The sequence below is a fragment of the Ziziphus jujuba genome, chromosome 5 (genome assembly GCF_031755915.1).
Source record: "Ziziphus jujuba cultivar Dongzao chromosome 5, ASM3175591v1".
NCBI lineage: Eukaryota > Viridiplantae > Streptophyta > Magnoliopsida > Rosales > Rhamnaceae > Ziziphus > Ziziphus jujuba.
The window spans coordinates 4,867,784-5,011,962 of NC_083383.1; the positions used below are offsets into that span (position 1 = coordinate 4,867,784).

At 35.8% G+C, this 144,179-nt stretch overlaps 6 pseudogenes; 3 read left to right on the forward strand and 3 right to left on the reverse strand.

Annotated features, from left to right (window-relative positions):
* Window positions 1-8,012: 8,012 nt before the first annotated feature.
* LOC132803701 (ATP synthase subunit alpha, chloroplastic-like) lies at window positions 8,013-17,252 on the reverse strand (annotated as a pseudogene).
* Window positions 17,253-19,765: 2,513 nt separating this feature from the next.
* Window positions 19,766-44,473, forward strand: LOC112492018 (photosystem II D2 protein-like; annotated as a pseudogene).
* A 2,149-nt stretch (window positions 44,474-46,622) lies between these two features.
* On the reverse strand, window positions 46,623-88,007 carry LOC125420115 (photosystem I P700 chlorophyll a apoprotein A2-like; annotated as a pseudogene).
* Window positions 88,008-89,918: 1,911 nt separating this feature from the next.
* On the forward strand, window positions 89,919-93,422 carry LOC132803704 (NAD(P)H-quinone oxidoreductase subunit 2 A, chloroplastic-like; annotated as a pseudogene).
* A 23,135-nt stretch (window positions 93,423-116,557) lies between these two features.
* On the forward strand, window positions 116,558-117,612 carry LOC112492020 (protein TIC 214-like; annotated as a pseudogene).
* Window positions 117,613-140,245: 22,633 nt separating this feature from the next.
* The window catches only part of LOC125420090 (NAD(P)H-quinone oxidoreductase subunit 1, chloroplastic-like), a 9,556-nt pseudogene continuing 5,622 nt past the window's right edge, over window positions 140,246-144,179 (reverse strand).

Here is a 144,179-nt window from a genome sequence, read left to right on the forward strand (position 1 = left end):
TGGATTTTTTAGGCTTAGGATCAGATTTTATCTCACTTTTAAGTGCTTGGACAGATTCGGTCTTGGCCTCCCTTTTTGGCCGGTTGGTACTTTCTTCTCCAGCTTTTGGTTTTGGTTTGATTTCATTAGCTGAATTGTTTCTCCAGCCACTTGAATTGATTCTCCCACTTCTGGAAACACCTCCAAGCTATAATCCTACACCCCTCCTCTTGAATTGGTGCACAAGCTTAATGGCTACATGCAACATCTCCTCCAACTCCAAGTGTTGTTGCAATTCAAGCTGGTTGGCAATGTCACGGTTCAAACCACCAAGAAATCTCGCCATTGTTGCCTCCCTATCCTCATTCATATTCAGCCTCATCATGAGTATCTCCATCTCTTTGTAATAATCCTCCACGAACCTATTTCCTTGAGACAAAGATTGAAGCCTTTGATGCAGCAACCTAAGATAATGTGATGGCACAAACCACTTTCTCATGGCTCCTTTCATTTGTCACCATGTTGTGATCAAGTCATCACCAACTCTCCTTCGGGTGCCTTGCTTTTGTCCACCATTGGAGTGCATAATGGCCAAACTCCATTGCTACCAACTTCACCTTCTTACCTTCCGAATAATTATGGCAGTCGAATATCATCTCCATCTTTTCTTCCCGCTCCAAATATGCCTCGGGATCACTTTTTCCCATCAATGGTGGGATGTTGATCTTGATATTGCTAAGATTGTCATCTTTTTCTTCCCTCTATACCTTCATGGCCAGCTCTCTCTTGGACAGCAAAGGTTTCGTCCATGCCTTCCTCAAAGTCTCCACCGAAATTCTCCTCCTCAAATTCCTCTCTCGGTCTCTCACGATCTCCTTGTCCTGGACCTTGACCTTCATGGAATTCTTGCCTATTTCTTGTGTTTAGCATTCCTTATGAAACTTCTAGCCTTCCCATCCTTTGATTGATGTGCTCCACTTGAGCACTCACCCACTGTAATTGTTCCAAAACAGCTTTCAATTCCGTTTAGTCATCACTCCCGGTAGCTCGTGGATCACCATGAAATCCTACAGACTCTTCTTTATTAATTCTCAGTGGTGTGTCTCCTCTTCTTATTCTAAAATCTGACATGTTATTCAAATACTATGAAAATAAAATAAATCCTCACAATATGCACTCGCTCACGTCTTTCACTCAAACAATGTCTCGACACTCGTGTTTGCACACTAGTTCGGCTTTTACCCTCTTTTAAGCTCACACTCTCTTGTTTTTTTCCACTCAAAGAATTAACTCAAAGTTCTAATTAAAACACCCCCAAAAAAGCAATTAGATTACAAGTATGTTTTAATTAAACTTATCAATAAAACAGTAGCTAAAAGTAGGCAATACAGAAAGAGTTCAACAAAACCTAGTTTCGGCTTTTCTAGGCAAAATAAAGCAAATTAATGGGAAAACTTTGGAATTTTGAAGAAATGGACCAGATGGTAATAGATTATGAGTTCAAGAATAAAATTCTAAAAAAAAAATGCAAATACGAACAAGAATCAAATTGAACAAAAATATAGAATAGTTGTTGGTTGTTGTTCTTTGTAATTCAAGTTTTTGTATCAAATCCTTTAACTAATTTTAATCCAAATAATTTGAGCACCCAAAATTCAAATATCCAACAAAATAAGTATCCAGAAACTTAAGAAATCACAAATCAAATCTACAAGTCAAACAAGTTCCCAAACTTTTATTTCAACACCAAATTCAACAAACCCGAATTTTTTTTTTTTTATTCGGCTTTACCTCTTCTTCTTTTTTTTTTTTCACTCACAGAACATAAAAAAATGAAGTAGCAAGAATAATTACCAAAATTGCAATTCCAACTCCAAAACAAACACCAAACCCGTGACCTCCCAATCAAAAATTCAAATTGTGCGATTTTATTTTTTATTTTTTATACCGCAAACCCCACTCTTCATTTTTTTTTTATTTTTTTTTTCAAATATATGAATACAAATATTTAAGACTAAAACAGCAAAGAAAAATCAATAAAAACCAAAATTACCTAGAACAATGATGAAAAACAACCAACAAACTAGGAAACAAAAATACGATAAAACTATGAAACCTAATTCAACTAAGAATGAATTTTTTTTTTTTTTTTAATGATGCAGAACGTGTATGATGATAGAAGCAACCTTAACCTAATGCTAAAATTGTAGATTAACACAAAAACAAATAAAGCAAATAAAGACAGATCAAACTTGAACAAAATTTGGCTCTGATACCAAATGATACGAACCTGGGACGACCTGCTCCTAAACCCGTATTATATTAGCCCGGATCCTAATTAAGTTCAAGTTTTAATGGAATTGACCTCAACCCCTAACCAACCTAGGTTAGAAACCTTGGTATAATGTAGACGCTGCAACAGGGGATGAAAAAGCTATTGATAAGTCAAGCTAAAACAACCAATTCCCTAATGGTGTTTTAGGTGTTCTCAAAGAACAAATAGATAATTAATCTCACAAGTATTTTCTCAATCAAATCCAGCTTGTATTTTTATTGAAAATAATCCTTTAAATAGGCATTGAAAGAAACAAAATAAACCCTAAAAACCCTAGGAAAAACCGGCCACACAATGAAGAGTTCTAGCTTGACCGAATCTTTCCTTTTCCTAATCTAATTAATTAATTCCCTTATTTGCAATTAGGAATTAATTAATTTAAAAACAAAATAATAAAATAAAAACTTTCCTAAACTTAGTCGTTCAATAAGTAAATAAATACAAATCCAAAATTAAAGATAGTTTCCTAAAACAAAAAGTAAAAACAAATTAGGAAACTAAGTATGGTAATTTTCGGCTAGGTTGATACTGACCCGTCTTTGACCTAATTGGACTCCAAATCAGCTTAAATAGTCTTTTTGGAATGCCAAATAAGCTTATTATGAAGTTCCTCACGTTGCCCTTGCTTAGAAATATGAGAAAAGGCTAATCCACTAAAACACAATAAAGCCAGCAAAGAATACAGCAAATGTCGGCCTTTCTTCCCCTTGTGCGCAAACCACTATGTTGTTCGGCTTTAAAGCTGCTTTGGATGGTTTCTATGGCTCATCCACCATATGAATTGAACACATAATAATGGGGATCCAATTCATACAACCCGACCTCCATATTGGCATTAAAAACGTCATCCGAGCCTGTTTTGGCTTCTATTGCTTGTATGAGTAGAATAGGCCTTGGTTCTTTAGATATGGACAACCCCTCTTTATTATAACTTATTCCTTGGATAAAGACAGCGCGATTGTCCTTGAACTTCTTGGCTTGGGCTCTAGTGATCGGCCCTTCATCTATATTGGATCAATACCCCAGCGGGTTGTCGGTTGAACGGTCTCGAGCGGATTCGCATCAAAAGGCTTGTAGGTAGGCTTTTATCTTTATGCTCGAAAGGGAGTAATTTTGTTCCTCAAATATTGGTGGAGTGGGAGGTGCAAAACTTTGAGAAGCCATGACACAACCGAATTTTTGAAGAAAATGGCTCTTGGGTTGGATTTTTGATGAGTTTTCTAGCTAGATTTTTGTACCACTTCAAACCAAAAATGAAAAGAATGAAATGGGGGGGTTCTCTCACAAGAAAATAGGCTAAAAATAAAGCTCATAAGGTCCCTCAATGGGTCAAACAAAGCTCTGATACCATGTTAGAGTTTGGTGTGGTTTTGGGTCCACTTGGCCAAGAGTGTTGTACATAAGGTGTTAGTCTTGTGCACAATGTTTAATCAAATTTTTGGTTTGATCTTTAGGTGATTTTTGTGTTTGTTTTTGGTATAATGATATTTAGGATTGTTAGGGGTTTTGTTTTGAAGGAAGAATAAGAAAATGAAGAGAAGATGTTAGAGTAGGCCACATAAAACTAGACAGCACACCAATTCGTTTTTGCCTTTCATTCATTTGTTGAGTATATAGATACAAAACTTGTTTCATATATACCAATACTTGCTTATTGAGCTTGGTTCTTTTAGAGTCGTGGACATGCATATAACAAATACTTCCAAAGACTTTTAAGTGAGAAATTGAAGATTTAAAACCATACCACAATTCATTTGGAGTTTTAGACTCAATTGCCTTACTTGGAAGTCGGTTTAAAAGGTATACACTTGTATTGGCATATTCGGCCCAAAATTTCTTTAGCAAGCACTTCTCGAATAGCAAGCATCTTGACCTCTCCATGATGGTTCTATTCTTCTTTTCACTCACTCCATTTTGTTGTGGTGTTTATGGAGTAGTGAGTTGATGTATGATGCCATTTGTCTTGCAAATATCTTGGAAAGCTTTGGAAATGTATTCTCCACCATCGTCGGTTCGAATCACCTTGATGGTTGTTTGTGCGTGATTTTCCATAAGTGTTTTGAACTCTTCAAACATGGCTGCTACTTCTGATTTTTGTTTGAGGAAGTATATCCAACACTTTCTTAAATAATCATCAATAAAGATGATAAAATACCTTTCCCTACGTGATTTGCTTCATTCATTGGTGCACACAAATCCGAATGCACCATTTGTAACTTTTCCATTGCTTTGCTGAGTGTTGTCAAAGGAAATGGTTATCTTTTGATTTTGCCAAGCTGATGTGTTTGGCAAATAACTTCATCTTCATGGATTTATGGTAAATTCTCAACAATTTGTTGAGTATGCATTTGCTTCATGCTGGCATAGTTCTAGTGGCCGAGCCTTCTATGCCATAATCTTGAATCTTCTTGGACTTTGGTATTCATAGCCATTTAACTTTGTTGATTTAAATAAATTACAAGGCTATTATCCTTCATATGGATAACTAATACAATTTTTTCATCCTTAGATATTTAACAACTTGTATCTAAGAACTTCAAAATGTATCCTTTCTTCATAAGTTGTGGCACACTAAGTAAATTTTCAAATAGGTTTGGTACATATAAAACATTGGTTATTTGAACTGTACCTTTTAATGTTTCAATGACCAAATCTCCTTTTCCTTGGGCCTCCATGATTTTTCCATTTACTGCCTTAATTTTTGTAGCAATTCTTAAGTTGAACTTGACAAACAAGTCACGGTTGTTGCACATATGATTTGTGCACCCGCTATCCAAAATCCATTGGTCTTTGATTGAGCTTGCAAGGTTGCAAGTTATTATAAAGGTATGTTCATGCTCTCCACTTTATTCTTCAGGTTCATGAACATGTCTTACCTCTTACCTTTGGTTCTTTTGCCTACAAACTCTTTTCATGTGACCAAATTTCTTGCAAATTTTGCATTGAGCATTTGGTCTCCACCAGCATATCTTCGCTGTGTGTCCTTGCTTCTTGCATGTTATGCAAAGACCATAGGTGCTTTTGTTCCTTCTTTGGTTTGTGGTCTCCTTGCCTCTATTTTGCCTTTGAAAAGGCCATGGTTGTTGGATTGGTTTGCCTTTGTTATTTGCTGCAAGGATTGCTTCACTTGAGCTTGATTCACCTTGTAGCCGAAGACTCCTCCTTTGTTTTGTGGCTTGCAAGGCATTGATCAATTCAGCAACTGTGATTTGTGTAAGGTCTCTTGTTTCCTCCAAAGTTGAGATCTTTGCTTCATATTTCTCTGGAAGACATATAAGGATCTTTTCAATAGTCCTCTAGTTTGGAAAAACTTCAGCATGTAATCGGATTTGGTTGATAATCTTCATAAATTTGTTGGAAAACTCCTTCACAGTTTCAAGTTTCAGCATCTAAAAATTTTCAAATTCCCTTCTAAAGTTGAGTAGCTGCATTTTTCTTGGTCTTGTACTTCCTTGGAACTCCTCTTGAAGCTTTTCCCAAGCTTGTCTAGGGGTTGTACAAGTCATACTTCTAGTGAAGATGTCATCGGTCAAAGCAGTTTGTATTGGTATGAGTGTTTTGAAAGGTCTTGCATTTTCTTCACTATGAAGTTTGATTTGATTCACAGTAGCACCTGATCTTAATGGTTCTACTCATAATCAACCTCAATAAGTTCCCAAAGGTCATAAGCTTGAAGATAGGCTCTCATTTTGATTGCCCAAACAGGATAGTTTTGGCCATAGAAAATAGAGGTGAAGGTGCTGAAAAGCATGAGGATGACATTGAAACAGGTTTATGTTTTGTGAGTTTCAATCGATTTTTGAACAAGGATTTTTAGAAATAATGCTCTGATACCGATTTGAAAGGATTAGGGCAAGATTAATCTAAAGATAACAAGGTTTTCAAAGTTTGAATTTGATTTGGGGTTTAGATGTACTCGGCTTGCTTGAATAAGCTGTTGAAAAATTTTCCAGTTTTGGCCGGTTTGTGTTTCTCTTGGTTTCAAATTGGAAACTAAGGTATTTTCTCAAAAAATTTAGTACTATATATTCATTAAGATGTAATACATATTTATAGCATACAAAAAAGGTGTGAAAGCACACCATGGCCGGTTTTAGCACTAATACAAAACAAGTCCTTCATGGTGAAGCAAACCACATGTGCAAGTAACTTTTCACCATGCTTCTTAATTTGTTGACAAGTGTTGCTGCCACATTAGGTGCTTCATGTTGAAGTAGTCCTCATCCATGATGACACATGTCCTTTCATGCATTGGATGAGAGAGAGGCCGAATGATTGAGCTTCATGTCACCAAGTAGACCATCTTTGCCACCAAGGTGCCTTCCATGTTATCAAGGTGCTTCATTTCCCTAAACTTCCTAAAACCCTAATTTGGCTAATACATTTTAATTTATACATTTTGGTGTCTTTGTGCACCAAATTATCAATCCTAGATTACACAAAAATGGCTTTTATAAAATACCAAACAAAATACAAAAAAAATAAAAATGAAAGTGACCCTTGGCCAAGGCACCTTGCTTGGTCTCAGGTTTGGTGTGTTCATGGCTAACAATACCATGATTCTCTAACAATAGATGTTATGGGTCAAATTCTTTTTAATTTCATTGATATTTGGAAATTTATTTATCTTCTATAAAGGAGCCGAATGAAACCAAAGTTTCACGTTTGGTTTTGAATTAGAAACGTTGACAATGATGAATCAATGTTGACTATAACCCCTAACCTTCCAAGCTAACGATGGGGGTTCGATTCCCGCTACTCGCTTCTGCTTACCTTCTCTTATCTCTATTCAATATTTTTCAAATTTCTTTTTTATAGTTAAAACCTATAAATCTATATATCTAATAGATATTTATATCTAATATATATTTATATATTTTGATATTTATTGAAATATCAAATTTCTAATAAATATGTTTTATATAAATATAAATAAAATGAATATAACTAAAAAATAAATATAATTAATGTAATGCATAGTTGAATACACAATTTCCGAAATTCTTTCACATATTCGTTTCATCCAAATAATAAATGCAAAAATAAAATAAATATAAAAAAATTGGAATGCAAAGCGTCCATTGTCTAATGGATAGGACAGAGGTCTTTTAAACCTTTAGTATAGGTTCAAATCCTATTGGATGCAATTTATTTCCATATATTTTTAGATTTCCATGTCAAGAAAGATCTTTTGAATAATTTGAATTAGAGGCGCTCTTATATACTTAGTACTTGTAATATAAGTATAATCTAGTTTATATATTATTTCCATATATTTTCCATATATATAATATATATTATATATTTAAATATATTATATATTTAATGTATGTTAATATGTGTATGTAATTATTATGTATTTAATATTAATATTATATTTAATATAGAAATGTAATATATTATTATTTATAATTATCATAGAAAATAATTATTACAAAAAACAAAATGTTTTATATTTTATAATTTTTTTATATTTTATTTTAAAATAATTTAATATTTTAAATTAATTTAAACAATTATATAATTATTAATTATATAGTAGAAAAAGTATATAATTTAATATTATTATTAAAATTAGTATTTAATTAAGATTTAATTAATATTGAATTAAGATTGATAAAATTTAAAAGTGATCAATTTCTTTTCTTTATACTTGTCCCTGAAGTAGAAAATGTTTCAGCTGTTCCTGAATAGCTTCCTACAAAAGAGCTTTAACTTCCTCGGTAAATGTGTTGGTAGAAGCTATGATTTCTTGGAACCGAGGTTTATTCATTTTTAAGCAAGTACATAGCTCAACGAGAAATTTCCTTACCTACCCAATTTCTAATGGATCAAGATAACCATTGGTTCCAGTATAAATAGTCATTATCTGCTCTTCCACCGCGAGAGGGGCTGATTGAGATTGTTTAAGCAACTCACGTAATCATTGACCTGATTGAGATTGTTTAAGCAACTCACGTAATCGTTGACCTCTTGCCAATTGATTCTGAGTAGGTTTATCTAGATCAGAAGTGAACTGTGCAATGGCTTCAAATTCTGTGAATTGCGCCAATTCCAATTTTGATTTTCCAGCTACTTATTTCATGGCTTTAATTTGAGCTTAGGACCCTACTCTGGATACAGAAATACCCACATGAATAGCAGGTCTGATTCTGACATTGAATAGATCAACCGATAAGAATATTTGTCCATCTGGAATGGAAATTACATTAATAGGACTATAAGTCAAAACATCTCCCGATTGCATCTCAACTGTTAGTAAAGCAGTCATACTTCCTTCACTTAAATGAAAACTTGATTTAGCGGCTCTTTCCAAAAGGCATGAATGCAAATAAAAAGTATCTCGCGGATAAGCTTCTCGGCTAGGTGGTTTGCGTAATAAAAAAGACATTTAGCAATAAGCCTGTGGTTGTTTTGAGAGATCATCATAACTTAAGTGTGTTTTTCACGGTACATAAAATAGTCAGCCAGAGCAGCTCCCATATAAGGAGCGAGGTATTGTAATGTAGCCGGAGAATCGGCCGTTTCAACCACCACAATGGTGTAATCCATTGTTCCTCTTTCCTGTAAAGCAATCACCACCTGAGCCACAGAAGATGCTTTTTGACCAAATGTTAGGCAAAATAAGGCAAATTAACAAGGAGAATCTCATAATCAATAAGAACTGGACTAGATGGTAGGAAATTTAAGATTCAAGAATAAAAATTTAGAAAAAGAATCTCAAACACGAACAAGAATCAATTCGAACAAAATTAAAGAATAATGTTGGCTGTTGTTCTTGTAATTCTAGTTTGTATCAAATCCTTTAACTAATTTTAATCGAAATAATTTAAGCACCCAAAATTCAAATATCCAGCAACCAAAATAGTTCTCCATCAACTCCAAATATTGAATAAATAATCAACAAAACAGCAGCTTAAAGAAATTTCCAGCAACAAATTTCAACACCAAATTCAACTAACCGAATATATTTTTTTTTTATTCGGCTTTTTCTTCTTTATTTTTTTATTTTTTTATTTTTATTACTCATAGAACATAAGACAACTACAGTAGCTAGAATCTACACCAAAACTGTAATTCCAACACCAAATAATCACCAAACTCGTGACCTCCCAAACAAAATACAAATCATGCAGTTCTTTTTTTTATATCCGTTTCAAACCTGAACAAAATTCGGCTCTGAACAACAAATATAGCAAATAGAGATAGATCAAACCTGAACAAAATTAGGCTCTGATACTAAGTGATACGAACCTAGGATGTCCTTCGAATAGTGGTGACAATCAAAGATCATCTCCATTTGCTTTTCCCATTCCAAGTAAGCCTCCAAGTCACTTTTCCCCATGAAGGGTGGTACTAGCTCTGATACGAACCTAGGACGACCTGTTCCTAAACCCGTATTATATTAGCCCAGATCTAATTATGTTCAAGTTCTAATAGTCAGCTTGACCCCTAACCAACCTGTGTTTAGAAACCTTGGTATATATTGAGGATGCCACAATAGGTGATGGAAATCCTATTGATAAGTCAAAAATAAAACACTCATTCACTAATGGTGTTTTAGGTGTTCAAAGAGAACAAAGAGAAATTCAATCTCACAAATAATTTTTTGTATAAAATTCAAGCTTAATTCTTATTGAAAAATATGCCTTTAAATAGGCTACAAAATCACAAATAAAACCCTAAAATTCTAGGGCAAAAACCGGCCAACATTAGGAAACCAAAGTGTTTGGCCAAAAATTGCATACTTTCCTAATCTAAATTGGATTAATTAATTCCTCTATTTTTGAATTAGAAATTAATTAATTTACAATGAAAATATTAAAATAACAACTTTCCTAAACTTATTTGTCCAGCAAATAAATAAATAAAACCCAAAAAGTAATGGTAATTTCCTAAAACAAAAGTAGAATCGAATTAGGAAACTAACATACTAGCTTTTTGACTAAGTTGACTTGACCAATTTGAGCTCTAAATCAGCTCCAATATGCTTTGTAGGATGACAAATAAGCTTATCATGGAGTCCCACACGTTTCCCTTGATTGGAAGAAAGAGAAAAAACCAATTCAATAAAATACAATAAAGTCAGCAAGAAAACAATAAAAACCTGGCCAAATTTGATGATGTGCGGACAGCCCCTTTTTGGATGGTTTTGAAGCTTCCTTGACTTGATTCCATATCCTCTTAGACAATTACTCCCTGGATAAAGGCAGCAAGATTGTCCCTAAACCTCTTAGCTTGAGCTCTAGTGATCGACCCCATCTTCATCTGTATCGGGTCGGTACCCCAGCGGGTTATCGATTGTGCGAGCTCAAGCGGATTCTCATCAAGCTCCTCTCTCATATGCCTCCCATGGCCTAGCCTCTCTTGGACAGCAAGTGTTTCATCCATACCTTTCAAAATCATCTCCAAAATTTTCCTCTTCAAACTCCTCTCTAGGTCGTCCATGGCTTCCTCGACCTCGACCTCCATGGAACTCTTGCCTCCAATTTGGTCCACCATGAGATGTTTCTATGCTATCCATCCTTAAATTTATGTGGTCAAATTAAGCATTCACCCACTGCAATTGTTCCAAGATAGCCCTCATGTCTATTTGATCACCACTCCCTATAGCTCGGGAATCACCATGGAATCCTATGGATTCTTCTTCATTAATTCTTAGTGGTGGATCTCCTCTCCTCAACCTTGAATCTGCCATGTTAGTATAAATAATGCAAAATAAAATAAATTCTTACCAAAAATCACTTCCTCATGTGTTTCATTCGTTCAAGGTCTCGACACTCGCGTTTTCACACTATTTTCAGCTTTTACCCTCTTTTAAGCTAACACACTTTTGCCTTTTCCACTCAAAGAATTATCTAAAAGTTCTAATTAAAACAACAACAAAACAGCAATTATATCATAAGTATGCTTTAATTAAATTTATCAACAAAATAGTAGCAAAAACTAAGCAATACCAAGTGATTGAACAAAACCTAGTCTTTGGTTTTTCTAGGCAAAATAAGGCAAATCAAAAGGAGAATCTCGGCATCATAAGTACTGGACTAGATGATAAGAAATTTAGGATTCAAGAATAAAAATTTAGAAAAAGAATTTCAAACATGAACAAGAATCAATACGAACAAAATTAAAGAATAGTGTTGGTTGTTGTTCTTGTAATTCTAGTATTGTATCAAATCCTTTAACTAATTTAATCAAAATAATTTAAGCACCCAAAATTCAAATATCCAGCAACCAAAATAACTCTCTAGAAACTCAAAATATTGAATAAATAATCAACAAAACAGCAGCTCCAAGAAATTTCCAGCAACAAATTTCAACACCAAATCCAACTAACCAAATATTTTTTTTATTCGGCTTTTTCTTCTTGTTTTTTCTTTTTTTTTTATTACTCACAGAACATAAGACAACTTCAGTAGCAAGAATCTACACCAAAATTGCAATTCCACCATCAAATAATCACCAAACCCATGACCTCCTAATCAAAATAAAAATTGAGTTTTTTTTTTTTTTTTGGAATATATGAATGCAAATATTTAAGACTAAAACAGCAAAGGAAAAAAAAAAGAAAAATTAACAAGAAAAATGATGAAAAACAACCAACAAACTAGGAAACAAAAATACGGTAAAACAAGGAAATCCTAATTTAACTAGGAATGAAATTTTTTATTTTTTTTAAATGCAGAACATGTATGATGATAGAAGCAAACTTAACCTAATGTTAAAATTGCAGATTAACATAACAACAAATAAAGCAAATAAAGATAGATCAAACCTGAACAAAATTCGGCTCTGATACCAAATGATACGAACCTAGGACGACTCGCGCCTAATCCCGCATTATATTAGCCCGGATCCAGTTATGTTCAAGTTCTAATGGTCTCCTTGATCCCTAACCAACCTATTATTAGAAACCTTGGTATATAATGAAGACGCCACAATAGGTCATCGATTTCCTTTTGATAAGTCAAGCTACAACACTCACTCACTACGGGTGTTTTAGGTGTTCAAAAGAACAAAGAGAAATTCAATCTCACAAAATAAATTCTGAATATTATTAATGGTGTATTCTTCCTCAAAAACCAGCCCTTTTATAGGCGAAGAGAAAAAAAAATAAAACCGTAAGAGCTAAAGGGAAAACCGGCCATGCTTGTTGTTTCCTAATGTGACCGGATTTTCTCTCCTTTCCGAATCTAATTTTGATTAATTAGTTCTTTTATTTTGAATTAGGAATTAATTAATTTACAATGAAAATAATAAAAAATAACTTTACTAAACTTATTTTTTGAGAAAATAAATGAATAAAAACCAAACATAAAGGTAATTTCCTAAAACAAAAAGTAGAATCAAATTAGGAAACTAAAATACTATCTTTTTGATTAAGTTGACTTTGACCAATCTTTGAGCAATTTAAGCCCCAAATCAGCTTCTGTATGCCTTGTAGGATGGAAAATAGGCCGTTCACGAAGTCCCACAAGTTTCCATTGCTTGGAGGAAAGAGAAAAAACCAACTCAGCAAAATACAGTAAAGCCAGCGGGTAATATAGCAAAACAGCCAAATTTCCATGTTGTGTGCACAACCATTTTTTGGATGCCTTTAAAGCTACATCGACTTGATTCCATGACCTCTTAGACATATGTACTGAATCCATGAAGCATTGGAACCATTTCATGCTATCTGGACTCCATAAATGCACCAAAATGGCTACCCTCCGTATCGGCTGTTGGAGTTTGGTGTGATTTTAGGTTCACTTAGCCAAGAATGTTGTACACAAGGTGTTAGTCTTGTGTACAACTTTTAATTCAGTTTTTGGTTTGATGTTTAGGTGATTTTTGTGTTTGTTTTTGGTATGGTGATATTTAGGATGGTTAGGGTTTTTGTTTTGAAGGAAGAAGAAGAAGATGAAGAAGAAAAGAAGATGTTAGAGTAGGCCACACAAAGTTTGACAGCACACTAGATTCATTTTTTCATTCATTTGTTGCATATACAGATACAAAACATGTCTCATACAGGTGACGTGTGTGTGGAATCAAAGGGAAGCATTTAAAATTCAAAATTTACATGTTTCCCACTCGAAATTATGATACATAACCGTTCAACCACTAGCTCACATCTGAGTGCATAATTATGACAAGGGTTGGTGAGATTTTGAATTTCAAAAAACTGTCTCCACCTAATCCTGTACTACTAATTAGACCAGTTGGGAGGCTGGGATATCTTCATCCAAATTGCTTGAATTTTGGCATGCCATGTTGAAATATTAAGGATGAAATCTGGAGAATACCAAGCCCAAAATAATTGGGTAAGGCCTCCAACTCATCTCAAACCCGTGGGCCATAACTGCTGGAAAGCTCAACAGTTATGCCAACGTGTAACCTGCATATCTTGGGATTCCCAAGGCCTTTTTGAGTCATTCTTTTTTCAATATTTTCTCTTACACATCTATTAAAACATACCGAAAAATAATAACCTCTTTATAAAAGCTTAGAGAATTCTAGCCCCAACAATGGACCTATGTTGCTGGAAACACTGTTTCCAGAACATAGCCATTTTACAAAATAAGATCAATACCCAACAAAGAGAAATCCTAAGCTAAATCAATAAACTTTGGCATTCAAAATATATTAAAAGGAACATAAAATATAGACATAAATATTGCATTAGGTCATTCAACAAAATATTTCCTTTAAAGAAAGAAATAGGGTGCAAACCTTGGTGGATTTTGGTTTGCACAAGGTGGTAAGATTACAACATTTTCAACACTCCTCCTTGGTAATCTTTGCAAGTGGCTTTGTGAACACATTCGTAAGATTCTCCTTTGAATTCACATACTCCAAAGAGACTTCTCTAAGATCTTCAAACTCCCTCAAGGAATGATATTTCACTAGAATATGTTTTATTCTTCCATGTTGTAACGGGTTCTTGGCTATTGAAATTGCTGAAGTGTTGTCACATTTGATGATGGTTGGACTTTCTTGAGTATGACCAAGACCTCCCATCAACTTCCTTAACCAAATACATTGGTTTGCACAAGATGAGCAAGAAATGTATTTGGCTTTCATAGTACTTTGAGCCATTGTGCTTTGCTTCTTTGCATTCCATGAGAAAGGATGACTCCCAAGTGAAAACAAGTAGCCCGAACTACTCCTCATATCATCAATGCAGCCCACCCAATCCCTATCTGAATAGCCAACAAGCTTCAACTCATCCTTTGCTTCATACCAAAGTCCATAATCATTAGTGCCCTTAAGATACCTACGAACTCTTTTGGCACCTTTAAGATGAGTTTGGGTGGGTGCTTGCATGTATCTTGAAAGCACACACATGGCATACATAATGTCCGGTCTAGATGAGCACACATAAAGCAAACTACCAATTAAGGATCGATAAAGAGTAGGATTTACCTTTTGTGTACCATCCTCCTTTTGGTACTTCTCTCCTCGGATCATTGGAGTGCTCATTGAATTGCATTCTTCAAGATTAAATTTCTTCAAAAGAGCCTTGATATACTTTTTTTATGATAGAAATATTCCTCTTTGGCATTGCATTACTTCCACACCAAGGAAGTAATTCATGAGACCCAAGCTAGACATCTCAAACTCCATCTCAAGTCCATGCCTTAGCTTATCCACATTCCTTGGGTCCTCATCGGTGACAAAGAAGTCATCCATCTACAACGAAACCACTATCATGCTTCCTTCAAACCTCACATACAAAGTGGGTTCATTTTGCCTCCTCTTAAAGCTATATCCAAGCAAATAGCCATCTATCCTTCCATACCAAGCCCTAGGTGCTTGCTTAAGACCATGTAAGGCTTTGTGAAGCTTACAAACCTTATCGTCATGTCCTTCAATCACAAAGCCCTCAGATTGCTTCACATACACTTCTTCTTTCAATACACGATTCAAGAATGCCGATTTCATATCCAAGTGAAACACACTCCATTCTTGGTAGCTGAAAGAGCAAGGATGAGTCTAATGGTTTCCATCCTTGATATGGGTGCAAACGTCTCCCCATAGTCAACTCCAGCTTGTTGTGCATAACCCTTGACCACCAACCTTGCCTTGTGTTTGAAAATGGTGTCATCCGAATTGTATTTACTTATCAAGATCCATTTAACACCAATTGCTTTCTTGTTTAATAGTTTAGTGACGAAGGACCAAGTCTCATTCTTCTCAATCATCTCCATTTCCACATCCATTGCTTCTTTCCACTCTTTCTTCATCAAGGCCTCTTGCACACATGTAGGGTCACCAAGTGCAACATTACACCTTTCAGAAATCTCGGACAAAGATCTCTCCCCTCTAACACCATCACCAACCTCCACATCGGCTCTAATGGTTTCTTGAAGTAGATCATCATCCTTGTCATTGTCTTCATCACTGTCATCTCCATCATTGTTGTTTTCAACATTTCTTTCTTCAAGCCATGGCTCATCCTCATTCACTAATAGCTCCTCCTCACTCCAATGCTATTTTCCATTCTCATCAATCTTCACTTCTATTGTTACCACAAGCTTTTTGGTCTCTTGGTTATAGACCCTAAAACCCTTGGTAACCTCACTATATCCCAACTAAATACCAACATTAGCCTTTTTGTCAAGCTTATCTCTCATGTGTGAGTGAACAAGGAGAAAGCACACACTACCAAACACTTTAACATTCTCTAAAGATGGTTTCTCTCCAAACCACAACTCATAGGCTGTCTTGCCTTCAATAGATTTAGTGAAGTATCGGTTTTGAATGTAGGAACTAGTATAGAGAGCCTTGGCCTAAAATTTCTTTGGCATTTTCTTTTCATGCATCATACACCTAGCCATCTCCATCAATGTCCTATTCTTCCTTTCACGTACACCATTTTGTTGTGGTGTGTATGGTGTGGTAAATTGATGAATTATTCTATTTTCTTTGCAAAAAGCTTCAAGAGTTAGGCTAGCATATTCACCACCATTGTCGGTCCTCAAGCACTTCAAAGTGGACTTACTTCAATTTTCAACCAACTTCTTGAATTCCATAAATTTTTCTAGAACTTGTGACGTTTATGTGAGAAAATAAATCCAAAACATCCTAGAGTAGTCATTAATAAAGGTGAGAAAGTATTTATGACCACTCAAGGAAGACACACTCATGGGACCACACACATCCAAATGAACAATTTCTAACTTCTCCTTGGCTCTCTATGCACCAATTTTAGGAAATGGCAACGTATTGGACTTTCCAAGCTGACAAACTTCACACACATTTTTTATATAATCAATCAAAGGCATATCATTCACCAAAGCATTGGTATTCTTCATTACACCATAACTAGAGTGACCAAGCCTTTTATGCCAAAGTTGAGAAATGGACTCAACTTTGCCTTTCAAAGCTTGTTCACTATCTAGTAAATTCAACCTATAGCTTTTATCTTTCAAGGAAACTTTAAACACCCCATTTCCAAAAGCATCCGATATCAAACAACCATCATAGCCAAAGTTCAAAACATATCCTTTTTCAACCAATTCTGCAACACTTAACAAGTTTTCACATAATAAAGTCACATATAGGGCATTTTGGATAAGTTTTGTACCTTTATTGGTGTTAAATGAGATGTCTCATTTTTCTTCTACATCTATGAAGCTTCCATTCCCAATCTTCACCCTTGTCTTGTGGGATTGGTCTAGCTCCACAAAGTTGGTTTCTTCAAAAGTCGTGTGGTGTGAACAACCACTATCTACCAACCAACCAAAACCACTACTTGTATCTTTAAGGCATGTAGACACAAATAAGGTCTCGACCTCCTCATTCACAACATTTGCTTGTTGCCTTCATTGCTTGCATATTTTGCCAACATGTCCTCTTTGCCCACATTTGTCACAAGTTGCATCCGGTTTCCAAAAGCACTTGTTTGGTGCATGTCCATACTTTTTGCAATGGGGGCATGGTGGATAACCCCCATGGTTTTGTAGTTATCCTCCTTGTTGTTTCCTTAAATTGTTGTTGTTGCTGGAACCTCCATAACTGGTTCCTCCTTTATTCTTATTGTTGTTCCTTTTATTCTTCTTTTCGCTTTGACTAGAGATAAAAGCACTTTCCAAAGACTCCTCCTTTCTTGTGGCTCTTCTTTGTTCAATTGCTTGGAGGGCATTGATAAGCTCACTCAAAGTAATCTCACTAAGATTCCTTGATTCCTTAAGGGAAGAAATAGTGTTTCCTTGAAATTCTTCTTGTAACTTTAACCAAACTTCTCTAGCACTTGTACAATACATGATTCTAGTGAAGATGGAATCACTCACCGAAGAATGAAGGGCTGTCAAGGCTTTGAATCCTTTAGCTATCTCGGTCTCATGTGCAAGTCTTTGTGCTTATGTGGCATTTGCTCTTAACTCCTCAGCTTCATAACCTTTTTCCATCACATCCTAAAGTCCAAAGGCTTGTAGGTAGGTTTTCATATTTATGCTCCAAATGGAGTAATTTTGGCCCTTAAATTTTGGTGGAGTGAGAGGTACAAAACTTTAAGAAGCCATGACATGAAACCGGATTTTTGAAGAAAATGGCTCTTGGGTTGGATTTTTGGTGAGCTTTCTAGCTAGATTTTTGTACCACTTCAAACCAAAAATGAAAGGAATGAAATGGGGGTTTCTCTCACAAGAACATAGGCTAGGAAGAAAGCTCACAAGGTTCCTCAATGGTTTAAATAAAGCGTTGATACCATGTTGGAGTTTGGTGTGGCTTTGGGTTCACTTGGCCAACAGTGCTATACACAAGGTGTTAGTCTTGTGCACAATATTTAATCCGATTTTTGATTTGATGTTTAGGTGATTTTTGTGTTTTTTTTTTGTATGGTGATATTTAGGATTGTTAGGGTTTTTGTTTTGAAGGAATAAGAAGAAGATGAAGAAGAAGAGAAGATGTTAGAGTAGGCCACACAAAGTTAGACAGCACACTAGATTCATTTTTTCATTCATTTGTTGCATATATAGATACAAAACCTGTCTCACACATGTGAGGTCTGTGTGGGATCAAATGAAAGCCTTTAAAATTAAAATTTTACACATTTCCAACTCAAATTTCTGATACATAACCGTTCAACCACCAGCTCACATGTGAGTGCATAATTATGATTAGGGTTGGTGAGATTTTGAATTTAAAAAAACTGTCTCCACCTAATCCTATGCTACTATTTTGACCAAATGGAAGGCGGGGATATCTTAATCCAAATTGCTTGAATTTTGGCATGTGGAATGGTAAAATATTAAGGATAAAATATGGAGACGATCAAGTCCAAAATAATTGAGTAGGGCTTCCAATTCATCTCAAACCCGTGGGCCATAACTGCCGGAAATCTCAGCAGTTATGCCAACTTGTAACCTGCATATCTTAGGCTTCCCAAGGACTTTTTGAGTCATTATTTTTTCAATATTTTTTTTTACATGTCTATTACAGCATATCCAAAAATCATAATCTTGTCTGGAAAGCTTGGAGAATTACAGCCCCAACAATGGACCTATGTTGCTGAAAATACTGTTTCCAGCACATAGCCATTTTACAAAATAAAATCAATACCCAACAAAGAGACCTAAGCTAAGTACAATAAAACTTAGGCATTCAAAAGACATTAAAAAAGAACATAAAACACAGGCATAAATGCTGCATTAATTCATTCAACAAAATATTTCTTTTAAAGAAAGAAAGAGGGTGCAAACATTGGTGGATTTTGGTTTGCACAACTTGGCACCTTTTCAACGTTGGCTTCCACCACTTGTATGCTCAAAACAGGTCTTGGATTTTCGGGTATGGACAAGCCTTGTTGAGAATGAATTACTCCCTGGATAAAGGCAGCAAGGTTGTCCCCAAACCTCTTTGCTTAAGCCCTAGTGATTACCTCGGTCTTCATCCGTATCGGCTCAGCACCCTAGTGGGTTGTCGGTTATGCGGGCACGAGCGAATTCGCATTAGAAGTTATTGATGTTTATACTGATTGATCGTAGAAGAAAAATTTTGATTCATTATGATTAAGCATCCTTCCTATTAATCTAGAAGTGTTTCTCAGATACAAGGAAATGATTCAATTCCTGAGCCAAAGATCGTAATTCTCGAACGAGCAATCAAAAAGATTCTCGAGCATCCTCCGGTTTAGGTATTGTTCCTCTAACGATTATAGTACCAAGTACTTCCTGGTGAGCTCTAATATGATCATATTTATAAGTAAGCATCTCTTGTCAAATATGAGCAACACCAAATCCCTTTAGAGCCCAAACTTCCATTTCTCCTACCCGCTGCCCCTCCTGCTTGGCCTTTCCTCTAAGTGGTTGTTGTGTAATAAGTGCAGAAAGTTCATGTATTTTATCATCAACTTGATGAATTAATTTCAAGATATAAGGCTTTCCTATTATAACAGGTTGTTTAAAAAGATCCCCCATTCTTCCATCAAATATTCAGCTTTTTCCCGATACTCGAGTTCAAATACCCATGGATTCGCTATTTGCTTATTGGCTTCATATAATTCAGAAAAGACTAGTTTTCTTGAAACCTTTTGTTTATATCTCTCATCAAAAGGTTCTATTCAATAGTGTCTATCTAGCAGACTTCCTGCCAACCCAAGAGAGCATTCAAACATCTGGCCTACATTCATGCGTGAAGGTACTCCTAATGGGTTGAAGACCATATCAACGGGTCTTACATCTTCTAAATAAGTCATATCTTGTCTAGGTAAAATTTCTAAAATGATACCCTTATTTCCATGTCTTCCAGCTGCTTTAACCCCCACTTTAATTTCACGCTTTTGTGAAATATATACAAAAATCATTTCTGGATTATAACTAGAACCCCCCCCCCTTTTTCTGGATCCATCTCATATCAATAACTCGATCTTTACCACCGATAGGTAACTTTAGACAAGTTTCCTTTGAAGTGGATACCTGAATGCCAACAATGGCTCATAATAATCAATCTTCCAGAGCATACGATGATTCTTTCACCATATGGGGTGTTAATTTACTTGCTAAAATATCACCCATCCCCACCCACGACCTCAACATCACAATTCCTTTTTTGTCTAAATTTAAGAGTAAATGGGCTTCTAGATGCTGTATTTCATTAGTGATTCTTTTAGGACCGTGATTTGTTACATGAGTCTGAATTTCATATTTCCGTATGTGAAAACAAGTATAAATATCCTCATATACCATACGCTCATTAATGAGTACCGCATCCCAGAATTGTAATCTTCCCATGGCATATAAGCTACTAATACATTTTTTCCCAAAGCGAGTTTGCCGCCAATAGTAGCAGCACCATCCGCTAAAATTTGTCCCTTTTTAATACATTTACCTCCTGCAACTTGGGTTTTCTGATGCATACAAGTGTTTTTGTTTGAACATTGATATATCACTAATGGAATGCTTAGAGTATTCCCATTACATGATAAAAGGATCTTGTCAGTATCGGTATAAATGATCTTTCCTTCATGTCCGGCTATAACGAGAACCCCAAAATCTAGAGCTACTTGGCGTTCCAACAACACACTTTTCGGACCGAGAAAGAGGAACTACTTGATGTTGCATATTAGAACTCATTAAAGCTCCATTCACATCATTATGCTCGATAAAAGGAATGAGGGAAGCTCCAATAGAAAAAATATTGGAAGGGAAAAATACTTTGAAGATGAACCTCTTCCCATTCAATAGTCATGAATTCTTGATGGTATCGAGCCGGAACAACCTGTTATTCCTGAATACCTCGATTTAGTGCCAAAAAATTCCTTGCTGCTACCATGTAGTTTTCATCTGTACTTGGTGATAAATAAGCATCCATACTTTTTTTTGATCTCTCTGAGATATTATAAAGTGGGCTTTTTGAAGAACCTCAATGACCACACCTCGCATGAATTGCTAAAGAGCCAATAAGTCCAACATTGATTCCTTTAGACGTGTCAATACAGCAAATGAGTCCATAGTGACTAGGATGGATATCTTATATCCGAAAACTAGCAGTTCGCCCTGTCAATCCTCCAGGGCCCAGATAACTCAATTTTCTACCATGAACTATTTGTGTCAATGGATTCGTTCCAACAAAAACTTGAGAGAATGGGTGTAATCCGAAGGAAGATTCATAAGTAGTTGTTAAAGGAGTTGAAGTTACTAAATTCTGAGGAGTTGGTATCAATTTGAGCCTAATTGCTCCACATATAGTTTGTCTAACCATATTTTCTAAACGAACCAAGGTCAATCTGAATTGATCTTATAAGAGATCCGCTACAAAACAAAAACATTTAAGGATTCAGAAAATACCGAATCTCCGCCTACACAAGCGAATTGTTGATAAAACTCCAAAATGGAATTTTCGTTTGACTTAATTTTTTTTTTCTCCTTATCTTTCAGGAAAGACAAGAAAATTTCAGGGTAACAAACATTCTCTAAAATTTCTCTTAAACTTGAACCCATAGCTGATGAGAGAACTAGAGTAGATATTTTTTGTTTCCTACTCACACGAGCCCATATCCTTGCTTTTCTATCAATCTCTAATTCTAATCTTCCTCCCTAATATGATATTATGTGCTGGTATACACCAAAATTCCATTATGATCCAATCTAACCTGTAATAGATACTAGGGCTTTACAATATTTGATTTATCACAATTCTGTATATGCCATTTACTATAGAAGTTTCTAAGGAATTCATTAGAGGAATGTTTCCAATAAAAATTGCTTGTTCTTGCATATCCATACTAGTTTTCAAAATTAATCCCACTGATACATATAATTCAGAAGAATAGGTGAGTGATTCATATATAACATCTTTTTTTTTTTTATCAATGGTTCTACCAATTGATATGTTTCCACAAATAATTGAAATTCAATTTCTTGATCTATATTTTCAATTTTTGGAAACTTATAAAATTCTTCTGTTAAGCCCCAATCAATGAATCTACAAAACCCTTCAAATTGTATCTGGTTAAATCCAGGTATTGTAGACATCTCCTCAGTTCCATCCCCAAGCATTTTTTTATTTCTCGTTTATAGAAAAAAAATCTCATTATTTGCTCATTCTTCATCAAATCATATGGATCAATATAGCAATGATGGAATTGATACTCTATTTACTAAATCACATGAAATTTGACCTAACTCCATATAATATATGGAATATATGGAATACGTATGAAGGAGGTATAACGAGAGTTTTATACTCAAATTGTAATTTGCAATAGATACAAATGAAAATGATGAATTCCACTTTTTCTTATGGAGTTTTGTCTAGAATGTCCAAACAATTTGTATAGAATACCAAATCAAAAAGTGATTCAATTTCTACCATTATTATGATATTCCGTATTACAATCCGATTGGATACCATAAATGAAAAATTCAGGACTTTCTTTTTTTTTAGCATTTCACTTTTTCATGGATTCAATTGTTAAAAAAAGAATTCACAGAGAAGCAAAAGATTTTTACCTTTTTTTTTTTTATATTTGAACTCGTTGAATATGATTGAAATGTGTAAAAAAGCTGATATTTATTAAACATGTCAGGACCCATCCGGAATTCCTCCCCGGAACCCTAGACAAGCCCTGATCCCAGGGAAATACCACCGAACCTTCCAACGGAAAATCCGGCAGCATCTCCCCTAAGGGTAGGACTTACCAAAAATTTCCTGCACTGAAAACACACTTCTAAAAACATCCCCTTATTCCCCCCACGTTACTACAAATTGATTCCACAAATTCCAGCACTTCAAAATAAATAACAGTAACTCAGTGCATAAATAATATTTACACGTCCAATACAGTATACAGAGCATTATATAGATAAATGTGGAATTAATAAAATGACAGATAAAGAAGTAATACAGGATGGAGAGGAAAAAGGGAAGAAATACTTCTTGGACTTTCGGCAACGAACTGAGACATTAAGCTCGCCCCGGACAATCAACGTCTCCCAACCTGGACCTAGGGGAACGAAATTTAAAAACGTGAGATGCTAATCATCTCAGTGAGTGACCCTATCTACTGAACACCTTTAATATTAATAATATAACAAATAAAGGGATTTAATTAATACCAGCAATTAAATAGATAAATAAATAATAAACAATTGAAGTAATATTTTCTCTCAAAATCCTCACTATTCACTCCGTTGGAAATGTTTCCCTTTTAAAACCAAGGGATCAATTAATTTAATAAACAACAAATAAATAAATACCCCAAATATAAATAAAATGTAATTGAATATAATAAATAATTTTTGAACACTTTGGGGTTTGAAATTTCTTTATCCGAAAATTTACACTTGACGCACCACACCATATACCAGTGATGCCCTCCAATACCCAGCGTCCCGAGCACCGACTGGCGGGGAGATTAAAGAGAAAAACTTGTAAACGGCACTTCGGCGTCCCGACAGTACCGTTGCTGAAGCCGTCATCCCGGCCAAGGAAGGGGGCGGCTGATGCGCAATATATAAGACTTGCCTGCCCTCGGTCCAATGGCAACTCACGGGAGACATAATACTTGCGCGCTAAACCACATATATACCAGAACACCAATACTGTATGAGTGTGTCTAATTTATTTGTTAAAATAATTATAACCGTACCGTTTTTCCAAAATTACCGTGGGAAATAGACCAATTCTCAAATTTACCATCCCACATATTTTCCTTTAAGAAACCCGGTACGAAATCATCGATAACGATAAAACAATCATTTTTTCTCGTAACACGAGGTTCAACAAACAATATACCACGGGCATAATTATAAAAATTAAACCACCAAATTAAACAAATAATTTCCTTAAAATATTCAAACCAATTATGCCCAAAAATAATATAAAATCCAGACACAATTAATTACTGAAAATACTTGCTCATGTGTAATAAATACAATTAAATCACAATAATAATAATAATAATCGAGAATTTTTTAATGACCCCAAAATTTTGTTTAGCATTAATGGGTAAATATATATAAAATAATATTTTTTTCCAGATTATATTTAAATTCGACCACATGAGCATAAATTACAGATATCAATATAACACCACATAAATATAATTAATTACCCCAAAATATTTTTAAAGGTGGGTCACTCACCAGGAGCACGCAATTAACCTAAGATCCACCATGGGATCAATTCCACGACTCACCCGTGCTCCTAGAACACAATTCACACACAGTCAAATAAATTAATATTTTATTCTGGTAAATAATACCTGGTACCCGGGGGGTTAAACACAAACGTTAACCAAAATTGTCGAATAATATACCGAATCAAAGCTTGTGGAACGAGGATCGCATTACCGGTCTCCATCGACCCCAATTCCACCGGTGATGGCCGGAATTTGGTCGAAAAGTTTCGGCCGAAATTAAACTTGGGGGATCTCTCAAACGGTGGGGATTTTGGGCAATCTAACCCCTGAAATGGACTCAGAGGGGTCGAAAATGGTGGAATAGAGGTATGGGTCGAGCTGGCTTGGTCGGAAAAGGCGAGAATCGCCGAAAAAAACTTAACCCGCTGCCGCCGACTTCACCGGCCCGATCTCCTTCAATTCCAAGTATTGTTGTAACTGAAGTTGGTTGGCAATGTAACAGTTTAACCCTCCAAGGAATCTTGCCATTGTTGCCTCCCTATCCTCCCTCATGTTTAACCTCATCATGAGCATCTCCATCTCTTTGTAATAATTCTCAACGAACTTAGTTCCTTGAGATAAAGATTGAAGCCTTTGATGCAGCAACCTATGGTAATGGGATGGCACAAACCGTTTCCTCATGGCTCCTTTCATTTGACGCCATGTCGAGATTAAATCATCACCAACTCTCCTTCTGGTATTTTGCTCATTGGTCCACCATTGCAGTGAATAATGTCCAAAGTCCATTGCTGCCAACTTCACCTTCTTACCTTCCGAATAGTTGTGGCAGTAAAAAATCATCTCCATTTTGTCTTCCCACTCCAAATAAGCTTCGAGATTACTTTTACCCATAAAAGGTGGGATGTTAACCTTGATATTTCCCAAATCATCATCTGTATCTTCCCTCCTATATCTTCCACGGCCAACTCTATCTTGGACAGCAAAAGTTTCGTCCATACCTTACTCAAAGTCTCACCGAATGGCTTCTCATCAAATTCCTCTCTCGGTCTCTCGCGAGCTCCTCGTCCTTGGGCTCGCCCTCAATGGAATTCTTGCCTATTTCTTGTATTTGGCATTCCTTGTGAGGCTTCTAGTCTTCCCACTCTTTGATTCAGATGCTCAACTTGAGTACTAACCCGCTGTATTAACTCCAAAATAGCTCTCATGTCCACTTGGTCTCCGCTCCCGGTAGCTCGGGCATCGCCATGGAATGCTACGGACTCTTCCTCATTGATCCTCAAGAGTGGATCTCCTCTTCTTATTCTAGAACCTGACATGCTAGTAAAATACTGCAAAAAATAAAATAAACCTTCACAATATTTACTCCCTCATGTGTTTCACTCAAACAAGGTCTCGGCACTCGTGTTTGCACACTAGTTTCGGCTTTTACCCTCTTTTAAGCTCACACACTCTTGCATTTTTCCACTCAATGAATTATCTCAAAGTTCTAATTAAAACACCCATAAAAAAGCAATTAGATCACTAGTATGTTTTAATTAAACTTATCAATAAAACAGTAAGCAAAAATGAACAAATACCGAATGGAATGAAAATACCTATTTTCGATTTTTCTAGACAAAATAAAGCAAATTAACGAGAAAACTTTGGAATTTTGAAGAACTGGACCAGATGGTAATATATTATGAGTTCAAGAATAAAATTCTAGAAAAAGAAATTCAAATACGAACAAGAGTCAAAGAGAACAAAAATATAGAAAAGTGTTGCTTGCTGTTCTTGTAATTCAAGTTTTGTATCAAATCCTTTAACTAATTTTAATCCAAATAATTTAGCACTCAAAATCAAATATCCAGCAGCAAAAATAATTTTCCAGCAACTCAAATATTGAATAAATAATAAAAAAAAAACCAGCAGCTCCAACAAATTTCCAGCAAACAAATCAAACTCCAACAAACCGAAATATTTTTCTTTTCTTTTTTTTTTTTATTCGGCTTTACCTCTTCTTTTTTATTTTTTTCTTTTTTTCACTCACAGAACATAAACAACTGCAGTAGCAAGAATAATTACCAAAATTGCAATTCCAATTCCAAAACAAACACCAAACCCGTGACCTCCAAATAAACACAAATGTGCAGTTTTTTTTTTTTTTTTAAATGTTGCCGCAAACTCTTTTTTTTTTTTTTTTGAATAGATGAATGCAAAGATTTAAGACTAAAACAGCAAAGAAAAATCAACAAAAACCAAATTTAACAAGAACAATGATGAAAAACAACCAACAAATTAGGAAACAAAAATATGACAAAACTAGGAAATCCTAATTCAACTAGGAATGAATTTTTTTTTTTTTTAAGATGCAGAACGTGTATGATGATAGAAGCAACCTTAACCTAATGCTAAAATTGTAGAATAACATAAAAACAAATAAAGCAAATAAAGATAGATCAAACCTGAACAAAATTTAGCTCTGATACCAAATGATACGAACCTAGTATGACCTGCTCCTAAACCCATATTATATTAGCCCGGATCTTAATTAAGTTCAAGTTCTAATGGAATTGACCTCAACCCCTAACCAACCTATGGTTAGAAACCTTAGTATAATGTAGACGCCACAATAGGGGATGGAAAACCTATTGATAAGTCAAGCCAAAACAACCAATTCTCTAATGGTGTTTTAGGTGTTCTCAAAGAATAAAGAGATAATTAATTTCACAAGTATTTTCTCAATCAAATCAAATTTAATTCTTATTGATAACTAAGCCTTTAAATAGGCTTTGAAAAGACAAGTTAAAAACCCTTGAACATAAAGAAAACCAGCCACCACACATAAAGAAACCTAGTTGGTCGAAACTATACTTCCTTTCCTAATCTAAGTTTGAATAATTAATTCCTTTATATTAAATTAGGAATTAATTAATTTTACAATGGAAAGAATAAAATAAAAACCTTCCTAAAGTTATTTGTCCAGAAAATAAATAAATAAAAGCCAAAAATTAATGGTAGTTTCCTAAAACAAAAAGTAAAAACAAATTAGGAAACTAAAAATGCTAGCATTTTTTATCAAGTTGACTTTGATCAATCTTTGACCTCTTTGAGCTCCAAATCAGCTTCTACATGCTTTGTAGGATGCCAAATAAACTGACTATGAAGTCCCACACGTTTCCCATGCTTGGAAAAATAAGAAAAGGCTAATACAGTAAACTACAGTAAAGCTAGCAAGCAATACAACAAATTCGGCCAAATTGTTGATGCTGTCCGTACAAGCCCTTTTTGATTGCATTTGAGGCTGCTTTAACTTGATTCCATGACCTCTTAGGCATATGTATTGAACCCATAAAGCATTGGAACCATTTCATGCTTCCCAGACTCCAAAAATGTACCAAAACCGTCACCCGGGTCCGTATCGGCTTCCACCACTTGGATGCTTAGAATAGGCTTTGTATCTTCAAGTATGGACAAGCTCTGTTGAGATTGATTACCCCCTGTATAAATACTCCCAGGTTGTCCTTAAATCTCTTAATTTGAGCTCTTTTGAATAGCCTAGTCTTCAACCGTGTCGAGTCAGCACCCCAGCGGGTTATCGGTGGAGCGGGCTCGAGCGGAATCACATCATTTGGACTTTTGTTACTCTTCATGCACTTTCAGACTAATAGGTTTCATGTTACATCAATTTGAACTTGCCTGATCTGTTCAATTACAACCTTATAATGCAATTGCATTCTCTGATCCAATTACAGTTTTTGTTTCTATATTCCTGCTTTATTCGCTAGGTCATTGAACCCATTTCATATGATGGGAGTTACTGGGGTATTGGGTGCGGCTCTGCTATGCGTTACTCATGGTGCTACCTTGAAAATACTTTGTTTAAAGATGGTGATGGTGCAAATACTTTACGGGCTTTTAACCCTACTCAAGCTGAAGAAACTTATTCAATGGTCACCCCTAACCACTTTTGGTCCCAAATCTTTGGGGTTACTTTTTCCAATAAATGTTGGTTACAGTTCATTATGTTATTTGTACTAGTAACCGGTTTATGGATGAGTGCTCTTGGAGTAGTCGGTCTAGCCATCAAACGAAGTCATAATCTACATGCCTATGACTTCGTTTCTTAAGAAATCTGTGAAGTGGAAGATCCAAAATTTAAGACTTTCTACGCCAAAAAAAGTCCAGGCCTATGCCGCATGTGGACGGATCTTTTCATGTTTCAGAGCCGAATTATAAGAATGCCTACAAGCTTGATTTACCAGGTGAGTATAACATGAGTGCTGCATTTAATGTTGCTAATTTAACTCCTTTTACCACAGGTGATGATCTTAATTTGAGGACAAATCCTTTTTAAGAGGAGGGGAATGATGTGATTCTGCCCAAGTCCGCTCAACCGATAACCCGCTGGGGTTTTGAACCGACACGGATGAAGACTAGGCCAATCACAAGAGCTCAAATTAAGAAATTTAAGGAAAACCTGGAAGCATTTATACAGGGGGTAATCAATTCTCAACAGGGCTTGTCCATACTTGAAGATACAAAGCCTATTCTAAGCATTCAAGTGGTGGAAGCCGATATGGACCCGGGTAGCAGTTTTGGTGCAAATATGGACAACAGGCAGCATGAAATGGTTCCAACTCTTTATGGATCCAATACATATGTCTAATATGATATGGAATCAAGTTGAGACAGCTTCAAAGGCAGTCAAAAAGGGGTTGTACGGACAGCTCCAAATTTGGCCTGTTTTTTAATGTATTTTGTGCTGGCTTTACTGTATTTTGCTGAGTTGGCTTTTTCTTCCTCTTCCAAGCATGGGAAACGTGTGGGACTTCATATTCAGCTTATTTGGCATCTAAAAAGCATATTGAAGCTGATTTTCAGTTCAAATTTGTTAAAGATTGGTCAAAATCAACTCAGTCAAAAAGCTAGTATTTTAGTTACCTAATTTGTTTTTACTTTTTGTTTTAGGAAACTTCCATTACTTTTTAGTTTTTATTTATTTATTTGCTGGACAAATAAGTTTAGCAAAGTTATTAATTTATTATTTCATTGTAAATTAATTAATTTCTAATTCAAAATAAAGGAATTAATTAATCGAATTTAGTCTAGAAAACTTAGTTTAGGAAGTATTAGAATTCGGCCAAGTTTCTTAATTCCTATACGTGGCCGGTTTTACCTTTTGTTTTTAGGATTTTATTTTGTTTCCTTTAGCCTATATAAGGGCTTTTTTTTTAGAAAGAACATGATACGAACCTAGGACGACCTGCTCCTAAACCCATATTATATTAGCCCGGATCTTTAATTAAGTTCAAGTTCTAATGGAATGGACCTCAACCCCTAACCAACCTGTGGTTAGAAACCTTGGTATAATGAAGACGCCACAATAGGGGATGGAAAACCTATTGATAAGTCAAGCTAAAACAACCAATTCTCTAATGGTGTTTTAGGTGTTCTCAAAGAACAAAGAGATAATTAATCTCACAAGTATTTTCTTAATCAAATCAAAGTTGTATTCAAATTGAAAAATAAGCTTTTAAATAGGCTAAGTTTACAAAGAAAAAAAACCCTAAAAAATTAATTCAAAACCGTTGGTGCCATACTTGCTTTTTCCTTGAGCTTTTCGGCTTCTCTCCTTTGTTGCATTTGTAATTGGTCTTTGTAAACCTCTTTAGGAGATAATGGTTCCAGCTTGACCTTCTTCCATTTAAACCTGAAAACAATACTATTTTCTTGACCAAAATGAGTAGCATTTTATCAAATTGCCATGGCCTACCTAATAGTATATGTCCAGCAATCATGGGTACAATATCACATAAAACTACATCCTCATATCTACCTATATTAAATTTTACTTTGGCTTGTTTATCCACTTTTATTTCACCACCATCATTAAGCCATTGTAATCTATAAGGTTCTGGATGTTTAATAGTTATTAAGCCTAATTTATCAACTACAATGTTACTAATTACATTTGTACAACTTCCACTATCAATAATTATACTACAAATCTTACCTTGAATTTCATATCGGGTGTGGAAGATGTTCTCTCTTTGAATTTCATCCTCATCTTTGTATGCAGCAAGTACTCTCCTAGAAAGCAAGTTTAATTCAGCATTGGATGCTTGCAAGGTTTCGGGTTCATCCTCCAAGTCCTCCTCCTCTTGCTTGGCTTCATCCTCACTTTCTTCACTTTTCGATTCTAGCTTGTCATTGCCCTTTAACACCATGATTCTTCTATTCGGACATTGGCTAGCAATGTCTCCTCCTCCCTGGCACTTAAAACACACAACATCATGAGCTCTAAAAGGTTTAGGATCTAATTTTACCTCATTCTTTGGTGCTTGGACAGATTTGATTCTAGTCTCCTTCCTTGGCCAGTTTGAACTTTCTTCTTTGACTTTCGGCTTTGGCTTGCTTTCATAGATGGGATTGTTGCTCCAGCCACTAGAATTGGACCTTCCACTGTTGGAAACACCTCCTCTTGAATTGATGCTCTAATTTAATAGCCACATGCAACATCTCCTCCAATTCCACATATTGTTGCATTTCTAGTTGATTGGCTATTTCACGATTCAAACCACCAAGAAACCTTGCCATGGTTGCTTCCCTATCTTCATTCAAGTTTAATCTCATCATAAGCATCTCCATCTCCTTGTAATAATCCTCCACGGATCCATGTCCTTGAGATAAAGATTGAAGTCTTTGATGCAGCAACCTATGATAGTGTGATGGTACGAATCGCTTCCGCATGGCTCCTTTCATTTGTCGCCATGTAGTAATCAAGTCATCACCAACTCTCCTTCGGGTGTTTTGCTCATTGGTCCACCATTGGAGTGCATAATGGCCAAACTCCATTGCTGCCAATTTCACCTTCTTAGCCTCCGAATAATTATGGCGGTCAAATATCATCTCCATTTTTTCTTCCCACTCCAAATATGCTTCGGGGTCACTTTTTCCCATGAATGGTGGGATGCTGATCTTGATATTGCTAAGATTGTCATTTGTTTCTTCCCTCCTATATCTTCCATGGCCAGCCCTATCTTGGACAGCAACATTTTTGTTCATACCTTCCTCAAAGTCTCCACCGAATGGCTCCTCATTAAATTCCTTTCTCGGTCTCTCGTGACCTCCTCGTCCTTGGCCTCGTCCTCCATGGAATTCTTGCCTATTTCTTGTGTTCGGAATTCTTTGGGAAACTTCTAGTCTTCCCATCCTTTGATTCACATGCTCAACTTGAGCACTAACCCGCTGTATTGACTCCAAAACAGCTCTCATGTCCACTTGGTCTCCACTCCCGGTAGCTCGGCATCGCCATGGAATGCTACGGACTCCTCCTCATTGATCCTCAAAGGTGGATCTCCTCTCCTCATTCTTGATTCTGTCATGTTAGTATAATAATGCAATAAAAATAAAATAGGACCTTACCAATTTCACTCCCTTACGTGTTTCACTCAAATAAGGTCTCGACACTTGTGTTTGCACACTAGTTTCGGCTTTTACCCTCTTTTAAGCTCTCACACTCTTGCCTTTTTCCACTCAATGAATTATCTCAAAGTTCTAATTAAAATACCCACAAAACAGCAATTAGATCACTAGTATGTTTTAATTAAACTTATCAACAAAGCAGTAGCAAAAAGTAGGCAATACCGAAAGAATCCAACAAATCCTAATTTTTCGGCTTTCTAGACAAGAAAACACAAAATAATGGGAAAACGTTGGAATTTTTGAAAACTGCACCAGATGGTAGTAGATTATGAGTTCAAGAATAAAATTCCAGAAAAAGAAATTCAAATACGAACAAGAATCAAAGAGAACAAAATTATAGAAAAGTGTTGGTTATTGTTCTTGTAATTCAAGTTTTGTATCAATTCCTTTATCTAATTTTAATCCAAATAATTTAAGCACCCAAAATCCAAATATCCAGCAGCAAAAATAATTCTCCAGCAACTCAAATATTGAATAAATAATAAAAAACCAGCAGCTCCAACAAATTTCCAGCAAACAAATCAAACTCCAACAAACCGAAATATTTTTTTTTCTTCTTCTTTCTTTTTTTTTTTTATTCGGCTTTACCTTCTTTTTTTTTTTTTTTCACTCACAGAACATAAACAACTGCAGTAGCAAGAATAATTACCAAAATTGCAATTCCAACTCCAAAACAAACACCAAACCCGTGACCTCCAAATAAACAAAATGTGTAGTTTTTTTTTTTTTTTTTTTAAATGTTGCCACAAACTTTTTTTTTTCTTGTTTTCTTTTTTTTTTTTTTGAATATATGAATGCAAATATTTAAGACTAAAACAGCAAAGAAAAATCAACAAAAACCAAATTAACAAGAACAATGATAAAAGACAACCAACAAACTAGGAAACAAAAATACGATAAAACTAGGAAATCCTAATTCAACTAGGAATGAATTTTTTATTTTTTTTTTAAGATGCTGAACGTGTATAGGATGGATGCAACCTTAACCTAATGCTAAAATTGCAGAATAACACAAAAACAAATAAAGCAAATAAAGATAGATCAAACCTGAACAAAATTTAGCTCTGATACCAAATGATACGAACCTAGGACGACCTGCTCCTAAACCCGTATTATCTTAGCCTGGATCTTTAATTAAGTTCAAGTTCTAATGGAATGGACCTCAACCCCTAACCAACCTGTGGTTAGAAACCTTGGTATAATGAAGACGCCACAATAGGGGATGGAAAACCTATTGATAAGTCAAGCTAAAACAACCAATTCTCTAATGGTGTTTTAGGTGTTCTCAAAGAACAAAGAGATAATTAATCTCACAAGTATTTTCTTAATCAAATCAAAGTTGTATTCAAATTGAAAAATAAGCTTTTAAATAGGCTAAGTTTACAAAGAAAAAAAACCCTAAAAAATTAATTCAAAACCGGACTCCTATAGGAATTAGGAAACTTGACCGAATTCTAATATGTCCTAAACTAAGTTTCCTAAACTAAATTTGATTAATTAATTCCTTTATTTTGAATTAGGAATTAATTAATTTACAATGGAAATAATAAAATAAAAACCTTCCTAAAGTTGTTTATCCAGAAAATAAATAAATAAAAACCTAAAAGTAATTGTAGTTTCCTAAAACAAAAAGTAAAAACAAATTAGGAAACTAAAAGTGCTAGTTTTTTTATCAAGTTGAATTCGATCAATCTTTGACCTCTTTGAGCTTCAAATCAGCTCCTAGATGCTTTTTAGGATGCCAAATAAGCTGAATATGAAGTCCCACACGTTGGCCATGCTTGCAAAAATAAGAAAAGGCTAATACAGTAAAATACAGTAAAGCCAGCAAGCAATATAGCAAATTCGGCCAAATTGTTGATGCTGTCCGTACAAGCCCTTTTTGATTGAATTTGAGGCTGCTTTAACTTAATTCCATGACTCTTAGGCATATGTATTGAACCCATAAATCATTGGAACCATTTCATACTTCCCGGACTCCAAAAATGTACCAAAACCGTCACCCGGGTCCGTATCGACTTCTACCACTTGGATGCTTAGAATAGGCTTTGTATCTTCAAGTATGGACAAGCTCTGTTGAGATTGATTACCCCCTGTATAAATACTCCCAGGTTGTCCTTAAATCTCTTAATTTGAGCTCTTGTGATTGGCCTAGTCTTCATCCGTGTCGAGTCAGCACCCCAGCGGGTTATCGGTTGAGTGGGCTCGGGCGGAATCACATCATTCCCCTCCTCTTGAAAAGGATTTGTCCTCAAATCAAGATCATCACCTACAGAAAAAGGAGTTAAATCAGCAACATTAAATGAAGCACTCATGTTATACTCACCCGGTAAATTAAGCTTGTAGTCATTCTTGTTATTCAGCTCCAAAACTTGAAAAAGTCCATCCATAGGCGGCATGAGCTTTGACTTTCTTTGTTTAGGAAACCTTTCCTTTCGTAAGTGTAACCAAACCAATTCTCCTGGGTCAAACACTATTACAACAAAATCTAGAAATACATGCTCATTATGGTAAAAATTACACTTTTTAAAGTTAGCAAACAATATTTCCCAAATTTTCAAATTGCCACTAAGTAAAGCTCTCAACGATGCAGATAAAGTTCTATGCAATAAAGACATCTTTAAATAAGTATCTTTAAAATTCATGGTCAGCAATGATTTCTTATTCATAATTACTTTATTAACATCACCAAAGCTAAGATAAAAATTTATATTCTTCCTTTCTTGTCTTCCTTTTCCTTTCTCACTCAATGCCATCTCACCTTCCTCACTCTCGGCTTTTGCACCAAATTTTTCACTCTTGGTTTTATTAAAATCTTTCCACACAACCTGAGTATTAGAAGACTTACCTTGGATAGCAAGCTCACCTTTTCCCTCTTGATTGGATGGTAGTCCACTTGGAATTTCATTTCGGAAGACATCTCCAAATTCCTTCAAAAAAGAAATTATTGAACTTGGCAATTCAAGTTCTTCAAAGTTAGTTTGATCATTAAAATAATTTTCTTTATAAATCATGACCAGAAAAGGTTTCTTACACTCAATAACCTTATTAATATCCCCTAAACTCAAATAAAAGTTGCTACTTGACCTTTCTTTTCTTTCTTTTTCTTTTTCCCCCTTGGATTGGCGCAAACCTTCGGATTTCTCTTCCTTCTCCAAGCTCTCGGGTTTGCCACTTTCTTTCCCCTCTCTTTCGGTTTTTCCTTGATCTTTCCACTCAATATGAGTCTTAGAAACCTTACCTTGATCAGCAACCTCAGTCTTACCTTCTTGAAATGATGGTGAAGCCGTTGGTGCCATACTTGCTTTTTCCTTGAGCTTTTCGGCTTCTCTCCTTTGTTGCATTTGTAATTGGTCTTTGTAAACCTCTTTAGGAGATAATGGTTCCAGCTTGACCTTCTTCCATTTAAACCTGAAAACAATACTATTTTCTTGACCAAAATGAGTAGCATTTTATCAAATTGCCATGGCCTACCTAATAGTATATGTCCAGCAATCATGGGTACAATATCACATAAAACTACATCCTCATATCTACCTATATTAAATTTTACTTTGGCTTGTTTATCCACTTTTATTTCACCACCATCATTAAGCCATTGTAATCTATAAGGTTCTGGATGTTTAATAGTTATTAAGCCTAATTTATCAACTACAATGTTACTAATTACATTTGTACAACTTCCACTATCAATAATTATACTACAAATCTTACCTTGAATTTCATATCGGGTGTGGAAGATGTTCTCTCTTTGAATTTCATCCTCATCTTTGTATGCAGCAAGTACTCTCCTAGAAAGCAAGTTTAATTCAGCATTGGATGCTTGCAAGGTTTCGGGTTCATCCTCCAAGTCCTCCTCCTCTTGCTTGGCTTCATCCTCACTTTCTTCACTTTTCGATTCTAGCTTGTCATTGCCCTTTAACACCATGATTCTTCTATTCGGACATTGGCTAGCAATGTCTCCTCCTCCCTGGCACTTAAAACACACAACATCATGAGCTCTAAAAGGTTTAGGATCTAATTTTACCTCATTCTTTGGTGCTTGGACAGATTTGATTCTAGTCTCCTTCCTTGGCCAGTTTGAACTTTCTTCTTTGACTTTCGGCTTTGGCTTGCTTTCATAGATGGGATTGTTGCTCCAGCCACTAGAATTGGACCTTCCACTGTTGGAAACACCTCCTCTTGAATTGATGCTCTAATTTAATAGCCACATGCAACATCTCCTCCAATTCCACATATTGTTGCATTTCTAGTTGATTGGCTATTTCACGATTCAAACCACCAAGAAACCTTGCCATGGTTGCTTCCCTATCTTCATTCAAGTTTAATCTCATCATAAGCATCTCCATCTCCTTGTAATAATCCTCCACGGATCCATGTCCTTGAGATAAAGATTGAAGTCTTTGATGCAGCAACCTATGATAGTGTGATGGTACGAATCGCTTCCGCATGGCTCCTTTCATTTGTCGCCATGTAGTAATCAAGTCATCACCAACTCTCCTTCGGGTGTTTTGCTCATTGGTCCACCATTGGAGTGCATAATGGCCAAACTCCATTGCTGCCAATTTCACCTTCTTAGCCTCCGAATAATTATGGCGGTCAAATATCATCTCCATTTTTTCTTCCCACTCCAAATATGCTTCGGGGTCACTTTTTCCCATGAATGGTGGGATGCTGATCTTGATATTGCTAAGATTGTCATTTGTTTCTTCCCTCCTATATCTTCCATGGCCAGCCCTATCTTGGACAGCAACATTTTTGTTCATACCTTCCTCAAAGTCTCCACCGAATGGCTCCTCATTAAATTCCTTTCTCGGTCTCTCGTGACCTCCTCGTCCTTGGCCTCGTCCTCCATGGAATTCTTGCCTATTTCTTGTGTTCGGAATTCTTTGGGAAACTTCTAGTCTTCCCATCCTTTGATTCACATGCTCAACTTGAGCACTAACCCGCTGTATTGACTCCAAAACAGCTCTCATGTCCACTTGGTCTCCACTCCCGGTAGCTCGGCATCGCCATGGAATGCTACGGACTCCTCCTCATTGATCCTCAAAGGTGGATCTCCTCTCCTCATTCTTGATTCTGTCATGTTAGTATAATAATGCAATAAAAATAAAATAGGACCTTACCAATTTCACTCCCTTACGTGTTTCACTCAAATAAGGTCTCGACACTTGTGTTTGCACACTAGTTTCGGCTTTTACCCTCTTTTAAGCTCTCACACTCTTGCCTTTTTCCACTCAATGAATTATCTCAAAGTTCTAATTAAAATACCCACAAAACAGCAATTAGATCACTAGTATGTTTTAATTAAACTTATCAACAAAGCAGTAGCAAAAAGTAGGCAATACCGAAAGAATCCAACAAATCCTAATTTTTCGGCTTTCTAGACAAGAAAACACAAAATAATGGGAAAACGTTGGAATTTTTGAAAACTGCACCAGATGGTAGTAGATTATGAGTTCAAGAATAAAATTCCAGAAAAAGAAATTCAAATACGAACAAGAATCAAAGAGAACAAAATTATAGAAAAGTGTTGGTTATTGTTCTTGTAATTCAAGTTTTGTATCAATTCCTTTATCTAATTTTAATCCAAATAATTTAAGCACCCAAAATCCAAATATCCAGCAGCAAAAATAATTCTCCAGCAACTCAAATATTGAATAAATAATAAAAAACCAGCAGCTCCAACAAATTTCCAGCAAACAAATCAAACTCCAACAAACCGAAATATTTTTTTTTCTTCTTCTTTCTTTTTTTTTTTTATTCGGCTTTACCTTCTTTTTTTTTTTTTTTCACTCACAGAACATAAACAACTGCAGTAGCAAGAATAATTACCAAAATTGCAATTCCAACTCCAAAACAAACACCAAACCCGTGACCTCCAAATAAACAAAATGTGTAGTTTTTTTTTTTTTTTTTTTAAATGTTGCCACAAACTTTTTTTTTTCTTGTTTTCTTTTTTTTTTTTTGAATATATGAATGCAAATATTTAAGACTAATACAGCAAAGAAAAATCAACAAAAACCAAATTAACAAGAACAATGATAAAAGACAACCAACAAACTAGGAAACAAAAATACGATAAAACTAGGAAATCCTAATTCAACTAGGAATGAATTTTTTATTTTTTTTTAAGATGCTGAACGTGTATAGGATGGATGCAACCTTAACCTAATGCTAAAATTGCAGAATAACACAAAAACAAATAAAGCAAATAAAGATAGATCAAACCTGAACAAAATTTAGCTCTGATACCAAATGATACGAACCTAGGACGACCTGCTCCTAAACCCGTATTATCTTAGCCTGGATCTTTAATTAAGTTCAAGTTCTAATGGAATGGACCTCAACCCCTAACCAACCTGTGGTTAGAAACCTTGGTATAATGAAGACGCCACAATAAGGGATGGAAAACCTATTGATAAGTCAAGCTAAAACAACCAATTCTCTAATGGTGTTTTAGGTGTTCTCAAAGAACAAAGAGATAATTAATCTCACAAGTATTTTCTTAATCAAATCAAAGTTGTATTCAAATTGAAAAATAAGCTTTTAAATAGGCTAAGTTTACAAAGAAAAAAAACCCTAAAAAATTAATTCAAAACCGGACTCCTATAGGAATTAGGAAACTTGACCGAATTCTAATATGTCCTAAACTAAGTTTCCTAAACTAAATTTGATTAATTAATTCCTTTATTTTGAATTAGGAATTAATTAATTTACAATGGAAATAATAAAATAAAAACCTTCCTAAAGTTGTTTATCCAGAAAATAAATAAATAAAAACCTAAAAGTAATTGTAGTTTCCTAAAACAAAAAGTAAAAACAAATTAGGAAACTAAAAGTGCTAGTTTTTTTATCAAGTTGAATTCGATCAATCTTTGACCTCTTTGAGCTTCAAATCAGCTTCTAGATGCTTTTTAGGATGCCAAATAAGCTGAATATGAAGTCCCACACGTTGCCCATGCTTGGAAAAATAAGAAAAGGCTAATACAGTAAAATACAGTAAAGCCAGCAAGCAATACAGCAAATTCGGCCAAATTGTTGATGCTGTCCGTACAAGCCCTTTTTGATTGCATTTGAGGCTGCTTTAACTTGATTCCATGACCTCTTAGGCATATGTATTGAACCCATAAATCATTGGAACCATTTCATACTTCTCGGACTCCAAAAATGTACCAAAACCGTCACCCGGGTCCGTATCGGCTTCTACCACTTGGATGCTTAGAATAGGCTTTGTATCTTCAAGTATGGACAAGCTCTGTTGAGATTGATTACCCCCTGTATAAATACTCCCAGGTTGTCCTTAAATCTCTTAATTTGAGCTCTTGTGATTGGCCTAGTCTTCATCCGTGTCGAGTCAGCACCCCAGCGGGTTATCGATTGAGCGGGCTCGGGCGGAATCACATCAGAACATAAGTTTGATAATATACAGAATTTATTTTGTGAGATTGAATCTCTCTTTGTTCTTTTGAACACCTAAAACACCATTAGTGAATGGTTGTTTTAGTTTCACTTATCAATTGGGCATCCATAACCTATTGTGGCGTCTTCAATATATACCAAGGTTTCTAATCACAGGTTGGTTAGGGGCCAAGGTGACCATTAGAACTTGAACATAATTAGATCCAGGCTAATATAATGCGGGTTTAGTAGCAGGTCTTCCTAGGTTCGTATCATTTGGTATCAGAGCCAAATTTTGTTCAGGTTTGATCTATCTTTATTTGCGTTATTTGTTTTTGTGTTATTGTGCAATTTTAGCATTAGGTTAAGGTTGCATCCATCCCATACACGTTCTGCATCTTTTGAAAAAAAATAAAAATAATTCATTCCTAGTTGAATTAGGATTTCCTAGTTTTATCGTATTTTTGTTTCCTAGTTTGTTGGTTGTCTTTTATCATTGTTCTTGTTAATTTGGTTTTTTGTTGATTTTTCTTTGCTGTTTTAGTCTTAGATATTTGCATTCATATATTCAAAAAATAAAAAATAAGAAAAGAAGAAGACGGGTTTGCGGCAACATATAACCAAAAAAAAAAAAAAAAGAGAAACAAAAAAATATGCACTTTTGTTTTTGTTGGAGGCCACGGGTTTGGTGGATTTTTGGTGCGGAATTGCAATTTTTAGTGTTGATATTTGCTACTGCAGTTGTTTTATAATCTGTGAGTGAAAATTAAAAAAAAAAAAAAAGAAAACAGAAGAAGAAGAACAAGCCAAATAAATAAATAAAAAAAATTTCGGTTTGTTAGAGTTTGATTTGTTTGCTGGAAAATTGTTGGAGCTGCTGGTTTGTGATTATTTATTCAATATTTGAGTTGCTGGAGAATTATTTTTGCTGCTGGATATTTGGAATTGTGGGTGCTTAAATTATTTGGATTGAAATTAGACAAAGGAATTGATACAAAACTTGAATTACAAAGAACAACAACCAACAACTTTTTTATATTTTTGTTCTCCTTGATTCTTGTTCGTATTTGAATTTCTTTTTCTAGAATTTTATTCCTGAACTCATAATCTATTACCATCTGCTCTATTTATTCGAAATTCCAAAGTTTTCTCATTAATTTGCTTTATTTTACCTAGAAAAGCCGAAAACTAGGTTTTGTTGAATTCCTTCGGTATTGCCTATTTCCTTTTTGCTACTGTTTTTTTGATGAGTTTAATTAAAACATACTTATGATCTAATTGCCATTTTTTTGGGTGTTTTAATTAGAGCTTTGAGATAATTCATTGAGAGGAAAAGGGCAAGAGAGTGTGAGCACAAAAGAGGGTTAAAAGCCGAAACTAGTGTGCAAACACGAGTGTCAAGTCCTTGTTTCAGTGAAACACGTGAGGGAGTGAATATTGTGAGGATTTATTTTATTTTTGTAGTATTTTACTAACATGGCAGATTCTAGAATAAGAAGAGGAGACACACCACTAAGAATTAATGAAGAAGAGTCCGTAGGATTCCATGGTGGTTCCCGAGCTACGGGAATGGGAAAAGTGATCCGAAAGCATATTTGGAATGGGAAGAGAGAATGGAGATGATCTTTAATTGTCATAATTATTTGGAGGCTAAGAAGGTGAAATTGGCAGCAATGGAATTTGGACATTATGCACTTCAATAGTGGACCAATGAGCAAAATACCCGAAGAAGAGTTGGTGATGACTTGATTACTACATGGCGACAAATGAAAGGAGCCATGAGGAAGCGATTCGTGCCAACACACTATCATAGGTTGCTGCACCAAAGACTCCAATCTTTAACCCAAGGAAGTAGTACTATGGAAGACTATCACAAGGAGATGGAGATGCTCATGATGAGGTTAAGCATGAATGAGGATCGAGAGGCAACCATGGCAAGGTTTTTGGGTGGTTTGAACATGAGATAGCCAACCAATTGGAACTTCAACAATATGTAGAACTGGAGGAGATGCTTCATGTGGCCATCAAAATTGAAAATCAATTAAAGAGAAGGGATACAAGCTCATGGTTTGGACGAGATTCAAGTAGTGGGAGGACAAATCAAGGTGTTTGGAGAAGCAATCCCATCTTTGACAACAAGCCAAAACCGAAACTTGAAGAAGATAGTTCCAATCGGCCAAAAAGAGAAGCTCAAGCCGAAGCTGTCCAAGCACGCAAATATGAAGGTAAATCTAATCATAAACCTTCAAGAACTCATGAAATTGTGTGTTTTAAGTGCCAAGGAAGACGACCCATTGCCAATCAATGCCCAAATAGAAGAATCATGGTGTTGAAAGGTAATGGTGAACTAGAATTTGAAAGCGAGGAAAGTGAGGGAGAGGCCGAATTGGATGATGAAGAATGTGGAAAGGATGAACATGAGGAAACCGAAACACTCCAACCTTCAAGGGCTGACTTGAGCTTAGTTGCAAGATGAGTCCTTGCTGTATGCAAAGATGAGGAACAAATCCAAAGAGAGAACATCTTCCACACCCGATGTGAAATTCAAGGTAAGATTTATAGTATGATTATTGATAGTGGAAGTTGTACAAATGTAATTAGTAACATTGTAGTTGATAAATTAGGCTTAAAAACTATTAAACATCCAGAACCTTATAGATTACAATGGCTTAATGATAGTGGTGAAATAAAAGTGAATAAACAAGCCAAGGTAAAATTTAGTATAGATAAATATGTGGATGTTGTATTGTGTGATGTTGTACCTATGCATGCTAGTCATATTTTATTAGGGAGGCCATGGGGATTTGATAAGAATTCCATACACTATGGGAGAGAGAATTCCATTGTATTTAAATTTAATGGGAAGAAGGTCAAGTTGGAGCCATTAACTCCAAAGAAGGTATTTAGAGACTAACTTCAAATGCAACAAAGAAGGGAAGCCAAGAAGCTAAAAGAGAAGGCTAGTACAACACCAATGGTTACACCACCTACCCATGAGGTCAAGACCGAACTTGTTGTCCAAGGTAAGTATTCTAAACTCAATGGTGAGGGGAAAGACAAAGACAAAACTGAAAGAGAGAAATTAAGAGAAACAGCCGAAAGTGATGATAAAAAGAGTGTGTCCGAAAGAGAGAAAGGAAAAGAAAGAAAAGAAAGAAAAAGTAATTTTTTTTTTTTGAGTTTTGGGGATGTTAATAAGGCTATCTTGGGTAAGAAACCATTGCTGGTTATGAATTATAAAGACATTAATTTAAAAATGCTTTTCTTGTATAGAACTTTATTTGCATTATTAAAAGCTTTACTTAGTGGAAATTTGAAAATTTGGGAGATATTATTTGCTAATATTAAAAAGTATGATGAACTTGTATTTCTAGTATTTGTTGTGATAGTTTTGACCCAGGAGATTTGGTTTGGCCGCACTCAAGAAAGAAGAGGTTCCTCGAACAAAAAAAGTCTAGGCCTATGCCGCATGTGGACGGATCTTTTCAAGTTTTGAAGCCGAATAACAAGAATGCCTACAAGCTTGATTTACTGGGTGAGTATAACATGAGTGCTGCATTTAATGTTGTTGATTGAACTCCTTTTGCTGCAGGTAATGATCTTGATTTGAGGACAAATCCTTTTCAAGAGGAGGGGAATGGTGTGATTCCGTCCAGGTCCGCTCAACCAATAACCTGCTGGGGTGCTGAACCGACACGGATTAAGACTAGACCAATCACAAGAGCTCCAATTAAGAGATTTAAGGACAACGTATGAGCATTTATACAGGGGGTAATCAATTCTCAATAGGGCTTCTCCATACTTGAAGATACAAAGCCTATTTTAAGCATTCAAGTGGTGGAAGCCGATATGAACCCGGGTAGCAGTTTTGGTGCAAATATGGACAAGAGGAAGCATGAAATGGTTCCAACTCTTTATGGATTCAATACATATGTATAATATGATATGGAATCAATTCAAGGCAGCTTCAAACGCATTCAAAAAGGGGTTGTACGGACAGCTTCTAATTTGGCCTTTTTTTACTGTATTTTGTGCTGACTTTATCGTATTTTGCTGAGTTGGCTTTTTCTTCCTCTTCCAAGCATGGGCAACGTGTGGGACTTCATATTAAGCTTATTTGGAATCCTATAAAGCATATTGAACCTGATTTGGAGTTCAAATTGGTCAAAGATTGGTCAAAGTCAACTCAGTCAAAAAGCTAGTATTTTAGTTACCTAATTTGTTTTTACTTTTTGCTTTAGGAAACTTCCATTACTTTTTAGTTTTTATTTATTTATTTGCTGGACAAATACTTTTAGCAAAGTTATTAATTTATTATTTACATTGTAAATTAATTAATTCCTAATTCAAAATAAAGGAATTAATTAATCAAATTTAGTTTAGAAAACTTCGTTTATAAGGTATTAGAATTCGGCCAAGTTTCTTAATTCCTATAGGTGGCCAGTTTTACCTTTTGTTTTTAGGGTTTTATTTTGTTTCTTTTAGCCTATATAAGGGCTTGTTTTTAGGAAGAACATAACTTTGATAATATACAGAATTTATTTTGTGAGATTGAATCTCTCTTTGTTCTTTTGAACACCTAAAACACCATTAGTGAATGGTTGTTTTAGTTTGACTTATCAATAGGGCATCCATAACCTATCGTGGCATCTTCACTATATACCAAGGTTTCTAGTCACAGGTTAGTTAGGGGTCAAGGTGACCATCAGAACTTGAACATAATTAGATCCGGGCTAATATAATACGGATTTAGGAGCAGATCGTCCTAGGTTCGTATCAGCTAATGTGGGATCTGCTCAAGCACTTACCGGTTTAGGTAAATATCTAATGTGCTCCCTGACTTGGGAAGTTATTTTTGGAGGAGAAACTATGTGTTTTTGGGATCTACGTGCTCCCTGGTAAGAACCTCTAAGGGGCTCCAATGATTTGGATTTGAGTAGGCTGAAAAAGGGCATCCAGCCCTAGCAAGAATGGCATTCTGCGGAATATATGACTCATGCACCTTTAGGTTCTTTAAATTCCATGGGGTACATAATGACCGAGATCAATGCAGTCAACTATGTCTCTTCTAGAAGTTGGTTAGCTACCTTTCATTTTGTTCTAGGATTTGTCCTATTCGTAGGTCATTTATGGCATCGGGAAGGGCTCATGCAGTTGCTGCAGGATTTGAAAAAGGAATTGATCCTGATTTTAATCCTATTCTTTCTAGGACTCCTCTAAATTGAGACGGGAAGCCTTATGCTTGAAGTAGGAATCAATTTGATTCCACCATACCTATTAGGTTAGGTGGGTCAGGTCAGATTTAAAAAATATTCCTTTTTCCCTTTCTTTTCAACCCATTTATATATAATCTTGTTTTTTCTAGCTCGGCTATTCCACTTAGTCGAGCCAGACCCCTTTATGATACTGAACGGGCAAAACCAATATAATAAAGAAAAATAATAAATCTATTCACAAAGCTAATAAAGGAGAGAGAGGGATTCGAACCCTCGATACTTCGTTGTTTCAAACTATAATGATTTTCAAGACTGGAGCTATCAACCGCTCAGCCATCTCTCTAAAAGCTAATTTCTATTTTTTTTTTCCACTGAATAGAACACGGACATATGAGTTGATAACATTACTATCTATACAAAGATATCAAGTATGAATCTATAGGCATATCTGTCTGTATATATATAGATGCATGATCAAGTATGCCCCTTTGTAAAGTAAAAAAACCACCCTCGATTCTATGCCTTAATAAAAAAAATGGCAAAAGTTAGTAATAAGTCATAGAGAGTCAATGATGGAGTCATGGTAAAATACTTCTATTATGCATTTTTTATTTTTTTTACAATTTTTTGGCTAATAAAGAGATCAAATGGCATAATTCTTCAGTTGGTAGATTGGATATTAGAAACATGACTATTGCTTTCCAATTGGCTGTTTTTGCATTAATTGCTACTTCATCAATCTTACTGATTAGTGTACTTGTTGTATTTGCTTCTCCTGATGGTTGGGCGGGTAACAAAAATGTTGTATTTTCCTGTACATCATTATGGATTGGATTAGTCTTTCTGGTGGGTATCCTTAATTCTCTCATTTCTTGAACCTATTCGCTTTAGATCTACAACTGACCCTCCCTCAATTCTTTCAGGTTGTGAGACATATTAAAATTCCATATAAGCCCCAAAAATAAAATACAAATAAAGAAAAATATTCTAAAAATTAGAGGGAGGGGTTAAACTTATTGTATTTGCGTATTTACTTTGTAAATTTTGTTTATATAAATATGAAATAAATATGTATTATAAATTATATATAAACTATATAAACAAATATTATAGCGAAATAAAATATAATATATAAATACATAATAAGATATATAAATGAAAAAAATGTTATTTATTTTTTTATTCACAATATATCATAATATAATAAATTTAAAAATTATATAAAATTATATTATATATATAATTATATATACTATAAATAACAAAAAATATAAAAATGAAAGAGAGTATTTGGCCTAACTCTGCTCCAATATAATCTATACATTTCATACCAGGAACAAAAAAACAAGATGCGAATATAGTCAAATGGTAAAATTTCTCTTTGCCAAGGAGAAGATGTGGGTTCGATTCCCACTATCCATGCTGAATAATAACTTAATGTATTGAAGTTAATAGAATAAAGGATTAAGTAAAGTTGATCACAATAGTATATTGGTTCTATCCCCCCTTCTTTTTTCTCCTGCTCCCAAAGAAAAACAGTAATTAATTATTAGTTAACAAATTAACAAAACCAAACCTAAAATTTTTTGTCAAAAAAAATGTTGCAGAGACGGGATTTGAGCCCGTGACCTCAAGGTTATGAGCCTTGCGAGCTACCAAGCTACTCTACCCTGCGATGAAAAGATGAGTGGGAAACTAATGGGAAAACAAGATTGAATGCACCCCTCAACCATATCTGTACAAATAGGATAGCCCATTTATACATAATGGAAAAAGGGGCCCTTTATGATCACTGATCATAGAAATGAATAGAAAAACGAAAAGATAGTTTAATCCTTAACAACTTGATGTTGTTGCTCTTGGCAATAAACATGCATAAACCATTTCACGAAGTGTGTCTGGATAGACCGAAGTCTCGATAGTTAGCTCTTGGTCTTCCGGTCCAAAAACAACATTGATGAAGGCATGTAGGCGCACTATTATGAGGTGGGGATTGTAATTTTCCATGAATTTCCCATTTTTCACTCAACGACAGAACTTTGCTTATTTCTTTTTTTGAGGATCGACGAGTCAAATGATATTTTTGTTCCAATTTTTGCCTTTTCTTCTCCCTCTGATTCAAACTTTTTCTTGCCATAATGGTTCAATTCCTAGTAGTTTAGTTCCAATGATACAAGTTGGATCCTAGACGTAGAAATATAAGAAGGCAGTCCCCCTTCTCCACTAAAAGAAAAAGGTGGGCTAACCCGACCAATCTTGCTTGCACAATGGAAAGAGCCACCGGTTTATCTATCCATCGAATCAAATTAGCCAAACATGTTCGTTCATGAGCCCATGCTAAAGTTTCGATCAATTCCTGCCAATATCCATGACAAGGAATTAAGAACATAAAACCAGTAGCCTAAGCAAGATGTCCAAATAAAAACGTCCACGCCCAAACTGATAAACTATTCATACCAAAAGGGTTATATCCATTGATAAGTTGTGAAGAGTTTATCCATAAATAATCTTTTAACCATCCCATCAAATAAATGGAAGACTCATTAAACAATGAAACGTTACCCTGCCATAATGTGATGTTCTTCGAATGCCAATAAAAAGTCACCCGTCCAATGGTATTTAACATCCAAAAAACCGCCAAATAAAATGTGTCCCAACCCAAAATATCATAAGTACGACCTCATTTCGGACTGTCGTAAAGAAAACTATAACCAAAATCCCTTTTATCTGGCATTAACATGGAACCACGTGCATCTAAAGCCCCTTTTACTAAGATCTGTTAGGGTGAGAAGGTTATGACCAAGAGCAAGCTAGCTTGAAGTGTTAGCAACAAGCAAGCTTTTGGTGATGCTCTTGGGAATGGTTGTGTGTGAGTTGTGTTTTTAGGTTTTGGTTATGGTGTTTTCTAGTTTTTTAGGGTTCCTAAAGTGTTCTAAGGTGTTGAAGAAGAGATAAGAAGAAGGGGACCACGTTGGCTTTTGAAAATAAGGCTTAGATGTGTAGCCATTTCATTCATTTTACAATATAAGCTTGAAATTACAACTAGTTCACACATGCCAAGCATGTGAGCTTACAAAATTAGTAAAGTATTTGAAATTTAAAAAGTAAAATGGTCAACACCTAAATTTTCATACACAAAAGAGGTAAAAACCAGCTGCAACATGTCTATTCCAAATATAGTGAAAAGTGGCACATGGTTTGAACTAAGTTCCTATTGTTTAACTAGTTTGGGTAAACAACCAAACTAGCTTCACCTACTTAGTTCCCCTTTGTATCTGCTTATGAAACTTGGTTTGAAGTATCCTTGGTCATCAATAAATATTTTTCCAAGAGCTAGGAAAGTTCTGGAATCGGATCATGGGCCAAACAGCTCCAAAACTGACCCATACTCTGCGTACTGGGCCCATCAGATACAATAATCTGTTTGGAATAGAAAATGGACTTTCCCATGTCATTTTGACCTGAAATTTGAAACATAGTCTTATATATATGTCTGTAGACATCCTTCAAATTATGATAAATAGTGGAACTATGCTGCTGGAAATTATGAATCCAGCACCATAGGCATTTCAAGCATAACATTCCTACTATTTTGTGCATAATTTTGCCTATACTTTTGCATACATAACTTAGGTACAAAAAATTATCAAAATATAGCTTGCATCAATTACAAACATACAAAAAATATAAACTCATAGAAGGAAAGGATTTGATACCAAGGTGTGCATGCTAGCCGGTGACATGCACCATCAAGTGGCAAAATTGCCACACTTCAACACTCCTCCTTGGCAATTTTGTATGAGACATTGAGAAGTCCTCTCAATATCTCAAATCTCTTCTTTCCCAATGGCTTGGTGAAGATATCCACCAAGTTCTCCTCGAAAGTCACATACTCCAACTTCACTTCACCACTTGCTTCAAATTTCCTTAAGGAATGATACTTGACCGGTATGTGCTTGGTCCTCCCATGTTGGGCTGGATTTTGTGCAATTGCTATTGCTGAAGTATTGTCACACAATATTACCGTGGCTTCCTCTTGCTTCAAGCTCAAGTCCTCCAATAATTTTCTAAGCCAAACACCTTGATTAGCACAACTTGAGCAAGCAATATACTCGGCTTCCGCGGTGCTTTGTGCAACGGTTTGTTGCTTCTTGGAATTCCATGAGAAAGGACCATTTCCAAGAGTGTAAATGTAGCCCGATGTGCTCTTGCTATCATCCAAAGAACCAGCCCAATCACTATCACTATAACCAAGCAAAGCTTCATCTACGCCATCCTTGTACCATATACCAAAATCACTAGTACCTTTCAAATACCTCAGGATTCTTTTTGCACAACTAAGATGATTTTGTGATGGACTATGCATAAATCTTGACAAAACAGCCACACTAAACATGATATCCGGTCTAGTAGAGCATACATATAAAAGGCTACCAATTAAACTTCTATAGATGGAAGGATTTACCTTTGGAGAATCATCATCCTTCACCAACTTGGTGCCTTCATTCATAGGTGTGGCAACGCTATTACAATCCTCCATGTCAAACTTCTTGAGCAACTCCTTCATATAGCTTTCTTGAGATATGAAGATGCCCTTGGATGATTGGACAACTTCAATTCCAAGAAAGTATTTCATCTCTCCAAGGCTAGACATCTCAAAGTCCAATTCTAGCTCTCTTTTGAAATTGCTCACTTCTTTCTCATTACCACCGGTCACTAGGAGGTCATCAACATAAAAAGACACCAATACCATGCAACCATGAGTCCTAATATACAATGTAGGCTTATTAGGACTCCTCCTAAATCCATGCTTTGTCAAAAAACCATCTATCTTGGCATACCATGCCCTACGAGCTTGTTTAAGGCCATACAAGGCCTTGTGTAGCTTGTATACCTTTTCTTCACTTCCTTTCTTCACAAAACCTTCGGGTTGCATAACATAGACCTCCTCCTTCAATATTCCATTCAAGAAGGCTGACTTCACATCAAGGTGATATACTTTCCAAGACTTTTGTGCTGAAATTGCAAGGAGAAGTCTTATGGTTTTCATGCTTGCAACCGGTGCAAAAGTCTCTCCATAATCCGCACCGGCTTATTGTGCATATCCTTTGACAACAAGCCTTGCCTTGTGCTTATTTATGGACCCATCCGGATTGTACTTGGTCCTAAAGATCCACTTCACCGCAATAGCATTCTTTCCCTTCGGTTGTGTTAACAAGATCCAAGTGTCATTCTTGTTTATCACATCAATTTCATCTTGCATTGCTTGTCTCCACTCTTTTCTTGCCATAGCCTCATGGACATTGATTGGATCACTCAATGCTACATTACACCTTTCATAAATCTCATTAAGAGTCTTTGTGCCTCTCAAACCATCACCAATCTCCAAGTCAGCCCCTATGGAGATTTCTAGCTCATTCTCATCATATTCATCATCATAGGCAGCACCTTCATCATTTCCTTGTTCCTCATCGTTATCATGAGCTTCAAGCCGATTGTTTTCATCCATACTAGCCAACTCCTCCTTACTACAAACCCATTTAGCTTCCTCATCAACTTTCACATCTCTACTTATCACAAGTTTCTTGGTTTCCAAGTTATACACTCTATATCCCTTGGTCACATCACTATAGCCAACCAAGACACCAACTTGTGACCTTTCATCAAGCTTTCCTCTCTTCTCTTGTGGTACTAAGATGTAACAAATGCTTCCAAATACCCTTAGATGATCAAGAGAAGGCTTATATCCAAACCAAAGCTCAAATGGGGTTTTACTCCTCAAAGACTTGGAGTAAAGCCTATTTTGGATGTAGATGGATGTATTAACTCCTTCGGCCCAAAACTTATTTGGCAAGCCACTTTCAAACAACAAACATCTAGCCATTTCCATGATGGTACGGTTCTTCCTTTCACATACACCATTTTGTTGTGGTGTGTATGGTGTAGTGAATTGATGAACTATACCATGATCCTTATAAAGTTGTTTGAAAGCCTCACTTGTGTATTCCCCACCATTGTCCGTCCTTAACACCTTTATAATGCAACCGGATTGATTTTGCACTAACTTCATAAATTCTACAAACTTCTCCAAAGCTTGTGATTTTCTTTCAAGGAAATACACCCAACACATTCTTGAGTAATCATCAATGAAAGTTATGAAATACTTGCTGCCATTTAAGGATGGAACACTCATAGGACCACAAATATCCGAATGTATAAGTCCTAGGTTCTCCTTTGATCTCCAAGAACAAGATTGAAATGCTAGCCTAGTATGCTTTCCTTTTTGACACACTTCACACACATGTTCTTGCTTCTCCACCAATGGCATGTCTCTAACAAGTTCATGTGTGCCTACCAATGACTTAAAGCTAGCATGGCCTAGTCTTTTATGCCAAAGTTGAGAGGTGTTCAATGCAACCGATGCACCATTTTCATCCATATTCAACCTAAAATTCTTGTTCTTCATTTTAACACACATTAATTCATTTCCATGTGGATCAACTATAGTGCATGTCATGTTTGAGAAGTGTAATGCATATTTGTTCTCAAGCATTTGACCTACACTAAGTAAGTTCTCACATAAAGGAGGTACATAGAGAACATCATGGATAGTTTTGATACCTTTGGTGGTGTGTATCACCACATCTCCTTTGCCTTTCACTTCCATCAAGGCTCCATTTCCAATTTTAACTTTGTTGTGGCTGCTCCTATCAAAGTTTGTGAACCACTCATGCTTGTGAGACATATGGTGTGTTGCTCCACTATCAATGATCCATCCTTCATCATTCTTAATGCTACTAAAAAGAGTAGCAATAAACAACTCTTCGGATTCTCTATCACTTGCATTATCTTTTGCAACATTTGCTTGTTGCTTATCTTTCTTGTTAGCCTTGCATACTCTCTCCACATGACCCTTTTGTTGGCATTTATGGCAAAATGCATCCGGCCTCCACCAACACCTTCTTGGATGATAACCTTTCTTCTTGCAATGGTGACAAGGTTCATAGGACTTCCTCTCGGGTTTGCTAGTTTCACCTTTCTCCTTTATGACCTTAAGCTTGTTCTTCTTTTGATTTTGTGTCTTTTGATGTTGTTTAGGCACAAATGCAGCCTCCATTGATTCTTCATGTCTAATCCTCCTCCTTTGGTCCGTAGCTTGCAAGGCATTCACCAACTCGGTCAAGGAAATTTCATTTAGGTTCCTTGACTCCTCCAATGAAGATATCTTAGCTTCAAACCTCTCCGGCAAGGAGACCAACACCTTCTCCACAATCCTTTGGTCACTTAATCTTTCACCTAGCACCCTAATTTGATTCACCACATTAAGAACCCTTGTGGTGAACTCCTTAACCGTTTCTTTGTCTTTCATTTTGATAGTCTCAAACTCCCTCCTTAGGTTAAGGATTTGCATTTGCCTTGTCCTTGCACTCCCTTGGAAATCATCTTGAAGTTTGTCACAAGCTTCTTTGGCACTCTCACATGCCATTATCCTTGTGAAAATGGTATCATTAATACAAGAATGAATGGCGGTGAGAGCCTTGAAACCTTTAGCCAATTCCTCCTCATGGTGCTTGATTTGGTTTGATCGTTGCCCCTTGTCTCAAAGGCTCGGGTTCTTGGGGATTTATGGTGACCTCCCAAAGACCATAAGCCTTCAAGTAGGCTTGCATCTTGATACTCCAAATGTTGTTGTTCTCCCCATTGAAGATAGGAGGAGAAGGAGTTGAAAAACTTGAAGAAGCCATGCAAATGTTGCTTTCGAGTATGAAGGAATATAAAAATATATTTGTGCTTTCAAGTATCTCTTCACTCTCAAGGAACGAACCAGCCCAAAAAACTCACAAATCTCACAAAAATGTGCCTTGCTCTGATACCACTTTGTTGGGGTGAGAAGGTTATGACCAAGAGCAAGCTAGCTTGAAGTGTTAGCAACAAGCAAGCTTTTGGTGATGCTCTTGGGAATGGTTGTGTGTGAGTTGTGTTTTTAGGTTTTGGTTATGGTGTTTTCTGGTTTTTTAGGGTTCCTAAATTGTTCTAAGGTGTTGAAGAAGAGATAAGAAGAAGAGGACCATGTTGGCTTTTGAAAATAAGGCTTAGATGTGTAGCCATTTCATTCATTTTACAATATAAGCTTGAAATTACAACTAGTTCACACATGCCAAGCATGTGAGCTTACAAAATGGGTAAAGTATTTGAAATTTACAAAGTAAAATGGTCAACACCTAACTTTTCATGAATAAAAGAGGTAAAAACCAGCTGCAACACGTCTATTCCAAATATAGTAAAAAGTGGCACATGGTTTGAACTAAGTTCCTATTGTTTAACTAGTTTGGGTAAACAACCAAACTAGCTTCACCTATTTAGTTCCCCTTTGTATCTGCTTATGAAACTTGGTTTGAAGTATCCTTGGTCATCAATAAATATTTTTCCAAGAGCTAGGAAAGTTCTGGAACCGGATCATGGGCCAAACAGCTCCCAAACTGACCCATACTCTGCGTACTGGGCCCATCAGATACAATAATCTGTTTGGAACAGAAAATGGACTTTCCCATGTCATTTTGACCTGAAATTTGAAACATAGTCTTATATATATGTCTGTAGACATCCTTCAAATTATGATAAATAGTGGAACTATGCTGCTGGAAATTATGAATTGAGCACCATAGGCATTTCAAGCATAACATTCCTACTCTTTTGTGCATAATTTTGCCTATACTTTTGCATGCATAACTTAGGCACAAAACATGATCAAAATATACCTTGCATCAATTAAAAACATACAAAAAATATAAACTCATAAAAGGAAAGGATTTGATACCAAGATGTGCATGCTAGCCGGTGACATGCACCATCAAGTGGCAAAATTGCCACACTTCAACAAGATCAATGTAGTTGTATGTAAACCTAAAGCAATAGCATGATGAACCAAAAAGTCTCCTGGTCCTATTGTTAAGAATAATGAATTACTATTCTCATTAATAGCATTTAACCAACCAGGCAACCATATGCTTCAACCTGCATTGAACGTGGGACCATTCGTTGAAGATAAAAGTACATCGAACCCATATGAAGTTTTACCATGAGCTGATTGTATCCATTGGACAAATACAGGCTCGATCAAGATTTGTTTATCCGAAGTATTAAAAGCAAGCATGACATCATTATGAACATAAAATCCTAAAGTATAGAACCCTAAAAAGAGGCTGGCCCAACTTAAATGGGATAAAATGCCTTCTTTATGGTCTAACATTCTTGCCAAGACATTATCCTCATTCTATTCCAAATTGTAATCCCTAATAAAAAATACAGCTCCATGAACAAAAGCCCTTGCCATGATGAATCTTGTGATGTATTTGTGATGAGTATATAAAGCAGCTTGAGTAGTAATGTCTTGTGCTATGAATGCATAAGCGGGTAAAGAGTACATGTGTTGAGCGACCAAGGAAGTAATAATCCCTAAAGAGGCTAGAGCAAGGCCTAATTGAAAATGAATCAAATTATTTATTGTGTCATAAAGACCCTTATGTCCACGCCCCTATCGCCCCCCCGGAGGAATGCGTTTGTGGTTGGAATCCTCCGAGAAGGGTTAGAATGGCAGTTCCGGCCCCTTGGGAGGTACCAAATAAATGACTACTTGAATCGGGGTTTTGAATATAAAGATTCCACTAACCTATAAAAAGTGGGCCTAATCCTTAGGGGTGCGGTAATACATCTAAAAAATTATTCCAGCAAACGTATTCCCCCTCGGCTCCCAGAATAGCAACATGAACTAAATGTCCTATCCAAGCCAAGGAACTTACTCCGAATAGTTCTGATAAATGATGATTGAGTGCAATTTGGCATTTTTAAACCACGAAATGCTTGGTTTCCATTTCAGTTGTAGGTGTAACCAACCGGCTATTAAAGATATAGTCGAAAGAAATAATAGAAAAAAAGCTCCATTATAAATATCTCCATGAGTATGTAAACCGATTGTATATGGTCACTGATAAACATCAGAATAAGCGATATTCACTAGGCCAAGAGCACCCCCCTGAGTAAAAACTTCCATAGCCGGTTGACCAAAATGAGGATCGCAAATTGCAAGAGCAATAGGTCTTACCCCTAAAGGATCTGTACCATGCCTCAGAGTTTCCTTGCAAAGCTACATAAAATAGATTTTCTAAAGTCCACAGAAAAATTATTCCTATTGCCTAAAATGGGAAGCAAAAATATTCTAATAAAGACATTCCTCAGTAATGTCATCATGACTTTCAAAGTCATCGAAGTCATGTGCGTTAGCAATACCAAACCAAGTACGACCAATAGTGGGGTCCTGAGATAAGCCTTGGCTAAACCTTGGAAATCTGAATGTCACAATGCCTTTCAAATCCTCCTAGCCATTATCCTACTACAATAATTCTTGCTATGAAGAATGCCCATGTTGTGGAAATTCCACCCAGAAGGTATTGGGTTACTCCTACAGCACATCTTTGGACAATGCTCAAGGCTCTAGGTTGAGTAGCAGGAGCAACTTTTAGTTTATTATGAGCCCAAACGATGGGTTCAATAAGTTTTTGCCAATAATCACTCCCATTGAATAGAAACATTAGAATAATATCCCATACAAAATGAGCACCTAGGAAAAAAAAAGGCCATATGCAGATAATGAAGAACCATATGACCGAATTACCCGGGATGCCTGTGCCCATATGAAATCACGGAGCCACCTATTAATCGCAATGGAACTTTGCGTAAAGTTTCCTCATGTGATATGAGTTACCATTCCTTGATCACTTATACTACCCCAAACATCTGACTGTATTTTCCAACTAAAATGGAATATTACTACCGAAATTGAATTATACATCCAGAATAGCCCTAAGAAGACATGATCCTAAGCGGATACTTAACATGTCTCCCCCCCTTTCAAGGCCCATCACAAGGGAAACAAAAACCAAGATTTTCTTTATCTGGTATCAAATATGAACTATGAGCAAATAGAATACCTTTCAGAAGTATCAATACTGTCACATGAATCGTAAATGCATAAATACGATGTACCAAAAAATTGATGGTTCCTAATGGTATAGGTAACAAAGCAACCTTGCCGCCCACGGCCACTAAATCACCACCCCCCTAAGTTAAATTGGTACTTGTTGTTGAACCAGAGGCCGTTGTGCCAGGTGCTAAAGAATGGGTGTTTTGTATCCATTGAGCAAAGACAGGCTGTAATTGTACAGCAGTATCTGGAAACATATCTTAGGGATGCCCTAAAACGCTCATAGTATCATTATGAATATACAAACCAAAACTATGAAAGCCTAAAAAAATACATACCTAGTTGAGATGTGATATGTTTGCATCGCGATGTCTAAGGACATGATCTAATAGATCATGATATCGAGTAGTTGGATCATAGTCTCTTACCATAAAACTGGCTGCATGCATAGCAGCACGAACTGATGCGAATCCGCCCGAGACCGTTCAACCGACAACCCGCTGGGGTGTTGATCCAATACAAATGAAGGTGGGGCCGATCACTAGCCCAAGCCAACAAGTTCAAGGACAATCTTGCTGTCTTTATCCAAGGAATAAGTGATGTGATTCTGCCCGAGCCCGCTCAACTGATAACCCGCTGGGGTGCTAACTCGACACGGATGAAGACCAGGCCAATCACAAAAGCTCAAATTAAGACATTTAAGGACAACCTGGGAGAATTTATACAGGGGGTAATCAATTCTCAACAGAGCTTATCCATACTTGAAGATACAAAGCCTATTCTAAGCATCCAAGTGGTGGAAGCCAATATGGACCTCGGTAGCAGTTTTGGTGCAAATATGGACAACAGGCAGCATGAAATGGTTCCAACTCTAATAGGATATGGAATCAAGTCAAGGCAGCTTCAAAGGCATTGAAAAATGGGTTGTACGGACAGCTTCAAATTTGGCCTGTTTTTTACTGTATTTTGTGCTGGCTTTACTGTATTTTGCTAAGTTGGCTTTTTCTTCCTCTTCCAAGCATGGGCAACGTGTGGGGCTTCATATTCAGCTTATTTTGCATCCTACAAAGCATATTAAAGCTGATTTGGAGGTCAATTTGGTCAAAGATTGATCAAAGTCAACTTAGTCAAAAAGCTAGTATTATAGTTTCCTAATTTGATTCTACTTTTTGTGTTAGAAAATTACCATTACTTTTTAGTTTTTATTTATTTATTTTTTGGAACAATAAGTTTAGGAAAGTTATTATTTTATTATTTTTATTGTAAATTAATTAATTCCTAATTCGAAATAAAGGAATTAATTAATCCAAATTAGATTAGCAAAGGAGTGAGAATTTCGGCCACCATAGAACTCTTCATTGTGTGGCCGGTTTTTCCTAGAGTTTTTAGGCTTTATTTTGTTTCTTTCAAAGCCTATTTAAAGGCTTATTTTTCAATTAGAATACAACTTTGATTTGATTGAGAAAATACTTGTGAGATTTATTATCTCTTTGTTCTTTGAGAACACCTAAAACACCATTAGAGAATTGGTTGTTTTAGCTTGACTTATCAATAGGCTTTCCATCCCCTATTGTGGCGTCTACATTATACCAAGTTTTCTAACCACAGGTTGGTTAGGGGTTGAGGTCAATTCCATTAGAACTTGAACTTAATTAAGATCCAGGCTAATATAATACGGGTTTAGGAGCAGGTCGTCCTAGGTTCGTATCATTTAGTGTCAGAGCTAAATTTTGTTCAGGTTCGATCTATCTTTATTTGCTTTATTTGTTGTTGTGTTATTCTGCAAGTTTTAGCATTAGGTTAAGGTTGCATCCATCCCATACACGTTCTGCATCTTAAAAAAAAAAAAAAGAAAAAAAAAATTCATTCCTAGTTGAATTAGGATTTCCTAGTTTTACCGTATTTTTTGTTTCCTAGTTTGTTGGTTGTCTTTCATCATTGTCCTTTAACTTTGGGTATTGTTGATTTTTATTTTCTGTTTAGTCTTAAATATTTGCATTCATCTATTCAGAAAAAAAAAAAAGAGAGAGTTTGCGGCAACATTTAAAAAAAAAAAAAAACTGCACATTTGTGTTTATTTGGAGGTCACGGGTTTGGTGAATTTTTGGAGTTGGAATTGCAAATTTGTTGTTTATTCTTGCTACTACAGTTGTGTTTGATATTCAATGAGCGAAAAAAAAAAAAGAAAAAAAAAGGAAGAAAGCTGAATATAAAAGATATATATATATATCGGTTTGTTGAAAATTGGTGTTGAAACTTGTTGCTGGAAATTTCTTGTAACTGCTCCTTTGTTGATTATTTATTCCATATTTGGAGTTTCTGGAGAGTTATTTTTGCTGCTGGATATTTGAGTTTGAGTGCTAAATTATTTGGATTCAAATTAGTTAAAGGATTTGATAAAAAAACTTGAATTACAAAGAACAACAACCAACAACTTTTCTATACTTTTGTTCTCTTTGATTCTTGTTTGTATTTGAATTTCTTTTTCTAGAATTTTATTCTTCAAAATTCTAGAGTTTTCCCATTAATTTGCTTTATTTTGCCTAGAAAAGCCGAAACTAGGTTTTCTTGAATTCTTTCGGTATTGCCTACTTTTAGCTACTGTTTTATTGATAAGTTTAATTAAAACATACTTGTAATCTAATTACTGTTTTGTGGGTGTTTTAATTATAACTTTGAGATAATTCATTGAGAGGAAAAAGGCAAGAGAGTGTGAGCACAAAAAAGAGTTAAAAGCCGAAACTAGTGTGGAAACATGAGTGTCAAGACCTTGTTTGAGTGAAACACGTGAGGGAGTGAATATTGTGAGGATTTTTTTTATTTTTGCAGTATTTTACTAACATGGCAGATTCTAGAATAAGAAGAGGAGACACACCACTGAGAATTAGTGAAGAGGAGTCCGTAGGATTTCATGGTGATCCACGAGCTACCGGGAGTTGTGAGCAAACGAAATTGAAAGCTGTTTTGGAACAATTACAGCGGATGAGTGCTCAAGTTGAGCATATGAATCAAAGAATGGGATGTCTAGAAGTTTCCCAAGGAATTCTGAACACAAGAAATAGGCAAGAATTCCATGAAGGTCGAGGTCGAGGACGAGGAGGCCGTGACAGACCGAGAGAGGAATTTGAAGAGGAGAATTTCAGTGGAGACTTTGGGGAAGGCATGGATGAAACTTTGCTGTCCAAGAGAGAGCTGGCGATGGAAGGTATTGGAGGGAAGGAACAGATGAAAATCTTAGCAATATCTGATGGAATTTGGTGTAGGTTTATGTTGTTGTATCCTAGAGCACAATCATTCAAGGTGTTAGTCAAGAATGATTGTTGTTGGTTCTTGGTTCTTGATTTTGTTTTTTTTTTTGGTTTGTTAAGGTTTTGTTTCTGGTTTTAATGGATGTTTAGAGTTCTTGAGAAGGTTGTTAGCTTTAGTGAAAAAAGAAAACAAATGTAGTAGTTGAGAGAGAGAGAGAGAGAGAGAGAGAGAGAGAGCCAAAAATGTTGTTTTTCAAAATCTGTTTTTTGAATATTTTCTTCCTCAACGTTTTCATTACAATTTTCATACTTTTAAATACATCAAAAAGACAATAAGACATGCTGCCATATTGAGCAATAAATACAAAAGCATTAAAAGTAACCAACCAAGCCAAACTACCACAACTAACTCTAATCAATGTGCTGGGCATGCAAGAAAACTTCTTTAATGGGCAGTTCAGCTTGTCTGAGGCATTTGAATTTGAAAACCAGCTCCATTTGACTTGAAAATTGGAGGGAACCCTTTTTGAATATTAAACTGTGTTCTAGACAAAAATCAGATAAAACAAAGTCCATTTACCCATTCAAAAATAATCAAACCCGAGGCAGTTTTGTCAAGATTTCTGGGCAACAAAACAGCAAAAGGGTCAGATTGTTTAGGGCTTAACTCAGCCTTCCCAGCTCCAAATTGGGCCATTCTTTTTGTTGCTTCTTCTTCTGCGTTTCTAGTTTATTATATCCAAAATTCAGATCCAAATCCCAAACCTTCTTCAAACGGCATCCAAGTAAGTGGACTTATGTTGCTGGAAATACAATTCCAGCAACTAGACAAAAAGGCCCTAAGCTATAGTTAATGAGCTTAGGGCATTACAAAAAAAGATATTGTTCTTAAACATTACAAGATAAAATAAAATGCATAAACATAAATAATGTTTGGTCTTTGATGTTGCAAAATAAAGAGTGCAAGTGTAACCGAACTACCTTCCACATTGTAGCAAGATCACCACATTTCAACAATATCAAGATCAACATCCCACCATTCATGGGCAAAAGTGATCCCGAGGCATATTTGGACTGGGAAGAAAAGATGGAGATGATATTTGACCACCATAATTATTTGGAGGCTAAGAAGGTGAAATTGGTAGCAATGGAGTTTGGCCATTACGCACTCCAATGGTGGACCAATGAGCAAAACACCCGAAGAAGAGTTAGTGATGACTTGATTACTACATGGCAACAAATGAAAAGAGCCATGCGGAAGCGATTCGTACCATCATACTATCATAGGTTGCTGCATCAAAGACTTCGATCTTTATCTCAAGGACATGGATCCATGGAGGATTATTACAAGGAGATGGAGATGCTTATGACGATATTGAACTTGAATGTAGATAGGGAAGCAACCATGGCAAGGTTTCTTGGTGGTTTGAATCATGAAATAGCCAATCAACTGGAATTACAACAACACTTAGAATTGGAGGAGATGTTGCATGTAGCAATTAAGCTTGAGAACCAATTCAAGAGGAGGGGTGTTAGCACACGGTTTGGAGGAGTTTGTAGCAGTGGAAGGACAAGTTCAAGTGGCTGGAAAAACAATTCCACTTATGAAAGTAAGCTGAAGCCGAAACTTGGTGAAGAAGCTACCAACCAGCCGAGAAGAGAAATTAAAACCGAATCTGCCCAAGCCATTAAAGGTGAGGTAAAATCTGAACCTAAACCTCAAAAGTCAAGAGGAATTATTTGTTTCAAGTGCCAAAGAAGAGGACATACAGCCATCCAATGCCTGAATTGAAGGATAATGGTAATTAGGGGTAATGGAGAGGTGGAATCCGAGAGTGAGGCTAGTGAGGCTGCAATCGAACAAGAAGATGAAGGACTTGATGATGAGGCCGAACCATTAAACACATCAAATGTTGAGCTAAATTTGGTCTCAAGGAGGGTACTTGCTGTTTACAAGGATGAAGAACAAATTCAACGAGAGAACATCTTCCACACTCGTTGTGAAATACAAGGTAAAATTTGTTGCATGATTGTAGATAGTGGGAGTTGTACTAATGTAATAGGCCATGGCAATTTGATAAAGATGCTACTCATTTTGGTCGAGAAAATAGTATTGTTTTTAGGTTTAAAGGGAAGAAGGTCAAGCTGGAATGATTATCTCCTAAAGAGGTTTACAAAGACCAATTACAAATGCAACAAAGGAGAGAAGCCGAAAAGCTCAAGGAAAAAGCAAGTATGGCACCAACGACTTCACCATCCTTTCATGAACGTAAGAATGAGGTTTCTGATCAAGGTAAGGTTTCTAAGACTCATATTGAGTGGAAAGATCAAGGAAAAACTGAAGGAGAGGGGAAAGAAAGTGGCAAACCCGAGAGCTTGGAGAAGGAAGGGAAATCCGAAGGTTTGCACCAATCCAAGGGGGAAAAAGAAAAAGAAAGAGAAGAAAGGTCAGGGGATATTAATAAGGTTATTGAGAGTAAGAAATAATTGCTGGTCATGAATTTTAAAGATACTTATTTAAAGATGTTTTTGTTGCATAGAAGTTTATCTACATTATTGAAAGCTTCACTTAGTGGAAATTTGAAAATTTGGGAGAGAGTGTGAGCTTATAAGAGGGTAAAAGCCGAACTAGTGTGCAAACACGAGTGTCGAGACCTCGTTTGAGTGAAACACGTGAGGGAGTGAATATTGTGAGGATTTATTTTATTTTTGCAGTATTTTACTAACATGGCAGATTCTAGAATAAGAAGAGGAGACACACCACTGAGAATTAATGAAGAAGAGTCCATAGGATTTCATGGTGATCCACGAGCTACCAGGAGTGGTGAGAAAACGGAATTGAAAGCTGTTTTAGAACAATTACAGCGGGTGAGTGCTCAAGTTGAGCACATGAATCAAAGGATGGGAAGGCTATAAGTTTCCCAAGGAATGCTGAACATAAGAAATAGGCAAGAATTCCACGAAACTCGAGGTCGAGGACGAGGAGGCCATGAGAGATCGAGAGAGGAATTTGAGGAGGAGAATTTCGGTGGAGACTTTGAGGAAGGCATGGACGAAACCTTTGCTGTGCAAGAGAGAGCTGGCCGTGGGAGGTATAGGAGGGAAGAAACAGATGACAATCTTAGCAATATCAAGATCAACATCCCACCATTCATGGGAAAAAGTGATCCCGAGGCATATTTGGAGTGGGAAGAAAAGATGGAGATGATATTCGACTGCCATAATTATTCGGAGGGTAAGAAAGTGAAGTTGGCAGCAATGGAGTTTGGCCATTATGTACTCCAATGGTGTACAAATGAACAAGGCACCCGGAGGAGAGTTGGTGATGACTTTATCACAACATGGCGGCAAATGAAAGGAACCATGAGAAAGCGGTTTGTGCCATCACATTACCATAGGTTGCTGCATCAAAGGCTTCAATCTTTGTTTTAAGGAAGTAGGTCCGTGGAGGATTATTACAAAGAGATGGAGATGCTCATGATGAGGCTGAATATGAATGAGGATAGGGAGGCAACAATGGCGAGATTTCTTGGTGGTTTGGATCGTGACATTGCCAACCAGCTTAAATTGCAACAATACTTGGAGTTGGAGGAGATGTTGCATGTAGCCATTAAGCTTGAACACCAATTCAAGAGGAGGGGTGCAGGATCATGGCTTGCAGGTGTTTCCAGCAGTGGGAGAATCAATTCAAATGGCTGGAGAAACAATTCATCTAATGAAATCAAACCAAAACCGAAAGCTGGAAAAGAAAGTACCAACCGGCCAAAAAGGGAGGCCAAGACTTAATCTGTCCAAGCACTTAGAGGTGAGATAAAATCTGATCCTAAACCTCAAAAAATCCAGAGAAATAATTTGTTTTAAGTGCCAAGGTAGAGGACACATAGCTAGCCAATGCCTAAATAGAAGAATCATGGTATTAAAGGGTGATGGTGAGCTAGATTCTGCAAGTGAAGAAAGCGAAGCTAAAACCGAGCAAGAGGAGGAATGCAATCATGATGAAGCTGAACCAGTAGACACATCTAATGTCGAGTTGATCTTGGTTTCAAGGAGAGTACTTGCTGTCTACAAAGATGAAGAGCAGATACAAAGAGAAAACATCTTCCACACTCGCTGCGAAATACAAGGTAAGATTTGTAGCATGAGTATAGATAATGGGAGTTGTACCAACATGATAAGTAATCTTGTAGTTGATAAATTAGGCTTGAAAACAATTAAACATCCAGAACCCTATAGGCTACAACGATTAAATGATAGTGGTGAGATGAGGGTAAATAAGCAAGCCAAAGTTAAATTTAATATAGGTAGGTATGAGTATGTTGTCTTGTGTGACATTGTACCAATGCATGCCGGACATATTTTACTAGATAGACCATGGCAATTTGACAAAGATGCTACTCATTTTGGTCGAGAAAATAGTGTTGTTTTCAGGTTTAAAGAGAAGAAAATCAAGCTGGCACCATTGACTCCCAAGGAGGTCTACAAAGATCAACTACAAATGCAACAAAGGAGGGAGGCCAAAAAACTCAAGGAGAAAACAAGCATGGCACCAACGGCTTCACCATCCTTTCAAGAAGGTGAGATTGAGGTTGCTGATAAAGGTAAGCTTTCTAAAACCCAGATCGAATGGAAAAACCAAGAAAAAGTCGAGAGGGGGGTGAGAAAAGATAGCAAACCCAAGAGCACCAACAATCTGGAAATTTCCGTCAATGATAGCCAAACCGAGAGAAGAAAAAGAAAAGAAAGAAAAGAGAGGAAAAACCATAATTTCTATTTTAGTTTTGGGGATATTAATAAGGCTATTCAATGTACGAAACCCTTGCTGGTATATAAAGAAAACTATTTTAATGATCAAACTAACTTTGAAGAACTTGAATTGCCAAGTTCAATGATTTCTCTTTTGAAGGGATTTGGAGATGTTTTCCCAAATGAGATTCCAAGTGGACTACCACCTATTCGAGGGATAGAACATCAAATTAACTTTGTCCCAGGGGCTGCCGTACCAAATAGACCAGCATATAGAAGCAATCCCGAAGAAACAAAGGAGCTGCAAAAACAGGTAAGTGACTTACTTGATAAAGGATACATTTGTGAGAGTTTAAGTCCATGTGTTGTTCCTGTTTTGTTGGTACCTAAAAAGGATGGTTCTTGGAGAATGTGTGTTGATTGTAGGGCTATAAATAACATCACCATTAAATATAAACATCCCATTCCTAGGTTAGATTATATGCTTGATGAGTTGGATGGTGCTTGCATGTTTACTAAAATTGATCTTAGGAGTGGTTATCATCAAATTAGAATGAAAGAAGGTGATGAATGGAAAACCGCATTTAACACAAAATATGGGCTTTATGAATGGTTAGTTATGCCTTTTGGATTATCTAATGCACCTAGTACTTTTATGAGGCTTATGAATCATGTAATGCGTCCATTTATTGGTATTTTTGTGGTTGTTTATTTTGATGATATTTTGGTGTATAGCTGAAACTTGGATGAGCATGTGGATCAACTTAGGCAAGTTTTGCAAGTTTTTAGAAAGGAAAGATTGTTTGCTAACATGAACAAGTGTGATTTTTGCAAAGATGATCTTGTTTTTCTAGGATTTGTAGTAAGTGCTGCAGGTATCAAAGTGGATCAAGCCAAAGTGCAAGCAATCAAAGAGTGGCCGGTTCCTACAACAATCACCCAAGTGAGGAGTTTCCATGGCTTGGCAAGTTTTTATAGAAGATTTGTCAAGGATTTTAGCACCATAGCCGCACCTTTGAATGATGTTGTCAAGAAGAATGTTGGCTTTAAATGGGGGGAAGTACAAGAAAAATCTTTTAATTTGTTGAAAGAAAAATTGTATAATGCACCTTTATTAGTTTTGCCAAATTTTTCTAAGACTTTTGAAATTGAATGTGATGCTTCGAGTGTAGGTATTGAAGCTGACTTAATGCAAGAAGGAGGACCCATAGCCTACTTTAGTGAAAAATTAAATGAAGCTGCACTAAACTACCCAATACATGACAAGGAGATGTATGCTTTGGTGAGGGCTTTGGAGACGTGGCAGTACTATCTCATACCAAAAGAGTTTGTGATTCATACGAATAATGAGTCTTTGAAGCATATTAAGGGTCAAGGAAAGCTCAACTGAAGGCATGCCAAGTGGATTGAATTTATTGAACCCTTTCCATATGTGATCCCCTACAAAAAAGGTAAGGAAAATGTGGTTGCCGATGCATTATCGCGAAGGTATGTACTCTTTTCTACCTTAGATGCTAGATTGCTTGGATTTGAACAATTGAAAGAACTTTATGAGCATGATAGTGACTTTGGAGAAATTTTTAGAACCTGTTTGAAACATGGATTTAATAAATTTTACATATTTGAGGGATATTTGTTTAAGGAAAACAAACTTTGTGTGCCTAATTGTAGCATTAGGGAATTATTGGTTCGGGGAGGACATGGGGGTGGTTTAATGGGTCATTTTGGTGTTTTAAAAACTTTATCCTTGCTACAAGAACATTTTTATTGGCCTAACATGAGGAGAGATGTTGAGAGAATTTGTGAAAGATGTTTGAAGTGCCGAAAAACAAAATCAACATTGAAGCCGCATGGATTGTACAAGCCTTTGCCGATTCCTACCTATCCTTGGGTAGATTTGTCTATGGATTTTATTCTTGGTTTGCCTATGTCAAGGACAGGTAAGGATTCAATATTTATTTTTTCAAGGAAATTGTGAGATTGCATGGAATGCCAAGAACTATTGTTTCGGATAGGGATGCTAAGTTCTTAAGTTGTTTTTGGAAAACTTTGTCGACTAAGTTAGGTACTAAGCTTTTATTTTCAATTACTTGCCATCCACAAACAGATGGGCAAACCGGAGTTGTGAATAGAACCTTGTCCGCTTTGTTACGTGCTTTAATTAGTAGAAATTTAAAAACTTGGGAAGAATGTTTGCCACATGTTGAATTTGCTTATAATAGGTCTTTACATTCAGCTACTAAATATACACCCTTTGAAATTGTTTATGGTTTTAATCCTTTGACTCCATTAGATCTAACACCTTTGCCTTTGAGTGAGCGTGCTAATCTAGATGGAAAACTAAAAGCTGATTTTGTAAAACAGATTCATGAGAAGACAAAGACAAATATTGAGAGGAGGACCGAGCAATATGCAAAGGTGGCTAATCAATGCCGAAAACCAATGGTATTTGAACTTGGAGATTGGGTGTGGCTGCATTTGAGGAAAGAAAGATTTCCCGAACAAAGAAAATCAAAACTCATCCCGAGGGGTGATGGACCTTTTCAAGTTTTGGAGAGGATAAACGACAATGCCTACAAACTTGATCTACCGGGTGAGTATAATGTTAGTGCCACCTTCAATGCTGATGATTTTTCTCCTTTTTCTGCAGGTGGTGACTTTGATTTGAGGGCAAATCCTTTTCAAGAGGAGGGGAATGATGCGAATCTGCCCGAGACCATTCAACCGATAACCTGCTAGGGTGTTGATCCAATACAGATGAAGGTGGGGCCAATCACTAGAGCCCAAGCCAAGACGTTCAAGGACAATCTTGCTGTCTTTATCCAAGGAATAAGTCATAATCAAGAGGGGTTGTCCACATCTAAAGAACCAAGGCCTGTTTTACTCATACAAGCAATAGAAGCCAAAACGGGCCCGGGTGACATTTTTAGTGCCAATATGGAGGTCGGGTTGTATGAATTGAATCCCCATTCTTATGGATTCAATTCATATGGTGGATGAGTCATAGAAACCAGCCAAAGCAGCTTCAACGCCGAACAACATAGTGGTTTGCGCACAAGGGGAAGAAAGGCCAAAATTTGCTGTATTCTTTGCTGGCTTTATTGTATTTTACTGTGTTAGCTTTTCTCATATTTCTAAGCAAAGGCAACGTGAGGAACTTCATAATAAGCTTATTTGGCATTCCACAAAGACTATTGAAGCTGATTTGGAGTCCAATTAGGTCAAAGAAGGGTCATTATCAGCCTAGCCGAAAATTACCATATTTAGTTTCCTAATTTGTTTTTACTTTTTCTTTTAGGAAACTATCTTTAATTTTGGATTTGTATTTATTTACTTATTGAACAATTAAGTTTAGGAAAATTTTTATTTTATTATTTTTTTTGTAAATTAATTAATTTCTAATTGAAAATTAATTAGATTAGGAAAAGGAAAGATTCGGTCAAGCTAGAATTCTTCGTTGTGTGGCTGGTTTTTCCTAGGGTTTTTAAGGTTTATTTTGTTTCATTCAAAGCTTATTTAAAGGCTTTTTTTCAATAAGAATACAACCTAGAATTGATTGAGAAAATACTTGTGAGATTAATTATCTCTTTGCTCTTTAAGAACACGTAAAACGCCATTAAAGAATTGGTTGTTTTAGCTTGACTTATTAATAGGTTTTCCATCCCCTATTGTGGCGTCTACATTATACCAAGGTTTCTAACCACTGGTTGGTTAAGGGTTGAGGTCAATTCCATTAGAACTTGAACTTAATTAAGATCTGAGCTAATATAATACGGGTTTAGGAGCATGTCATCCTAGGTTCATATCACGAACTATGAGAAATCCACCAATCCACATGTGATGTGTGAACAATGATGGTGAGCTATAACAATGGTTAAAGAGCCCAACATAGCTAGGTTAATAGATAATTGAGCGTGCCATGATGCTCTTAGGATCTCATATAGACCTTTATGACCCTGGCCAGTAAATGGGCCTTTATGAGTCTCTAAAATATCTTTTATGCCATGACCAATGCCCCAGTTGGTCCTATACATGTGACCTGCTATTAGGAAAATAATTGTAATAGCTAAATGATGGTGTGCTATATCGATCAGCCATAGACACCCGGTTATTGGATCTGATCCTCCACGAAAGGTAAGAAATTCCGCATATTTTGACCAACTCAAGGTGAAAAAAAAGGGTTGCTCCCTCAGCAAAATTGGGATAAAGTTGATGTTGAAATATGGTGATCTTGCCACAATGTGCAAGGTAGTTTGGTTACACTTGCACTCTTTGTTTTGCAACATCAAAGACCAAACATTATTTATGTTTATGCATTTTATTTTATTTTGTAATGTTTAAGAACAATATCCTTTTTGTAATGCCCTAAGCTCATTAACTAAGCTTAGGGGCTTTTTGTCTTGTTACTGGAATTCTATTTCCAGCAACATAAGTCCACTTCCTTGGATGCCGTTTGAAGAAGGTTTGGGATTTGGATCTGAATTTTATCATCAATTGGAGGTTGTAAGTACTTCCTAACCTTCATTGATGACTACTTAAGGATGTGTTGGGTATATTTTCTAACAACTAAGTCTCAAATGTTTGAGAAGTTCATGGAATTCAAGAAGATGGTGGAAACCCAAAGCAATGCAAAGATGAAGTGCTTGAGAACCGACAATGGTGGAGAATATACAAGCTTGGCTATGGAGGATTTTTGCAAAGAAAATGGAATGGTGCATCAATTCACAACACCATACACACCACAACAAAATGGTGTTTGTGAGAGGAACAATAGGACCTTGATGGAGATGGCAAGGTGCATGATACATGAGAAGAACATGCCAAAGAAGTTTTGGGCCGAAGCCATATACACGGCTAGCTACATCCAAAACCGAGCATACACCAAAGCCAATGAGTCCAAGACACCCTATCAGATATGGTATGGAGAAAAACCATCTTTGGACAACATAAAAATCTTTGGAAGTGTTTGTTTTCTCCATGTTCATCCAGACATGAGAGATAAGCTTGACAAAAGGGCAAATGTGGGCATCTTGGTCGGCTTTAGTGAGGTTACCAAAGGTTTTAGGGTTTTCAACTTGGAAACCAAGAAACTTGTGGTAACAAGGAATGTGAGGATTGATGAAGATGCTGTTTGGGATTGGAAAAAGGAGGAGCTTCTTGTCCATGAAGATAATGCTCAGTTGGATGATGAAGAAGAAGAAACCAATGACAATGACAATGAAGAAAATGAAAATGATGAGGAGGATGCACTTGAGACCATTGGAGCCGAATTGGAGATTGGAGATGGTGTTAGAGGAGAAAGACCATTGTCTGAAATCTATGAAAGGTGCAATGTTGCCTTGAGTGATCCTACCAATGCTCAAGAAGCTATGCAAAAGATAGAGTGGATGGAGGCCATGCAAACTGAAATGGATATGATAGAAAAGAATGAAACTTGGTCTTTGGTTTCTAAACCTAAAAACAAGAAACCAATTGGTGTAAAGTGGATCTTTAGGACCAAGTTCAACCCGGATGGAACAATATGCAAGCACAAGGCAAGGCTTGTGGCAAAAGGCTATGCACAACAAGCGGGTGTAGATTATGGAGAGACGTTTGCACCAGTTGCAAGAATGGAGACCATAAGGCTCATCCTATCCATCTCGGCCTCAATGTCATGGAAGGTGTACCACCTTGATGTAAAGTCGGCTTTCTTGAATGGTGTGCTTCAAGAGGAGGTTTATGTCAAACAACCCGAGGGCTTCATTGTTCAAGGACATGAGGACAAAGTCTACCATCTACACAAGGCACTTTACAGGTTAAAGCAAGCACCTAGGGCTTGGTATGGCAAGATTGATGGTTACTTGATCTACCAAGGCTTTAGGAGGAGTTAAAATGAGCCAACACTATACATAAGGAATGAAGAAGGCATGATTGTTATCTCACTCTATGTGGATGATTTGTTGGTCACGGGTGAAAATGAAAAGAATGTGTAAGTTTTGAAAAATGAACTTGAAAAGGAGTTTGACATGTCAAGCCTTGGTGAAATGAATTACTTCCTTGGAGTGGAAGTGATGCAATGCTCTAGGGGTATCTTCATATCTCAAGAGAAATACATCAAAGATCTTTTGAAAAAGTTCAACCTTGATGAATGCAAGCCAATGTCAACATCAATGAGCCAAGGAGACAAATACAAGAAGGAGGATGGCACATCAAAGGTAAACCCGACCCTATATAGAAGCATGATAGGAAGTTTACTCTATGTATGTTCATCAAGACCAGATATTATGCATGCCACATGTGTTTTGTCTAGATATATGCAAGCACCATCCCAAAATCATTTTGTAGGTGCCAAAAGAATTCTTAGATATTTATAAGGAACACAAGACTTTGGAGTTTGGTATGATAGGCAAGATGTGATGAGATTAATGGCCTACTCGGATAGTGATTGGGCTGGATGCTTGGATGATATGAAGAGCACTTCGGGGTATCTTTTCTCACTTGGTAGTGGACCATTCTCATGGAATGCAAAGAAGCAAGCAACAACCGCTCAAAGCACCGCCGAAGCCGAGTACATTGCTTGCTCTTCATGTCCAAATCAATGCATTTTGCTTAGGAAATTATTGGAGGACCTTGGTTATCCTTAAGAGGGTTCAACCATCATCAACTGTGATAACACTTCAGCCATATCAATAGCCAAGAACCCCATTCCACGTGGAAGGACAAAACACATACCGGTGAAGTATCACTCTTTGAGGGAGTTTGAAGAAAATGGAGAAGTAAGCTTGGAATATATCAAGACCGAAGATAACCTTGCAGATTTCTTTACCAATCCACTTCCAAAAGCAAGATTTGAGACCTTGAGGAAGCTTCTCAATATTTCAAGCAAGAACACCAAGGAGAAATGTTGAATTGTGGTGATCTTGCCACAATGTGCAAGGTAGTTCGGTTACACTTGCACTCTTTATTTTGCAACATCAAAGACCAAACATTATTTATGTTTATGCATTTTATTTTATCTTGTAATGTTTAAGAACAATATCCTTTTTGTAATGCCCTAAGCTCATTAACTAAGCTTAGGGCTTTTTGTCTAGTTGCTGGAATGGTATTTCCAGCAACATAAGTTCACTTCCTTGGATACCGTTTGAAGAAGGTTTGGGATTTGGATCTGAATTTTGGATATAATAAACTAGAAATGCAGAGGAAGCCGAAACAAAAAGAATGGCCCAATTTGGGGCTGGGAAGGCTGAGTTAAGCCCTAAACAATCTGACCCTTGTGCAATTTTGTTGCCCAGAAATCAGGACAAAATTGCCTCGGGTTTGATTATTTTTGGATGGAAAAATGGGCTTTTTTTTATCTAGTTTTTGGTTAGAACACAGTTTAATACTCAAAAAGGATTTCCTCCAATTTTCAAGTCAAATGGAGCTGGTTTTCAAATTCAAATGCGTCAGACAAGCTTAACTGCCCATTAAAGAAGGTTTCTTGCATGCCCAGCACATTGATTAGAGTTAGTTGAGGTAGTTTGGCTTGGATGGTTACTTTTAATGCTTTTGTATTTATTGCTCAATATGGCAGCATGTCTTATTGTCTTTTTGATGTATTTAAAAGTATGAAAATTATAATGAAAACGTTGAGGAATGAAAATATTCAAAAAAAAAGATTTTGAAAAACAACAATTTTGGCTCTCTCTCTCTCTCTCTCAACTACTGCATTTTGGTTTCTTCTTCTTCCCAAAAGCTAACAACCTTCTCAAGAACCCCAAACCTCCATTAAAAACAAGAAACAAAACCTTAACAAACCCAAAAACAAAATCAAGAACCAAGAACCAACAACAATCATTCTTGACTAACACCTTGAATGATTGTGCTCTAGGGTACAACAACATAAACCTACACCAAATTCCATCAGTTGAGCCAAAAATTCCTGATTCAAGATAAAATCATGAGGAAGTGGAATCTCTTTAGGATCTACTCCAGCATTTAGAAATTGATTAATCGGTAAAGATACATGTACTTGATGTCCTGCGTAAGAAAGAGACCCACGTCCTAGTGGCCTTGCTAAATGATGATTCAACATAGATTCTAAATCTTGGAACCAAGCCAATTTTGGAGCAGCTTTGTGATAATGGAACCAACCAGCAAAAAGTATTAAGCCCATAAAAACCAATGCACCAATTGCAGTACGATAGAGTTGTAACTCACTAGTTATTCCAGATGCTCGCCAAAGTTAAAAAAATCAGAGGTTATTTGTATTCCTCATAAAGCACCGCCTACATCACCATTCAATATTTCTTGACCCACTATTGGCCAAACCACCTCGGTACTAGGCCCAATGTGAGTAGGATCACTTAGCCATGCTTCATAATTGGAAGAACAGGCACCGTGGAAATACATACCACTCAGCCAAAGAAAAATGATGTAGAGTTGGGCAAAATGGGCATTAAATATTTTTCGAGAGATCTCCTCTAAATCATTGGTATGGCTATCGAAATCGTGAGCATCAGTGCGTAGGTTTTATATCCAAGTGGTATTATCTAGTCCTTTTGCTATTTTTCTTGAGAAATGACCTGCTCTGGCCTATTCCTCGAAAGAAGTTTTTATGGGATCCCTAGTTACCAAAATTTTAACTTCTGGTTCCGACAAACGAATAATCATTGAGTCCTCCTCTTTTCAAACAACACATATAAAGAGACCCGCCAATAGTTAAGTAATTAGTGAACCTATGAGAGATGTTTAGACTTAGTTTTTTATCTTCTATCTCCCATATATCTATTTTCTTTAGTTATTCACTAGAGCAATTATGATCTGAAAGTCGATCTGTGGCAAGTGTTCGGATCTATTATGACATAGTCAGGGGCGCTTAATGGACCTCTTTAATCTTATAAAATTTTTTTGGGGGTTTTAAATTGATGCAATTCTTTTTTGTGCAACCTAATGTATAAATATCTCAATTAGAAGTTCCTAAATGAAGACACTTTATGTCTTACATTGAATATATTACTATTACGCTATTCCAAACCGTGTGAATAGTCATTAGTCATTACTAAAAGACATACCAGTATTTCTATTTAGTCATTTGAGGGTCTCTTTAACTTTTATTAGTTATTATTATTAATAGCAGAAAAGAAATATATTTTCAAACTTATCTGTATATCGTTTATCCTTACGAAATAATAGATGAAATAGAATGATCTTAGAAGGAGAAGGGATATAATGAAATTTTTTGGTTGCTTCTCCCCAGAGAAGTGATCCATTTTATTTGACTGATAAAGACAACAAACAATTCATAAACAATTCATTATAACAAATAAAAAAGATATAAAAAAGTAAAAAAATAGTTAGAGTAAAATAATGTTCTTATTCAAAACGTCTTGTGAACTTCAACTAATTTTGGGCTTCAGTATAATTCCCAGGAGTAAACAGTATATCCTGTTTCCAATACTTGGCAGCTTGGTTGAACCAAGCCTCTGCAATTTTAGAATCTCCTTGTCAAATGGCCTGTTCTCCTCAGTCAGAAGAGGCGGGTAAATTCCTTCCCTTAGAACCGTACTTGAGAGTTTCCGACCTCATACGGCTCAGCAGTCAAATTCTTTTAGTATCTCATTTTTTGAATCTACCATATATAATTGAATAAGATTTCTTATTGATCTATCCCCTTTTTTTCTCTCGAGTTAACCAAAAGAGGTTATGAGTTTCAAAATCTAATTTTGCTTAATGATTTAATTAGTTTTTTCTTTTCTCCCACCTTCAGAAAGCATAGGTATTTCCACTATCATTAGAATTTTCTGAAAGGTAACTATCTTGGTTTCATATATAAATTTATATAGAAGCTTTGAAAAAGACTTTCTTCATAAGAAGGAAAAGACTAACGATCATTGGGTTTTGATGCTACACCGCTGCTCAATACTTTAGGGGATCAACTCTATTACATAAGTGGATTCCTAACTTTTATCTCATATCATGGCATATGTAAGTAGTTGTTATTGTATTGGCCCAAAATCTCACGAATTGATCTTTACGCCGCTTCCTTTTCAATTAGACCCTTTATCCATAGAATAAAGTATCTAGGCATACCAATTTAGTCATATTTCCACTTATATGAAGTGCATTTCTTTACTAGAGCTGTTAAAAATCGTTGTTTGGGACGATACATATGTAGAAAGCCTATTTTTTTAGCATTTATTAATGGATTTGCTCTTTCTTTCCCTTTCTATAGTGCCCGAAAATAATATTCTAAAGCTTTCGAATGTTCTCCATTCCTTGTGTGGATCAGGCCTATGTTATAGAGTGTATAACTTCGATCATAGGGATCGATTTCTAATCGCATAGCTTCATAGTAATTCTGTAAAGCTTCCACATAATTTCCTTCAGATTGAGCCGACATCCGTTACGACCATCGTTCTATTCAAAGAATTTCCATTTTAGAATCATACATGAGATTTTCATCTCATATGGGTCCTCCTTTATGTGCATAATGAGAAAAATACATGGAATCCATAAAGATTGAAATGAAAAAGTCTCATTATTAACTAAGTGGGGCTAGTGTTTTTACAAGAAATCTCTAGCCAACCTTCTTGTAAAAAACCTTTCCTTACCATCAAGCATGTTGGTACTAGATAAAATAAAAAAGGGTGACTCCAACAATTTCTTTGTCTTCAATGCCTCTTAATTTCCAGGAATTAGTCACTTCAACAGTCTATGGGTATGCAAAATATGAACGAGATGGATGTTTTTTGTCCTAACCATTCCTCTTAGTCCTGATCCTGATAAAGAAAAGGTATAATTTATACCAAAGTTTTCGTGCTGTTGATTCCTAAGAGTAGTGCCTCTTCCCCTATGCCCCTTATTGGTGCTAGTGGATTAGGCTTGACCTAACCCATAGGGTAACCTTTCGCTCAATACTCTAAAATCGACAATTGAAGCATCTGAGGCTGCATTAATCGGGGATACATGATAGAATGGCTTGTTTTATTTACAAACTTCACCTTCAACAAGCGTAGATTTATTTCAATAATTTTTTTTTGCTTTCTATTCTTAGTGTCTTTCACCTAAGATTGAGAGGGGTAAAATAAAAAAGTATGACTATAAGAAAGAAAAAATTAGAAAATATATAACAATATATAAAATTGAGTCATAACTTTATAATTGACAATTGTAATTTATTATAATTATATAATTATTTATAATTATAATAAATATATTAAATATATATAATAAATATATTATTTATTAATTATAATTTATTATAATGCAATTAATTTATTTATATTATAATTAATTTATTGTATATTTTTATAATTTATTATAACATAATATTTTATAATATAATAACTCATATAATAACTAAATAAGAAAGAAAATAATAATAAATATATAAAAAGAATCAAATCGCACCATCTCGGTAATAGTGAATGCTCGTTCTCTCTCGAAGTCGTCGGAATTATTCGTAATAAGATATTGGCTACAATTGAAAAGGTCTTATCAATAAAATTTCCATTTATTCCAGACCTAGACATAGGCAAAAATCCATTCTATAACTTCTTTGAATTACCTTTCGTGTTGTGAGAAAATAATCCCCAAACAAAGGGAATTGGACAGTGTGAAATAACACAAAAACAGAGTCAACAGAAAAGAAGATCTTCTACTCAAATTAATTCTTTTATTTTTGGTAGCAACCATGGCAAGGTTTCTTGGTGGTTTGAATCGTGAAATAGCCAATCAACTAGAAGTGCAACAATATGTGGAATTCGAGGAGATGTTGCATGTGGCTATTAAATTAGAGCATCAATTCAAGAGGAGGGGTGTAAGATCATGGTTTGGAGGTGTTTCCAACAGTGGAAGGTCCAATTCAAGTGGCTGGAGGAACAATCCCATCTATGAAAGCAAGCCAAAGCCGAAAGTCAAAGAAGAAAGTTCAAATTGGCCAAGGAAGGAGACTAGAACCAAATCTGTCCAAGCACCAAAGAATGAGGTAAAATTAGATCCTAAACCTTCTAGAACTCACGATGTTGTGTGTTTTAAGTGCCAGGGAGGAGGACACATTGATAGCCAATGCCCGAATAGAAGAATCATGGTGTTAAAGGGCAATGACGAGCTAGAATCGGAAAGTGAAGAAAGTGAGGATGAAGCCAAGCAAGAGGAGGAGGACTTGGAGGATGAACCTGAAACCTTGCAAGCATCCAATGCTGAATTAAACTTGCTTTCTAGGAGAATACTTGCTGCATACAAAGATGAGGATGAAATTTAAAGAGAGAACATCTTCCACACCCGATGTGAAATTCAAGGTAAGATTTTGATACGAACCTAGGACGACCTGCTCCTAAACCCGTATTATATTAGCCCGGATCTTTAATTAAGTTCAAGTTCTAATGGAATAGACCTCAACCCTTAACCAACCTGTGGTTAGAAATCTTGGTATAATGTAGACGCCACAATAGGGGATGGAAAACCTATTGATAAGTCAAGCTAAAACAACCAATTCTCTAATGGTGTTTTAGGTGTTCTCAAAGAACAAAGAGATAATTAATCTCACAAGTATTTTCTTAATCAAATCGAAGTTGTATTCATATTGAAAAATAAGCCTTTAAATAGGCTTTTAAAGAAACAAAGTAAACCCTAAAAACCCTAGGTAAAACAGGCCACACAATAAAGAGTTCTATGGTGGCCGAAATTCTCACTCCTTTCCTAATCTAATTTGGATTAATTAATTCCTTTATTTTGAATTAGGAATTAATTAATTTACAATGAAAATAATAAAATAATAACTTTCCTAAACTTATTTTTCCAGAAAATAAATAAATAAAAACTAAAAAGTAATGGTAATTTCCTAAAACAAAAAGTAGAACCAAATTAGGAAACTATAATACTAGCTTTTTGACTAAGTTGACTTTGACCAATCTTTGACCAAATTGAGCTCCAAATCAGCTTCTAGATGCTTTTTAGGATGCCAAATAAACTGAATATGAAGGCCCACACGTTACCCATGCTTGGAAAAATAAGAAAAGGCTAATACAGTAAAATACAGTAAAGCCAACAAGCAATACAGTAAATTCGGCCAAATTGTTGAAGCTGTCCGTACAAGCCCTTTTTGATTGCATTTGAGGCTGATTTAACTTGATTCCATGACCTCTTAGGCATATGTATTGAACCCATAAAGCATTGGAACCATTTCATGCTTCTCGGACTCCAAAAATGTACCAAAACCGACACCCGGGTCCGTATCGGCTTCCACCACTTGGATGCTTAGAATAGGCTTTGTATCTTCAAGTATGGACAAGCTCTGTTGAGATTGATTACCCCCTGTATAAATACTTCTAGGTTGTCCTTAAATCTCTTAATTTGAGCTCTTGTGATTGGCCTAGTCTTCATCCGTGTTGAGTCAGCACTCCAGCGGGTTATCGGTTGAGCGGGCTCGCGGAATCACATCATTCCCCTCCTCTTGAAAAGGATTTGTCCTCAAATCAAGATCATCACCTGCATCAAAAGGAGTTAAATCAGCAACATTAAATGCATCACTCATGTTATACTCACCTGGTAAATCAAGCTTGTAGGCATTCTTGTTATTCTGCTCCAAAACTTGAAAAAGTCCATCCATAGGCGGCATGAGCTTTGACTTTCTTTGTTTAGGAAACCTTTCCTTTTGTAAGTGCAACCAAACCAATTCTCTTGGGTCAAACACTATTACAACAAAATCTAGAAATACATGCTCATTATGGTAAAAATTACACTTTTTAAAGTTAGCAAACAATATTTCCCAAATTTTCAAATTACCACTAAGTAAAGCTCTCAACAATGCAGATAAAGTTCTATGCAATAAATACATCTTTAAATAAGTATCTTTAAAGGTCATGGTCAGCAATGATTTCTTATTCATAATTACTTTATTAACATCACCAAAGCTAAGATAAAAATTTATATTTTTCCATTCTTGTCTTCCTTTTCCTTTCCCACTCACGACCATCTCACCTTCCTCACTCTCGGCTTTTGCACCAAATTTCTCACTCTCGGTTTTATTAAAATTTTTCCACACAACTTGAGTATTAGAAGACTTACCTTGGACAGCAAGCTCACCTTTTCCCTCTTGATTGGATGGTAGTCCAATTGGAATTTCATTTGGGAAGACATCTCCAAATTCCTTCAAAAGAGAAATCATTGAACTTGGCAATTCAAGTTCTTCAAAGTTAGTTTGATCATTAAAATAATTTTCTTTATAAATGATGACCAGCAAAGGTTTCTTACACTCAATAACCTTATTAATATCCCCTAAACTCAAATAAAAGTTGCTACTTGACCTTTCTTTTCTTTCTTTTTCTTTTTCTCTCTCGGATTGGCGCAAACCTTTGGATTTCCCTTCCTTCTCCAAGCTCTCGGGTTTGCCACTTTCTTTCCCCACTCTTTCGGTTGTTCTTTGATCTTTCCACTCAATATAAGTCTTAGAAACCTTACCTTGATCAGTAACCTCAATCTTACCTCCTTGAAAGGATGGTGAAGCCATTGGTGCCATAATTGCTTTTTCCTTGAGCTTTTCGGCTTCTCTCCTTTGTTGCATTTGTAATTGGTCTTTGTAAACCTCTTTAGGAGATAATGGTTCTAGCTTGACCTTCTTCCCTTTAAACTTGAAAACAATACTATTTTCTCGACCAAAATGAGTAGCATCTTTATCAAATTGCCATGGCCTACCTAATAGTATATGTCCAGCAATCATGGGAACAATATCACATAAAACTACATCCTCATATCTACCTATACTAAATTTTACTTTGGCTTGTTTATTCACTTTTATTTCACCACTATCATTAAGCCATTGTAATCTATAAGGTTCTGGATGTTTAATAGTTATTAAGCCTAATTTATCAACTACAATGTTACTAATTACGTTTGTACAACTTCCACTATCAATAATCATACTACAAATCTTACCTTGAATTTCACATCGAGTGTGGAAGATGTTCTCTCTTTGAATTTCATCCTCATCTTTGTATGCAGCAAGTACTCTCCTAGAAAGAAAGTTTAATTCAGCATCAGATGCTTGCAAGGTTTCAGGTTCATCCTCCAAGTCCTCCTCCTCTTACTTGGCTTCATCCTCACTTTCTTCACTTTCCGATTCTAGCTCGTCATTGCCCTTTAACACTATGATTCTTCTATTCGGGCATTGGCTATCAATGTGTCCTCCTCCCTGGCACTTAAAACACACAACATCATGAGTTCTAGAAGGTTTAGGATCTAATTTTAGCTCATTCTTTGGTGCTTGGACAGATTTGGTTCTAGTCTCCTTCCTTGGCCAGTTTGAACTTTCTTCTTTGACTTTAGGCTTTAGCTTGCTTTCATAGATGGGATTGTTCCTCCAGCCACTTGAATTGGACCTTCCACTGTTGGAAACACCTCCAAACCATGATCTTACACCCCTCCTCTTGAATTGATGCTCTAATTTAATAGCCACATGCAACATCTCCTCCAATTCCACATATTGCTGCAATTCTAGTTGATTGGCTATTTCACGATTCAAACCACCAAGAAACCTTGCCATGGTTGCTTCCCTATCTTCATTCAAGTTCAATCTAATCATAAGCATCTCCATCTCCTTGTAATAATCCTCCATGGATCCATGTCCTTGAGATAAAGATTGAAGTCTTTGATGCAGCAACCTATAATAGTGTGATGGTACGAATCGCTTCCGCATGGCTCCTTTCATTTGTCGCCATGTAGTAATCAAGTCATCACCAACTCTCCTTTGGGTGTTTTGCTCATTGGTCCACCATTGGAGTGCATAATGGCCAAACTCCATTGCTGCCAATTTCACCTTCTTAGCCTCCGAATAATTATGGCGGTCAAATATCATCTCCATTTTTTCTTCCCACTCCAAATATGCTTCGTGGTCACTTTTTCCCATGAATGGTGGGATGTTGATCTTGATATTGCTAAGATTGTCATCTGTTTCTTCCCTCCTATATCTTCCATGGCCAGCTCTATCTTGGACAGCAAAAGTTTCGTCCATACCTTCCTCAAAGTCTCCACCGAATGGCTCCTCATCAAATTCCTCTCTCCATCTTTCGCGACCTCCTCGTCCTCCATGGAATTCTTGCCTATTTCTTGTATTCGGAATTCCTTGGGAAACTTCTAGCCTCCCCATCCTTTGATTCACATGCTCAACTTGAGCACCAACCCGCTGTATTGACTCCAAAACAGCTCTCATGTCCACTTGGTCTCCACTCCCGGTAGCTCGGGCATCACCATGGAATGCTACGGACTCTTCCTCATTGATCCTCAAGGGTGGATCTCCTCTTCTTATTCTAGAATTTGCCATGTTAGTAAAATACTGCAAAAATAAAATAAATCCTCACAATATTCACTCCCTCACCTGTTTCACTCAAACAAGGTCTCGACACTCGTGTTTGCACACTAGTTTCGGCTTTTAACCTCTTTTAAGCTCACACACTCTTGCCTTTTTCCACTCAATGAATTATCTCAAAGTTCTAATTAAAACACCCACAAAACAGCAATTAGATCACTAGTATGTTTTAATTAAACTTATCAACAAACAGTAAGCAAAAAGTAGGCAATGCCGAAAGAATCCAACAAATCCTAATTTTTTCGGCTTTCTAGACAAGAAAACACAAAATAATGGGAAAACGTTGGAATTTTTGAAAACTGCACCAGATGGTAGTAGATTATGAGTTCAAGAATAAAATTCCAGAAAAAGAAATTCAAATACGAACAAGAATCAAAGAGAACAAAAATATAGAATAGTGTTGGTTGTTGTTCTTGTAATTCAAGTTTTGTATCAATTCCTTTATCTAATTTTAATCCAAATAATTTAAGCACCCAAAATCCAAATATCCAGCAGCAAAAATAATTCTCCAGAAACTCAAATATTGAATAAATAATAAAAAAAACCAGCAGCTCCAACAAATTTCCAGCAAACAAATCAAACTCCAACAAACACCAGAACCGTGACCTCCAAATAAACAAAATGTGCAGTTTTTTTTTTTTTTTTTAAATGTTGCCGCCAACTTCTTTTTTTTTTTTTTTTTTTGAATATATGAATGCAAATATTTAAGACTAAAACAGCAAAGGAAAATCAACAAAAACAAAAATTAACAAGAACAATGATGAAACACAACCAACAAACTAGGAAACAAAAAATACGGTAAAACTAGGAAATCCTAATTCAACTAGGAATGAATTTTTTTTTTTTTTTTAAGATGCAGAACGTGGATAGGATGGATGCAACCTTAACCTAAGGCTAAAATTGCAGAGTAACACAAAAACAAATAAAGCAAATAAAGATAGATCAAACCTGAACAAAATTTAGCTCTGATACCAAATGATACGAACCTAGGACGACCTGCTCCTAAACCCGTATTATATTAGCCCGGATCTTTAATTAAGTTCAAGTTCTAATGGAATAGACCTCAACCCCTAACCAACCTGTGGTTAGAAACCTTGGTATAATGTAGACGCCACAATAGGGGATGGAAAACCTATTGATAAGTCAAGCTAAAACAACCAATTCTCTAATGGTGTTTTAGGTGTTCTCAAAGAACAAAGAGATAATTAATCTCACAAGTATTTTCTTAATCAAATCGAAGTTGTATTCATATTGAAAAATAAGACTTTAAATAGGCTTTTAAAGAAACAAAGTAAACCCTAAAAACCCTAGGTAAAATAGGCCACACAATAAAGAGTTCTATGGTGGCCGAAATTTTCACTCCTTTCCTAATCTAATTTGGATTAATTAATTCCTTTATTTTGAATTAGGAATTAATTAATTTACAATGAAAATAATAAAATAATAACTTTCCTAAACTTATTTTTCCAGAAAATAAATAAATAAAAACTAAAAAGTAATGGTAATTTCCTAAAACAAAAAGTAGAATCAAATTTGGAAACTATAATACTAGCTTTTTGACTAAGTTGACTTTGACCAATCTTTGACCAAATTGAGCTCCAAATCAGCTTCTAGATGCTTTGTAGGATGCCAAATAAACTGAATATGAAGGCCCACACGTTGCCCATGCTTGGAAAAATAAGAAAAGGCTAATACAGTAAAATACAGTAAAGCCAGCAAGCAATACAGTAAATTCGGCCAAATTGTTGAAGCTGTCCATACAAGCCCTTTTTGATTGCATTTGAGGCTGCTTTAACTTGATTCCATGACCTCTTAGGAATATGTATTGAACCCGTAAAGCATTGGAACCATTTCATGCTTCTCGGACTCCAAAAATGTACCAAAACCGTCACCCGGGTCCGTATCGGCTTCCACCACTTGGATGCTTAGAATAGGCTTTGTATCTTCAAGTATGGACAAGCTCTGTTGAGATTGATTACCCCCTGTATAAATACTTCTAGGTTGTCCTTAAATCTCTTAATTTGAGCTCTTGTGATTGGCCTAGTCTTCATCCGTGTTGAGTCAGCACCCCAGCGGGTTATCGGTTGAGCGGACTCGGGCGGAATCACATCAGATTTGTAGTATGATTATTGATAGTAGAAGTTGTACTAATGTAATAAGTAACCTTGTAGTTGATAAATTGGGCTTAAAAACAATAAAACATCCTGAAACATATAGATTACAATGGCTTAATGATAGTGGTGAGATGAAAGTAAACAAACAAACCAAAGTAAAATTTAATATAGGTAGATATGAGGATGTAGTTTTATGTGATATTGTACCCATGATTGCTGGACATATACTATTAGGTAGACCATGGCAATTTGATAAAGATGCTACTCATTTTGGTCGAGAAAATAGTATTGTTTTCAAGTTTAAAGGGAAGAAGGTCAAGCTGGAACCATTATCTCCTAAAGAGGTTTACAAAGACCAATTACAAATGCAACAAAGGAGAGAAGCCGAAAAGCTCAAGGAAAAAGCAAGTATGGCACCAACGGCTTCACCATCCTTTCAAGAAGGTAAGAATGAGGTTGTTGATCAAGGTAAGGTTTCTAAGACTCATATTGAGTGGAAAGATCAAGGAAAAACTGAAAGAGAGGGGAAAGAGAGTGGCAAACCCGAGAGTTTGGAGAAGGAAGAGAAATCCGAAGGTTTGCGCCAATCGAAGGGGGAAAAAGAAAAAGAAAGAAAAGAAAGGTCAAGTAGCAACTTTTATTTGAGTTTAGGGGATATTAATAAGGTTATTGAGTGTAAAAAACCTTTGCTGGTCATGATTTATAAAGAAAATTATTTTAATGATCAAACTAACTTTGAAGAACTTGAATTGCCAAGTTCAATGATTTCTCTTTTGAAGGAATTTGGAGATGTCTTCCGAAATGAAATTCCAAGTGGACTACCATCCAATCAAGAGGGAAAAGGTGAGCTTTCTATCCAAGGTAAGTCTTCTAATACTCAGGTTGTCTGGAAAAATTTTAATAGAACCAAGAGTGAAAATTTTGGTGCAAAAGCCGAGAGTGAGGAAGGTGAGATGGCACTGAGTGAGAAAGGAAAAGGAAGACAAGAAAGGAAAAATATAAAGTTTTATTTTAGCTTTGGTAATGTTAATAAATTAATTATGAATAAGAAATCATTGCTGACCATGAATTTTAAAGATACTTATTTAAAGATGTCTTTATTGCATAGAACTTTATCTACATTGTTGAGAGCTTTACTTAGTGGCAATTTGAAAATTTGGGAAATATTGTTTGCTAACTTTAAAAAGTGTAATTTTTACCATAATGAGCATGTATTTCTAGATTTTGTTGTAATAGTGTTTGACCCAGGAGAATTGGTTTGGTTGCACTTATGAAAGGAAAGGTTTCCTAAACAAAGAAAGTCAAAGCTCATGCCGCCTATGGATGGACTTTTTCAAGTTTTGGAGCCGAATAACAAGAATGCCTACAAGCTTGATTTACCGGGTGAGTATAACATGAGTGCTGCATTTAATGTTGCTGATTCAACTCCTTTTTCTGCAGGTGATGATCTTGACTTGAGGACAAATCCTTTTCAAGAGGAGGGGAATGATGTGATTCCGCCCAAGGCCGTTCAACCAATAACCCGCTAGGGTGCTGACTCGACACGAATGAAGACTAGGCCAATCACAAGAGCTTAAATTAAGAGATTTAAGGACAACCTGGGAGTATTTATACAGGGGGTAATCAATCTCAACAGAGCTTGTCCATACTTGAAGATACAAAGCCTATTCTAAGCATCCAAGTGGTGGAAGCCGATACGGACCCGGGTGACGGTTTTGGTACATTTTTGGAGTCCGGGAAGTATGAAATGGTTCCAATGCTTTATGGGTTCAATACATATGCCTAAGAGGTCATGGAATCAAGTTAAAGCAGCCTCAAATGCAATCAAAAAGGGCTTGTACGGACAGCATCAACAATTTGGCCGAATTTGCTGTATTGCTTGCTGGCTTGACTGTATTTTACTGTATTAGCCTTTTCTTATTTTTCCAAGCGTGGACAACGTGTGGGACTTCATATTCAGCTTATCTGGCATCCTAAAAAGAATCTAGAAGCTGATTTGAAGCTCAAAGAGGTCAAAGATTGATCAAAGTCAACTTGATCAAAAGGCTAGCATTTTTAGTTTCCTAATTTGTTTTAGGAAACTACCATTACTTTTTGTCTTTTATTTATTTATTTTCTGGACAAATAACTTCAGGAAGGTTTTTATTTTCTTCTTTCCATTGTAAATTAATTAATTCCTAATTTAATATAAAGGAATTAATTAATCAAACTTAGATTAGGAAAGGAAGTATAGTTTCGGCCAACTAGGTTTCTTTATGTGTGGTGGCCGGTTTTTCTTTATTTTTATGGTTTTATTTCGTGGCTTTGTAGCCTATTTAAAGGCTTATTTTTCAATATGAATACAACTTTGATTTGATTAAGAAAATACTTGTGAGATTAATTATCTCTTTGTTCTTTGAGAACACCTAAAACAGCATTAGAGAATTGGTTGTTTTAGCTTGACTTATCATAGGTTTTCCATCCCCTATTGTGGCATCTACATTATACCAAGGTTTCTAACCATAGGTTGGTTAGGGGTTGAGGTCAATTCCATTAGAACTTGAACTTAATTAAGATTCGGGCTAATATAATACGGGTTTAGGAGCAGGTCGTCCTAGGTTCGTATCATTCGAAGACCAAGAAGTGAGTTACTTATTAGCCAAACGTTCTTCTTACAGCTAGATCCAATCTCATGGTCCCTAAGGAAAGGAAATAAATTACATGTTCTTTCTTTCAGGAAGGGAGGATTTGGAAAATCCTATTGATCGCAGCTTTCTCCAGACTCCGGGAATAGCATGAAAAAAAGGCTTGAATGGTACGATTCCTCCGTCACCCCAGAATGAAAGGGGCAATCTTGTAGTTCTTGGTCTTTGAAGATAAGTTGTTAGGTGCTTCATTTTATTTTCCCATTCAAACCAAACCTAAACCTGTGCTCGAGAGATAGCTGTCCATATTTTGATAAAGGATGTATGGATTCTTATGAACAAAGGAGCCGTGGTTGTCCCTCTCGGACCACCCGGATACCATGAGTGAATAGAAAGTTGGATCTACATTGGATCTCACCTGAATCGCCCCATTTGTCCTCCTGATGAGAAGTTTGGTTTCAAACCCTAGTTCGAACAGGAGAAGTACACCATGTTAATGTGCCTTGGATGATCCACATATCACGGTGAGTTGCTGATGAGCAGATTAAACTATCCATGTTGCTGAGAGCCCTCACAGCCCAAGCATAATGACGCAATTATCAAAGGCATGCTCTATCATTGAGCTAATAGCTCATTGTGCTAGCCTCCTGCTAAGGGCCCGCTATGCCAAAAGCAATAGAAACCCCATCCCTCTCTTTCCTTTTTTATGCCCCCATGTTGTCATAGGGAGGTACATAGGGACCTAAAAAAAGGGATCCTATCAACTTCTTTCGACCTGGGATAATAAGCTCATGAGCTTAGTCTTACTTCACTGTCGAAAAATAAAAGAAGATTTCCATCTCTAAGTTTCACTCAGATGTAGCTAGCTTTTTTTTGGGTGTGCAGCTGTGTCAAACCAAAATACCCAACAAACATTAGCTCTTCCTGAAAAGGAGGTGATCCAGCCGCACCTTCCAGTATGGTTACCTTGTTAAGACTTCACTCCAGTCACTAGCCCTGCCTTTGACATCCCCCTTCTTACGGTTAAGGTGGCAACTTTGGGCATGGCCAACACCCATAGTGTGATGGGCAGTGTGTACAAAGCCCAAGAACAAATTCACCGCTGTATGGCTGACTGGCAATTACTAGCGATTTCTACTTCATGTAGGTGAGTTGTAGCCTACAGTCCAAACTGAGGATGCATTTTTAGAGTTGGCTCACCCTCTCGGGATCACGACCCTTTGTCCCAGCCATTGTAGCATGTGTATCACCCAGGGTATAAGGGGCATGATGACTTGATGTCATCCTCACCTTCCTCTGACTTTTCGTCGGCAGTCTGCTCAGGGTTCCAAACTCAACGGGGGCAACTAAACGCCTTACGGTATGAGCTAACGATGGCCATGGACCACCTATGTCCATGTTCCCAAAGGCACCCCTGTCTTTCAAAAGGATCCGTGGCATGTCAAGCCTGGTAAGGTTGTTCGCAGTGGATCGAATTAAACCAAATGCTTCATTGCTTATGAGAGCCCCCATCAATTCCTTTGAGTTTCATTCTTGTGAACATACTCCTTAGGCAGGATACTTAACGCATTAACTACAACACTGCATGGGTCGATATGCACAGTGCCTAGTATCCATCGCTTACGGCGAGGACTACTGGGGTATCAAATCCCATTCGCTCCCCTAGCTTTCGTCTCTCAGTGTCAGTGTCAGCCGAGTAGAGAGATTTCTCCGTTGTTCGTTTGTCTCTATCCATCTCCACTTATATTCTTTTTCTATTTTTTTTTTAGCTTTTTGTCTGTTGTACTTAATATAGATTTTTGGATTTATTCTTGTTCTTTTCGATCTCTACACATTTCACCGCTCCATCAAAAATTCTCTTTGGCCCTACCGTACTCCAGCTTGGTAGTTTCCACCACCATCTAGGGTTGAGCCCTGAGATTTGACGGTGGACTTAAAAAAGCCACCTACAAACGCTTTATGCCCAATCATTCCAAATAATGCTTATTCCCCATATACCATCGTTGTTTCTTCTCTAGGAAATGAAGTTCGCAACTCATAAGCCTTCTGCCTCCATCCGGCATTGCTCAATCAGGCTTTCGCCCATTGCAGAAAATTCCCCACTGCTGCCTCCCATAGGAGTCTGGGCCGTGTCTCAGTCCCAATGTGGCTGATCATCCCCTCGGACTGGCTACTGATCATCACCTTGGTAAGCTATTGCCTCACCAACTAGCTAATTAGACGCGAGCCCCTCCTTGGGCAGATTTCTCCTTTTGCTCCTCAGCCTATGGGGGTATTAATAGTCGTTTCCAGCTGTTGTTCCCCTCCCAAAGGCAGGTTCTGATACGAACCTAGGACGACCTGCTTCTAAACCCGTATTATATTAGCCCGGATCTTTAATTAAGTTCAAGTTCTAATGGAATGGACCTCAACCCCTAACCAACCTGTGGTTAGAAACCTTGGTATAATGTAGACGCCACAATAGGGGATGGAAAACCTATTGATAAGTCAAGCTAAAACAACCAATTCTCTAATGGTGTTTTAGGTGTTCTCAAAGAACAAAGAGATAATTAATCTCACAAGTATTTTTGTAGTCAAATCAAAGTTTAAAGTTTTATTATTAATGAAAAATAAGCCTTTAAATAGGCTTTGAAAGAAACAAAATAAACCCTAAAAACCCTAGGAAAAACCGGCCACTCAATGAAGAATTCTACCTTGGCCGAAACTTTCCTTTTCCTAATCTAATTTGGATTAATTAATTCCTTTATTTTGAATTAGGAATTAATTAATTTACAATGAAAATAATAAAATAATAACTTTCCTAATCTTATTTGTCCAGAAAATAAATAAATAGAAACTAAAAATAATGGTAGTTTCCTAAAACAAAAAGTAGAATAAAATTAGGAAACTAAAATACTAGCTTTTTGACTAATTTGACTTTGACCAATCTTTGACCAAAGTGAGCTCCAAATCAGCTTCTAGATGCTTTGAAGGATGCCAAATAAACTGAATATGAAGTCCCACACGTTGCCCATGCTTGGAAAAATAAGAAAAGGCTAATACAGTAAAATACAGTAAAGCCAGCAAGCAATACAGCAAATTCGGCCAAATTGTTGAAGCTGTCCGTACAAGCCCTTTTTGATTGTATTTGAGGCTGATTTAACTTGATTCCATGACCTCTTAGGCATATGTATTGAACCCATAAAGCATTGGAACCATTTCATGCTTCTCGGACTCCAAAAATGTACCAAAACCGTCACCCAGGTCCGTATCGGCTTCCACCACTTGGATGCGTAGAATAGGCTTTGTATCTTCAAGTATGGACAAGCTCTATTGAGATTGATTAACCCCTGTATAAATACTTCCAGGTTGTCCTTAAATCTCTTAATTTGAGCTCTTGTGATTGGCCTAGTCTTCATCCATGTCGAGTCAGCACCCCAGCGGGTTATCGGTTGAGCGGGCTCGGGCGGAATCACATCAGGTTCTTATGTGTTACTCACCTGTCCACCGTTGGAAACACCACTTCCCATCCAACTTGCATGTGTTAAGCATGCCGCCAGCATTCATTCTGAGCCAGGATCGAACTCTCCGTAAGATTCATAGTTGCATTACTAATAGCTTCCTTGTCCATAGACAAAGCGGATTTGGAATTGTCTTTCATTCCAAGACATAACTTGTATCCGTGCGCTTCATATTTGCCTAGATTTTGCTCCCAGAAATATAGCCATCCCTACCCCCTCACGTAAATCCCATGAGCCTCTTATCCATTCTCATTCGATCATGGTGGGGTGGCAAGTAAAAATAGAAAAACTCACATTGGGTTTAGGGATAATCAGGCTCGAACTGATGACTTCCACCACGTCAAGGTGACACTCTATTGCTGAGTTATATCCTTTCTCTTGCCCCCCATCAAGAGAAATAGAGCTGACTAATCCTAAGACAAAAGGTCGAGAAACTCAACGCCACTATTCTTGAACAACTTAGAGTCGGGCCTTCTTTTCGCAATATTTCGGATACAAAAATAATGGGAAAAATTGGATTCAATTGTCAACTGTTCCTATCGGAAATAGGATTGACTACCGATTCAAGCCATGGCACATGGTTTCATAAAACCGTACGATTTTCCCGATCTAAATAAAGTAAGTAGGTTTTACATGCAGAAGATTTGGCTCAGCATGTTCGATTCGTTACAGGTAGGAGAAGAGCCCAACTCGGTAGTCTTAAAAAAAGTAGAGAAATCATAACCAAGTCACGATGATACACATCAACTCCTTCTTCTTGCGCCAAAGATCTTACCATTTTTGAAGGAAATGGAGTTACATCTCTTTCCCATTTCCATTGAAGAGTATGTGTTTCCATGCCCCTTCGAGACCCCAAAAAATGTACAAATTCCTTCTCTTAGGTCATTCCAAGATTCATAACTACAAAAAGGATAATGGTAACCCCACCATTAACTACTTCATTTATGAATTTCATAGTAATAGAAATACATGTCCTACTAAGTCAGAATTTGTAACTTACTATCCTCTTGTCTAGCAAGTGAAGATTTCCCTTCGTGAAAAGGATGATTCATTCGGATCGACATGATAGTCCAATTACATTACATTTCCAGAATCTATGTTGTATATTTGAAAGAGGTTGAGCCCTTACTTCTCTCATGTTACAATTCTTTTCCTGCTGAACCCCCTTTCTCTTGGTCCACAGAGATAAAATGTAGGACCGAAGCCAACAGTTCATCATGGAAGAAAGGACTCACTAAGCATAATAGAAAAGAACTATCTTTTATGCATACTTTCCCCGATTTCGGTGCTACCGTGGGCTTTACGCAATTGATCAGATCATATATATATACTTTCAAGACAACATAGGTCATCGAAAGGATCTTGGAGACCCACCAAACGAAAGCCAAGATCTTTCAGAAAATGGATTCCTATCGCCGAGTTATATCCTTTCCCTTGCCCCCCATCAAGAGAAATAGAACTGACTAATCCTAAGGAAAATATAACTGACTAATCCTAAGGCAAAGGGTCGAGAAACTCAATGCCACTATTCTTGAACAACTTGGAGTCGGGCCTTCTTTTTTCACTATTACGGATACAAAAATAATGGGAAAAATAGGATTCAATTGTCAACTGTTCCTATCGAAAATGGGATTGACTACGGATTCGAGCCATAGCACATGGTTTCATAAAACTGTACAATTTTCTCGATCTAAATAAAGCAAGCAGGTTTTACATGAAAAAGATTTGCTAAAGCATTTTCTACATAGAAAATGCTAATATAATAGAAAAGAACTGTCTTTTCTGCATACGTTCCCTGGTTCCATTCCTACTGCGGGCCTTATGCAATCGATCGGATCATATGGATATCCCTTCAACACAAAATAGGTCATCAAAAGGATCTCAGAGACCCACCAAACGAAAGCCAGGATCGTTCAAAAAATGGATTCTTATAACCCATCAATTTTGGATCCAATTCGGGATTTTCCTGGGAGGTATCGGGAAGGAATTGGAATGTAATAATATCAATTTATACAGATATAGTTATATAGAAGAAATGGTTCTCTATTGATTCAAACACTATACCTAAAAGATAGGGATAGAGAAAGAGAAAAAAAATTGAAGATTTCACATAACATAATACTTTTGATCGAAAAATCAATCTAATTTAATTTGTATCTTTCACTCAATGAGAAAATGACTCAGATTCTACATAATCAAAGCTATGGCACTTAAGCAATGATGGAAAGGAATAAAATAAAAAAAGAAATAAAAAATAAAAGAGAGGGAAAAAAAAAGTAAAGTATAAGAGCCCAGATTCCAAATGAACGAAAACGTGATTGAATTGGTCCTAGTTACCCTTCAAAGTGGAGTGGAAGAAAGGAAGAGATTCTCGAATGAGGAAAAGGATCTGATGACTTCAAAATAATTGAATGATGAGCCGTATTAGATGAAAATCTCATGTATGGTTCTGTAGAGTGGCAGTAAGGATGACTTATCTGTCAACTTTTCCATTATCATCCCTAAATAACCAAACTCTGCCTTACGTAAAGTTGCCAGAGTACGCTTAACCTCTAGATTTGAAATCACTACTTATATCCCTGGTATTGGCCATAATTTACAAGAATATTCTGTAGTTTTAGTAATAGGGGAAAGGGTTAAGGATTTACCAGGTGTGAGATATCATATTGTTCAAGGAACCTTAGATGTTGTCGGAGTAAAGGATCGTCAACAAGGACGTTCTAGTGCGTTGTAGATTCTTATCCAATACTTGTATCATTTGATGATGCCATGTGAATTGCTAGAAACATGTGAAATGTATGGGTGACCCAATAACGAAAGTTTCATAAGGGAATTGGAGCAGGCTACCATGAGAAAAAATATTTTCTTTCTAAAAAGATTCTATTTGGAACTATTATATGTCCAAGGTAATATTGAAATAATTTCAGAGGTTTTCCTTGACTTTGTCTATGTCAACAAACAATTCAAAATGCCTCGACTTTTTTAGAACATGTCTGAGTCAAATAGCAATGATTCAAAGCACTTATTTTTTACACTATTTTGGAAACCCAAAGACTCAATCATATGGATATGTAAAATACAGAATTTCCAATCCTAGCAGGAAAAGGAGGGGAATGGATACTCAATTTAAAGTGAGTAAACAGAATTCCATACTCGATCTCATAGATACATATAGAATTTTATGGAAAGTTGTATTCGATGAAAGTCGTATGTAAGGCTTGGAGGGAGATCTTTCATATCTTTCGAGATCCACCCTACAATATGGGGTCAAAAAGCCAAAAACAATTATTTTAGCCTTTATAAAAAGAAAACTAATTCTTGAACCCCTTTCACGATCATGTCACATCGAGGTACTGCAGAGGAAAAAATTGCAAAATCTGATCCAATTTATCGTAATTGATTAGTTAACATGTTAGTTAATCGTATTCTGAAACATGGAAAAAAATCATTAGCTTATCAAATTACCTATCGGGCCATGAAAAAGATATAACGAAAGACATAAAGAAATCCACTATCTATTTTACATCAAGCAATACGTGAAGTAACTCCCGATATAGCAGTAAAAGCAAGATGTGTAGGCGGATTGACTCATCAAGTGGCCATTGAAATAGGATCCACACAAGGAAAAGCACATACCATTTGTTGGTTATTAAGGGCATCCCGAAAACGTCCAAGGTTGAAATATGGTTTTCAAATTAAGTTCCAAATTAGTGGATGTTGCCAAAGGGAGTGGTGATGCCATACACAAAAAGGGAGAGACTCATAGAATGGTAGAGGCAAATAAAGCTTTTGTACATTGCACATTTGTAGCTCCATAATGTTTAAGTTTATGCATTGCGAAATATTTACTCATGGGTGGGGCAAGCTCTTCTATTATGGTGCATGGTTTCTCTTGGCTATATGGTTCATCCACGGGAGAGATCGAGCTTCAAAAAATAGTGAATGGTCTTATCAATACACAAATGTATAACTCCCTAGGAATTTTAATTTCACTTATATTCATCACTGTAGGAATTAGGTTCAAGCTTTCCCCAGCCCCTTCTCATTAATGGACTCCTGACGTATATGAAGGAGTACGGTTCATTCGATAAATTCCTACCTCTCTATCTATCTTTGAGATGTTTGGATTTTTCAAAACTCCATGGACATGCAAAAGAGAAATGCTATCCCCACTCGGACCAAGACATAACTTTTACTTGTTCAAATAACAATTAAAGTGAAGCAGGGTCAGGAACAACGAATCTCTTTATGATAAAGAGATTCATTTTGCAAGTTCGTTATTACGGGTAGTTCCTACAAAGGATCGGACTAATGATGTATACAATAGTTGAATTCTCGATGTAGACGCTACATAGTTGGTTCTCATCCTTCAGAGACTATAAATGTAATAGGAGCATCCGTTGACAAAAGGATCACCCTAAGAAGATCATCTCATGGCTATTGAGAATGAATCAAATCAGATGGTTCTTTTCTCAATCATTCTTATTAGTTCCTATGGAACCAAGGTTGAAAAGATTGAGAAAAATCAGTCATTCACAACCACTAATGAAGGATTCCTCAAAAAGTTAAGGATTAGTAATCCCTTTTAGAAATCGAATGGGCTTCTTTCTTTTATCACTTAGGAGCCATGAAAGATGAAAGTCTCATGCATTGTTTAGAATGAAGGAAAGAAGTGAGGAATCATCTTTTCGACTATGACTCTCCCACTCCCGTTGATTCTTTTCTTTTTGTTACTTCGAAAGCAACTACTTTAGATTCAGCCACTCAAATTTTCGATATTCCTTTTTATTTCTCATCAGACAAATGGCATCTTCTTCTGGAAATCCTACATATTCTTAGCATGATATGGGGGAACCTCATTGCTATTACTCAAACAAGCATGAAACGTATGCTTATGTATTCGTCCATAGGTCAAATTGGATATGTAATTATTGGAATAATTGTTGGAGACTCAAATGGTGGATATGCAAGCATGATAACTTATATGCTGTTCTATATTTCCATATCATTTGGTTTATGTACCAGAACTGATAACAGTAGAGATTATGCAGGATTATGCACAAAAGTTCCTTTTTTGGCTCTCTCTCTTTAGCCCTATGTCTCTTATCTTTAGGAGGTCTTCCTTCACTAGCAGGTTTTTACGGAAAACTTCATTTATTCGGGTGTGGATGGCAAGCAGGCCTCTTGGTTTCAATAGGACTCCTTATGAGTGTTATTTCTATTTACTATTATCTAAAAATAATCAACTTATTAATGACTGGACGAAACCAAGAAATAACCCCTCATGTGCAAAATTATAGAAGATCCCCTTTAAGATCAAACAAGTCCATCGAATTGAGTATGATTGTATGTGTGATAGAATCTACGATACCAGGAATATCAATGAACCTGATTATTGAAATTGCTCAGGATAACCTTTTTTAGCTTCTAGAATCTATTTTTTAGTTCAAGATCCCTCTTCCTAACTGGAATCAAAGAATTAGTAGATCTGTTCCACCCAAAATGAGAATGGGCTAGGGTTATGAACTTATAATCTATAATCTGGCGATTGAGTTGATTCCATGATTATAAGTTCATTCCATATAGAACCAGACCGGAATAGGGTTATATACATTCTAATTATGAGAAGGGTCATTCGAGCATATCTAAATAGATAATATGTTTACATATGGATCCTTACATCATTACATTCCATTTAGGATTAGGAATAGGTGTAATCGGACCTACTTTTTACATATCTTTCGTTATTTGGGACCCTATTCACCTCACCTCTCTGGGCTTCTCTTGAATCGAGAAATAGGTTTGATTGTCCATCTTTTTGATATAATATAAAAATATAAGATAAGACATCCTCCGGATAATTCAAATCGGAGCAATTGGATGTCTGATTCGGGCCTATATGACATGACCGATCAATAGAAATACTGTAACACTCCACCTTTGTCATATATTCCATACATCACATTGGAGAGATATCAGGTTCATGGAATACGATTCACTTTCAAGATGCTTTGGTGGTGAAATGGTATACACGTGAGACCCAAAACCTCATGCTAAAGAGCATGGAAGTTCGAGTCCTCTTCAAGGTATAATATTGAACATTGAGAATGCTCAGCGAATTGGAATAAGTTTGGCAGTGGAATAGAAATCTTGGTGATCTTCTCTATCTAATGAATGGGGAGTCCGCTTTTAAATCGTCTGTCCTGCACCCACCCCACTGCCCGAGTATAAGCTTCAACAGGAATCACACAAGGGCAGATTGATACAGTAGAAACCTCTGGTAAAATGCCCTCTGTAACCTAGCAGATAAAGTACATTACAAGTCCGTTTCAAGGATTGGCAACTTACCCATTCAGTGACTTTGGCTCTGGATGTTCCCAAAATGTGTACTATCCAGTCGGGTGAATTCAATAATAGATGCTTGTTGGCATTCCAGCCTTTCTTCTCCTTTCAGGAACTATCCGAAAGAGAATCAGTACTTCTTGGTCGTGAATATCTGAATAGGACAAACCGCTCTGTCGATGGCTTCGAAACAATTAGAATTAGTCAGTCAATTGGAATGTGTAGTATCCATCTGGAATGTGTATTATCCATATAGGGATCAATTGAGAAGATCCGTTGATCTGAGACGAAGAGAAATGTCTATCTATTTTATTTAGTTATTCAGTTAAACCAATGATTTGTTATTGTAGCAAATAGAAACAACCAATGGAATGTGTAGTATCTATTTTATTTTCCAATGGATTTACATCTTTCATTAATGAAAATTTTTTGATGTAGTGAGGAATAGCTCTGGTTGTTCGCTGTTCAAGAATTCTTGTTTAGGCAGTTCATACAATCCATCCCTAATGTTTTGATCTAAGATTTCAATTCTTCCATTTTTCAACAGTAGTGTATTGTTCCATGGAGCTGAGGTCCAAAATATGGAAGAAACAGGTGTTTCCATGACTCTACCACTCGATCAATTCTGTTCCACTTAATCCCTATTTCATGGCCACATATCTTTCCGGCTAAGGAATAGGAAACCTTTCTCTTGTTACATGAATCCAATTTTCATTTCATCTAGGAAAAGCCATATTTTTCTCAACAATATCTTTGTCATTTAATCCAACAGGATTCCGTTAGATAAGAATAGCTTTGATAAATGCCGATAACGTTCGGATGGAGTATTAGAAGGGAAAAATCCATTAGATAATGAACTATTGGTTCTAAGCCATCTTTGGCAATGAATCAACAATTCGAAGTACTTTTCTTACGTATTCTTGATAAACTAGTGTTTATATATAGATACAGGAACATCTGTTTAGGAAATAAGAAGACACATTGACATCTCTTCATCTGCGAACAATTCTCAATGTGAAAACACAGAGACAATGGGTTGATCTTCGAATAGGAAAAAGAGTGGATCTGCAGGGTCCTAAATGAATTGGCTTATTCGAAAAAAGCCTTGTTCTTTGGAAGATCTATCTCATGTCTCGTACTACATGGTTCCACTCTGTAAGAACTCCGAATCATTCTCTTAAAGCCTATCCTCTTCATCATAAATGATTCGCTTGCCTCAAAATGACCTGGCCCAATAGGGAAATCCCAATTCATTGGGCCTTTCGATACAATTAAATAGAAAGCCCTAAGGGTGCCATATTGGAAGAGCCCAAACTATGTGATTGAATAAATCCTCCTTTATCCGTTATGAGTCCAGGATTCCTTCTCCTTCCCCTTCGTCAAATTCCGATTCGTATTATTCATAGAGAAATCTCTGATCAATGATAGAACAAGATCCATTTTGAATCATATCTAAGGGATTCCTTGGTTCAGGCCGAAGGAGCAATGTCACTCGATCATTATACAAGTAATTACAATCTTTTTCTGTCTATGATGCTGAAAAGGTGGTAATCTTGTCACCTTGGCGAACCAAAATCCACCAAGGTTTGCACCCTCTTTCTTTCTTTAAAAGAAATATTTTGTTGAATGACCTAATGCAAATATTTATGTCTATATTTTATGTTCCTTTTAATTTCTTTTGAATACCTAATTTTTATTGTATTTAGCTTAGGAATTGTCTCTTTGTTGGGTATTGATTTTATTTTGTAAAATGGTTTCCAGCAACATAGGTCCATTGTTGGAGCTGGCGTTCTCTGAGATTTTAGAACGAGTTTATGATTTTTGGATATGTTGTAGTAGATATGCAAATGAAAATATAGAAAAAATAATGACTCAAAAAGGCCTTGGGAAGCCCAAGATATGCAGGTTGCAAATTGGTATAACTGCTGAGATTTTGAGCAATTATGGCCCACGAGTTTGAGATGGGTTGGAGGCCTTACCCAATTCTTTTGGATTTGGTCTTCACCAGATTTCATCCTTGATATTTCAACATACCACATGCCAAAATTAAAGTAATTTGGATGAAGATATCCCAGCCTTCCATCTGGTCAAAATAGTTGTACAGGATTAGGTGGAGCTAGTTTTTTGGAATTCAAAATCTCACCAACTCTTGTCATGATTATGCACTCACATGTCAAGCTGGTGGCTGAACGGTCATGTATCATAATTTTGAGTGGGAAATGTGTAAATTTTGAATTTTAAAGACTTTCATTTGGTCCCACACACACCTCACATGTATGAGACAAGTTTTGTATCTATATATGCAACAAATGAATGAAAAGTAAAAATGAATTAGTGTGCTGTCTAGTTTTGTGTGGCCTACTCTAACATCTTCTCTTCTTCTTCATCTTCTTCTTCTTCATTCAAAACAAAAACCCTAACAATCTTAAATATCACCATACCAAAAACAAACACAAAAATACCCAAGCATCAAACCAAAAACCGGATCAAAGGTTGTGCATAAGACTAACACTTTGTGTACAACACTCTTGGCCAAGTGAACCCAAAACCACACCAAATTCCAACATGGTATCAGAGCTTTGTTTGAACTATTAAGGGACCTTGTGAGCTTTCTTTCTAGCCTATTTCATTGTGAGAGAACCCCCCATTTCATTCCTTTTATTTTTGGTTTGAAGTGGTACAAAAATAAAAAAATCTAGCTAGAAAACTCACCAAAAATCCAACCCAAGAGTCATTTTCTTCAAAAATCCGGTTTTATGTCATGGTTTCTAAAAGTTTTGCACCTCCCACTCCACCAAAATTTGACAGCCAAAATTACTCCATTTGGAGCATAAAGATGAAAGCCTACCTACAAGCCTTTGGACTTTGGGATGTGATGGAAGAAGGTTATGAAGTTGAGGAGTTGAGAGCAAATGCCACATAAGCATAAAGACTTGCACATGAGACTGAGATAGCTAAAGGATTCAAGGCCTTGACAGCCCTTCATTCTTTGGTGAGTGACTCCATCTTCACTGTAATCATGTCTTGTACAAGTGCTAGAGAAGTTTGGTTAAAGTTGCAAGAAGAATTTCAAGGAAACACTAGAACAAGACAAATGCAAGTTTTAAACTTAAGAAGAGACTTTGAAACAATTAGAATGAAAGAAAATGAGTTGGTTAAGGACTTTACCGATAGACTACTAAAGATTGTGAACCAAATTAGAATCCTTGGAGAGCCATTGACCGACCAAAGGATTGTAGAGAAGGTATTGGTGAGCTTACCCGAAAAGTTTGAAGCTAAGATTTCTTCCCTTGAGGAATCAAGGAATCTTAGTGAGATTACTTTGAGTGAGCTTATCAATGCCTCCAAGCAACTGAACAAAGAAGAGCCATAAGAAAGGAAGAGTCTTTGGAAAGTGCTTTTATGTCCAGTCGAAACAAAAAGAAGAATAAAAAGAACAACAATAAGAATAAAGGGGGAACCGGTTATGGAGGTTTCAACAACAACAACAATTCCAACAACAACAACAATGCAAGGCAACAACAAGGGGGACAACAACAAAACCGTGGGGGTTATCCACCATGCCCCGATTGCAAGAAGCATGGACATGCACCAAATAAGTGCTTTTGGAGATCGGATGCAACTTGTGACAAATGTAGGCAAAGAGAATATGTTAGCAAAGTATGCAAGCAAGGAAGGTAACAAGTAAATATTGTGAATGAGGAGGCCGAGACCTTATTTGTGGCTACATGCCTTAAAGCTACAAGTAGTGGTTTTGGTTGGTTAGTAGATAGTGGTTGTTCACACCACATGATTTTTGAAGAAACCAACTATCTGGAGCTTGACCGATCCTACAAGACAAGGGTAAAGATTGGGAATGGAAGTTTCATGGATGTAAAAGGAAAATGAGACATCTCATTGAACACCAATAAAGTTACAAAACTTATCCAAAATGTTCTATATGTGCCTAATACCCCTCATGCTCATAACGTTCTTTCAATTGTTCAAATCTAAGCAATCTAGCATCTAAGGTAGAAAATAGTACATACCTTCGCGATAATGCATCGGCAACCACATTTTCCTTACCTTTTTTGTAGCGGACCACATATGGAAAGGTTTCAATAAATTCAATCCACTTGGCATGCCTTTGGTTGATCTTTCCTTGACCCTCAATATGCTTCAAAGACTCATGACCCGTATGAATCACAAACTCCTTTGGCATGAGATAATGCTGCCACGTCTCCAAAGCCCTCACGAAAGCATACATCTCCTTGTCATATGTCGGGTAGTTTAGGGCAGCTCCATTTAATTTTTCACTAAAGTAGGCTATGGGTCTTCCTTCTTGCATTAAGATAGCTCCAATACCTACACCCGAAGCATCACACTCAATTTCAAAAGTCTTAGAAAAAATTGGCAAAACTAATAAAGGTGCATTACACAATTTTTCTTTCAACAAATTAAAAGATTTTTCTTGTACTTCCCCCCATTTAAAGCTAACATTCTTCTTGACAACTTCATTCAAAGGTGCGGCTATGGTGCTAAAATCCTTGACAAATCTTCTATAAAAACTTGCCAAGCCATGGAAACTCCTTACTTGGGTGATTGTTGTAGGAACCGGCCACTCTTTGATTGCTTGCACTTTAGCTTGATCCACTTTGATTCCTGCAGCACTTACTACAAATCCTAGAAAAACAAGCTCATCTTTGCAAAAATCACACTTGTTCATGTTAGCAAACAATCTTTCCTTTCCAAGAACTTGCAAAACTTGCCTAAGTTGATCCACATGCTCATCCAAGTTTCGGCTATACACCAAAATATCATCAAAATAAACAACCATAAAATTACCAATAAATGGACGCATTACATGATTCATAAGTCTCATGAAAGTACTAGATGCATTAGATAATCCAAAAGGCATAACTAACCATTCATACAGCCCATATTTAGTTTTAAATGCGGTTTTCCATTCATTACCTTCTTTCATTCTAATTTGATGATAACCACTCCTAAGATCAATTTTAGTAAACATGCAAGCACCATGCAACTCATCAAGCATATCATCTAACCTAGGAATGGGATGTCTATATTTAATTATGATGTTATTTATAGCCCTAAAATCAACACACATTCTCCAAGAACCATCCTTTTTAGGTACCAACAAAATAGGAACAGCACATGGACTTAAACTCTCACGAATGTATGCTTTATCAAGCAAATCACTTACCTGTTTTTGCAGCTCCTTTGTTTCTTCGGGATTGCTTCTATATGTTGGTCTATTTGGTATGGCAGCCCCCGGGACAAAGTCAATTTGATGTTCTATCCCTTGAATAGGTGGTACTCCACTTGGAATCTCATTCGGGAAAACATCTCCAAATTCCTTCAAAAGAGAAATCATTGAACTTGGCAATTCAAGTTCTTCAAAGTTAGTTTGATCATTAAAATAATTTTCTTTATATATCGTGACCAGCAAGGGTTTTGTACATTCAATAGCCTTATTAATATCCTCTCTTTTCTTTCTTTTCTTTTTCTTCCCTCGGTTTGGCTTTCATTGGCGGAAATTTCCAGATTTTTGGTGCTCTCGGGTTTGCTTTCTTTTCTCACCCCTCTCTCGGCTTTTTCTTGTTTTTTCCACTCAATTTGGGTTTTATAAAGCTAACCTTGATCAGCAACCTCAATCTCACCTTCTTGAAAGGATAGTGAAGCCATTGGTGACATACTTGTTTTCTCCTTGAGTTTTTCGGCCTCCCTCCTTTGTTGCATTTGTAGTTGATCTTTGCAGACCTCCTTGGGAGTCAATGGCTCCAGCTTGATTTTCTTCCCTTCAAACCCGAATACAACACTATTTTCTCGACCAAAATGAGTCGTATCTTTGTCAAATTGCCATGGTCGACCTAGTAAAATATGTCCGGTATACATTGGTACAATGTCACATAAGACAACATCCTCATACCTACCTATATTAAATTTAACTTTGGCTTGCTTATTTACCCTCATCTCCCCACTATCTTTTAACCATTGTAACCTATAGGGTTCTGTATGTTTAATTGTTTTCAAGCCTAATTTATCAACTACAGGATCACATTGGTACAACTCCCACTATCTATAATCATGCTCCAAATTTTACCTTGTATTTCGCAGCGAGTGTGGAAGATGTTTTCTCTTTGTATATGCTCTTCATCTTTGTAGACAGCAAGAACTCTTCTTGAAACCAAGCCCAACTCGGCATTAGATGTGTCTACTGGTTCGGCTTCATCATTATTGCAATCCTCCTCTTACTCGGTTTCAGCTTCACTTTCTTCACTTGCAGATTCCAGCTCACCATCACCCTTTAGTACCATGATTCTTCTATTTGGACATTGGCTGGCTATGTGTCCTCTTCCTTGGTAGTTAAATCAAATTATTTCTCTAGATTTTGAAGGTTTAGGATCAGATTTTACCTCATTTTTATGGACTTGGGCAGATTCGGTTTTATGCTCCTTCTTTGGCCGATTGGAGCTTTCTTCCCCCACTTTCGGCTTTGGTTTGATTTCACTAGTTGAATTGTTTCTCCAGCCACTTGAATTGAATCTCCCACTGCTAGAAACACCTACAAGCTGTGATCCTACTCCCCTCCTCTTGAATTGGTGCTCAAGCTTAATGGCAACATGCAACATCTCCTCCAACTCCAAGTATTGTTGCAATTCAAGCTGGTTGCCAATGTCACTGTTCAAACCACTAAGAAATCTCGCCATTGTTGCCTCCCTATCCTCATTCATATTTAGCCTCATCATGCGCATCTCCATCTCTTTGTAATAATCCTCCATGGACCTACTTTCTTGAGACAAAGATTGAAGCCTTTGATGCAGCAACCTATGGTAATGTGATGGCACAAACCACTTTCTCATGGCTCCTTTCATTTGTCGCCATGTTGTGATCAAATCATCACTAACACTTCTCCATGTGCCTTGCTCATTTGTCCACCATTGGAGTGCATAATGTCCAAACTCCATTGCTGCCAACTTCACCTTCTTACCCTCCGAATAATTATGGCAGTCGAATATCATCTCCATCTTTTCTTCCAACTCCAAATATGCCTTGGGATCACTTTTTTCCATGAATAATGGGATGTTGATCTTGATATCGCTAAGATTGTCATCTGTTTCTTCCCTCCTATACCTTCCATGGCCAGCTCTCTCTTGGACAGCAAAGGCTTCGTCCATGCCTTCCTCAAAGTCTCCACCGAAATTCTCCTCCTCAAATTCCTCTCTTGGTCTTTCACGGCCTCCTCGTCCTCGTCCTCGACCTCGACCTTCATGGAATTCTTGCCTATTTCTTGTGTTCGAAATTCCTGGGGAAACTTCTAGCCTTCTCATCCTTTGATTCATGTGCTCAACTTGAGCACTCACCCACTGTAATTGTTCCAAAATAGCTTTCAAATATGTTTGCTCACCACTCCTGGTAGCTCGTGGATCACCATGAAATCCTACGGACTCCTCTTCATTAATTCTCAGTGGTGTGTCTCGTCTTCTTATTCTAGAATCTGCCATGTTAGTAAAATACTGCAAAAATAAAATAAATCCTCACAATATTCACTCCCTCATGTGTTTCACTCAATCAAGGTCTCGACACTCGTGTTTGCACACTAGTTTCGGCTTTTACCCTCTTGTAAGCTCACACACTCTTGCCTTTTTCCACTCAATGAATTATCTAATTAAAACACCCATAAAACAGCAATTAGATCACTAGTATGTTTTAATTAAACTTATCAACAAAACAGTCAGCAAAAATAAACAAATACCGAACGGAATGAAAATACCTATTTTCGGTTTTTCTAGACAAAATAAAGTAAATTAATGAGAAAACTTTGGAATTTTGAAGAACTGGACCAGATGGTAATAGATTATGAGTTCAAGAATAAAATTCTAGAAAAGGAGATTCAAATATGAACAGGAATCAAAGAGAACAAAAATATAGAGAAGTGTTGGTTGTTATTCTTGTAATTCAAGTTTTGTATCAATTCCTTTAACTAATTTTAATCCAAATAATTTAGCGCTCAAACTCAATTATCCAGCAGCAAAAATAACTCTACAGAAACTCCAAATATGGAATAAATAATCAACACAGCAGCAGTTACAAGAAATTTCCAGCAACAAACTTGAACACCAATTTTCAATAAACCGATATATATATATATATATTTTGATATTCGGCTTTCTTCTTTCTTTTTTCTTCTCTCTTTTTTTTTTTTCACTCACTGAATATTAGAGACAACTGCAGTAGCAAGAATAAACAACAAATTTGCAGTTCCAACTCCAAAAATTCACCAAACCTGTGACCTCCAAATAAACACAAATGTGCAGTTTTTTTTTTTTTTTTTTTGAATATATGAATGCAAATACCTAAGACTAAAACAGCAAAGAAAAATCAACAAAAATCAAATTAACAAGAACAATGATAAAAGACAACCAACAAACTAGGAAACAAAAATACGATAAAACTAGGAACTCCTAATTCAACTAGGGATGAGGTTTTTTTTTTTTTTTTTTTTTTTTTTTAAGATGCAGAATGTGTATGGGATGGATGCAACCTTAACCTAATGCTAAAATTGTAGAATAAAGCAAAAACAAATAAAGCAAATAAATGTAGATCAAACCTGAACAAAATTTAGCTCTGATACCAAATGATACAAACCTAAGACGACCTGCTCCTAAACCCGTATTATACTAGCCCGGATCTTAATTAAGTTAAACTTCTAATGGAATTGACCTCAACCCCTAACCAACCTGTGGTTAGAAACCTTGGTATAATGTAGATGCCACAATAGGGGATGGAAAACCTATTGACAAGTCAAGCTCAAACAACAAATTCTCTAATGGTGTTTTAGGTGTTCTCAAAGAACAAAGAGATAATTAATCTCACAAGTATTTTCTCAATCAAATCAAAGTTGTATTCATATTGAAAAATAAGGCTTTAAATAGGCTTTGAAAGAAACAAAATAAACCCTAAAAACCCTAGGAAAAACCCCCCACACAATTAAATAAAAACTTTCCTAAAATTGTTTTTTCAATAAGTAAATAAATACAAATCCAAAATTAAAGATAGTTTCCTAAAACAAAAAGTAAAAACAAATTAGGAAACTAAATATGGTAATTTTCGGCTAGGTTGATAATGACCCTTCTTTAACCTAATTGGACTCCAAATCAGCTTCAATAGTCTTTGTGGAATGTAAAATAAGCTTATTATGAAGTTCCTCACGTTGCCCTTGCTTAGAAATATGAGAAAAGGCTAATACAGTAAAATACAGTAAAGCCAACAAGGAATACAGCAAATTCGATCTTTCTTCCCCTTGTGGGCAAACCACCATGTTGTTTGGCTTTAAAGCTACTTTGGCTGGTTTCTATGACTCATCTACCATATGAATTGAACCCATGAGAATGGGAATCCAATTCATACAACCCGACCTCCATATTGGCACTAAAAACATCACGGCTTCTATTACTTGTACGAGTAAAACAGGCCTTGGTTCATTAGATATAAGCACCCCCTCTTGAGTATGACTTATTCTTTGTATAAAGACAGCAAGATTGTCCTTGAACTTCTTGGCTTGGGCTCTAGCGATCGGCCCCACCTTCATCTGTATTGGATCAGCACCCCAGTGGGTTGTCGGTTGAACCGTCTTGGGCGGATTCGCATCACAAATCAACAACATTGAAGGTGGCACTAACATTATACTCACCCGGTAGATCAAGTTTATAGGCATTGTCGTTTATCCTCTCCAAAACATGAAAATGTCCATCACCCCTCGGCATGAGTTTTGATTTCCTTTGTTCAGGAAATCTTTCTTTCCTCAAATGCAGCCACACCCAATCTCCAGGTTCAAAGACCATTGGTTTTCTACCTTGATTAGCCACCTTTGCATATTGCTCGGTCCTCCTCTAAATATATGCCTTTGTCTTCTCATGAATCTGTTTTACAAAATCAGCTTTTTATTTTCTATCTAGATTAGCATGCTCACTCAAAGGTAAATGTTGATGGAATTTGGTGTAGGTTTATGTTGTTGTACCCTAGAGCATAATCATTCAAGGTGTTAGTCAAGAATCATTGTTGTTGGTTTTTGGTTCTTGATTTTTTTTTTTTTTTTTTTGGTTTTGTTTCTGGTTTTAATGGAGGTTTAGGGTTCTTGAGAAGGTTGTTAGCTTTTGGGAAGAAGAAGAAAACAAATATAGTAGTTGAGAGAGAGAGAGAGAGAGAGAGAGAGAGCCAAAATTGTTATTTTTTTAAAATTTTTGAATATTACTTCCTCAACGTTTTCATTACAGTTTTCATACTTTTAAATACATCAAAAAGACAATAGACATGCTGCCATATTGAGCAATACATGCAAAAGCATTAAAAGTAACCAACCAAGCCAAACTACCTCAACTAACTTTAATCAATGTGCTGGGCATGCAAGAAACCTTCTTTAATGGGCAGTTAAGCTTGTCTGAGGCATTTGAATTTGAAAACCAGCTCCATTTTACTTGAAAATTGGAGGAAGCCTTTTTGAATATTAAACTGTGTTCTAGCCAAAAATCAGATAAAACAAAGTCCATTTACCCATTCAAAAATAATCAAACCCGAGGCAGTTTTGTCCAGATTTCTGGGCAATAAAACTGCACAAGGGTTAGATTGTTTAGGGCTTAACTCAGCCTTCCCAGCTCCAAATTGGGCCATTCTTTTTGCTGCTGCTTCCTCTGCATTTCTAGTTTATTATATCCAAAATTCAGATCCAACTCCTAAACCTTCATCAACCGACATCCAAGGAAGTGGACTTATGTTGCTGGAAATACAATTCCAGCAACTAGACAAAAAGGCCCTAAGCTTTAGTTAATTGAGCTTAGGGCATTACAAAAAGGATATTGTTCTTAAACATTACAAGATAAAATAAAATGCATAAATATAAATAATGTTTGGTCTTTGATGTTGCAAAATAAAGAGTGCAAGTGTAACCGAACTACATTTCAACACTCCTCCTTGGTGTTCTTGCTTGAAATATTGAGAAGCTTCCTGAAGGTCTCAAATCTTGCTTTTGGAAGTGTCTTGGTGAAGAAGTCTACAAGGTTATCTTCAGTCTTGATATATTCCAAGCTTTCTTCTCCATTTTCTTCAAACTCCCTCAAAGAGTGATACTTTACCGGTATATGTTTTGTCCTTCCATGTTGAACGGGGTTCTTGGCTACTGATATGGCTGAAGTGTTGTCACATTTGATGATGGTTGAACCCTCTTGAGGATAACGAAGGTCCTCCAATAATTTCCTAAGCCAAATGCATTGATTTGCACATGAAGAGCAAGCAATGTACTCGGCCTTCGGCGGTGCTTTGAGAGGTTGTTGCTTGCTTCATTGCATTCCATGAGAATGGTCCACTACCAAGTGAGAAAAGATACCCCGAAGTGCTCTTCATATCATCCAAGCATCCAGCCCAATCACTATCCAAGTAGGCCATTAATCTCATCACATCTTGCCTATCATACCAAACTCTAAAGTCTTGTGTTCCTTTTAAGTATCGAATTCTTTTGGCACCTACAAAATGATTTGGGATGGTGCTTGCATATATCTAGACAAAACACATGTGGCATGCATAATATCCGGTCTTGATGAACATACATAGAGTAAACTTCCTATCATGCTTCTATATAGGGTCGGGTTTACCTTTGGTGTGCCATCCTCCTTCTTGTATTTGTCTCCTTGGCTCATTGGTGTTGACATTGGCTTGCATTCATCAAGGTTGAACTTTTTCAAAAGATCTTTGATGTATTTCTCTTGAGATATGAAGATACCCCTAGAGCATTGTATCACTTCCACTCCAAGGAAGTAATTCATTTCACCAAGGCTTGACATGTCAAACTCCTTTTCAAGTTCATTTTTCAAAACTTCCACATTCTTTTCATTTTCACCCGTGACCAACAAATCATCCACATAGAGTAAGATAACAATCATGCCTTCTTCATTCCTTATGTATAGTGTTGGCTCATTTGAACTCCTCCTAAAGCCTTGGTAGATCAAGTAACCATCAATCTTGCCATACCAAGCCCTACGTGCTTGCTTTAACCCGTAAAGTGCCTTGTGTAGATGGTAGACTTTGTCCTCATGTCCTTCAACAATGAAGCCCTTGGGTTGCTTGACATAAACCTCCTCTTGAAGCACACCATTCAAGAAAGCCGACTTTACATCAAGGTGGTACACCTTCCATGACATTGAGGCCGAGATGGATAGGATGAGCCTTATGGTCTCCATTCTTGCAACCGGTGCAAACGTCTCTCCATAATCTGCACCCGCTTGTTGTACATAGCCTTTTGCCACAAGCCTTGCCTTGTGCTTGCATATTGTTCCATCCAGGTTGAACTTGGTCCTAAAGATCCACTTTACACCAATTGGTTTCTTGTTTTTAGGTTTAGAAACCAAAGACCAAGTTTCATCGTATCCATTTCGGTTTGCATGGCTTCCATCCACTCTTTCTTTTGCATAGCTTCTTGAGCATTGGTAGGATCACTCAAGGAAACATTGCACCTTTCATATATTTTGGACAATGGCCTTTCTCCTCTAACACCATCTCCAATCTCCAATTCGGCTCCAATCGTGTCAAGTGCATCCTTCTCATCATCTTCATTTTCTTCATTGTCATTGTCATTGGTTTCTTCTTCTTCATCATCCAACCGAGCATTATCTTCATGGACAAGAAGATCCTCCTTTGTCCAATCCCAAACAGCATCTTCATCAATCCTCACATCCCTTGTTACCATAAGTTTCTTGGTTTCCAAGTTGAAAACCCTAAAACCTTTGGTAACCTCACTAAAACCGACCAAGATGCCCACATTTGCCCTTTTGTCAAGCTTGTCTCTCATGTGTGCATGAACATGGAGAAAATAATACTTTCAAAGATTTTTATGTTGTCCAAAGATGGTTTTTCTCCATACCATATCTCATAGGGTGTCTTGGACTCATTGGCTTTGATGTATGCTCGGTTTTGGATGTAGCTAGCCGTGTATATGGCTTCGGCCCAAAACTTCTTTGGCATGTTCTTCTCATGTATCATGCACCTTGCCATCTCCATCAAATTTGAGAACTTGGGAGGATTGTTTGCCACATGTTGAATTTGCTTATAATAGGTCTTTGCATTCAGCAACTAAGTTTACACTTTTTAAAGTTGTTTATGGTTTTAATCCTTTGATTCCATTAGATCTAACACCTTTATCTTTACGTGAACGTGCTAATACAAAAAGCTGATTTTGTTAAGCAGATTCATGAAAAAACTAAGGCAAATATTAAGAGGAGGATCGAGCAATGTGCAAGGAATGCTAACCAAGGCAGAAAATAGGTTGTTTTTTAACCTGGGGATTAGGTTTGGTTACACTTAAGGAAGGAGAGATTTCCCGAACAGCATAAATCAAAATTGATGACGAGAGGCGATGGACCTTTTCAAGTTTTGGAGCGAATAAATGACAATGCTTACAAACTGGATTTACCAGGTGAGTATAATGTTAGTGCTACATTCAATGTTGCTGATTTGTCTCCTCTTGCTACAGGTGATGATTTTGATTTGAGGGCAAATCCTTTTCAAGAGGAGGGGAATGATGCAAATCTGCCCGAGCTCACACAACTAACAACTCACTGGGGTACTGATCCGATACGGATGAAGACTGGACCGATCACTAGGGCTTAAGCTAAGAAGTTTAAGGACAACCTTGATGCCTTTATCCAGAAAGTAATTCATTCTCAAAAGGGCTTGTCCATACCTAGAGATAAAAGACCTATTTTAAGCATCCAAGTGGTGGAGGCTAATACATTGGACATTTTATATCAGACACCCATACATCGGACATTTTATATCGGACACTTTATATCGGACACCCATAAATCGGACATTTTATATCGGACGCCCATGCCTCGGAAATCTGACCTCAGACTTCGGACATCAGGCAGACATAAGTTAGCTCGGACAGACATAAGTTAGCTCGAACAGACATAAGTTAGCTCGGACATCAGGCAGACATAAGTCAGCTTAGTTGTCAAACTAGTCAATTCGTTTTCTAATTTGCGTTTGACTTTTTTTTGGGTTTTTATTTATTTATTTGATGGACAAATAAGTTTAGGAAAGTTATTATTTTATTGTAAATTAATTAATTCCTACTTCAAAATAAGGGAATTAATTAGTCCAAATTAGATTAGGAAAGTATGTGAAATTAGGCAATTTCCTAATTGGATTCTATGTTGGCCGAAATTTCCTAATCCTTTTAGGGTTTTATTTTGTTCATTCAAAGCCTATTTAAAGGCTTATTTTCAATGAAAAAGGAGAAGCTTGAATTATATACAAAAAATTATTTGTGAGATTGAACTCTCTTTGTTCTTTTGAACACCTAAAACACCATTAGTGAATGAGTGTTTTAGTTTGACTTATCAATAGGCCTTCCATCACCTACTGTGGTGTCTTCATTATATACCAAGGTTTCTAATCACAGGTTGGTTAGGGGTCAAGGTGACCATTAGAACTTGAACATAATTAGATCCGGGCTAATATAATACAGGTTTAGGAGCACGTCGTCCTAGGGTCGTATCAATGTCAGCTTTTCGCTGCCTGGTGCTGTAGTATGTTCCAAGGGTTGGGCTGTTTGCCCATTAAAGTGGTACATGAGCTGGGTTCAGAACATCATGAGACAGTTCGCTCCATATCTGGTGTGGTCGTTAGAACATTGAAAGGATGTTTTCCTAGTCTAAAAGGACCAAGAAGGACGTACCTCTAGTGTACTAGCTATCATGCCCATGGTAAATGCTAGGTAGCCAAGTACCAAGTGGATAACTGCTAAAAGGATCTGAGTAGTAAGCCCACCCTAAGATGAGTGCTCTCCTAATCTGACTTCCCTAGAGCTTCCAATAGCACAACTAAGATAGCGATAGGTTTTCTGCCCATGCGGGGGTGGAGCAGCAAAAGTTTTGAGAATTCAAGACAAGATCACGGCAAAATGAGCCATTTATCATTACGATAGGTGTTAAATGGAAGTGCAGTGATGTATGCAGCTGAGGCATCCTAACAGATCTTGTTCCTACATGACTTGATCAATTCGATCACGCACTTGCCATCTTTTTTCATTGTTCAACTCTTTGAGAACATGAAAAACCAAAAGCGCTGCCTTCCTTCCCAATCAATCCAAGGGACGGAAGGGCAGAGGTCTTTGGTGTCCCCTCCAATCAAGAATTAGGGCCTCACAATCACTACCAATATGCTTTTCTCTCATGCCTTTCTTCGTTCATGGTTAGATATTCTGGTGTCATAGGCGTAGGGGAACCACACCAATCCATCCCGAACTTGGTGGTTAAACTGTACTATGGTGACTATACTGTAGGGGAGCCCCTGCAGACAAATAGCTCAATGATAGGATGATAAAAAGCTTAACACCTCTCATTCATATTACTTTATTTTTTCAATATGAAAAAATGAAAAGGTCATCTTATTCAACACCCTAATTATGGAATTCCTTCTCTCCTACTTCACACCTCGGAATGCACCATTCTTATATAGAAAAAGGTGCTTTCACATCTTCTTAACTCGAAACGACTGGGGAGAGGAAAGGTTCCTTTTTTTAGGGTACTCCTGGGAACAGATCCAGTGGAGACAAGGTGGGGCCTGTACCTTAGAGGATTAGAGCACATGGCTACGAACCACGGTGTTGGGGGTTCGTGATACCAACCTAGGACGACCTGCTCCTAAACCCGTATTATATTAGCCCGGATCTTAACTAAGTTCAAGTTCTAATGGAATTGACCTCAACCCCTAACCAACCTGTGGTTAGAAACCTTGGTATAATGTAGACGTCACAATAGGGGATGGAAAACCTATTGATAAGTCAAGCTAAAACAACCAATTCTCTAATGGTGTTTTAGGTGTTCTCAAATAACAAAAAGATAATTAATCTCACAAGTATTTTCTTAATCAAATCAAAGTTGTATTCATATTAATCTCACAAGTATCTTATTCATAATTACTTTATTAACATCACCAAAGCTAAGATAAAAATTTATATTTTTCCTTTCTTGTCTTCCTTTTCCTTTCTCACTCACGGCCATCTCACCTTACTCACTCTCGGCTTTTGTACCAAATTTCTCACTCTTGGTTTTATTAAAATTTTTCCACATAACCTGAGTATTAGAAGACTTACCTTGGACAGCAAGCTCACCTTTTCCCTATTGATTGGATGGTAGTCCACTTGGAATTTCATTTGGGAAGACATCTCCAATTTCCTTCAAAAGAGAAATCATTGAACTTGGCAATTCAAGTTTTTCAAAGTTAGTTTGATCATTAAAATAATTTTCTTTATAAATCATGACCAGAAAAGGTTTCTTACACTCAATAACCTTATTAATATCCCCTAAACTCAAATAAAAGTTGCTACTTGATCTTTCTTTTCTTTCTTTTTCTTTTTCTCTCTCGGATTGGCGCAAACCTTCGGATTTCCCTTCCTTCTCCAAGCTCTCAGGTTTGCCACTTTCTTTCCCCTCTCTTTCAGTTTTTCCTTGATATTTCCATTCAATATGAGTCTTAGAAACCTTACCTTGATCAGAAACCTCATTCTTACCTTCTTGAAAGGATGGTGAAGCCGTTGGTGCCATACTTGGTTTTTCCTTGAGCCTTTCGGCTTCTCTCGTTTGTTGCATTTGTAATTGGTCTTTGTAAACCTCTTTAGGAGATAATGGTTCCAGCTTGACCTTCTTTCCTTTAAACCTTAAAACAATACTATTTTCTCAACCAAAATGAGTAGCATCTTTATCAAATTGCCATGGTCTACCTAATACTATATGTCCAGCAATCATGGGAACAATATCACATAAGACTACATCCTCATATCTAACTATGCTAAATTTTACTTTGGCTTGTTTATTTACCCTCATCTCACCACTATCATTTAACCATTGCAACCTATAGGGTTCTGGATGTTTAATCGTTTTCAAGCCTAATTTATCAACTACAATGTTACTAATTACATTTGTACAACTTCCACTGTCAATAATCATACTACAAATCTTACCTTGAATTTCACATCGGGTGTGGAAGATGTTCTCTCTTTGAATTTCATCCTCATCTTTGTATGCAACAAGTACTCTCCCAGAAAGCAAGTTTAATTAAGCATTGGATGCTTGCAAGGTTTCGGGTTCATCTTCCAAGTCCTCCTCCTCTTGCTTGGCTTCATCCTCACTTTCTTCACTTTCCGATTCTAGCTCGTCATTGTCCTTTAACACCATGATTCTTCTATTCGGGCATTGACTAGCGATGTGTCCTCCTCCCTGGCACTTAAAACACACAACATCATGAGTTCTAGAAGGTTTAGGATCTAATTTTACCTCATTATTTGGTGCTTGGACAGATTTGATTCTAGTCTCCTTCCTTGGCCAATTTGAACTTTCTTCTTTGACTTTCAGCTTTGGCTGGTTTTCATAGATGGGATTGTTCCTCCAGCCACTAGAATTGGACCTTCCACTGTTGGAAACACCTTTAAACCATGAGATTACACCCCTCCTCTTGAATTGGTGCTCAAGCTTAATGGCAACATGCAACATCTCCTCTAACTCCAAGTATTGTTGCAAATCTAGTTGGTTGGCTATCTCACGATTCAAACCACCAAGAAATCTTGCCATGGTTGCTTCTCTATACTCATTCATGTTTAACCTCATCATGAACATATCCATCTCTTTGTAATAATCCTCCACGGACCTAGTTCCTTGAGATAAAGATTGAAGTCTTTGATGCAGCAACCTATGGTAATGGGATGGCACAAACCGTTTCCTCATGGCTCCTTTCATTTGACGCCATGTCGAGATTAAATCATCAGCAACTCACCTTCTGGTATTTTGCTCATTGGTCCACCATTGGAGTGCATAATTTGCAAACTCCATTGCTACCAACTTCACGTTCTTACCTTCCGAATAGTTATGGCAGTCGAAAATCATCTCCATTTTTTCTTCCCACTCCAAATAAGCTTCTAGATCACTTTTACCCATAAAAGGTGAGATGTTAACCTTGATATTTCCCAAATCATCATCTGTATCTTCCCTCCTATATCTTCCATGGCCAGATCTATCTTGGACAGCAAAATTTTCATCCATACCTTTCTCAGAGTGTCCACCGAATGGCTCCTCACCAAATTCCTCTCTCGATCTCTCGTGACCTCCTTGACCTCGGCCTCGTCCTCCATGGAATTCTTGCCTATTTCGTATATTCGGCATTCCTTGTGAGGCTTCTATCCTTCCCATTATTTGATTCACATGCTCAACTTGAGCACTAACCCGCTGTATTGACTCCAAAACAGCTCTCATGTCCACTTGGTCTCCGCTCCCGGTAGCTCGGGCATCGCCATGGAATGCTACGGACTCCTCCTCATTGATCCTCAAGGGTGGCTCTCCTCTCCTCATTCTTGATTCTGTCATGTTAGTATAATAATGCAATAGAAATAAAATAGGACCTTACAATTTCACTCCCTTATGTGTTTCACTCAAATGAGGACTCGACACTCGTGTTCGCACACTTGTTTCGGCTTTTTACCCTTTTTTAAGCTCAACACTCTTGCCTTTTTCCACTTAATGAATTATCTCAAAGTTATAATTAAAACACCCACAAAACAACAATTAGATCACTAGTATGTTTTAATTAAACTTATCAGCAAAACAGCAGCAAAAAGTAGGCAATACCGAAAGAATCCAACAAATCCTAATTTTTCGGCTTTCTAGACAAAAAACACAAAATAATGGGAAAACGTTGGAATTTTTGAAAACTGCACCAGATGGTAGTAGATTATGAGTTCAAGAACAAAATTCTAGAAAAAGAAATTCAAATACGAACAAGAATCAAAGAGAACAAAATTATAGAAAAGTGTCGGTTGTTGTTCTTGTAATTCAGGTTTTGTATCAATTCCTTTAACTAATTTTAATCCAAATAATTTAAGCACCCAAAATCCAAATATCCAGCAGCAGAAATAATTTCCCAGCAATTCAAATATTCAATAAATAATCAAAAACCAGCAGCTCCAACAAATTTCCAGCAAACAAATCAAACTCCAACAAACCGAAATATTTTTCTGTTTTTTTTTTTTTTTTATTCGGCTTTACCTCTTTTTTTTTTTTTTTTTTTTCACTCACAGAACATAAAAAACTGCAGTAGCAAGAATAATAACCCCAATTACAATCCCTACTCCAAAACAAACACCAAACCCGTGACCTCCAAATAAACACAAATGTGCAGTTTTTTTTTTTTTTTTTAACTGTTGCCGCAAACTCTTTTTTTTTTTTTTTTTTTTGAATATATGAATGCAAATTTCTAAGACTAAAACAGCAAAGGAAAATCAAAAAAAACCAAAATTATCAAGAACAATGATAAAAGACAACCAACAAATTAGGAAACAAAAATACGATAAAACTAGGAAACCTAATTCAACTAGGAATGAATTTTTTTTTTTTTTTTTTTTAAGATGCAGAATGTGTATGGGATGGATGGAACCTTAACCTAATGCTAAAATTCCAGAATAACACAAAAAACAAATAAAACAAATAAAGATAGATCAAACCTGAACAAAATTTAGCTGTGATACCAAATGATACGAACCTAGGACGACCTGCTCCTAAACCCGTATTATATTAGCCCGGATCTTAATTAAGTTCAAGTTCTAATGGAATTGACCTCAACCCCTAACCAACCTGTGGTTAGAAACCTTGGTATAATGTAGACGCCACAATAGGGGATAGAAAACCTATTGATAAGTCAAGCTAAAACAACAAATTCTTTAATGGTGTTTTAGGTGTTCTCAAAGAACAAAGAGATAATTAATCTCACAAGTATTTTCTTAATCAAATCAAAGTTGTATTCATATTGAAAAATAAGCCTTTAAATAGGCTACAAAGCCATGAAATAAAACCCTAGAACATAAAGAAAACCGGCCACCACACATAAAGAAACCTAGTTGGCTGAAACTATACTTCCTTTCCTAATCTAAGTTTGATTAATTAATTCCTTTATATTAAATTAGGAATTAATTAATTTAAAATGGAAAGAACAAAATAAAAACCTTCCTAAAGTTATTTGTCCAGAAAATAAATAAATAAAAGCCAAAAAGGAATGGACCTCAACCCCTAACTAACCTATGGTTAGAAACCTTGGTATAATGTAGTCGCCACAATAGGTGATGGAAAACCTATTGATAAGTCAAGCTAAAACAACCAATTCTCTAATGGTGTTTTAGGTGTTCTCAAAGAACAAAGAGATAATTAATCTCACAAGTATTTTCTTAATCAAATCAAAGTTGTATTCTTATTGAAAAATAAGCCTTTAAATAGGCTTTGAAAGAAACAAAATAAACCCTAAAAACCCTAGGAAAAACAGGCCACACAATAAAGAGTTCTATGGTGGCCGAAATTCTCACTCCTTTCCTAATATAATTTGGATTAATTAATTCCTTTATTTTGAATTAGGAATTAATTAATTTACAATGAAAATAATAAAATAATAACTTTCCTAAACTCATTTTTCCAGAAATTAAATAAATAAAAACTGGAAAGTAATGGTAGTTGCCTAAAACAAAAAGTAAAAACAAATTAGGAAACTAAAAATGCTAGCCTTTTGATCAAGTTGACTTTGATCAATCTTTGACCTCTTTGAGCTTCAAATCAGCTTCTAGATTCTCTTTTGGATGCCAAATAAGCTGAATATGAAGTTCCACACGTTGCCCATGCTTGGAAAAATAAGAAAAGTCTAATACAGTAAAATACAGTAAAGCCAGCAAGCAATACAGTAAATTCGGCCAAATTGTTGATGCTGTCCGTACAAGCCCTTTTTTATTGCATTTGAGGCTGCTTTAACTTGATTCCATGACCTCTTAGGCATATGTATTGAACCCATAAAGCATTGGAACCTTTTCATGCTTCCCGAACTCCAAAAATGTACCAAAACCGTCACCCGGGTCCATATAGGCTTCCACCACTTGAATGCTTAGAATAGGCTTTGTATCTTCAAGTATGGACAAGCTCTATTGAGATTGATTATCCCCTATATAAATACTCCCAGGTTGTCCTTAAATCTCTTAATTTAAGCTCTTATGATTGGCCTAGTCTTCATCCGTGCCGAGTCAGCACCCCAGCGAGTTATCGGTTGAGCAGGCTCGGGCGGAATCACATCAGTTCGAATCCCTCCTCACCCATAACTGGCGAAAAAGGGAGGGAATTTTCCCTTTGCTGGTAGGAAAATCATGATCTGGATTGCAGACCCCAAGCTATGGAATTTGGGTTTAGGTCTTTTGTCGAAATGGAACAGCCTTACTCTTTCTTTGTATTTATCTTTAATGTTGATAAATTAAATATAGTATGCTCGGCTCGAAGCTCGAATCGGCATATTTTTTTGTTTTACGCCTCGTAATTCTTCCTCAGCCAGTCTAGGGCAGAATAGTGGAGAAAGTACAAGTATTAGTAGCATGGAAAAAATGTGTTCCTCATCATTAATATGTTTGCTCGCAATAATTATGGCCTACCAAGCGAATCGATGACTGCATCTTTGATGCACTTGCTAGTAGATATGAGAATTCTTAATTAGATAGTTGTAAATAGCCCTAGACTATGGAACAAAGGATTATCCCAGACCCACACGGAGGTATTGATGGCGATTCTCAAATATCGCAGAACAGAATGTGATACGATGAGATAGAATGCAATAGAAACAAATACACAGGGCAAGAGTTACCTACTATTAACGGTCAAAGAAACCCTTTCATTCCAAATTATTTAATTCGAAATGAATCAAATCTCTCCAAGTAGGATTCGAATCTATGATTAGTCAGTTAACAGCCGACTGCTCTACCATTGAGCTACTGAGGAACAACAGGAGATTAGATCTCATAGAGTTCAATTCCTGTTCTCAACCATGACCAATATGAGCTTAAAGTTTCCTTTGTAACTCCTAGAACTTCTTCTTATTAGGTCCGTTTTGTGCCTCATTTCATAGGAAACCCAAAAATGGCTCTATTTCATTATATTCCATCTATATCCCAATTCCATTCATTTAATATCCCTTTGGTGTCATTGAGATAAGAGATGTTGTTTCTAGTCTATCTTTTTCTATTTCTATATATATATATATGGAAAGTTTAAAAATCATCATATAATAATCTAAAAATTGCAATAGAAAAGAAAAAAAGGAGGTTTGTGATGATTTTTAAATCTTTTATACTAGGTAATCTAATATCCTTATGCATGGAGATAATCAATTCGGTCGTTATGGTCGGACTCTATTATGGATTTCTGACCACATTCACCATAGGGCCCTCTTATCTCTTCCTTCTCGAGCTCACGTTATTGAAGAAGGAGAAGAAAGTATCAGCAACTACCAATTTTATTACGGGACAACTCATGATGTTCATATTGATCTATTTTATGCCTCTGCATCTAGCATTGGTCAGACCTCATACAATAATTATCTTAGCTCTACCGTATCTTTTGTTTCATTTCTTATGGAACAATCACAAACATTTTTTTGATTATGGATCTATTAACAAAAATTCAATGCGTAATCTTAGCATTCAATTTGTATTCTTGAATAATCTCATTTTTTTAATTATTCAACCATTTCATTTCACCAAGTTCAAGGTTAGTCAGATTAGTCAACATTTATATGTTTCGATGCAAAAACATTGTTTGTAACAAGTAGTTTTGTTGGTTGGTTAATTGGTCACATTTTATTCATGAAACGGGTTGAATTGGTATTAGTCTGTATACAGCAAATAATTCTATTAGATTTAATGTACTTATTAGATCTAATAAGCACCTTGTGTCAGAATTGAGAAATTCTATGGCTCGAATCTTTAGTATTCTCTTATTTATTACATGTGTCTTCTATTTAGGCAGAATACCATCACCCATTGTTACTAAGAAACTAAAAGAAACCTCAAAAATGGAAGAAAGGGGAAAGTGAGGAAGAAACAGATGTAGAAATTGAAACAACTTAAAAAATGAGGGGGACTAAACAGGAACAAAAGAGATCCACCGAAGAAGATCGTTCTCCTTTCCTTTTTTTGGAAGAAAAGGAGGATCTAGACAAAATCGATGAAACAGAAGAGATACAAGTGAATGGAAAGGATAAAACAAAGGATGAATTCCACTTTAAAGAGACAAGCTACAAAAATATACCTGTTTATGAAACTTATTATATGGATGTGGATGGAAATCAAGAAAATTCAAAGTTAGAAATATCTGCAGAAAAAAAAGGATCTAGAAATATTTACGGAAAAAAAGGATCTACTATGGGTTGAAAAACCTCTTGTTAATATTCTTTTTAACTATAAGTTTAGTTTTAATCTATAAATTAAATAATTGATTGAGTTAACTTCAGTTAACTCAAGTTGAGCTAAGTTTTTTTTTTTAATAAATTTTTTATAAATTAAAAGAAAATAAAAAGTAAATTAATAAAAAGATTAATACATAAGATATATAGACTAAAAGATAGGAAGAAATTTGATGGCCTCCCACATATTTCATACCTTCTCCTACGAAAAAACTCACAATACTAATACCATTCGAAATTCCATCAATTATTTGTTTATCAAAAAAATGAGTTAGTTGAGCCAATCCTCTTATACCTTTAGTCAAGCATAATGCATAAAAAACATCTATGTAACCATGATTATTTGACCAATCATATATCCCATTTAATAGTTTTTCCCCAAGAATTTTTCTTTCTTTTAGGAATATTTTTAACAAATGAATTAAGGAAATTCAAATTTTGTAAAGAGGAATAAACCGGCTTATATAAAAAAGATGCTATAAGGATTCTATAAAAAGCTATACTGAATGAAAAAGTTGCGTTTGAAATAAATTCATACAAATCCACAAAAGCATTTGGATATGGATGTAAAGGTTTATCGTAGGATTTAACAATTTTGATAATATATCCAAATCCACAGTTTCTTGATTGAATTGATTGAAGAAACGAATTCCTATGAATCCACTTAACAAAGTAAATAGTATTAATACAAGCATAGGAAATAGCATAGTATTGTCCGATTCCTGCTGATATGAGAAAGTGTTCTTAGCTCCGAAATGACTAATAGTAATAAAAGGACGCATCATGCTTCTTAGATTACTATCAATTTGATATGCCTTTTTAGAAAAAAAAGAAGCCCTTTCATTATTAATCATTGTTAATAAAGTTAATAAAGTAACATTTTTTTAATAACTTTTTGCCATTCTTTACCCCATAGAGATATTGAATAGAACGAGCTATTTTTTTTTTCCATCGTAAGTTTGAAACTGAAGGTTTAAATGTCCTTCAAAAGTAAGTAAATAGATCCAAACCATATAAAATGCAGTTAAGCCAGCTGTTGAATAAGCGATTATTGCGAAAATTGGTGAATAGAACCAACTATCATTAAGAATTTCATCTTTGGACCAAAAACACGGAAAGTGATAGGAACCTAGGACGACCTGCTCCTAAACCCGTATTATATTAGCCCGGATCTCAATTAAGTTCAAGTTATAATGGAATGAACCTCAACCCCTAACCAACCTGTGGTTAGAAACCTTGGTATAATGTAGATGCTACAATAGGGGATGGAAAACCTATTGATAAGTCAAGCTAAATCAACCAATTCTCTAATGGTGTTTTAGATGTTCTCAAAGAACAAAGAGATAACTAATCTCACAAGTATTTTCTTAATCAAATCAAAGTTGTATTCTTATTGAAAAACAAGCCTTTAAATAGGCTTTGAAGGAAACAAAATAAACCCTAAAAACCCTAGGAAAAACAGGCCACACAATAAAGAGTTCTATGGTGGCCAAAATTCTCACTCCTTTCCTAATCTAATTTGGATTAATTAATTCCTTTATTTTGAATTAGGAATTAATTAATTTACAATGAAAATAATAAAATAATAAATTTCTTAAACTTATTTTTCCAGAAAATAAATAAATGAAAACTAAAAAGTAATGGTAGTTTCCTAAAACAAAAAGTAAAAATAAATTACGAAACTAAAAATGCTAGCCTTTTGATCAAGTTGACTTTGATCAATCTTTGACCTCTTTGAGCTCCAAATCAGCTTCTAGATCCTTTGTAGGATACCAAATAAGCTGAATATGAAGTCCCACACGTTGCCCATGCTTGGAAGAATAAGAAAAGCCTAATACAGTAAAATACAGTAAAGCCAACAAGCAATACAGCAAATTCGGCCAAATTGTTGATGCTGTCCGTACAAGCCCATTTTGATTGCATTTGAGGCTGCTTTAACTTCATTCCATGACCTCCTAGGCATATGTATTGAACCCAGAAAGCATTGGAACCATTTCATGCTTCCCGGACTCCAAAAATGTACCAAAACCATCACCTGGGTCCGTACCAGTCTCCAGCGCTTGTATCAGCAAAACAGGTCTTGGTTCTTTGGTCATGATCATTCCTTTCTGATTATGATTTATCCTTCGAATAAACACAGCAAGGTTATCCTTGAACTTCTTGGCTTGTCTCTAGTGATTGGTCCCTACTTCATCTGTAACGGATCGGCACCCCAACGGGTTGTTAGTTGTATGGGTTCGGGCAGATTCGCATCATTCCCCTCCTCTTGAAAATGATTTGTACTCAAATTGAAGTCATCGCTTGCAGTAAAAGGAGATAAATCAGCAACATTAAATGTAGCACTAACACTATACTCACCCGGTAAATCAAGTTTGTAGGTATTCTCATTGATCCTTTCCAAAACTTGAAAATATCCATCTCTTTGCGGCATAAGCTTGGACTTTCTTTGTTCAGGAATCCTCTCCTTCCTTGGTTGAAACCAAAACCAATATCCTGGGTCAAATACTATCACAATAAATACTAGAAATACAAGTTCATCAAACTTTTTAATATTAGCAAATAATCTTTCCCAAATTTTCAAATTTCCACTAAGTAAAGCTTTTAACAATGAAGATAAAGTTCTTTGCAACAAAAACATCTTTAAATAAGTATCTTTAAAATTCATGACCAGAAATGATTTCTTACTCTCAATAACCTTATTAATATCCCCTAAACTCAAATAAAAGTTGCTACTTGACCTTTCTTTTCTTTCTTTTTCTTTTTCCCCCTTGGATTGGCGCAAACCTTCGGATTTCCTTTCCTTCTCCAAGCTCTTGGGTTTGCCACTTTCTTTCCCCTCTCTTTCAGTTTTTCCTTGATCTTTCCACTCAATATGAGTCTTAGAAACCTTACCTTGATCAGCAACCTCATTCTTACCTTCTTGAAAGGATAGTGAAGCCGTTGGTGCCATACTTGCTTTTTCCTTGAGATTTTCGGCTTCTCTCCTTTGTTGCATTTGTAATTGGTCTTTGTAAACCTCTTTAGGAGATAATGGTTCGAGCTTGACCTTCTTCCCTTTAAACCTGAAAACAATACTATTTTCTTGACCAAAATGAGTAGCATCTTTATCAAATTGACATGGCCTACCTAAAAGCATATGTCTAGCAATCATGGGTACAATATCACATAAAACTACATCCTCATATCTACCTATATTAAATTTTACTTTGGCTTGTTTGTTTACTTTCATCTCACCACTATCATTAAGCCATTGTAATCTATATGGTTTAGGATGTTTTATTGTTTTTAAGCCCAATTTATCAACTACAATGTTACACTTATTACATTAGTACAACTCACACTATCTACAATCATGCTACAAATTTTACCTTGTATTTCACAACGAGTGTGGAAGATTTCTCTCGTTGAATTTGTTCTTCATCCTTGTAAACAGCAAGTACCCTGCTTGAGACCAAATTTAGCTCAACATTTGATGTGTTTAATGGTTCGGCCTCAAAATCAAGTCCTTCATTTTCTTGTTCAATTTCAGCCTCACTAGCCTCACTTTCGAATTCCACCTCTCCATTACCCCTAATTACCATTATCCTTCTATTCGGGCATTGGATGGCTATATGTCCTCTTCCTTGGCACTTGAAACAAATAATTTCTCTTGACTTTTGAGGTTTAGGTTCATATTTTACCTCACCTTTAATGGCTTGGGCAGATTCGGTTTTAAATTCTCTTCTCGGCCGGTTGGTAGCTTCTTCACCAAGTTTTGGCTTCAGCTTGCTTTCATAAGTTGAATTGTTTTTCCAGCCACTTGAACTTGTCCTTCCACTGCTAGAAACTCCTCCAAACCGTGTGCTAACACCTTTCCAATTGAATTGGTTCTCAAGCTTAATTGTTACATGCAACATCTCCTCCAATTCCAAGTATTGCTGTAATTCGAGCTGGTTGGCAATGTCACGGTTTAACCCTCCAAGAAATCTTGCCATTGTTGCCTCCCTATCCTCCCTCATGCTTAACCTCATCATGAGCATCTCCATCTTTTTGTAATAATCCTCCACGGACCTAGTTCCTTGAGATAAAGTTTGAAGCCTTTGATGCAGCAACCTATGGTAATGGGATGGCACAAACCGTTTCCTCATGGCTCCTTTCATTTGACGCCATGTTAAGATTAAATCATCACCAACTCTCCTTCCGATATTTTGCTCATTGGTCCACCATTGGAGTGCATACTGTCCAACCTCTATTGCTGCCAACTTCACCTTCTTACCTTCCGAATAGTTGTGGTAGTCAAAAATCATCTCCATTTTTTCTTCCCACTCCAAATAAGCTTCGGAATCACTCTTACACATAAAAGGTGGGATGTTAACCTTGATATTTCCCAAATCATCATTTGTATCTTCCCTCCTATATCTTCCACAGCTCTATCTTGGATAGCAAAAGTTTCGTCCATACCTTCCTCAAAGTCTCCATCGAATGGCTCCTCATCAAATTCCTCTCTCGGTCTCTCGCGGCCTCCTCGTCCTCGGCCTCGTCTTCCATGGAATTCTTGCCTATTTCTTGTGTTTGGAATTCCTTGTGAGGCTTCTATCCTTTCCATTCTTTGATTCATATGCTCAACTTGAGCACTAACCCGCTGTATTAACTCCAAAACAGCTCTCATGTCCACTTGGCCTCCACTCCCGGTAGCTCGGGCATCGGCATGGAATGCTACGGACTCTTCCTCATTGATCCTCAAGGGTGGATCTCCTCTTCTTATTCTAGACTCTGCCATGTTAGTAAAATACTGAAAAAATAAAATAAATCCTCACAATATTCACTCCCTCACGTGTTTCACACAAACAAGGTCTCGACACTCGTGTTTGCACACTAGTTTCGGCTTTTACCCTCTTTTAAGCTCACACACTCTTGCCTTTTCCACTCAATGAATTATCTCAAAGTTCTAATTAAAACACCCACAAAACAGCAATTAGATCACTAGTATGTTTTAATTAAGCTTATCAACAAATCAATAAGCAAAAATAAACAAATACCGAACGGAATGAAAATACCTATTTTCAGTTTTTTTTTTCTAGACAAAATATAGCAAATTAATGAGAAAACTTTGGAATTTTGAAGAACTGGACCAGATGGTAATGTATTATGAGTTCAAGAATAAAATTCTAGAAAAAGAAATTCAAATACGAACAAGAATCAAAGAGAACAAAAATATAGAAAAGTTGTTGGTTGTTGTTCTTTGTAATTCAAGGTTTGTATCAATTCCTTTAACTAATTTTAATCCAAATAATTTAACCACCCAAAATCCAAATATCCAGCAGCAAAATTAATTCCCCAGCAACTCAAATATTGAATAAATAATAAAAAAAACCAGCAGCTCTAACAAATTTTCAGCAAACAAATCAAACTCCAACAAACCGAAATATTTTTCTTTTCTTTTTTTTTTTTATTCGGCTTTACCTCTTTTTTTTTTCTTTTTTTTTCACTCACAGAACATAAACAACTGCAGTAGCAAGAATAATTACCAAAATTGCAATTCCAACTCCAAAACAAACACCAAACCCATGACCTCCCAATCAAAAATTCAAATTATGTGATTGTTTTTTTTTTTTTTTTTGAATATATGAATGCAAATATCTAAGACTAAAACAGCAAAGAAAAATCAACAAAAACCAAAATTAACAAGAACAATGATGAAAAAAAAACAACCAACAAACTAGGAAACAAAAATACGATAAAACTAGGAAATCCTAATTCAACTAGGAATGAAATTTTTTTTTTTTCAAGATGCAGAACGTGTATGGGATGCATGCAACCTTAACCTGATGCTAAAATTGCAGAACAACACAAAAACAAATAAAGCAAATAAAGATAGATCAAACCTGAACAAAATTTAGCTCTAATACCAAATGATACGAACCTAGGACGACCTGCTCCTAAACCCGTATTATATTAGCCCGGATCTCAATTAAGTTCAGGTTATAATGGAATGGACCTCAACCCCTAACTAACCTATGGTTAGAAACCTTGGTATAATGTAGTCGCCACAATAGGTGATGGAAAACCTATTGATAAGTCAAGCTAAAACAACCAATTCTCTAATGGTGTTTTAGGTGTTCTCAAAGAACAAAGAGATAATTAATCTCACAAGTATTTTCTTAATCAAATCAAAGTTGTATTCTTATTGAAAAATAAGCCTTTAAATAGGCTTTGAAAGAAACAAAATAAACCCTAAAAACCCTAGGAAAAACAGGCCACACAATAAAGAGTTCTATGGTGGCCGAAATTCTCACTCCTTTTCTAATATAATTTGGATTAATTAATTCCTTTATTTTGAATTAGGAATTAATTAATTTACAATGAAAATAATAAAATAATAACTTTCCTAAACTCATTTTTCCAGAAATTAAATAAATAAAAACTGGAAAGTAATGGTAGTTGCCTAAAACAAAAAGTAAAAACAAATTAGGAAACTAAAAATGCTAGCCTTTTGATCAAGTTGACTTTGATCAATCTTTGACCTCTTTGAGCTCCAAATCAGCTTCTAGATGCTTTGTAGGATGCCAAATAAGCTGAATATGAAGTCCCACACGTTGCCCATGCTTGGAAGAATAAGAAAAGCCTAATACAGTAAAATACAGTAAAGCCAGCAAGCAATACAGCAAATTCGGCCAAATTGTTAATGCTGTCCGTACAAGCCCATTTTGATTGCATTTGAGGCTGTTTTAACTACATTCCATGACCTCTTAGGCATATGTAATGAACCCATAAAGCATTGGAACTATTTCATGCTTCCCGGACTCAAAAAATGTACCAAAACCATCACCCGGGTCCGTACTTCTTGATTAGCAAAACAGGTCTTGGTTCTTTGGTCATGATCATTCCTTCTTGATTATGATTTATCCTTTGAATAAACACAGCAAGGTTATCCTTGAACTTCTTGGCTTGTCTCTAGTGATTGGTCCCACCTTCATCCGTAACGGATCGGCACCCCAACGGGTTGTCGGTTGTACGGGTTTGGGCGGATTCGCATCAGAAGAGGTGGAATACCACACAAACAAAGTGTACATACTAAAAATATAGTCTTTGTAACTGGTATATGTTTTCGTAAACCACCCGTAAGAACCATGTTCTAGCTTTTATTTGGAGAATATCCAACAATTGTTTCATGGAATGAATAATTGATCCAGATCCTAAAAACAATAATGCTTTTGAATAAGCATGAGTAATCAAATGAAATAAAGCCGCTCGATAAGACCCCATATGTGAGATCCCACATCGGTTGGAAAGGGGAATGAAGTATGCCTTAAAAGAGGGTGTGGATACCTTTCCCTTTGACCCATTTTGACAAAACCGTGTGGGCTGGGCCCAAAGCGGACAATATCGTATGCAGGTGGACTGGGCTGTTACACCATACATAGGGCCAACATCATCTAACCCAATTGAGACATTGTAGAATAAGCTAAACCCCTCTTAATATATTTTTGAGCAAGAGCTAAAGTGGCTCCTAAAAGTAATGTTATTATCCCAATAAAATCTATTAGATTCATTATTAAAGGTATAACTATAAAAAGTGGAAGAATCTGAGCTACAAGAAAAAATCTGGCTGCTACCATAGTAGCAGCGTGTATAAGAGGGGAAATAGGGGTAGGTCCTTCCATATCGTCGGGTAACCATACATGAAAGGAGAATTAGGCAGATTTAGCAGCTACACCGACAAATAAGAGACAGGCACACAAAGTAACAACTAAAAAATCAACTTCATTATTATCAACCACGTTATTGAATATTTCAAACAAATCCCCAAATTCTAAACCACCCGTTAGTCAATAAAAACATAAAATTCCTAATAATAACCTAAAATCCCCTACATGATTAGTTATAAACACCTTTTGACAAGCAGTTGCCGCAATAGGTCGGGTGCACCAAAAACCTATTAATAGGTAAGAACACATTCCAACTAATTCCCAAAAAAGAAAAAAAATTTCTATCAAATTTGTAACTAGTAATTAATCCTAATACTGAAGTATTAGAAAAACTCATATAAGCGAAGAATCTCAAATATCCCTGATCATGAGACATATAATTATCACTATAAATAAGAACCATAATTCCAACAGTAGTGATTAATATTAACATAAGAGAAGTAAGTGGATATTTTAAATAGCCAAATTCTAAAGAAAATCATTATTGATTGTCCAAGACCATACAAATAGATAAATAGAACTATTATTTATTTGTTGAATAAATATATGGGTGGAAAAGCATAACTATAATTAACAGTAAAACACTAGGAAGAACTCACATACGGCGAAGATTTTTTATTGCCGTTGGAAAAAGTAGAAGTCCTACACCTATTAACATAGGAGTAGGAAGGGGAATGAAAGGTATGATCCATGAATATTGATATGTATATTCCATAAAAATGAATCTTTTTATCTTAATTAATTCTATCTGATTCACCGGCTTTTATTTCTTTTGAAAATGGATAGTTAATAAAAAAAGTTAAGATATACAAAATGGTCAGAATTTTCTAGCTTTAATTATTCTGAATCTTTCTCAACTACCTCAAAAATTTCAAATCAAGAGGCTAGACTTGGTCAAATGGTATGAGCAAGTTACTATTATGTATTACAACAATTTATTTATATATATATGGAGCAAGGATAAAAAATTTCACCAAAATCAGTTTTTTGTTGTGATATGAAGCATAAATATATGAAGGATAAATAACCCTAATTTAACTCATAAAATAAAAGTTATTTATTTTAGTTTTAGTTGGATTATTCAGAATCAGTAACGAATTTGAACCGATTGATTGTCTTCTATTCTAATAAAAGACATTTGTCGGAAAGGTTATGGTAAAGAAACTATGACTCCAACACGTGACTTCATATAAAATTTAAAGAAGGAATTCCTAAAATAGCTTTTATAAAACTATCTATCCTGTATCTTTTCATAGATTAACAACTAGTCTCATTATAATTTTCAAAATTTAATTAGATTTACCCATTTATCGAGCTTCATCAATTAAATAAAATGAATAATTAATAGAAACAAATTACTAAAGTTTTTGTTTTTTAATAAAGATAGGGGTTGGGTTATTAAACATTTTGATATATTTTATTCCATGTATAAAATTTTGGATGACGAAAAAAAACTAGACAGAGATAGAAAGGCACAGGTGTTTTCTTTGTATTTGTTTCTTTCTCATATCAACTCCAATCAATTATAGTTTTATTGCATAGTAAATTCTATAGATATAGAAGATATCGATTTGAAGGAAGATATAAGAGTACCAATAAAATAAATACAAATATTTCTTTCGGATGTTGTATAAAATTGTATGGAATAGAAAAAAAAATTTTGTATTTAATTTTTAAAAACCACCATATTATTTATGTTGCTAGTAATATTTTATGCGATTTTTCTAGATCCATATTTTATAAACGAAGTACAATCTAGAAAATAAATAGATCGATAATTATAATTAATAGTAAAGAAGAAATGGTTTTGAACAATAGATGTCTTTGACATCCAACCCTAGTAATGAAAAACCTATTAGAATTTTTTAATGGCAGTTCCAAGAAAGCGCACCTCTATATCAAAAAAACGCATTCGGACAAATATTTGGAAAATGAAGGGATATTCGGCAGCATTGAAAGCTTTTTCATTAGTGAAATCTCTTTCTACGAGGAATTCAAAAAGTTTTTTTTGTGCAACAAATAAATAATCCAGATTGGGAAAACTTTAAATTGCTTTGACTTGAAAAGTAATCTAGTTTCAAATTTTTTTTTAAGTTGTTTAAATTTTTTTTTTGTTTGATTTTTATTTTATATTTTATAATTTATAAAAATAAAAAAAATTGATAATTTATCGAAGTTAAAATAAATAAACTAATAAAAGGAATAATTTATATTCTTTAATGGTTTGACCTGATCAATAGTAATATTAAATAAATTGAAGTTGTTTTGCTATTATAGTTGAACAAGAATTTTGTGTTGACTGAATTTGAAAATCTAAAAACGGTATTTTTTTTGTTTGAAAAAAGAGGAAAAGCAACCACAAGATTTCACCTTTCTTTTTAGTATGTTTTATAATTTTCAAGGTGGGGATTCTTATTTCCCCGATTGATTTGATAATTCAATAATAACAAAGGTTTGTCTTTTTTATTTATATTATTTTTATACTTTATATTTATATTCTAATATATTTAGAATACTATAGAATATAGAAGAGCAGGTATAAGATCTTCAGTCAAAATGAATAGATCATTTAATATAATAGATCATTGAAACTAGTTGATTAAGTTTAAAATGTGTCTTATCACTTTCTAAATTCTTATTTCTCTAAGTTCATGTCACTATATATCCATAACTTTCACCCCAATTAATAAAAACCCCTTTTACCTTTTTTAGGTGATTATACAAAGACTCTGCCGATTTTTTCTTCGTGGATAATTTTCTTATAGATTCATAAAATCCCATAAATGAGAAATGAATCATTAAAAAATGCACATTATAAAGATAAAGAACATTTTAAAGTTTTATCCATGGATTGAAGTCTGAAATATCTAGGTACAACAGTTTCCATTTAATCGAGCATAAACTAATAAATTCTAAAAAAACCCAGTGTTAAGTTAAATAAAATTGACACCCTAATACTAAATATAATAATATATTGAGAAAAATAAGGGTTCTTGTTGAAAACGATAGGTTCATATCCCTAATTTTGAGATTTTCAAAAAGTTTTTTTAATCATCAATTTTAATGTTTCCTGGAATATATTGCATTAAATTGTTTCCTTTGATCTCGACGATTGAATAAAAATAGATTATTATGATTTCGAGCAAGCCGCTATCGTGAAATCGGTAGACACCCTGCTCTTAGGAAACAGTGCTAGAGCATCTCGGTATGAGTCTGAGTGGCGGCATGGCATCTTCTAAAAGAGTAAGTCCTATAATTAAATCAATTCCCCATTTCCATTCCTATAATTGAGGTACCTCATTTTTAATTTCAAAAATTTATTATATTTTCAAATTTAGAGAATGTATTAACTCATACATCCGTTTCGATCGTTTCAATTGTAATTACAATTCATTTAATAACCCTATCAGTCGATGAAATCAATATGATTCGTCAGAAAAGGGCATGATAGCTGCTTTTTCTGTATAATAGGACTATTAGTTACTCGGTGGATTTATTTGGGACATTTACCATTAAATAGTTTATGTGAATCATTAATCTTTTTTTCATGGAGTTTTTTCATTATTCATCTAGTTCCTTATTTTAAAAAACAAAAAAACCGGTTTAATTTAAACGCAATAAGTGCCCCAAGTGCTATTTTTACCCAAGGTTTTGCTACTTCGGGTTTTTTAACTGAAATGCATCAATCCATAATATTAGTCCTGGCTCTTCAATCCCATTGGTTAATGATGCACGTCAGTATGACGGTATTAGGCTATGCAGCTCTTTTATGCGGATCATTATTATCAGTAGCTCTTTTAGTCATTACATTTAAAAAATTAATAAGGATTTTTAGTAAAAGCAACAATTTCATAAATGATCCACTTTCTTTTGGTGAGATTCAATATGTTAATAAAAGAAACAATGTTTTAAAAACCATTTTGTTTCTTTCTTCTAGAAATTATTACAGATCTAAATTGATTCAACAATTGGATCTTTAGAGTTATCGTATTATTGGCCTCGGGTTTATCTTTTTAACCATTGGTATCCTTTCAGGAGTGGTGTGGGCTAATGAAGCATGTGGATCATATTGGAATTAGGATCCTAAAGAGACTTGGGCATTTATTACTTGGACCATATTTGCGATTTATTTACATACTTGAACAAATTTTCTAAAAGTGTAAATTTCGCAATCGTGGCATCGATGGGATTTCTTATAATTTGGATATGCTATTTTGGAGTTAATTTATTAAGAATAGGGTTACATAGTTATGTTTCATTTACATCAATATCGAATTGAATTGAAGAAAGGGCTTAAGGAATACAAACGTAGGACAATGTAAACATATATATAAGAAAACTTCATGTAAGCCATTGAGAAACCTTTGAATCAAGTAATGTAAATGATTCAAAGGTTTCTCAATGGCTTACATATCTGGTTAAAATAGAATTCCAATTCATTTTATTATTTTAGTTAGTTAAACTTACTAGAAGAAAAAATAATTTTTTTATTTTACAACAAACGGTTTCCACATTCATAGGATTTCTGTTTGATGTTTTGGTTTGTTTACTAAGGAAAACTATCAACAAAAAAATTAGATGGAATAGCTACGATTTTATCAACTGATAGTGAGAAAATGAAATCCAGATAAATCCTAATAGCTATTATAGGTAGCAGTATAGAGAGCAAAACAAATAGCTCTCGTGGCCCAGAAAAAAAAAAAAAAAGAGTTTGGAGCATTTAAAAGCTTGTATCTATAGAACATCTGATGTAACATAGATAATGAGTAAATAAGAGTTAATATCATTCCAATTGCCATTACAAAAGTAATTACTATTTTTGTAGTTAAAAGATATTTTTGACTAGTAAGTATTCCAAAAAATACTATCAATTCTAAAACAAAACCGCTCATGCCTGGTAATGCAAGAGAAGCCATCGATGAAAGTCGTGAATAATTTTTAAATTGCAATAGCCATTCTGCCATTTCCTCGAGATAAACAAGACGTATTCTATCATAACTCGTTCCTACCAAGAAAAAAAAGTATAGCACCAATAAATCCATGAAAGATTATTTATAAAATGGCTCCATTGAGTCCTGTATCATTTATAGAACCAATTCCTATAATTATGAAACCCATATGAGATACGAAGGAATAAGCTATTCTTTTTTTTAAATTACATTGACCCGGAGATGTTGAAGTTGCGTAGATTATTTGAATTGTGCCTACTATGATCAACCAAGGAGAAAAGTATTGAATATTTATCCGAACCACTCCATACACTCCCATTTTTAATAATATTCCAGCCAGAAGCATACAAGTACTGTAATGTGCCTCTCCATGGGTGTCTGTTAACCATGTATGTAAGGGTATAATAGGCGTTTTGACAGTAAAAGCAATAAAAAAATCCAATATAAAAAATGATTTCCAGTGCTACAGGACACAATTGATTAGTTGATGTTTCAAAATTTAATGTTGGTTCATTAGAACCATATAAACCAGTATCCAGAACTCCTATTAATAAAAAAACAGAAGCTCCTGCAGTGTACAGAATAAATTTTGTAGCTGAATACAAAAGTTTCTTTCTGCCCCATATGGATAGAAGTAGATAAATTGGAATTAATTCTAACTGCCAAATGATGAAAAAAAAGGTCTTGAGAAGAAAATGGTCCTACTTGACCGCTATACATTGCTCACATCAGGAAATAGAATAATCGGGAATCTCGAGGAATCGGCCGGGCCGCTAACGTAGCTAAAGTAGTGATAAATCCTATCAGTAAAATAGGTCCTATAGAAATTCCATCTATTCCCAATCTCCAGTAAAAATCAAAAAAATGGATCCATTTATAATTCTCTGTAAGTTGGATTAATGGATCATCCAATTGGAAATGATACCCAAATGTATAGGTTATTAGAAGGAGTTCTATTATGCATATACAAATAGTATACCACCTAATTATCTTATTCCCTCTATAAAGGAGAAAGAAAATTAAAGAACCTGCAAATATTGGTAAAACTACAACTATTGTTAACCAAGGAAAATCATTCATGGTAAAAATAAGATACACTTGGACCAGAAAAACTGATACGAACCTAGGACGACCTGCTCCTAAACCCGTATTATATTAGCCCGGATCTTTAATTAAGTTCAAGTTCTAATGGATTGGACCTCAACCCCTAACCAACCTGTGGTTAGAAACCTTGGTATAATGTAGACGCCACAATAGGGGATGGAAAACCTATTGATAAGTCAAGCTAAAACAACCAATTCTCTAATGGTGTTTTAGGTGTTCTCAAAGAACAAAGAGATAATTAATCTCACAAGTATTTTCTTAATCAAATCAAAGTTATATTCTTATTGAAAAATAAGCCTTTAAATAGGCTAAGTTTACAAAGAAAAAAACCCTAAAAAATTAATTCAAAACCGGACTCCTATAGGAATTAGGAAACTTGACCGAATTCTAATATGTCCTAAACTAAGTTTCCTAAACTAAATTTGATTAATTAATTCCTTTATTTTGAATTAGGAATTAATTAATTTACAAAGGAAATAATAAATAAAAACCTTCCTAAAGTTATTTATCCAGAAAATAAATAAATAAAAACCTAAAAGTAATGGTAGTTTCCTAAAACAAAAAGTAAAAACAAATTAGGAAACTAAAAATGCTAGCTTTTTTATCAAGTTGATTTTGATCAATCTTTGACCTCTTTGAGCTTCAAATCAGCTTCTAGATGCTTTTTAGGATGCCAAATAAGCTGAATATGAAGTCCCACACGTTGCCCATGCTTGGAAAAATAAGAAAAGGCTAATACAGTAAAATACAGTAAAGCCAGCAAGCAATACAGCAAATTCGGCCAAATTGTTGATGCTGTCCGTACAAGCCCTTTTTGATTGCATTTGAGGCTGCTTTAACTTGATTCCATGACCTCTTAGGCATATGTATTGAACCCATAAATCATTGGAACCATTTCATGCTTCCCGGACTCCAAAAATGTACCAAAACTGTCACCCGGGTTCGTATCGGCTTCCACCACTTGGATGCTTAGAATAGGCTTTGTATCTTCAAGTATGGACAAGCTCTGTTGAGATTGATTACCCCCTGTATAAATACTCCCAGGTTGTCCTTAAATCTCTTAATTTGAGCTCTTGTGATTGGCCTAGTCTTCATCTGTGTCGACTCAGCACCCCAGCGGGTTATCGGTTGAGCGGCCTCAGGCGGAATCACATCATTCCCCTCCTCTTGAAAAGGATTTGTCCTCAAATCAAGATCATCACCTGCAGCAAAAGGAGTTGAATCAGCAACATTAAATGCAGCACTCATGTTATACTCACCCGGTAAATCAAGCTTGTAGGCATTCTTGTTATTCGGCTCCAAAACTTGAAAAGGTCCATCCATTGGCGGCATGAGCTTTGACTTTCTTTGATTAGGAAACCTTTCCTTTCGTAAGTGCAACCAAACCAATTCTCCTGGGTCAAACACTATTACAAAAAAATCTAGAAATACATGCTCATTATGGTAAAAATTACACTTTTTAAAGTTAGCAAACAATATTTTCCAAATTTTCAAATTGCCACTAAGTAAAGCTCTCAACAATGCAGATAAAGTTCTATGCAATAAAGACATCTTTAAATAAGTATCTTTCAAAATTCATGGTCAGCAATGATTTCTTATTCATAATTACCTTATTAACATCACCAAAGCTAAGATAAAAATTTATATTTTTCCTTTCTTGTCTTCCTTTTCCTTTCTCACTCACGGCCATCTCACCTTCCTCACTCTCGGCTTTTGCACCAAATTTCTCACGCGTGGTTTTATTAAAAATTTTCCACACAACCTGAGTATTAGAAGACTTACCTTGGACAGCAAGCTCACATTTTCCCTCTTGATTGGATGGTAGTCCACTTGGAATTTCATTTGGGAAGACATCTCCAAATTCCTTCAAAAGAGAAATCATTGAACTTGGCAATTCAAGTTCTTCAATGTTAGTTTGATCATTAAAATAATTTTCTTTATATATCATGAACAGAAAAGGTTTCTTACACTCAATGACCTTATTAATATCCCCTAAACTCAAATAAAAGTTGCTACTTGACCTTTCTTTTCTTTCTTTTTCTTTTACTCTCTCGGATTGACGCAAACCTTCGGATTTCCCTTCCTTCTCCAAGCTCTCGAGTTTGCCACTTTCTTTCCCCTTTCTTTCAGTTTTTCTTTGATCTTTCCACTCAATATGAGTCTTAGAAACCTTACCTTGATCAGAAACCTCATTCTTACCTTCTTGAAAAGATGGTGAAGCCGTTGGTGCCATACTTGCTTTTTCCTTGAGCTTTTCGGCTTCTCTCCTTTGTTGCATTTGTAGTTGGTCATTGTAAACCTCTTTAGGAGATAATGGTTCCAGCTTGACCTTCTTCCCTTTAAACCTGAAAACAATACTATTTTTTCGATAAAAAATGAGTAGCATCTTTATCAAATTGCCATGGCCTACCTAATAGTATATGTCCAGCAATCATGGGTACAATATCACATAAAACTACATCCTCATATCTACCTATATTAAATTTTACTTTGGCTTGTTTGTTTACTTTCATCTCACCACTATCATTAAGCCATTGTAATCTATAAGGTTCTGGATGTTTAATTGTTTTCAAGCCTAATTTATCAACTACAAGATTACTTATCACATTAGTACAACTCCCACTATCTATAATCATGCTACAAATTTTACCTTGTATTTCGCAGCGAGTGTGGAAGATGTTTTCCCTTTGTATCTGCTCTTCACCTTTGTAGACAACAAGTACTCTCCTTGAAACCAAGCTCAACTCGGCATTAGATGTATCTACAGGCTCGACTTCATCTTCATTGCAATACTCCTCTTGCTCGGTTTCAGCCCCACTTTCTTCACTTGCGGATTCCAGCTCACCATCACCCTTTAATACCATGATTCTTCTATTTGGGCATTGGCTGGCTATGTGTCCTCTTCCTTGGCACTTAAAACAAATTATTTCTCTGGATTTTTGAGGTTTAGGATCAGATTTTATCTCACCTCTAAGTGCTTGGACAGATTCGGTCTTGACCTCCCTTCTTGGCCGGTTGGTAGATTCTTCTCCTAATTTCGGCTTCAACTTGTTTTCATAAGTGGAATTGTTTTTCCAGCCACTTGAACTTGTCCTTCCACTGCTAGAAACTCCTCCAAACTGTGTACTAACACCCCACCTCTTGAATTCGTTCTCAAGCTTAATGGCTACATGCAACATCTCCTCCAATTCCAAGTATTGTTGTAATTCAAGTTGGTTGGCAATGTCACGGTTCAAACCACCAAGAAATCTCGCCATTGTTGCTTCTCTATCCTCATTCATATTCAGCCTCATCATTAACATCTCCATCTCTTTGTAATAATCCTCCACGGACCTACTTCCTTGAGACGAAGATTGAAGCCTTTGATGCAGCAACCTTTGGTAATGAGATGGCACAAACCGCTTTCTCATGGCTCCTTTCATTTGACGACATGTTGTAATCAAGTCATCACCAACCCTCCTTCGGGTGCTTTTCTCATTTGTCCACCATTGGAGTGCATAATGGCCAAACTCCATTGCTGCCAACTTCACCTTCTTACCTTCCGAATAGTTGTGGCAGTAAAAAATCATCTCCATCTTTTCTTCCCAGTCCAAATAAGCTTTGGGATCACTTTTACCCATAAAAGGTGGGATGTTAACCTTGATATTTCCCAAATCATCATCTGTATCTTCCCTCCTATATCTCCCATGGCCAGCTCTATCTTGGACAGCAAAGGTTTCGTCCATACCTTCCTCAAAGTCGCCGTCGAATGTGTCCTCATCAAATTCCTCTCCTCCATGGAATTCTTGCCTATTTCTTGTGTTCGAAATTCCTTGTGAGGCTTCTAGTCTTCCCACTCTTTGATTCACATGCTCAACTTGAGCACTAACCCGCTGTATTGATTCCAAGATAGCTCTCATATCCACTTGGTCTCCACTCCCGGTAGCTCGGTCATCGCCATGGAATGCTACGGACTCTTCCTCATTGATCCTCAAGGGTGGATCCCCTCTTCTTATTCTAGAATCTGCCATGTTAGTAAAATACTGCAAAAATAAAATAAATCCTCACAATATTCACTCCCTCACGTGTTTCACTAAAACAAGGTCTCGACACTCGTGTTTGCTCACTACTTTCGGCTTTTACCCTCTTTTAAGCTCACACACTCTTGCCTTTTTCCACTCAATGAATTATCTCAAAGTTCTAAGTAAAACACCCAAAAAACAGCAATTAGATCACTAGTATGTTTTAATTAAACTTATCAACAAAACAGTAGCAAAAAGTAGGCAATACCGAAAGAATCCAACAAATCCTAATTTTTCGGCTTTCTAGACAAGAAAACACAAAATAATGGGAAAATGTTGGAATTTTTGAAAACTGCACCAGATGGTAGTAGATTATGAGTTCAAGAATAAAATTCCAGAAAAAGAAATTCAAATACGAACAAGAATCAAAGAAAACAAAATATAGAAAAGTTGTTGGTTGTTGTTCTTTGTAATTCGAGTTTTGTATCAATTCCTTTAACTAATTTTAATCCAAGTAATTTAAGCACCCAAAATCCAAATATCCAGCAGCAAAAATAATTCCCTAGCAACTCAAATAAATAATCAAAAAAAAAACCCAGCAGCTCCAACAAATTTCCAGCAACCAAATCAAACTCCAACAAACCGAAATATTTTTATTTATTTATTTATTTTTTATTCGGCTTTACCTCTTCTTTTTTTTTTTTTCTCTCTTTTTTCACTCACAGAACATAAACAACTGCATTATCATGAATAATTACCAAAATTGCAATTCCAACTCCAAAACAAACACCAAACCCGTGACCTCCAAATAAACACAAATGTGCAGTTTTTTTTTTTTTTTTTTTTTAATGTTGCCGCAAACTCTTTGTTTTTGTTTTTTTTATTTTTTTGAATATATGAATGCAAATTTCTAAGACTAAAACAGCAAAGGCAAATCAACAAAAACCAAAATTATCAAGAACAATGATAAAAGACAACCAACAAATTAGGAAAAAAAAATACGATAAAACTAGGAAACCTAATTCAACTAGGAATGAATTTTTTTTTTTTTTTTTTTTAAAGATGCAGAACGTGTATGGGATGGATGCAACCTTAACCTAATGCTAAAATTGCAGAATAAAACAAAAAACAAATAAAGCAAATAAAGATAGATCAAACCTGAACAAAATTTAGCTCTGATACCAAATGATACGAACCTAGGACGACCTGCTCCTAAACCCGTATTATATTAGCCCGGATCTTTAATCAAGTTCAAGTTCTAATGGATTGGACCTCAACCCCTAACCAACCTGTGGTTAGAAACCTTGGTATAATGTAGACGCCACAATAGGGGATGGAAAACCTATTGATAAGTCAAGCTAAAACAACCAATTCTCTAATGGTGTTTTAGGTGTTCTCAAAGAACAAAGAGATAATTAATCTCACAAGTATTTTCTTAATCAAATCAAAGTTATATTCTTATTGAAAAATAAGCCTTTAAATAGGCTAAGTTTACAAAGAAAAAAACCCTAAAAAATTAATTCAAAACCGGACTCCTATAGGAATTAGGAAACTTGACCGAATTCTAATATGTCCTAAACTAAGTTTCCTAAACTAAATTTGATTAATTAATTCCTTTATTTTGAATTAGGAATTAATTAATTTACAAAGGAAATAATAAATAAAAACCTTCCTAAAGTTATTTATCCAGAAAATAAATAAATAAAAACCTAAAAGTAATGGTAGTTTCCTAAAACAAAAAGTAAAAACAAATTAGGAAACTAAAAATGCTAGCTTTTTTATCAAGTTGAATTTGATCAATCTTTGACCTCTTTGAGCTTCAAATCAGCTTCTAGATGCTTTTTAGGATGCCAAATAAGCTGAATATGAAGTCCCACACGTTGCCCATGCTTGGAAAAATAAGAAAAGGCTAATACAGTAAAATACAGTAAAGCCAGCAAGCAATACAGCAAATTCGGCCAAATTGTTGATGCTGTCCGTACAAGCCCTTTTTGATTGCATCTGAGGCTGCTTTAACTTGATTCCATGACCTCTTAGGCATATGTATTGAACCCATAAATCATTGGAACCATTTCATGCTTCCCGGACTCCAAAAATGTACCAAAACTGTCACCCGGGTCCGTATCGGCTTCCACCACTTGGATGCTTAGAATAGGCTTTGTATCTTCAAGTATGGACAAGCTCTGTTGAGATTGATTACCCCCTGTATAAATACTCCCAGGTTGTCCTTAAATCTCTTAATTTGAGCTCTTGTGATTGGCCTAGTCTTCATCTGTGTCGAGTCAGCACCCCAGCGAGTTATCAGTTGAGCGGCCTCAGGCGGAATCACATCAAAAACCCATGCTCAAAAATATAAAGTAAAATATATTATTTTGAGCGTGGGTTTTTGTTGGTGAAAATATATATATATATATATATATTCGAGTAAGGTTTTCTGAAACGTATCAATAAGCTAGCCCCAAACTTTGAGTTGTTTCATGCTATAAATAAACTCGAACACTCAAGAAATCCATTGGACAGGTAGATTCACATCTTTTACAACTAACAAAGTCCTGTGTTCTTGGAGCAGAAGTAATTTGCTTAGCTTTACACCCGTCCCAAGGTATCATTTTTAATACATCCATGGGGCAGGCTCGGACACATTGAGTTCATCATATACACGTATCATAAATCTTTACTAAATGTGACTTTGGATCTTTAAATTTTTTAAACATTCTAAATTTTCGATCTAGTAAATTTATAAATAAATCATATATTTAGACACTAGATGAATCAATGATTCACTAGAATTGTTTTTAATCAATCTACTTCTGGATCGACTCATGTAAGGGAGCCAAGATATTTTGATTTCTTACTTTTTCGAGAACATGATCATGCATTATGTATAATACATGCTAATCCGAATTTATGAATATTCTAATTTCTATGATTAATACTACTTATTCAACAAATTCAATTGATTAATACAAGTTGATTTTCTGTTACAATAAATTGATGAAATAATAGCCGGTCCAATAGCTGCTTCAGTGGCTGCAACAGCTATAACAAAAATTGAAAATTATTGCCTTTTAATTGGCGACAATCAAAAAAATCAAAAAACTTATATAACTGCATTCAGTATAAGTTCAAGACACATAAGGGCTCTAACCATGTTGCGGCTTGTGATCAATCCATAGATACCAATAGAAAATAAGTAGGCACTTAAAACAAGTACATGTTCGAGCATCATTGACCAATTCATCAATAAAAGTTTGATTTATTTCAATATAATATGAACAACAATTCAACGGATTCAATTGACTAGACTCTAAAAGGTACAGAACAAACAAATAGATTGGTAATATATCTAATAAAAGAATTTATATTTTCAACATAAACAATCTTTAATTAGAATTAAAGAGAAATAAATGTGATAACACAGACTAAAGTTTCATTTGGATTGCTATTGCTAATTCTATAGATTTATGATTTATTACTGGCACGCCACAGTGATTGCACCTATCAAAGCGACTAAAAGAATTATTGAAATGAATTCCAATTTGTTAACTATTACTTATCAAATCTTGCACTATAATCTGGTTTGTTCTTGTAGTCCAAATAATCCTGTACCATGACGTATCATAATAGTACTCATTAGTAAAAGCAAAATACTTGTACAAACCAGCAAAGTAACCCCATCCCCAACAGTCCAAAGATTAAAATCTTTATAATATTCAGAACCATCCATGAACATGACAGCAAATATGATTAAAACATTCATAGCTCCCATGTAAATAAGGAGTTGTGCCGCAGCTACAAAATAAAAGTTTAATAGAATATAGAATAAGGATATACAAACAAAAACGAGTCCTAGTGAATAAGCAAAATAAATTGGATTGGTAAATAATACTATTCCTATACCTCCTAATATTGGTCCAGGCAAATCCATTATATGTGAAAAAAAGAGATAAAAAATCAAAAATTTTTCATGACCTTATTAGGACTCAACCAGATTTTTTTTTATGATATGTAATCAATTCCTAATTGAATGAAATCCTTGAGGATGTGAATTAATGTGGGTACAGATATTGGACTAATTTCATTCTTTATCTAAAAGAAAGAGTAGTTCAAATATGAAACTATATTTTGAAATAATTATATGGACATTAATTACTTGATTTTCAATCCAAATTAAGACATGATTATTACCAAGTAATGAATAGTTGGGATTTGCAGGGCATGACCAAACAAAACGAAAGGAACCTTAGTACTTAGTAATTCGAAAATTTTCTTGAATCAACTGAGTTAGTTATTTTTTATTTTAGGCAAATTCAAAATTGTTCGAATTGTATAATTGTTAATTACTGATATTGGTAAACAACCCAAACCAATTTGATTATAATTTAATTCATGACGATCATAAGTAGAAAGTTCATATTCTTCAGTCATTGATAAACAATTTGTTGGACAATACTCAATGTAGTTAGCACAAAATATACAGATTCCAAAATCAATATGTAATTAAGAAACCATTGCTTGTGAATATTAGTTTCCACTTTCCAATCGATGACGGTTAGATCTATGGGACACACACGAATATATACTTCACAAGCAATACATTTATCAAACTCAAAATGGATTCGACTATGGAAATGCTCTGCGGTGATTAATTTTTCATAAGGATATTGAATAGTTACAGGTAAACGATTTGCGTGGGATAATGTAATCATGAAAGTTCGACCAATGTACCTTGCAGCTCGTACTATTTGTTGACCATAATTCATGAACCCAATTACCATAGGGAACATATCATGAATATATATGAATAATTTGATGTTTGTTTATTTATCTTGTTTAAGCTAAGTTGTGAATATAGAATATCATATTCCTTTATAGTGAAAGAGTTGGAAAGAAGTTTCTAACAATAGATTATTGAGAGAAATAGGTAAAAGAAATTTCCTTCCAAGATTCAACAGTTGGTCGATTCTTAGCCTAGGTAAAGTCCATTTTGTTGCAATAGGAATGAGCAAAAACAAATAAGTTTTAGCTAATGTAATAAAGATACCAATTGTCACCCCAAAAACCTCGTATCGTTGATTTATTTCAAAATGCTACAAATAATGACGAAACTAATAGGTTTAGATAGTAAGCAACATAAAATAAACCAAATTTTATCCCCGAATATTCGGTTTGATAACCTACTACTAATTCTTCTTCTACTTTTGGTAAATCATAAGGCAATCTCTCACATTCTGCTAGGGAAGAAATTAGAAAAACGATAAACCCTATAGGTTGACACCACAAATTCCATACCTAAAAACCATATTTTGATTGCGCCTCAGCTATATCAACTGTACTTGAACTATTAGACAATCATTGTCGGTGGTACCATCATTGTTTCCATTGCTATTCCAAAACCGTACATGAGATTTTCAGCACCTATGGCTCCTGAAAGGCCATGAAAAAATCTAAGGACCGAGTCCTTTTATCTTACGATGCTTGGTTATACGATAGATAAGATTCAAATCTATCATACGGTCCAAAATTAGACCAATTGAATTCTATCTGTTATGTTTTAATAAATTTTAATAAAAAATTAATAATTAATATAAGTAATATTGATAACTAATAATAAAGTTAATAACTAATAATAAAGAATTCAATTTATTATTAATTTAATAAATTAATAATAAATATAAAAAAATACTTTAGAATTGATCTCATCCTTTTTTCTTTAAATTTCCATAATCATATGATTTTTTCTCTATTGAGTAATAACCTAATTCTTCGATAAAATACTCCTTGTAAAAAAAATAAAAAATCAATAACCCATTGTTTTCACTTACGAAAAAGAATTATATATTACATTAATTCATGAATTATGACACGAATTGTATCGATATATATCTGGATATAAGAAAAAAAGAATAAAAAAGATCTTGTTTATTCTTTTGTATTCCTTTCTTTTTTTGGTGCCTATTCTTCTTTCTATTTCTGAAAAAAAAGGGGTTACAAAATAAAAAAAGGGATTATTTTGTTCTCAATAGTCATTTATTTAATCGGCAGATAGGAGCATCATTTATTTAATCGGCGGATAGGAGCATACTCTGGATAGGAATCGTGGAGAGTACTACCTTATAACTTCTACAAATTTAAAGCCTTAATTAGTATTATTTGTAGAAATGTCTACTTTTGGATAATTTATAGGATCTACATTACTAATCCTTTGCGTATCTTGGTGTTTCTACATACAAACAATAGTGAAAACTCAATACGATTGATCATTTGAGCTCGCTTTAAGTCAAGATGACTAATCAACCAATCTTGGGGTAAGCCGTATCTTTTGCTTCTGTTTATTTCCGCTAAACTCTTTAACTCTTATACATAGAAAATGAGATTCAATATCTTTACTGCGAAATTATATAGAAGGTATTCTCTTTCACCCATCCAACTATCTGATTTGGTTCATCAATCCGACTCATGAATAAAAAAATGAAAAATATCTACTCAATTCATTCTACCCCTTTCCTAGAAAGAAAAGAATAGAGAGGAAGGAATAGAGAAAAATTTATGTCTCAACAAATCACACGTAGAGATATTGATAACACACATAAAGTTAATGGTATTTCATAACTAATCGATTGAGCAGCAGCTCGTAGACCACCTAAAAAGGAATATTTATTATTTGACCCGTATCCTGACATAAGAAGTCCAATGGGAGCAATACTGGAAATGGCAATCCATAAAAAAACAACGATATTGAGATCCGTTAAAACAAGGTGATAGCCAAGAGGAACTATTGAATAGCTTACTAAAATTGATATGACTGCTATGGACGGTCTGATACTAAATAAATGAGTATCTCTTCTCGATGGAAGAAGATTTTCTTTGAAAAGAACTTTTGTCCCATCTGCTAGAGCTTGAAGAACTCCCAAAGGGCTAGCGTATTCAGTTCCAATACATTGCTGCGACTCTATGGATATTTCTCTTTCTAGCCATACAATTACCAGTACACCTATTTTGATTCCCAGTACAAGAGTAAAAATAAGAATAAAGGCCTATATAATTCAGTAGACCTCTTTTGAAAACTCCAATCTAGAAAAAGAATTGATATCTTGTACTTCTGTCATATCAATTATCATTTCAACGATCAACTTCTCTCATAATGATATCTATGCTACCTAGTATCGTCATAATATCAGCCAATTTCATTCTTTTAACTAACTGAGGAAGAATTTGCAAATTGATAAAACCTGGTGGCGAATTTTCCATCTCCAAGGAAAACCACCCTAATCCCCTATCAGAAAAATTCCTAGTTCTCCTTTTGGAGCTTCGACTCCAACACAGAATTCTTGTTTCGGTAATTCAAATGTAGGAGAAGGTTTTTTACTAATAAATCGATATTCAAAATCATTCCATTTGTTGAATAATTTTTATGGATTCTATCATTTCACCAATTTTAGATGATGAGCTAACGAATCTTCTTCTTTTTGCCATTGGACTTCCCAATCAAATTCATTGTAACATTCATAATGATCAACTTTTTGAAGATCCCATTGTATTCCAGAAGCCCGCATCATTGGTCCTAATAAACTCCACTTTATTAGTTCCTCTGTACTAATACTGCCTGTTGGGGTGAGAAGGTTATGACCAAGAGCAAGCTAGCTTGAAGTGTTAGCAACAAGCAAGCTTTTGGTGATGCTCTTGGGAATGGTTGTGTGTGAGTTGTGTTTTTAGGTTTTGGTTATGGTGTTTTCTGGTTTTTAGGGTTCCTAGAGTGTTCTAAGGTGTTGAAGAAGAGATAAGAAGAAGGGGACCACGTTGCCTTTTGAAAATAAGGCTTGGATGTGTAGCCATTTCATTCATTTTACTATATAAGCTTGAAATTACAACTAGTTCACACATGCCAAGCATGTGAGCTTACAAAATGAGTAAAATATTTGAAATTTAAAAAGTAAAATGGTCAACACCTAACTTTTCATACACAAAAGAGTCAAAAACCAGCTGCAACATGTCTATTCCAAATATAGAAAAAAGTGGCACATGGTTTGAACTAAGTTCCCATTGTTTAACTAGTTTGGGTAAACAACCAAACTAGCTTCACCTACTTAGTTTCCCTTTGTATCTGCCTATGAAACTTCGTTTGAAGCATCCTTGGTCATCAATAAATATTGTTCCAAGAGCTAGGAATGTTCTGGAACCGGATCATGGGCCAAACAGCTCCAAAACTGGCCCATACTCTGCATACTGGGCTCATCAGATACAGCAATCTGTTTGGAATAGAAAATGGACTTTCCCATGTCATTTTGCCCTGAAATTTAAACCATAGTCTTCTATATATGTCTGTAGACATCCCTAAAAATGTCATCCCAAAACTCCATTTGCAACCTGAGATATAAGATAAATAGTGGAGCTATGTTGCTGGAAATTATGAATCAAGCACCATAGGCATTTCAAGCATAACATTCCTACTCTTTTGTGCATAATTTTGTCTATAATTTTGCATACATAACTTAGGCACAAAACATTATCAAAATATACCTTGCATCAATTAAAAACATACAAAAAAATATAAACTCATAAAAGGAAAGGATTTGATACAAAGGTGTGCATGCTAGCCGGTGACATGCACCATCAAGTGGCAAAATTGCCACACTTCAACACTCCTCCTTGGCAATTTTGTATGAGACATTGAGAAGTCCTCTCAATATCTCAAATCTCTTCTTTCCCAATGGCTTGGTGAAGATATCCGCCAAGTTCTCCTCGGAAGTCACATACTCCAACTTCACTTCACCACTTGCTTTAAATTCCCTT